This window comes from Onychostoma macrolepis, chromosome 07 (genome assembly GCF_012432095.1).
Source record: "Onychostoma macrolepis isolate SWU-2019 chromosome 07, ASM1243209v1, whole genome shotgun sequence".
Taxonomy (NCBI): Eukaryota; Metazoa; Chordata; class Actinopteri; order Cypriniformes; family Cyprinidae; genus Onychostoma; species Onychostoma macrolepis.
In genome coordinates, this window is record NC_081161.1 from 44,529,455 (window position 1) to 44,673,633 (window position 144,179).

At 40.3% G+C, this 144,179-nt stretch overlaps 4 protein-coding genes, 1 long non-coding RNA gene and 1 pseudogene across 25 annotated transcripts; 2 read left to right on the top strand and 4 right to left on the bottom strand.

Annotated features, from left to right (window-relative positions):
* The first annotated feature begins 26,185 nt into the window (after window positions 1-26,185).
* LOC131543888 (uncharacterized) lies at window positions 26,186-37,157 on the top strand. Its single transcript, XM_058781696.1, has 2 exons — window positions 26,186-26,351; window positions 35,833-37,157. Exons 1-2 carry the CDS (start codon window positions 26,186-26,188, stop codon window positions 37,155-37,157), a joined length of 1,491 nt encoding a protein of 496 aa, XP_058637679.1.
* A 2,271-nt stretch (window positions 37,158-39,428) lies between these two features.
* On the bottom strand, window positions 39,429-40,743 carry LOC131544708 (uncharacterized). The gene is made up of 3 exons (XR_009272204.1): window positions 40,692-40,743; window positions 39,823-39,885; window positions 39,429-39,606 (listed from the first exon to the last, which is right to left on the bottom strand). It is a non-coding gene; the product is annotated as an uncharacterized LOC131544708 (long non-coding RNA).
* A 10,214-nt stretch (window positions 40,744-50,957) lies between these two features.
* LOC131544703 (B-cell receptor CD22-like) lies at window positions 50,958-83,534 on the bottom strand. Its single transcript, XM_058783099.1, has 7 exons — window positions 83,508-83,534; window positions 71,803-71,838; window positions 71,362-71,634; window positions 59,143-59,427; window positions 52,767-53,048; window positions 52,215-52,313; window positions 50,958-51,995 (listed from the first exon to the last, which is right to left on the bottom strand). Exons 2-7 carry the CDS (start codon window positions 71,831-71,833, stop codon window positions 51,937-51,939), a joined length of 1,029 nt encoding a protein of 342 aa, XP_058639082.1. The 5' UTR covers window positions 71,834-71,838; window positions 83,508-83,534; the 3' UTR covers window positions 50,958-51,936.
* A 14,148-nt stretch (window positions 83,535-97,682) lies between these two features.
* On the bottom strand, window positions 97,683-100,630 carry LOC131543889 (uncharacterized; annotated as a pseudogene).
* Window positions 100,631-104,682: 4,052 nt separating this feature from the next.
* LOC131544699 (ubiquitin carboxyl-terminal hydrolase 37-like) lies at window positions 104,683-116,215 on the top strand. Of its 11 annotated transcripts, XR_009272197.1 has the most exons (18): window positions 104,683-104,785; window positions 105,568-105,952; window positions 106,144-106,245; window positions 106,421-106,513; window positions 106,761-106,797; window positions 106,915-107,064; window positions 107,230-107,355; window positions 107,601-107,727; window positions 107,928-108,064; window positions 108,196-108,295; window positions 108,383-108,462; window positions 108,552-108,655; window positions 109,343-109,422; window positions 109,518-109,656; window positions 109,757-109,844; window positions 112,818-112,942; window positions 114,552-114,613; window positions 115,178-116,215. XR_009272197.1 is itself a non-coding variant. In XM_058783081.1 (15 exons), exons 1-15 carry the CDS (start codon window positions 104,750-104,752, stop codon window positions 109,783-109,785), a joined length of 1,725 nt encoding a protein of 574 aa, XP_058639064.1. In that variant the 5' UTR covers window positions 104,684-104,749; the 3' UTR covers window positions 109,786-110,710. The 11 variants fall into 11 exon arrangements, 7 of the variants coding, with proteins under 7 accessions (XP_058639064.1, XP_058639067.1, XP_058639070.1 ...); XR_009272194.1 differs by lacking the exon at window positions 114,552-114,613; XR_009272196.1 differs by lacking the exon at window positions 114,552-114,613 and having other exon boundaries at window positions 115,181-116,215.
* On the bottom strand, window positions 111,235-135,207 carry LOC131544701 (sialoadhesin-like). Of its 11 annotated transcripts, XM_058783094.1 has the most exons (10): window positions 135,114-135,207; window positions 132,925-132,960; window positions 132,493-132,765; window positions 124,019-124,363; window positions 115,153-115,257; window positions 114,926-115,006; window positions 114,528-114,581; window positions 114,377-114,448; window positions 114,183-114,257; window positions 111,235-114,005 (listed from the first exon to the last, which is right to left on the bottom strand). In XM_058783094.1, exons 1-10 carry the CDS (start codon window positions 135,142-135,144, stop codon window positions 113,941-113,943), a joined length of 1,137 nt encoding a protein of 378 aa, XP_058639077.1. In that variant the 5' UTR covers window positions 135,145-135,207; the 3' UTR covers window positions 111,235-113,940. The 11 variants fall into 11 exon arrangements, 7 of the variants coding, with proteins under 7 accessions (XP_058639077.1, XP_058639075.1, XP_058639074.1 ...); XM_058783092.1 differs by having other exon boundaries at window positions 111,235-114,257; window positions 115,153-115,254; XM_058783091.1 differs by having other exon boundaries at window positions 111,235-114,257; window positions 114,528-114,578.
* Window positions 135,208-144,179: the final 8,972 nt, after the last annotated feature.

A 144,179-nucleotide genomic window follows, 5' to 3' on the forward strand; every position in this document is an offset into this window, starting at 1 on the left:
AGGCGTATTCTTAATCTGGAGTCGTTGACAGGCATTCCTTTTCCTTCTCAGCATCCGGTATGACTGGAAGAGCAATAAGCCGAGCAACGGGCCGGGTGTAGACTTTGTCTTTAACTTGTACATCTACAGATCGTACATGCCCATCCACACTGGGATGTACTTTAACCACTCTGCCAACTGGCCAGAGTGCCCGGGGAAATTGGGGGTCCATCAACAAGACTACTGAACCTACTGTCAGATCGGCTGGGGTACCATGCCACTTCTGTCTGCATTGAAGGGTTGGCAGGTAGCACCTGATGAATCTCGCCCAGAAGTGATCTGCTATGACTTGGCAGTGTCGCCATCTTCGCCGGCTCAGTCCCTCACTTTAGGGTACACCACTGGAGGTAGCGCTCCATCCAGCCGCCCCATCAAGAGGACATTTGGAGTCACGGCATCCAAGTCGGCAACACTGGAGGAGGTGTAACCCAGCGGTTTCGAGTTCAGTATAGCCTCGACCTCTAGTAGCACTGTAAGCAATACTTCTTCTGAGACAGGTTGAACTCCGATGACAGTATACAGCGCAGTCTTAACAGACTTGATCTCCCTCTCCCACGTACCCCCGAAGTGGGGAGCTGCAGGTGGATTGAAGCGGAAATCAATCTTCTGCCTGGCTAGGAGTCGTTTGAGGTCAGAGGACATGCTATCAAACCATTCACTGAGCTCTTTCTCATCTCCTTTAAAGTTCGTGCCCTGGTCCGAATAGAGCTCCATTGGACTCCCTCGGCGGGCGATGAACCGCCTAAGGCTCATCAAGAAGGAGTCAGAATCCATAGCGTGCAGGAGGTCCAGGTGCACTGCCCGAGTGGTAAGACATTTATAGATAATGCCCCATCTTTTCTCCGAGCGTTGTCCTAGCTTCACTTGGAAGGGTCCGAAGCAATCGACACCAGTCGAGTAGAACGCCGGCTTGTATAGGCGCAGACGGGCCACAGGTAGGTCAACCATCTTTGGGACCGATGGCTTCGATTTCCATCGCCGGCACTCCTGACATTGGTGTTGCCCCCTCCGTATCGCCTCTCTTCCACGGAGTATCCAAAAGTTCGACGCATCTCAGCGAATACTCGCTCTGGGCCCGGATGACCGAGCCGAACATCATAGTCCTGGATAAGGAGTTTTGTTGCGGGATGGGAGGGGTCCAGGACAATGGGATTTTTAAAGGCAGGGTCTAACCATTCGGCCCGTCGGAGTCTCCCTCCCACGCGTATAATTCCCTCATCAGGGTCCAGCTCTGGTGATAGGGTAAGGAGACGACTACTTCGAAGTACAGCCTTTCCTGCTTTAAGATGACGCAACTCCACTGGAAAGCATTCAGATTGGATTCTCTGGAAGATTGTCATCTCTGCCTGGCGATAGTCCTCTGCGGTCAAGGGCTCGTCTTGGTCCGGCACTCCATGCTTCTCTTGCGCCACCGCCTCGACCATACTCTTCCAGGACAGGTATGGCTGCCCTCCATGAGCCTCCTGCCTGTCAGCTCTTGATATCACTCCACATGAAGCCATCTTCTTATACTCCATGATATCCTGCTCAGGGATCTCTCCAGGTGAGGATGGCCATTCGGCAGGTCCCTTGCTGAGGAAAGATGGCCCTTGGCTCCAGCGATTAGGTACAGCTAATTCTGCCAAGGTCTTCCCACGAGTAACATCATCGGCCGGGTTCTGTGCAGAGTCAACGTAGCGCCAGGTACTTTCTGCCGTAAGCTCCTGGATCTCCGCCACACGAGTGCCCACAAAGACCTTGAAGCAGCATGACTCTGACTGCAACCAGGTTAACACGGTCGTTGAGTCACTCCAAAGAATTGTCTTATCCGTCTTCACCGTCAGCTCTCTCTCGATCGTCTTGGCCAATTGAGCAGCAGTCAGCGCACCGCATAGCTCGAGGCGGGGAATGGAATGTTGCCGCCTGGGTGCTACCCTGGACCTTGCTGCAAGGAATGCTAGATGGACTCGTCCCTGGACATCTTCTGTCCTGAGGTAGGAGACTGAGCCATAAACCCTTTCGGAGGCGTCACTGAACACATGGATCTGCCTGGAAACAACCATCTGTTCAGTAAGGGCTGGAGCATAGGGTCGGGGTACAGAGATGCGTGGCAGTAGGTGTAACTCAGATTCCCATTCCTTCCATGCCTTCTGCAGGTCTTGCGGGATACATGGGTCATCCCAGTCACGAGGCTTGTCCCACATGCTCTGGACGATGAGCTTGGCACGAGTCGTGTAAGGTGCAATAAATCCCAGGGATCATATTGTCGGGCCAGTACCTTGTAGACATTTCGCATCGTCAGTGCTCCATACTCCAGAGGTCGACTCTTCTAGCCTAAGGTGTCTGATCCCCAGTGCCAGTTGAGGCCGAGGGCCGGTTCTAACAGGCCTGGTTCGTCGTGGGAAAGCTATCGCCCATGCTATCGGATCTCGCCTCTGCTGGTAGATGTCTGAGTACATCTGGTATATTGCAAGCCCACTGTCTGAGCTCAAACCCTCCGGAAGCTAGTACCTCCATGAGCCGGTCCACCAGTTCTTTGGCCTCATTCGCGGTGTGCACACTCTGGAGGCAGTTATCCACATAAAAACAGCGCTCCACCGAATGCTGGATTCCTTCTCCTGGCCCGCCATGATCTCTTGCATGCCTCTGCAGGGCAAAGGTGGCACAGCACGGTGAGCACGCAGTACCAAATGGTAGAACCTGCCACTGGAAGACTTCAGGGGGGTTATCACGCTTCATGTCCCTCCATATGAACCTGAGGAGTGGCTGGTCTTCTGGTAAGAGCTGAACCTGGTGGAACATGCCTCTGATATCTCCGCTAACTACCACCGCATGTTCCCTGAAGCGTAATAAAACTCCCAGCAGAGAGGCGCCCAGTGTTGGTCCAGGAAGGAGGGTGTCATTGAGGCTTCGGCCTTGGAATTGAAAAGAGCAGTTGAAGACTAAACGACTCTTCCCGTTATGACTCACCAAGTGGTGCGGTATGTACCACGACTCATTGGTGGCTGAGGCTTCGCTTGAGTCGATCCTCCTGACCGCTCCTGCTTCCACCAACTTCCGAATCGCTGCGCAATACTCTTCAGCTCGTAGAGGGTCCCGTGCCAAGCGTCTCTCTAGACTCCTGAGGCTGGGTAGGACGGCTTCCTTGGGAGCTCTGAGTGGGGGGATGCCTTACTTCCTTAGCAGGGGCGTGGCATATCTAAGGATGCCTGCAACCTGTACTCGCCTGCCTTGGCCTCCAGGAGCTCTAGCGCTTCCTTATCCTGTTTTGACCTCACTGCCAGTTTGCCACTCTGATATGGCAGGATGTCCACCTTCCAGAGCTTCTCCACGTTCTGCATCAGCTCTGTCGTCTGGGATGAGACACTAGTGAGGAGACACTGCTGGATATTCGGGGCCCACTGGGTAAGGTGAGCAGGTCCTTGGAGCGTCCATCCCAGCCTCGTGCGAATGGCCGCCGGACCTCCAGGAGGACCCAGTCTCACCGGCTCGACAGGGGTAAGTAGATGGGGTAGTCTGCACCAATCAGCACGAGTGGCTTGACGCTCAAATTGCTCAAGGGAAGGTCTCCCAGGTGCTTGTATCTCCTCTTCAGGCTGACAATGGGGTATGAGTGGTCTGCTAAACCCAAGCGTTGTGAAGTGAAGGCCTCCACTATCCGAAACGTTCTCTTTGGATTAGTGGGGATGAGATTTTGAATGAGACGGCGCCCTTCAGGGTTTGAACTTCCTGTCGAATTGTGCGGAGAGCGAGATCTTCAGGCTTCTTATGCAGGCCCAGTTTGTCAACTGCCTCAGGAAGGAGCATTGTCCGCTCTGATCCATCGTCCAGAATCGCATAAGTATCTAGTGTCCTGTCTCTGTTGCGTAGAAGAACTCTGACGACTTTCAACAGAACACGAGAATGGGACGATGGTCTGTCTAGGTAAAGAACTTCCGTACTGGTACTTACAAGACAACTTTCAGCTTTCGGTTGCTCAACCTTGGGGCGTGCGTTAGCATCATGCAGTACCCTTAGATGCTTTCCTTGGCACACATCACAGAGCTTTCTGAGGTCACATTGCGCCGCTTGATGTCCTCTCCCGCATCTCCAGCATCTCTTGTTGACTTTAATCCACTCTACGACCTCCTCTCGAGTGAGTTTTTGAATAGCCGGACACCTATTGAGGAAGTGTTCTGTACCCTCGCAATACGGACTGTAGGGTTTCACTTTGCCTTTCCGTCTCAGCGCGGATGAACTCTGGACTTCTGGTCTAGTTGCTTGATTCGACGCATAGCTCTCAGCCCCATGTAGAACCGTAGCTATGGGCTTGCTGCGACGCTTCTCGGCTCGGTAGGCAGACAGCCCTGGGGCACAGATTTCAGAAGGGTTGTCGTATCCTTGGCACCACGATTCATATCGAAGTCATTCTGCCAGGTCAAGCAGCGTAGGAGTGTGTCCAGGACAGTGGAACATCAGACGCCTGAAGTTCGCTCTCATCTCAATTGGAAGCTTGCTAAGGAGACGGGCCACATGTGAGCCGCATTTCAGCTCAACTTCTCCATCTGGGCCTAATGTCTGCAGCATACCTACAAGTGACTGTATGTGCAGAGAGAATCTCTCAAAGGCTGATATATCTCCTCTCTTAATCTCCGGCGACTCCATCACTGCAGCAATCCGCTTCAAGGCTACATGGTGCGGCTGGCCAAACTTCTCCATCAAGGCTGCCATGGTGTCCGTGTATGGCCTAGGTGAGTTGATGAAAGAGTCGGCAATGAGACAGGCCTCTTCAAGCTTCACATGATCCACAAGTATCTGATACTTGAAAAGCTCTGAAGCATCCGCGGGTAACAGGTTTAGCAGAGCTAATTTTAACCGAGAGAACTCCATTGGGTCGTTATGAATAAACAGAGGAATCTTTGGCGCCGCCCCTATACTCTCCTCCTCCTGACTCGCGGATACTGATGATAACTATCTACTCCTGGTGGGGTGTGGTTGGCTCAGATCAGGCCTAGTTGGGTGCTGAGTTGATGATCCCGCCTTGGTGTGATACATACTGGGCTGCGGACGTGAGATGGGCAAGTGGCATCCTGGTCTCAGGGTTGGGGACCAGTCGTCGTACTGTTCCGCGGGTAACAGGTTTAGCAGAGCTAATTTTAACCGAGAGAACTCCATTGGGTCGTTATGAATAAACAGAGGAATCTTTGGCGCCGGCCCCCTATACTCTCCTCCTCCCTGACTCGCGGATACTGATGAGAACTGTCTACTCCTGGTGGGGTGTGGTTGGCTCAGATCAGGCCTAGTTGGGTGCTGAGTTGATGATCCCGCCTTGGTGTGATACATACTGGGCTGCGGACGTGAGATGGGCAAGTGGCATCCTGGTCTCAGGGTTGGGGACCAGTTGTCGTACTGTTCAGGACCTCGTCTAGGCTGAGGCGTTCAGGCTTCGAGGTGTCGAATGTGGATGAGTGTGGGCTGTGATGCTGGGTGTCATACTGTCCCTCATGAGCTGTAACTCACTCATCATTCGGTCTATGACAATGACCACTCGCTGCTCCTCGACAGCTGACGACTCTGGAGGGTAGTCGGAGGGAGGCCATGGCGGAGGGGGCAGCTCCCCGTCACCCTCCTCTTCCTCTGGCACTAACGAGTCCTCTGGGAATGGAAGGGGAGGCATTGGCCAATGCTCGAATGCCTGATCACGCTGCGCTGCTCCTTGCACTCTGGCAGAGGCCGACAGTTCAGGCGATTCCCTTCTAGTGTCATAAGGTGTGGCGGAACCGTACTGCATGGTCTCTCTGTATAGCCAGCTTGGCTCGGCTCCCTCCTCAGTGTAGGGCATAGGGGTATGTCGCCAGCTCAGGCTTGTGTCATCATAGCTCTCCTCAAAACTTGGTAAATAATCGTCATGTGCTTCGGGGGGTCTACTCCACTTCACATGAGGCTGTGAGCCCCGAACCTCCTCTCTAGGCGGTTGTGGTGCCGGGCTGGCACGTGATGAGCCATGGCTCTTCGGTCGCACTGCACTGACCTCATAATCCTTCAGATAGGATGGCTGTCTTAACTGACGTTTGGGCCGAGTGGAGGGGGCACACGATGCTTCATCTCTCCGTTGCATACTCCCAGCACGACTACGATCCGGCTCGAAGGACCACAAATGTAGCGAAGGCTACCTTATACTGTTAGGGCTAGCTCGAATCGCAGTGAACCAGGTGTGTCGGTCAGAACACCACAGAGGGAAGTAGCAGTTTGAACTGGTTTATTTTCACAGATGAGCTATAATCAAATCAGAGAGGGGAGTTAGCCTTTACATGCACATCAGTCAGTTTCTACTAACAGGATGTGGACAGATAGACTTGAAGACTGCAGTGGGTGGTGTATGTGATAGAGACAAGGAGGCCTCCTTGGAAACATCCAGAGGAATGAATACTCTCGTTTCAGTATGGGCTCTGGGACCGCTGCTAATAAGCATACACGGGTCGCTGAGAATGATGGGAGGTGTGAGCCAGTTAGAGGGAGAACTTAAGTACTGTCTTTCACAGATCTTGTCTTCTTGAGAGGGCTGGGTACATATCAGTAGAAGCACGAGATGTATGATTGTGGTGGAAGGTGTGGTTTCTCCTGCCAGAAACAAAGAGCAATATTCTAATAAAACCACCATTACAAGTATTATTATGCATACACAACTATAGGCTGCTCCCCTCTTACAGTAACATAATAATGTATAAACACTTAGTATACCAGTGCTTCCGCTATTATTAACTATCCAAATGACTTATAGCGTTATAAACATTATAACTCCGAACAGTGTAAATCAACAGATGTGTTACAGGAATAGCATGTAGATAATAGAATTATCACACAGCATTGAACTGCTAATAACTGCGTCATCACTAATAAAGCCAAGCATCAATCAGTTAACGTTGCAGGTTTATATGTACTCACTCTTATAGGACGCACACAACACAAAATACATTCAACTGTGGCTGATATTAATGACGCACGTCTCCAACACTAGTTTAGGCAGAAAACCCGATCGCATGCAGTGGTGGAGGCAGTCTGCCAAACTCCAAGTAATGAACAGCGTCTCTTCCGGCTATCCGCGATAAGCGCGTTTCATAATAAAAGTCCCCATGCTGGCTAGCACGACAGCGCTCTGACACTCTCTATCGCCTTTTGCACAGAGAGTGTCTCTGTTTACAGTGTAACGATCAGACGTCTGTAACATTACACTGTCTTTACGCCACTCATATCTCCTGTCATATGTCTGGTAATATGTCCAGTCAAATCTCCTGTCATATGTCAGTCCATTTCTCCGTCTCCAGTCACTGTGAGACTCTATAACACAGGTCAGAGTGACTGTCTCTCCAGTGAATACAGGTCTGTCTGGTGTCACAGTCAGTGTAGATCTGGGTAAATCTGTAAAGAAAGACAAAAACATAAAGTGACTTAAGGTCTGCATGAAATCAAAACTTTATTTACTTTATTAGAATGGCATTTCTTCTCTGATGACGTCAGTTTGATGGCTTGAGCAGAATATCTTTAAACACACCCCTCCGACCGTTTTCTGCTATGAAAAAATAAACCCCTGCCCTCTACTCAATATTCAGTTTCAGCTGGAAATATATCACAACACTGAAATAAAGTTGGCAGCAACTTCAGGTTCATGCGGACTTTAAACAACTCTTTTGTTGAAATTGTGTAAATGTTTCACAGAACTGAACAATTGATCCACACATACATCCAGTGAAACGACAGACTTCTCTTTGGTGACGTATGCTGGATTTCTTCAGTTTATTTCATTTAGTTCACTTTAACCAGGAGCTGCAGCTCTGCAGAGTTTAGCTTCATCCTTAATTAAACACAACTGATTCTGCTAATCGTAACGAATCACTGCTCTAGACCTTGAGTCGAAGATCCAAACACAGATTTATTAAGGGGTAATCCATCGTAATAGACAAAGGGTCAACCACAGGACAAACAATAGAAACAACAGGTAAAACGCAGGCAAACAGAGAAATTCAGGAAACCAGGCAGAAGATTAAAACCATGACATGAAAACCAGAGCGGCGATCAGAAATACAGTGTAAACACAAACAAGACTTCACAATGAGAGTCAGAATCCATCACGGACCGTATTCACAAAACATCTTTAGGCCAAATGTAGTAGGGATGGCTGACTCTAATTTAAATTGACATTTTAGAGCCATTTAACAAATATACATAATCTTTCCATTCAAATGGGTCTCCAAAATGGGAGGAGTTTCTTATAGGGACGGCTGACACGAAGCTGATGTTTCGACATGGTGTCGAGATCCCGAGGCGTGATTCGAAACACCCATGTCACGTGACTAAGGCGATTCGAAGCATCGGGGCGTGGCATACCTGCCGAATCTGCGTTTGATTGACAGGGTCAGGAACAAATCACACAATCGCACATCTGTCTGAACTCCCACAAACTATAAAAGTGGAGATAACACATCTTCACTTCGTGGGTTTTTGTGAGAGGAGAAAGATTTTGAGATATAGTGATATTTATAGTGTAATTTGGTTATATTTAGGCTAGATTAAAAGTTATTAAGATATTGATAGATAGGCTATAGACATTGACAGATAATTCGGATAAATATACTGATACATTCATATAGGCATACATATACATTAATATAAGTTAGATAGTGACAAGCACAGCAAGTTAGAGATATATTGATTCATATTGATGGATTACATAATAATGGAAGCTCCACACAAGAGATGCCGTGCATCTGTGGTGTGGGAGCATTTCCATTTGGAAACACAAAATAAAGTGAGATGTATGTATGTGTGATAGGCAGCTATAGCCTACTGTAGGGCTGCAACTAACGATTATTTTAATAATCGATTAATCTGTCGATTATTTTTCGATTAATCGATGAATCGGATTAAAAAATAAAAAAGAAAAGCATTCATTTCCAACCCTTTATTCAAAAACAGAACTAAAATCTTTAGAAAGTGCACAAACATGTTGCTCCTTGAACATCCCTGAGCTGTTATAATAATAATAAAATAAAATAAAAATGGACTAACACAAAAAACATATATGCTTTACATCTGCCAAATATATAGACTTTTTGGGAGTGCAAAATTAAATAATTTAACAACACTGCGTCGTTAGCGTTGGTATTGTATCAGACACCTGCACTTAACATTATATGAAAATCAAGCTCAAATGGAGTTAATAATGTTTTTGACCAGAGAATGACGGAGATGGAGTGTTTTGTCTGTCATTAGAACGGCTGTAACTGTTATCTGAAGCAGCAAGTGCATTATGCTTTCATCAACTTTTACAGGTTATATAACTTTGATTGTAGCTATAAGGGCGCTTAGTTTTTTCTTGTCGTTTAATACACTTGGCCAAAATCTCAAATTAAGCGCTTATGCACATAATGCACAGGATATTTAAAACGTATATAGACAGCAAATAACTAATTCTTCTCCACTCTTCAAACACACAAAAACATTATCCTTTACTGACATAGTGTTTGAGTAAAGAAAACGCTGTACTATTCAAACACCAATTATTTATTCACCCTTGCATTGCGAAAAAGCAGAGATCTCATCTTCTCCAGGCTGTGCGCGGCGCGTCAATCTGAACGGAGGCGGGGTGAAGTTACGAGGTCTCGCTGAGAGCTCGATGATCCGATGGCGTTACGAAGTTTTACTGACAAGTTATTTTAATGCTTATCATTGGTTTACTATTTTAAAACTCTCTGATTTAAAATAATAAAACGAATTATAAGCGACTCAAGTTTGGATAATTTTTCACAGCACCTGACTGGGCTAGAGTATGGCAACTGCATACTCTGCCATACGCAAACGCCGCCCCTGCTCCCACACCTTGGATGACTTGGGTCGCACGGATTTCTCTGCCTCCGTCATGCATCTTTCCTCTACCTCCGCTCGTTTTTTTTTTTTTTTTTTTTACTTTTTTTTTTATTTATGAGGCGCCAAACTCTGCTACCATCCGTGTGCGAGAGTGTGTTCACTCGCTCCGCGCTCAACTAAAGTTTTTTTTTTAATAATCAAACGTCTCCGCGTCGCGCGACACAACGAATCGATTATGAAATTCGCTGCCAACGCTTTTAGTAATCGATTTTTATCGATTTAATCGATTCGTTGTTGCAGCCCTAGCCTACTGTAATAATACATCATCCATGATGCGCCGTTTGAGGAGCGCTCATCCTGCCCTTTTGGTGCAGAGGATGGTAACATTGTCCCTGTACCTAGGCCTGCTATTGACACTGCTGGGCCGTCTAAGCAAGGCATGCATTGTATGAAATCTAATACAGATCACAAAGTGTTGAGACGCTGTTTAGAAAATCCATATTTTTAAATAAAAATCTTTATATGTTAAAAAAAAAAAAATGAATATTTGAATTAAAAATGTGTCTCCACATACTATTCAATAAAAGTTTAGTGCATTTAATCTTTTAAATAACAGCAGAGTGAGCGAGTTTTTGTATATGGTAAGATTAAACTTATTTTAGTGAACAACGTACCACATTTCAGCTCTCGTTTTGTTAGGAATGGCACACAAAATGTTATTTTATCCTTGCTGAAAAGCTTCTTGTGGCCGTAAACATTTAATTTTAACGTGGCTTTAAGCACTATGCATCATTAAAGTTTCACTTTCACCACGTAAAGCCGGTAAATGTGGTGTTTACATGGATTAATCGTATGAGTTTACCTTTTGGTAAGAACCCAGATTCTCATGATCAGTGAGCGATAAACTCGAGCATCTTCGCTCCGAAGACTTGTGTCGCATACAAAGCAAAAAAAACATTGGTGAACAACAATATAAAATGCGGGAAACTATTCATTGGTTATTCTACAATGAATTGAATTACAAATTATACTACAACTACAAAATACTATAAATTGATAAACTGTTCAGCGTGATGGCGTTGAATGTCTCCGACAGGCCTGTAGTTCTGTTTAGCAGCTTGTTAGCAACCGTCTTTAAGAAACATAACAGTTTTTAAAAAAAATCAGGAGTGGGGTGTAACTGCTGTGTTTTATGTCGTAGAATAAAAGGTGAAAGTATCTTGAGCTTGTGCGTGTGACCATGCTTTCTGTGTTGTGGCTTCAAGGCTTCGGGACTCTTGTCATTGAGAAATATGTGTTTTGTTGAATCTTTTAAAAGACACCTAAAGACATATCTTTGTGGACAAGCCTTTAATTAGCAATATGGTCTGGAAGCAAATTTTTATTATAAGTAAACCTAAGTACTATAAGTAACTTTGCAAGAACATGTCAACTTAATCTAACCCTAACCCTACCAGTCAACTAATACACTACTAACATTCTAATGAGAGTCAGTAGAAATGTAGGTGCAACATTACTTATAGTCAATAGAATGTGTTAAAGGGACCATCAAAATAAAGTGAAACCGATATTTTGTACATTTCCTACTGTAAATATATAAAAACTTCATTTTGATACACATGTATAAATCTCAATTTCAAACATTTACCCTTATGACTGGTTTTGTGGTCCAGGGTCACATATACTTTAACATGTCATCATATTACATTTTAACAATAAAGAATATAATTTGCAGTCGGCGCTGATAGCCTTGTGGACAGTGTGCCAACATACAGCTGTTATTGTGCTAATCTTGATGCGAGGACCTTTCCTGTTCCACCCCACACTTCACTTCCTGTCAATTCTGATCTGTCCTGTCACAATAAAACCAAAACATGCCAGAAAAAGAGAATAGAATCAGCAGTAAGACTAAAGTCACAAACCCTCCTACACACAGCACAACCTGTTGAGATTGATCTTCAACTGAATACAACATATTAGAAACAGAAAACTGTTCCTGGAGGTCTGCAGCTCTGCTGATTTGAGAACTGAGTTTTGCACCCCAGATATAGAATATAATAAAATACTTACGGAGAATGAGAGGCAGTGCACCGGACCCCATACTGACACATTAATAAAAAACCCTGTTGTCTGGTGTCACCTAAAACAGACACTTCCTGATTAAACAGTCATTTCACACTTCAAGAAGAGAAGAGGGAGGAGACAAACTCTTTACAGAAATAAATGAAGAAATAGGAAGAAAAACAGATCCATTCTTAGATATTGAGCTTCTTTTTTTAGTGCATACAAGTTGTTAGAGCTCTGTTTCTCTCCTTGAAGATACGTTCTTTCAGAATTGTTCTGAAACTGTAATTTTGTTCATTCACACTCACAGCCGCACACATTAAGATGAGATGTCACGAGGTAACATCTAATGTAGGCCTTTTCATGTAATTTGAGTTATGCTTTCAGCTGTACTTTGCAGCTGAAGTGTGCTTCATTCTGGAGAGATTGTGAGTAGCTCTGGTCTCAGTTTGTCGGCCAAAAGCCTTGCCTTCAACACAGACGACAGGCAGCTGCAGTCAAGACGAGTGGAAAAGAGCTGCAGAGAACAAAGCAGAAGTAACACCAGCAACTATCAGCTCAACTCCATCCACTCACTTAACACTTTTATTAGGACTCTTAAAGGCCAAACTGAAACCTGAAATTTTACCCAAAATGTATATTTACATTCATGCATTTAGCAGACGCTTTTATCCAAAGCGACTTACAGTGCATTTAGGCTATACATTATTATTATTATTTTATTTTATTTTTTTATCAGTAAATGTCAGGACACCGGGAAAAATGGCACGTATGGTCACCCTAAAGAGGGGCACACGTCGCATCGCAACAGAGTGTGCTGGCCATATCATACATCTAAGCACATGGCACACATTGTTCAGAGGAGAACGCTGGAAAATGACACTCGTCTGTATTTACAGTACACAAGTCAAGTCACCTTTATTTATATAGCGCTTTTAACAATACAGATTGTGTCAAAGCACTTAACAGTATCAAATTGGAAGATAGAGTGCCAGTAATGTATAATGATAAGATTAAACACTCAATTTTCAATTTTCAGTTAAAGGCATTTCATTATTGAATTCAGAGATGTCATTGTCTAGCTCAGTTTAGTTTAAATAGTATCTGTGCAATCAAATCGGCGATAATCGCTAGAAATTAAGTGTCCCCAACTGAGCAAGCCAGAGGCGACAGCGGCAAGGAACCAAAACTCCCTCTGTGACAGAATGGAGAAAAAAACCTCGAGAGAAACCAGGCTCAGTCGGGGGACAGTTCTCCTCTGACCACACAAGCCGCGGTTCAGCTGCACACGACAACGCTGCCAGTATGAAAGCACAAGAAAAAGGTGCCTCAATTAGAAAAAGACCAAAGAAATCGAGTTTGAAAGGTGACGTGGCGACAACCGTAACCTGAAAATGAAATGTGGAGGGAGGAAATAAATGAATAAATAAATAAATAAATGAATGAATGAATAATTGAATGAATAAATGAACAAATAAATACACACTAATACGCTTAATAAAAAAAAAACACATTAATACGCTTCTATTATTCAAATCCGTTAAAGGATTGTTAGGCTGCATTAATTAGATCAACCGGAACCGGGAACACTCCCCATAACACACGATGTACTCGTTACATCGTAAGTTGAATGGCATCTACGCTAATATTTGTCTGTTTCTTTCCTAGTCTGTTTCTCAGTCCGTATCCGATCAGATGGTGATCAGCACCAAGAGATGATGTCTACAGCCCTGATCGTCAGCGGAGACCAAGACCCCCAGATGACCCCCAGAGACATATCCCCAGTGAAGACCTCGACTAAAATACAATAAAATTAAAAATATAACTAAATAACTAAAATATAATAAAATACCTAACTACATAATACTATTATTGTTAGAAAAAAAAAAAATAGAAATATAAACTTTTGAACTGCGGGTTTCGTCTGGTCAGAGGAGAACTGGCCCCCGACTGAGCCTGGTTTCTCTCGAGGTTTTTTTCTCCATTCTGTCTCAGAGGGAGTTTTGGTTCCTTGCCGCTGTCGCCTCTGGCTTGCTCAGCTGGGGACACTTAATTTCTAGCGATTATCGCCGATTTGATTTCACAGATACTATTTAAACTAAGCTGAGCTAAACAATGACATCTCTGAATTCAATAATGAAATGCCTTTAACTGAAAATTGAGTGTTTAATCTTATCATTATACATTACTGACACTCTATCTTACAATTTGATACTGTTAAGTGCTTTGACACAATCTCTATTGTTAAAAGTGCTATATAAATAAAGATGACTTGACTTGACAGATATTAAGGAGCAGCTAGGTGACCATCAGCAGAGGATCGGTGAGCTGGAGGGGAGAGTGAGTGATGTGGAAGATGCGGGGACAGGGCAGCACCGTGTGATACGGTACCTGTTTCAACGTGAAAAACAACTCACAGCTGTTTGTGATGATTTACAAAACAGGCTGAGGAGAAACAACCTCCGAATATTTCAAATATCAGAAGAGAGTGAACATGGAGACGTGGTTGCGTTTGTGAAAGCCCTGCTTCCCAAAGTACAGACGTTACCACCTAATTTGGACATTAAGATTGATCGCTCACTTCAGTCCAAACCGACGGATCCAGCGGCTCCCCCCAGATCAATCATTGTGAGATTCCTTGACGCAGCGGTGAAAGATATTGTTTTGCAGCAAGCATGGAGCCAAGGAAATGTGATGTTTCAAGACAAGAGGATCTTCTTTGATCAAGATTATTCTCCTGAGCTACAAAAGAAGCGAGCTAAGGTTCACGCAGTCATCAAGCAACTAAGGCAGAGGGGCATTCAGGCAAAGTGCCTGTATCCAGCACGACTGAAAATCAAGATGGACTCGGGAGAAAAAACTTTTCCCTCGCTGACAAGCGCCGCGGATACTTTGAGAGAGATGGGTGTAGAGGTGCAGTGTGGAGAGAAAGAGCGCATCGAGGAGAAACTAACTGGAGGATGGAACATCAGCGCGAAGAGGAGGAGAACCAACACGCTGGCGTTAGCTGACTTGAAGGATATGATCCAGGAGGAAGATGAGTAGTCGGAGGTATATAACACTAAAAATGCATGTCAGTTTGATTTTAGACTATGACTGCTAAAGGTACACATCCTGTTGAAATGTATATGAACAATGAATAAACTGAAAGCAATAATAATATAATACAAAAGAAAAAAGAAAAGTTGTCACAAAAAAAAAAAAAAAAAGGTCTGACGGACTCTTGATGTATACATGAGTGGTTCACACTCACTAAGGCCTTTTTTACATGCTAGTGTAATACTGGTCGTTATTGCACATTGGGTGCTTTTCTCCACAGAGGGATTAGACACCACTCTCTGTCCCATTATCACCGGGGGTCAGACAGGGTGATAGTTTACTCTCTATGTCTGACTGGAAATGTGGAAGTTCTGTTCTGTGTTCATAATGTTATTGTTTTGTTTTATCAGAGGCAGGTTGCAAATTTATTTTTGTTTAACTTTGTACATTTGGAGTTAAATTACTTTATCTGTTTTTGTCTAATAGTTGCTTATGAGAGGTTCGGGCTGTGTTACATGAATCAGTATAAATACAATAATGGCATTACTTAATTTAATTACCTATAACATAAAAGGAATAAACAACCCAATTAAAAGAAAAAAGATACTGGGACAGTTGAATAAAATGCAGTGCTCTATAGCCCTACTTCAAGAAACTCACCTCACTGAAACAGAACATCAAAAATTAAAAAGAGAATGGGTGGATCAGGTTTACAGTAGTTCTTATGGGAAACGTAAAAAAAGAGGTGTAGTTATACTATTTAGTAAGTCTGTGTACTTTCATTGTGAAAAAGTTTTCCAGGATACTGAGGGTCGGTTATGGTCATAGGAAGGATTGCTGGTTTTAAATTAACCCTTTTGAATGCCTATGCACCAAATGAAGATTGTCCAAAATTTTTCAAAAAGCTTGCACATTTGGTAGCAGATCATGGGGAAGGCTTTGTTATAATGGGTGGGGACTTAAATTGCATACTGAATAATAGAATAGATAAATTACCATCATCCTCAAAACCTCAAAGCAGAATGTCGAAAAGTCTAATGAATATGATGAAGGAATTAGGGTTAATAGATGCTTGGCGCCACCTTCATCCAAAAGAGAGAGACTTCACCTTTATGTCACAAGTGCATGGAAGCTACTCACGACTGGATCACTTTCTGGTATCCAAAAAGGACACATACCGAGTTAAAAACTGTGTTATTGAGCCAATAACCATTTCAGATCATAGCCCAGTACAAATGACACTTGATATGGGATTGGAGTCGTGTATGAAGTATTGGAGAATTAATGTCTCATTGTTGACTGATGTTAAGATAAGAGAGGAAATAAGGTCAGCAATAATGGAATATTTTGATTTGAATGACAATGGAATGGTCTCACCTACTGTTTTATGGGACGCAGGAAAAGCCACAATAAGGGGGAAAATAATATCTATAGGATCAAAGTTAAAGAAAGACAGACTTAAAAAACAATTAGAAGTAGAAACTGAAATCAAGAGATTAGAAAATGAACACAAACGAAATGGAAAACAAGAAGTATTTAATAAACTTAAAGAGAATAGAGCCAAGTTAGATGAGATACTGACCTATAAGGCAGAGGGTGCCCTTAGGTTTATTGATAGAAAATACTATGAATTGGGAAATAAATCTAGTAGGTTATTATCATTTCAACTACAGAAAGCACAAGCTAGCCGAACAATTCCTAAAATTAAACATCCTCATTCCAATGATGTTGAAACTATTCCAAAAGCAATAGCGAATACCTTTGCCAAATATTATGAACAATTATATAAAGGTCAACATCAAGAATTGAAAGAAGAAAAAATACATGATTTCTTTAAAAATCTTAAATTAGACAAGCTGACGGCGGATGAAGCTTCTGCATTAGTAGAGCCAATTAGTGAAAAGGAGGTGAAAGAAACAATTATTAAATTAAAAAATAACAAAACGCCAGGAATAGACGGGTTTGCAGGGGAATATTATAAAGTGTTTGTTGATGATCTCACTCCGATATTATGCAAGTTATATAATTATGTGTTAAATTCAGGGAATCCTCCAGAGTCATGGTCTGAGGCTATCATCACAGTCCTGCATAAGGAAGGAAAAGATCCATTACAGTGTTCTAGTTATCGTCCTATTAGCCTCTTGTGTGTGGATTATAAAATATTGACATCTATTTTAGCAACTAGAGTACAACAATACATTAGGAAATTAATAAAACCAGATCAGACGGGGTTCATTTCAGGTCGCCAGGGGACTCACAATATAAGGAGAGCATTAAACCTGCAGTCACTTATGGCAAAGGGTACTCAAACGTCAATGCTTCTCAGCTTAGATGCTGAGAAAGCATTTGATCGGGTAGATTGGCAATTTTTAGAACGAACATTAACGGAGATGGGCTTCAGTGAAAAATTTACCTTTTGGTTTCGGCTGTTGTACAAGAACCCCAAATCAAAAATTAGAGTTAATGGACATTGCTCTGACTTTTTCGATATAGAGAGAGGCGTAAGACAGGGTGATTCTCTCTCACCCATTCTCTTTGCTCTCAGTATCGAGCCTCTGGCGGAGGCAATAAGACAGGATATCCAGATTGAGGGGGTGGAGGATGGTGGGGGGAGAGTTCATAAAATTTCTCTCTTCGCTGACGATATCCTGCTTTTTATAAAACATCCCCTTACTTCAATACCTCGATTAATGCAATGCCTAAAAGACTATGGAGATATTTCTGGATATAAAATTAATCAAAATAAATCAGAGGCAATGATGATATCAGGAATATGGCCTAAACAACTAAATGGGATGGTGTCATTTCACTGGGCTAAACAAGGATTTAGGTACTTGGGGATTAGTATCACACCTGAAACTACAAGACTTTTCGAGGCAAACTATAATAAGCTAATTAATCAAAATAAAGAGTGATTTAGTTCGTTGGGAAGTTCTTCCTCTAACACTGTTTGGCAGAGTTGAGACCATAAGGATGAACCTGCTTCCACGTTTCCTATTCTTATTCCAGTCATTGCCCATAAGAGTTCCAATTTCCACTTTTAATATGTTAAACAAACTAATTTCTCAATTTATATGGCAACACAAAAGACCCAGAATTAAACTTAAAACACTTTATCTGGCTAAAAATAAGGGAGGCTTGGCTTTGCCAAATCTAAAATTTTATTATTGGGCAGCTCAACTATCAGCAATTGTGACTTGGATCAGGGGGGATGAGGAAGCAAAGTGGACTCAAATAGAGCAAGGGGAAGTTAAGGGTGCACAACTGTCTGCTCTACCCTTTATGGATCTAAAACAGGTCAATAGAATGAAGATTGAAAACGAATGGATAAAACATACAATAAAGGTATGGGCAGAAGTAAAGAAAATGCTTAAGGATATTGGAACAATTTCTCGAGCTATGCCCATAGTGGGTAATGTAGATTTTCCACCTTCAATGAGTGACTATGGTTTTAGGAGATGGGCAGTCAAAGGCCTCTTTATTTTTAACCAGCTCTTCGAAGAAACACATTTAAAGTCCTTCACACAACTTCAGGAACAATTTGATCTTCCCTCAAGTGATTTTTATAGATATTTGCAAATTAGGCACTATATTACAAACCATAAGGAAAAGGAAAGAATTGGCAAAATCCCAAATGGCATAGAACAATATTTTATCACAATTTCAGAAAAACGCCTCCCTATCGGTAAACATGTTTCTCATCTTTATAAAAGATTGTTAACAGACATGGTTGGAAACACTTATAATATTAAGGAAAAGTGGGAAATAGAAGCTAATACAGTAATAGAGGATGAGTCATGGGATAAACTTTGTTATAGGAGCCATAGGGGAATTAATAGTCAACAATGGAAGGAATTTGACTGGAAAATTAAAATATGTTATTCTCATACTCCTCTGGTTATTTCAAATTTTGTAAAAGACCCTTCTGCAGCTTTATGCTGGAGACAATGTGGTAAAACAGGTGACCATACACATATACTTTGGGACTGTCCAGTAATCCTTGAGTATTGAAAAAATATTAAAGAAGAGATGGAGAAAATTGTAAAAAGAGAAGTTCCCTCAAATGTCCTTTTTTTCTTATTGGGTGTTATACCAGTGGATGTTTTCAAGGCTGACCAAAGATACATTTTACGTTTATTACTACTAGCTGCCAAAAAAAACATTACTGCTAAGTGGAAGTCTGTGAAGTCACCAACTGTAACTGAATGGAAACAGAGACTAAAACAAATTTATATGATGGAAAAAATGACGGCATCATTACAATTGAAATCTGACCGTTTTAATCAGAGATGGCACATGGTTAAAGAATATTTAAATCTATAATTTTTCATTTATTTATTTTTATTTATTTGTATTTATTTATTTTTATTATACAATATATATCTTATTTCATTATATGACTGTATATTATTGTATCATGTTTGTTGAGATGTGAACATTCATATCAGGTGCAACAATATAGATATACAGAATATGTTTATTTATTATTATTTTCTCTTTGTATTATTCTTATTTTATCACTTGTCTCAGATAATGTTCCTTTTGTTTTGTTCTGTGAAAAATATAAATAAAAAGTTCAAAAAAAAAAAAAGAGTTGCGTGTTCAGGAAATAGAGTAAAAAAAAATCAGAAAAACTTCAGATTCTGGAGGCAATGAGAAAAAACAGGGAAAAGATTGAGGAGAGTAGAAACTTCACCATTAAAGTAAAAAGAAAAAACTATCAAAATGAAGGTTCCCATTGAGAGCAAGTCATGGAAGCACGGGAAGGCGACGACCTGCACCGTCTGTGAGGAAAACTGCCATGAGTTTGACTGCTGGTGGAGTTCAAATCCCAGCAAATGTGAAGTCATGAAAGATGGCTACTGTACCGTATGCACAGGGAGGTGTCATCACAGCAAACACATCAAATAAAACGAGAAATACGTCATCCAAAAACTCAAGCATATCAATGGAGTTTGACGATTTAAAAAAAATAAATAAATAAATATGACAAAGCTCAAGAAGAGTACAAGAGGTTTTTGGTTATAATGGATCATCTTGACTTCGACCTGCAGGAGATTGAGGACCAAAAGTCAATTCTTCTGTCCGAAGCTTACCAGACCATCAATAATCTGTCTCAGATCGCATTAAAACCAGACTCTGCCTTCACTCTTCAGCATCTGGACTTCTTCATCCCCAGAGTGAGGGAGGCTGGGAAAGAAAGCTGGGCCCGAGAGCTGGAGGAGAAACGCTGAAACTGAAGAAGCTAACACAGATGCTCTGAGTTATCTTAAAGCTGGTCTGGCAAAAATGTTCCTTAGTAGGAAATGAACAAATGCATACAGGATGAAACAAGGAACGCGTTCTGAAGATTATATGAGTAATCACAATACATTTTCTTCTCTGTTTTTAGTGTTTATTTAAAACAAGGCAAGATTGGTTACATTTTAATCTCCAACCTGTTAATTAATGTATTGTAATATTACATTTGTATCATTACACTTTGAGTACTGAATGATAGATTTACACAACAGAATATTCTGCAGTGTCAAATGGATTTATTCATTATTGTGTTAATTTTGGTTGAACCCTTCTATATTTTATGTCCATGAGTATCCTTCCTGTTATCTACAAATAAAGCAATACTTTTAAACTTTTCTTTCTCTCTTTATTTTTATTTTTTAATTGGTTTTGCATTTCAGCCAAGATCAACAAGCCAGCAGACCTCCTACACTGTAAAAAAAAAAAAAAAGTAAAAGTAAAATTTTAAGGCAACCAGCTTCAGCAACCAGCTTTTGAGTTTGCTCCACTTATTTTTGTGGGAGATTCTCAAAAATCTGCTGAAGCTGGTTGCCTTAAAATTTTAAGTTGGCTCAACTTTTTTTTTTTTTACAGTGTAGGTTTGTGACAAATCATTAATGAAAGCACACAAAAAATTAATTAATTAATTAATTAAAGCACAATCTCTTGCTGTAGAATATTAATATTAATATTTGTTAGTATTTGAGCATTTCAAATTAAACATATGTATAAGTTTTACTTATGACTTACTGAATTTACCTGTTGAAATGATAAGGGGTACTTACAAAAGTGATGTACACCCTTTCCAAAGCTTTTCTGCACTGTTTATGACTGACATCTGCTGGTCAAAGTGTGAAGCACACATGTGTCATGTTTTGACAGCTGGTTTGTTTCTTCAGCAGGCCCAGTGATGGTTTCTGGGAAATATAGATACGATAGTTTGGCACCAATTGAAATAGATTTCCAATAAATGTATTGGATATTTTTCCCTGTAAATGTTAGATATTGCAGATGTCTTAGATGTTTATTTTTTCCAACAAGAAATGATAGCATGTCTTGTTTGTTTACACACTGTAAGAAGTTTGTTAGATCAACAACTTCAATACTTTTGAAAGTTTTTTAGTCACCGGTATCCAGATTATGCTTTTCCAACAGAGGTTTCACCATTACATGTTTACAATAAACTGGATCAAACCCAGAGAGAAGGCTCTTATTTACAATTGCTAGTATCCAGGCCCCAACACTATTAATTTTATATATAACAATACACTTCACTTGAAACTGAGCGGTGAACAGAGCTGGACTGGAACAAAAAATCGGCCCTGGCATTTTTTTGGTTCAAACTACCCGCCGCTACAAACAGAATCGGTATATATATGCCAGATGGCCAGTCTGCCCCTGAGTGTCTTACATAAATTAGATGTTAACTCTACCAATATTGCTGTCATTCCAAACCTGCACTGTAAAAAATAAGTGTAATTTTAACTGTAAAATTTTGTAAAAACGCTACTGAAAAAAACTGTTAATATGTTAACAGTGAGTTCCTGTACTATATGCAGGGAAAACTGTAAAAGATCTAACCAGATATTTCATGTAATTTTACAGTAAAATGCTGTTAATTGTACCGTTTTTAGAAGTAAAAATAACAAATCAATGTATAATGTACAGTCAAAAACTGTAAACTGATATTCCCAGAATTCCCTGCATGACTCCACATTTGAAAGTATTTTGTTTAAATAATCATGTTTTTTAATAGTTTTTGTTATCAGTTATGTACATTTGGGCTTTATGTTACATCTTCTGTTGTTTAATGAGAGTTTATTGCATTATTTAAGTATCATGTGTGTTACCGTGATGGTGTTTTGTGTTTGCATGAATGACTCTGTGCACCTTCTATATATTAGTATATACTTCTGCGTGTGGCGAAGCGACCTGATTCTTCATGTGGCTTTCTCTTTTACCACCTCTTTTTATTATGGTGGTTGTCAGTATGTTAAAGGTACAAAACAGATTTTAATAGCAGTGTGTGTTGTTTAATTTAGTGGTTTAAATTCAAATTTCCCTGTTTGTAAATTACAGTTTTATACTTTTTATATTGTTCTGTAAATGTGTTTACAGTTTTTTCTGTATTTTTTACTAAATTATTCTGGCAACCACAGCTGCCAGAATTATTTTGTAAAGACTACGGAATTTTTTTTACAGTGTGTATGACACTTTCTTTCTGTGTAACATAAAAGATTATTTGAGAAATGTCTGTTATTTTTTTAAATTATTTACTATATTTTGTTTTATTTTATTTTATTTTTTGTTATAATAGAAGTCAGTGGTAACCAAAATGGTTTGGTTACCAATATTCTTCAAAAATTTATTTCACAGAAGAGATCATTTATTAGCAGTACATTTATTTACAGCATCCTAGCTCAAAATCAGTGCTTTACTGTCAAGTGCATTTCTATGTGACAAAAATTCAATATTAAGTCTGTTAACTGTATTTGCAGTACATTCAATAATATCTATCATTATTTGTTTCTGTCTTTTTTTATTTATTTACTTCATTTTAAGGCCAACAATAACATAACCCCTAACCCCAGCAAAAACATTAACTGGTGAACTCATGGGCCTGATGGGCTGGATTTATCCAGGGCCAAATTTTAACCTCAGCCCAGCCCTGGTCATTTGTGAAAATTCTCAAGGGAGTTGCATTATATCTGGATAAGAGGAGGACGTCTATCCTGCTCTGGGATTCCCAGGAAAATTAATTGTCTTTAGTTTGTCATGTGATTGGAAGGAACATGCGCTAGGCAGTTTTATTTGTTTATGTTTTGAAGATTTATTTTTATTTTATTTTTTTACTAATATTTAAGATCATACTCATTTATTTATTTATTTATTTGTGCACTAAATCAACAATTATATATTTTTTTTTCTTCACTCTCTGTAGTCAGCAAAACTTGTGCATGTTGACTTTCTCAGTTTACTTTTTAAAGACACTAGATCCAATCCTAATATTTATCTATAAGATCATTCTTTCAGTTTCAGTAATGTTGGGAACTACCGGAAATATCTATTGGTGTTGGTTTCCTTGTGTATACAGGTTTCTTTGTGTTTCAGGTGTGGTGGCATGTTCCTTCACTGTGGTGTAGAATGTTTGACTGGCATGACTATGCTGGTTCATTGAAAAATGGCAATGAGGTTGTTGCATTTTTAAATATGCATTTCGTATTACCTGCATGATTAATTTATGTTTGTCGTCTAAACATATTTTAATCTTGTACCATGTGTTTACTCTGTAAGGATGTTCAATCATATAGAATTAGAAATGTTGAAGTTAAATAAAGAGGTTCTGTTTTATTCAGAAACCCTGCCTGTTTGTGAAGGAAACCGCAATCGCACCAAATGTCATATTGCCTCTTGCTGTGGATGGGATCTGAACTCTACACTGGGGTAATTTCATTTCAAGTAAAAAACTTGAAATGAAAATTCTGTTTAATATGAAGGTTTTTTTACAACAGCGTTTTAGTGCCACATTAAAAATTAAAAAAGAAATAAAAAAGTTTAAGGTATAGTAATATACAGTATGTAGTACAATAGTAATTGACAGTAGTCTTCAACATCATTTGCAGTAGTTTTTTTTTTTTTCCTCAGTAATGAGGTACTGATCCCTTAAAGGGACATGGTGATGGAGGAAAAATAGGCCTATGAGATGGGTGGGAAAACTATATATCAATGCTTTTGCTCTCTCTTACAAAAAGTTTGCATTGCTCCGAGAAATGGCTTTCACTTTTGAGTTCTTCGCAAGCAAGTTTCTCCGGGGAGCACAAATCTTTTGCAAGAGAAAAACTGATGTAAGGTCAAGAAAAAATATAAAGCTTGAAAGAGCAATCATTGTCATTGCTGAAATAGTATTGTATTATTGAAAAATTGAATTGCAAAAGAAAAAGGATATGGGAGTACACTGTGCCGCTGTGTAAACCAACACAACATAAATGAGAGTATGACAACAAGAGTCTGACTTGTATGCCAACACAAGTGTTTTGAGCAAAGGTTATTCATGTTATAACACAAAAACACTATGAGGTTTTTGTATCATTACAATAAAATCAAATGATGTGAGTCATTTTACTTAAATAAATTGAAGAAACAGCAAAAAAAAAAGAAGAAAAAAAAGTTTTAGGTGTCGAGTGCTGCCAAATTTTTAATAAAAGTGTACATTTTTTGAACAGGATAAAAGGACCCAACATAATGTACAAGGTACAAAATAAGTATTAAATGCCCCTTTAAGCACTGTGCAATAAATATGACTGTAAAGATGTCTCCAATTCCTCTGTAGTTACTGCTTGGTCATTTCACTCAATGGAGAGAAAGAAATGGACAAAATGCGCAAGAAGCACATTTTACAATTAGTTAATTAAAAAGAGTTCAGTAAATCTACTGAGACCAAAACACCATACAAAATACTTGGCATAATGAAAATGAAAGTATACACAATTGACATTTGCCCAACCACAGAAATAAAAGATATCCCTGTTTACATCCTGAACAGAAGATTATCACACATTAAGTGTTTGATTAAACCTTGAGAGGTTCCTTTAGCTCTAACAACAAAGCATGGCATGAGCAATCCCTCTGTTTACAAGGAACAAGGAATGCCTGAACTGACGAAACGTCTAACTTGAATGGACTTTGGATAAAAGCATCCATGAAATGTGTAATATAATACAAAATGTGTAAATGGTGTTAGTGAAGTATTAATTTTTAATGTCTGTTGCCACTGCTTATACATGATTAATTTTGTTACATTTCATGAGTTACAAATATTTCCTTGCATAAATTTTAATCATGAAAAATAAATGTTTATACAGTCAGTGTGTGTGTGACTCAGTATTATGTATTGAAAACAGACTCTCTAAACTTATTACTAAACTGAAGGTTTCAAACAGGTCGCTGTGCAATAGAAGTTATGGTATACACGTGAGGCTTAGATTTTAACTGGGGAAGTTGTAAATTATCAGAGGCACTCAAATGTAAGGCCTCAGATAGCTTCTGAGCATAGGCTTGCTTTTTCCATCTCACTCTTCTGGTAGAAGACACAAATATATTGTTCCCTTTCAGTCGGTCACTCCGAGTCACGTCGGATGACCGACGAATTGGGATCTCGCCAGAGAGACCAATCCACTTCGAGTGTAACTAAACGAGCCAATGGACATTGGCATGCGATCATTGCATTCAGCTGCCGCTGATCACAGCGTGAGTATAAGAGGCAGCGGGTGCACCGCATTAATTCATGCTTTCGCTTCGGAGCCGAGCGGCGGTGAATCACTGCTGCTCTCCTTTCCTGCGAGTGCGAAGAGCGAGCGAGTGCGGGCGTTACAGCGCAGCAGCGGTGGTCGCGGTCTCATGGGAGAAGAGGTCGATTCCCGTGAAGACATTCACACTAGGAGTGTGTGGTGGCCAGCTCCCCTGCGTGCTTCAGCACTTAATAAAGAGCAAATTTCTCTAAAAGAGCAACACGGGTGATCGCGTCTTTTTAAAGATGTCTTATCACCCGTGCGTTTCTGGGTGTGGTCGTTTCCTGGCGCCTCAGGACGGTCACGATCGCTGCCTCACGTGTCTGGGCATTCAGCACACTGAGGAAGTTTTCGTGGATGGTTCATGTTCTTCTTGTGGGGACACGACCATCTCGGAGTCGCATAATAGACTCCGCTATGTCAAACATGGCGGAGTCCCTCTGCCTCTGCCGCGATCCAGAGTTCGTTCCCGGGGCGGCGCTGTATCCGGTGGAGTCAGAGGTGATCTGAGGGTGACAGTGAGGGCTTCCTCAAGAGGAGTTACTCACCCCTCAAGCACTCCGCAGCCGGTGGAGCTGCCGAAGGAGCGTGCTGGGCCCTCGGCTGGACAGAATGCATCACTCGTTTCCTTCGGTGCCCCCTTTGACGACCAGATGTCGATCGCTGCATCGGAGGGCGAGTCCTCTCTCTCTGGGGATGACGACCCGTCTGCGTTGCCCCCTTCGGGTGTGGTAGCGTTGTCCGAGCCAGACCCAGAGATGACGGCTATGCCATTGGTCCCGCTGGCACGGTCTCGCGGAGCCTGGCTAGCGCTCCCCAGTCCGTCTCGGTGGCTCCTGCGGACCATCAGACTCAGCTACGCGATTCAGTTCGCCCGGCGTCCCCCCAGGTTCGGGGGCATCCGGTTCACTTCAGTCAAGGCCGTCGATGCCCCTGTCTTGCGTGCGGAAATTGCAGTCCTGCTGGCGAAGGACGCAATAGAGCCGGTCCCTCCAGCCGATATGAGTTCGGGGTTTTACAGCCCTTACTTCATTGTGCCCAAGAAAAGCGGTGGGTTACGACCGATCTTGGATCTGCGAGTTTTGAACCGTGCACTTCACAAAATGCCGTTCAAAATGTTGACGCAGAAACGCATTTTTGGGTGCGTCCGTCCCCTAGATTGGTTTGCAGCGATCGACCTGAAGGACGCGTACTTTCATGTCTCGATTCTCCCACGACACAGGCCATTCCTGCGATTTGCGTTCGAGGGTCGGGCATATCAGTACAAGGTCCTGCCCTTCGGGCTGTCCCTTTCGCCTCGCGTCTTCACCAAAGTCGGTGAAGTTTTGGAGTCGGTTCGGAGTTGCTCAGGTAGACCTGTTTGCGTCTCCAGAAACCACCCACTGCCAGTGGTTTTATTCCCTGTCCAAGGCAACGCTCGGCACGGATGCTCTGGCACACAGCTGGCCCCTGGGCCTGCGCAAATTTGCGTTCCCCCCAGTGAGCCTGCTAGCACAGACACTGTGCAAGATCAGGGAGGACGAGGAGCAGGTCTTGTTAGTGGCTCCATATTGGCCCAACAGGACCTGGTTCCCGGAACTCATGCTCCTCGCGACAGCCCCTCCCTGGCCGATTCCTCTGAGGAAGGATCTGCTTTCTCAGAGACGGGGCACCCTCTGGCACCCGCGTCCAGACTTGTAGAAACTCCATGTGTGGTCCCTGGCCGGTCGCATCGTCCTGGGCGCTGGCTCGTGGTGCCTCGCTAGCAGTCATCTGTAGGGCTGCAGGTTGGGCGACTCCTAACACGTTCGCTAGGTTTTATAACCTACGCGTCGAACCGGTTTCCTCCTGTGTTCTCACCTCAAACGGGTAGTGGCACTGAGAGGCCCGGCTCAGAGTCGACTTGCGGCGTTCTTTCGCCTAATTATCCAGAGAGTTCCTTAACCAGGCAAACCCTGTCGAGTCCTCCAGCACTCCGGCGTCCGGACGTGGCGGAGCGATTTTTTTCTTGATATCTGATGTGAGGCTAGTGCCCATATGAGAGACCCTGCCGGGATTCCATATGTGTATTCCACGGTATGCTTATTAGAGCCGTGTTTCCCCTGGCAGACCACGTTCTGCCATCTCTAATGATGCAGCCTGTGCCATCTCAGAGACTTCCATGTGCAATAGGGCCCTACGGGGTTACTTCACATGTCTAAATGCCACTTAACCCCCTCTGGGAGGAGGTGACTCCGCAGTGTGCCTCTTCCAAACGGAAGGGCACGCTTCCCAGTGTTATCCAAGTCCTACTGTCTGGGTTGCCCAAGGAACAACAGTAGTTGACCTTCTCTGTGTAGAGCCCGGTCCTATCGTCTGCCTTATAGGAAGGATTAGGAGGCCTACACAGGGCACTGGAAGGGGCAGCTCCTGTGGCGTTTTGGTAGGGATCCCAATTCGTCGGTCATCCGACGTGACTCGGAGTGACCGACTGAAAGGGAACGTCTCGGTTACGTATGTAGAAGAAGGGAACGGAGACGTCACGTCCCATCGCCACAGTCGCTGTACCACCGTTGAGCGGCCGGGTCACCGGCTCGGCTCCTCAGCGAAAGCATGAATTAATGCGGTGCACCCGCTGCCTCTTATACTCACGCTGTGATCAGCGGTAGCTGGATGCAATGATCGCATGCCAATGTCCATTGGCTCGTTTAGTTACTCTCGAAGTGGATTGGTCTCTCTGGCGAGATCCCAATTCGTCGGTCATCCGACGTGACGTCTCCGTTCCCTTCTTCAGGGAACGAGGGTTACATACGTAACCGAGACGTTCTTTTACTTCATTTTCTGTCTCTCTCTCATGTTTCAAGTTTAGTCTGAGGAACAACTTCTGAATAATGCCTTTCTCTAGTCAAGGCCAGTAGGGCTGGGGAAAGTTTAGGGAGTCTAATAAAATGTTTCCAATTAAAAATGATTTGCATACATAAGGTGGGCATATAATGGGATTCTGATGAAGGCCCATGTGGATGAAAATGAACCAGAAATTGTACATATATGATAAAAGTAGAATGCCTTGTGATAAATAGTGTTTATCCAATAAACTTTGAAAGTCTTTGTTCAATGATAAAAGAATATCTATGGTTTTACTGAATAAATGCTCTGTCATACTTAGGGCTGTGTATCGCCAACAAAGTCATAATGCAGTACATATCCCGATGCATAGGCCGTGATATGATAAGCATCATGATACATGACTGCACTAAATTTCACCTCAGCAGAACTGAGTAAAACAGCTATTTATTAAACGCTGCACACTATAGGGCCAATGCTAATAGGCAGTCAGTAGACCTCTGCATTTGGAAGGGCCTCCATAACTGTACCACAATATAATAATATAGGTAATGGTGTAGATTTCATGTTAACACTGGACACATCACGCTGCACGCACACACATTCAGCATTCACAACAGTCTGTGTAGACATTCAGCAACAAAGAATCTTCTCAGTGCTGCCCTGCAATTTTATCAACAAAATAGCTTAACCGCTGAAGAACTACATTATCTTTCTCAGCAAGGAATTGGTTACATCATGGTTTTCGAAGCAATTAAAGCCACAGTATCACTGTTAATAGAGAAATAGCTGCAAAAAAGGAGGTAGTTCATATACACAATCTCGCTTGAGGAATTACACTTTTCGGAGTGTACTTCAAGCTTACCTGTGTTTTCAGAATCCAGCTCCTTTTATCCATATTGGAGAGAGAGAGTGCGTGCACATGGTTGCCAGGTTGACAAAAATTGTTAACACACTTAGCAGATATTTCTGTATTGCACAAGTGTGAAGCTCTGTTTCGGGGATTTCATCTCTTTATATCAGGCAACCCTGGTTGTGTTCCTCTACGGTCAGATTAAACCTTGTTGTAGCCTATATATTATACTTTATTCATTTTTTTTTTTTTAAACATTCTTGCAATCAAATTAAGCATGCTTCACTGCTTGTATCAAGTAGTATGTGACGATATACATGGTCGTATCGAACACAGCCTTACTTAGAGCTTTTTTCTTTTTTTCTTTTTCTTTTTGTAGCTCTCTGAGGTTATGTTTCATTAGTAAAAGAGACTACCATGGGTTGCGATTTCAGTCAAATCTTATTTGTATACAACAGTATACAACAACAGACTAATCCAATGAAACGTTGTATAGAGGAAGCCATTTTTGTACCAGCTTAAAAAAGAAAGTGTGTTTAATATTGATTATTCAAATTTCAAATAAGACATGATTGGTCGAGACTTGGGAGGGACTCAACAATAAATAGAGCATAATTTCTGAGCAGACTGTTATTCATCCAGATGCTCTTCACAAACTGCAGGTGTGTATGAAAATTCATATTAATGTTTAGTATCACATTTGTGTTCTGAAATGTTTTGACAGGGCATAATATTCATCATGTCGTTATAGTGGATAAATAATAAATGTAGCAGTGGTTTATATACAAATATTTAAAACACAATTTATGAATTATTATAAAAGCATGTATTATGTGGTAGTGAATTATTTTGTGTTAATGCAGATAACTGCTGAGTTGTCCAGGTCTTCTGTGAGACTGATATACATTGATGCATTTTAAATCTAATTATGAGCTTTATAAAATCCGTTTATTGATTATAGTTTTGGAATAGATTTGGTCTCAATATCACAAAATGAATACATTTTAATTTATTAATTTTAAAATGATAATTTTCTATACTTTTTGACAAATTTTCAAAGCTCTTAGCACAACTGATTGCACGAGTAAAACACAGCTAGACTTTCTTTAAATAAATAAATAAATAAAATGATAAAACAATTTTATGCAGATAAATGGCAGGCAGTCAAAGCAATAACAGTGAGCTTTCAACTGGCCCTTAAGCCTAAAGTAGCAAGTAAATTTAGAAATTATTAAAATGACTCTTTCTGAACTTTCTCAAATTTCTGACAACAGACAGAGTATATGACAACCCACATATACCTGACATTTTAGCTTTGATGCATCTTTAGGCAGTTCAGTCAAATACATATAAATTAAAAATGGCTGTAATTTTGGTTCATTATAGAAGGACAAAATGGGCATGAAATTCTGAATATATCCTGCTATACAAACATTCATTTCTTTGCTTTTAGTCTGACATAAAGACATCCTTGTATCAGTGAACTAATCATACTAATGGACAAATCAAGTGTAAAGGTCTAAAAATATACTCTACTATACACTCTAAGTATCTTGTTACTACTTGATGTACAGTAATCCAATTATGATAATTTTTTTTTTTTTGTAGAATAACATTGAGCATTTAACACTTTAACATCATGTTACTACAGTAGCTCAGTTCCTCAATACAATGCTAAATGAACGGGGAATGGGAAGGCAATGAGATTTTGGTCATATCACTCGTCACTAAATGACAGTTTAATGAATGTGATTGATAATATAATTAGCCTTGAGGGCAGTTAAAAACTTTAATTTGTTTTGATCCTTGTATGAATACTGCAAACAACAATGTTCTGTCATCTATTTTTTAAATACTTTTCCTGTTTTAGGTTTTTGCCATGGTATTGGTTCAGTGAGGTATTGAGATGCACTAGCTCACACTGAATGAGAAGATCACATGTGATGTAAAGCCAAAGCTCACGATTTATGCACTTACACTATACATGTGAAATACTTGGATTGTGCAGACAATGACACCAAGTATATGGACAATAGCCAGAGATACCTTAAAAAATAAAAAATAAAAAAACCCTCTGTGACTATTAAAACCTTGTTTATACTCTGAAATCTGAACCACAAGCAGGCCCAAATCTTCACTGTCTAGCTCAACCAATGATGTAAGTTTGAGGCGTGGCTACCTGTAATGATGAATGTCTCAATCTTTTACTTGACTCTATGAATCTCATTCAGAGAAATTATAAAATATTTATTAATTTTGTTATTTTCATTTGAACAGCATTTTACAAGTTCACAAGCTAAATTAAATGTGTAACATAGTTAAATTTTACACTTACACTTACTAGTTAGCCTACATGATCTTGCATTCAGATTTACTTAATTACATACTTAAAAAAATAAATAAATAAATAAATTATATATATATGTATGTGTGTGTGTGTGTGTGTATGTGCAAAAACTTGCAAAAGAAAAAAAATATTTTACTTATTTACTTATATACTTTTTTTCAGTGTACCGGTACAATTGAAGGAAAGTCTCTGCAGGTAAAAGCAATGCCACCCTCAGTACATTGACCATTAACATGTATGTTCAAATCTACTTAACTACAGTAAGTTATATAAAATTAGGAAAGGAAATAAGTAAATGTAACGTGGCCATTTAGAGTTTGATGAGTAATTTCTACTTTTTTTTTTTTTTTTTAAGATTACTCTGCAATACTCAAGAACATTTCCCTAAGTTATGGTTTGTAAACTTTAAAGCATGTTGTTCACTTACAAACATGTACTGCAAACAGATAGCTTGTTACCCTTTATGTCTACTCAATATAGTTATTACACAAATGAACACAGAGACCTCAATACTTGCACAATACACAATGATGGAAACGATCAGTTGATAGTGTTTAAGTATTAATGCATCATTTTGAATAGAAAATGAACTCCAGATATCACAAAACAGCAAGTTACTAAAGCTACCGACAAAAGCAACCATAAAACAGTGTGAACAGTGCATACAACTCCACTATTTCTCTGACATAAATATACCTCTGCAAATGAAATGGGCATGACGAGGCTAAAGAAAAAAAGAAAAATAAATAAAAAGGTTTTTCATTTGGTTTTGCTTGAAGATATTTGGATATCAGATTTACTGTGGAATTAAATCTTATACGCTTATGTCCTCCACTTTCAGGCATATTAAATAAAGCTTATAGGAGTCTGGTTTCTGGATGACCACTAATAGGCCTATTGACCTGTGGTGTTCAACTGTCAATCAAAAACAAAACAAAACTCATGACATACTTCATAAAGTGTGCATATAATGTTTCGTAATTCAAACATTTAATGTGCTGCTATATGTCCAGCATTAGGTTATCATTCCTGTTGCTCAAGCAGTAGAGAATCTGCTAGCAATGCCAAGATCATGGGTTTGATTCCCTGAGACCATATAAAACATAAACCTTGAATCCTATGTAAATTGTATAACTCTCATTGTCCTGTAGTGTGATATGCTACATGTGAAAAATCATGCACGCATTGTTAGTACATACTCTACTCTTTGGGAATAACAATTACGGTGTGAAGGTGTAAATAAGATTTCATCATTGTCTTTTTTCCCCCTCACATTTCAGGTATTAACCTTAAGTGGACACAGAAAAAATGGGAGGTAAGAAATCACAGAGTCAAACATTAATATTTGTTAAGTAATTATTAAAAAACATGGAAAAATATAATTTTATATACACAGACCTACAATAGATAAATGCTTTGTGCATGATGGCACATAATTTAATAGGAGAATTTGTATTGCCACATTCATTTTAACTAATTTATCACATAACTTCTTAAGATTATTATTAGCCATCAAAATATTAAAGGGATGGTTCACCAAAAAAAAAAGAAAAAAAGAAAGAAATTCTGTCATCATTAACCCTCGTGTATGTCATTACAAACATGTATGACTTTCTTTCATCTGTGGAACATAAAAAAAATGATGTTTTGAAGAACTTCATAGTGTTATTTGTACATACAAGTCAATGGGGCCCAGTATTGTTTGGACTTCATCATTATTCAAAATATTTAATAAATAATGAGAGTAAATTACAGGTGCATCTCAAAATAAAGTGATTTTTTTTTTTTGTAACTTATTTCAAAAAGTGAAACTTTCATATATTCTATATTCATTACATGTAAAGTAATTGACATTTCAAAAGTTTTTTATTTATTTTGATGATTAATTCAATTTTCAAGGTTTATTTGTATAGCGCTTTTTACGATACAAATCGTTGCAAAGCAGCTTTACAGGAAATTAAGTCTACAATATATTTATATATTGTAGAAACTTAATATATTTAATTTATGGAAAAATTTGGTAATTCTGTATATTGTCTGAGGGTTGGCATCCTCTGAGGTCCTCTGAGGGGTTGGCATCATCTCTTCTCAGGTGTTTGGTCATCTCAGACCATTTAAGGATTGGATCCAGACTGAAGCTTCAGTAATTCCTAATTACCACAGGATGTTAATCCCGTGGCAGAATCAGAGAAACAAATAGAGACATAATGGTGCAGCTGCTGTTCCATCCAAGCAAAAATGATTTGTTCAACCCAAGCTATAGAATAATAATGTGCATTTGAGCAGATATAACTGCAGTACAAGATTATGAGATGCATTATGTGAATGCTTGGCTAAAGAGATGTGTCTTTAATCTAGATTTAAACAGAGAGAATGTGTCTGAACCCCGGACGTTATCAGGAAGGCTATTCCAGAGTTTGGGAGCCAAATGTGAAAAAGCTCTACCTCCTTTAGTGGACTTTGCTATCCTAGGTACTACCAAAAGTCCAGAGTTTTGCGACCTTAGGGAGCGGGTTGGATTGTAGCGTGGTAGAAGACTAGTTAGGTACGCAGGAGCTAAACCATTTAGGGCCTTATAGGCAAGTAATATTATTTTGTAACTGATGAGGAACTTAATAGGTAGCCAGTGCAGAGTCCGTAAAATTGGGGTAATATGATCATATTTTCTTGACCTGGTAAGGACTCTAGCCGCTGCATTTTGGATTATCTGTAGCTTGTTTATTGAAGATGCCGGACAACCAGCTAGCAGTGCATTACAATAGTCCATTCTAGAGGTCATGAATGCATGAATTAGCTTTTAGATTAGAATTAGCTTTTAAATCTTTTTTAGATTAGAGTTTACAGCTCACGAAAGTCAAAAATCCAGTATCTCAAAATATTCTAATATTTCCTGAAATCAATAATAATAAAAAAGGATTTGCAAACAGAAAAGTTCAAGTTCTTTAAAGTATGTTCATTTATGCACTCAATACTTGGTCGGGGCTCCTTTAGCACAAACTCCAGCATCAGTGAGGTGTGGCATGGAAGCGATCAGCCTGTGGCACTGCTGAGGCATATTGAGCCTTCAGCTCGTCTGTATTGTTGGATCAACTGTTTCTCATCTTTCTCTTGAAAATATCCCATAGATTCCACATGGGGTTCAAGTCAGGCATGTTGGCTGGCCAATCAAGCACAGTAATATCATGGTCAGCAAACCACTTGGAAGTGGTTTTGGCACTGTGGGCAGGTAATCAAGGAAAATCAGGAAAAAGGAGAACAGCATCTCCATGAAGTTTGTCAGCAGATGGAAGCATGAAGTGCTCCAAAATCTCCTGGTAGACGGCTGCATTGACTTTGGAATTTATAAAACACAATGGACGGACACCAGCAGACGTCACGCACCCCAAATCATCACTGACTTCAGAAACTTCACACTGGACTTCAAGCAGCTTGGATTCTGTGCCTCTCCACTCTTCCTCCAGACTCCAGACCTGGATTTCCAAATGAAATGCAAAATGTACATTTATCTGAAAAGAGGACTTTTGACCACTGAGCAACAGTCCAGTTCTTTTTCTCCACAGCCCAGGTAAGACGCTTCTGACGTTATTTCTGTTTCAGAAGTGGCTTGAAAGCCCTTTTCCTGAAGATGTCTGAGCGTGGTGTCTCTTGATGCACTCACTCCAGCTTCAGTCCACTCCTTGTGAAGCTCTCCCAGGTGTTTGAATAGGCTTTGCTTAACAGTATTCTGAAGCTTGTGGTCATCTCTGTTGCTTATGCACCTTTTCCTGTCCAATTTCTTCCTTCCAGTCAACTTTGCATTTAATATGCTTTGATACAATACTCTGTAAACAGCCACACCTTTCAGTAATGACCTTCTGTGACTTACCCTCTTTGTGGAGGGTGTCAATGATTGTCTTTTGGTCCATTGCCAAGTTAGCAGTCTTCTTCATTATTGTGGTTTAAAAGTAGAAGTAGCTTTAAAAGATACAGTAGGGATGGTCATTTAACGAAACGCAAATGTAAATATTGTAATATTTTGAGATACTGGATTTTTGACTTTCATGAGCTGTAAGCTCTAATCATCAAAATAAAAATACAATAAAAATACAATAAAAACTTTTGAAATGTTTTACTTTACAAAGTTTCACGTTTTGAAATAAGTTACACAAAAAAAGATTTTTTTTCACGATATAATTTTTTTTTTTAATGCACCTGTATATCTTTTTGTGTGCACTTTCCTTTTAGTAAGATTTCTGAATGCATCTGAAATAACAGAAAATAACATGTTGTTCAATAAGAACTGTGTCTTTTTCAAATAGCCAGTGAGTCCAAGAGAATTCCAGAGAGAATTTTTTTCCTTGTTGGAAAAACAGGAGATGGAAAAAGCAGCACTGGAAATACGATTCTTGGAAAACAAAAATTTACCTGTGCATCTTCACCTAATTCAGAACCAGCAGCTTATTCCTCAGGAGAAAAAATGGTTAATGGAAGAAAGATCAAAGTTATCGACACATATGGAATCTATGACACAAAGGTTGATGAGGACTTTATCAAAGAAAACCTAATTAGATCTCTGGTTGAATGTGCTGCAGGTGTTCCTGTTTTAACCATTGTTCTGAAAATTGGAAGATACACATCACAAGAAGAGAAGATTAAGGAAAAAATATGGGAATATTTCTCAGAATGTAATCTGAAACATTCAGTGATCTTATTCACTCACGGTGAACAGCTAGAAGGTCAAACAATAGAGGAATTTGTGAGGAAGAGTCCAAAACTACAGGAAATCATTGATAAATGTGGAGGTCGCTGTCACGTCATTGACAACAAATACTGGAAAAGGCGTTGGTGGGGATACAGAAGCAACAGGGTCCAGGTAAGAAATCTGATGAGGACCATTGACAAGATGGTGGAAGAGAAAGGCTGCTATACCAATGAGCTGTTTCAGATGGTGGAGGAAGAAATTCAACAGGAGATTGAGAATATAAAGGAGATTGATTTGTCTCCAGAAGAGAAGAGAGAAAAAGCTAAGCATATTGTTTTGAAAAAACTTCTGATTAGGTTTGCAGGAGTGACAGCAGGGGCACTAACAGGTGCTTTTCTGGGCATGGGCGTTCCAGTGGCATCCCTTGTGGCATTGCTGAAAGGAATAAAAAATGAGACAGCAGCTGCTTGTGATGGAAAAGAAGACAAAGCAGCAGTAGCAGCAGCAGGAGGAGGAGCAGCAGCAGTAGGAACAGCAGCAGTATCTGCAGTGGCTGGAGTGGTGGAGGCAGTAATAGCAGCAGAGGCAGGAGCAGCAGTAGCCACAGCAGCAGCTGCAGGAACAGTCACAGCAGTGGAAGCAGGAGTTGCAGCTGGAGCAACAGCAGCAGCAGCAGGAACAGTAGTGGCGGAGGCCGGAGTTGCAGGTGCTGGCATTGGAGCCGCAGCAGGTTCAGGTATTGCTGCAGGGGTGATATTTGGAGCTGCAGCTCTTGCAGGAGCGATCGGAGGAGGAGTCACTGGATACAAAGCAGCATCAGAAGCTGATTCTGTGCTTGATGCCGTTAAGATTGCAGCCAAAGCCAACTATGAGAATGTGAAAGGTGTTGTTGAAAAGGCAGAACAACTCCCTGCTAATGTTCGTAAGAAATGGAAAAAATAATTCCTTTGAATATTATAATTCCTTATAATATATGTGACCCTGCACCACAAAACCAGTCATAAGGTATATTTGTAGCAATAGTCAACAATACATTGTATAGGTCAAAATGATGATTATGCCAATTATATCATTAGGATATTAAGTAAATATCATGTTCAATGAAGATATTTTGTAAATTTCCTACCGTAAATATATCAAAACCTAATTTATGATTAGTAATATGCATTGCTAAGAACTTCGTTTCGACAACTTTAAAGGCGATTTAATCAATATTTAGATTTTTTTGCACCCTCAGATTCCAGATTTTCAAATAGTTGTATCTCAGCCAAATATTGTCCGATCCTAACAAACCGTACATCAATGGAAATATTTATTCAGCTTTCAGATGATATAAATATCAATTAAAAAAAATTGACCTTTATGACTGGTTTTGTGGTCCAGGATCACATGCATTTGATTAGCTGATTTGGGTCAGTTATGCTTATAAGGAAATACATCAACAAAGCAATGGAAACTCCTAGTTAAATGATTTCACAGGACAAGTAATATGCAAAGGCTGACTGGAAGGACTTCACATCGGTCCTTTTATCAGCATGAAAAAAACAAACAAAAAAAACTGTCATTTAAATTTGCTAAATTGTTCAGAGAAAGCAACATGACAATATTAGAACCCTCTGTTATACTCACTAAATCTGTCTCTCACTGTAGTTCAACTGGCTGACTAAATGAATATAATTATTGAAGCTCTGTGTGTCTAGATCTTCTGGATTATAATGGCATTTTATTAGCTTTTTTTTTTTTCCTTTTATTTATTTTTGCAATGATTGCTGACTTCCTGTTTATTTTGTCTATTGCAGACTTGTGACACAACAAGTGTAAACTTAAATTAAATGCAATAATCATTTTTTTATTATTATTATTATTATTGTGCAGCCCCATTAGTATAGTTACATTATACTATCAAATGGATGTTCTACAATAATGAGTAAAAACTAATGAGAGAATTTAAATTTTAACCCAAACACTTAATCTTTAAACTTTAGTAAAGTGACAGAATCCTCTACAATGAGTTGGCACAGTAGTCATTTTGATAACTGCTAGCCATTTTAGTGTATTGCTATTAAACTAATGCAGAGCTCACCTGGGTGATACACTGAGGGATAATTATCTTCATGCTATTGATAAAAGCAAGTAAGATGGATGTATATTTCCTCATTTAATTTAGTTATTTATTTTACGAAAGTTAAGGCAGAAAGTCTGTTAAATTACTTATTACAATAAACCTTCCTCAAGTCACGCACAGCTGTTTTATCTGCAGAATAAGAAGGCAACAGCTTGCCACTCACATATAAAAATGAATCAAGATATTCTCTTTAGTCTGATTAATGGACATGTATACCTCAAAAACATTAACGCCACTTACTGCACAAAGTATATCCTGCACAAATGATTTACAAATTGCCAAAGTGAATTCAAACCAGTCTTAAATTAGCCAACATCTCCTCTTTCTTTATCCACCACTGTTTCAATTCTACAGATAGCATAATGTTACAAAACCAGCACTGTATGCTATTATTGTCTCTTTTGTCTTGCAATTTATCAGGTTTTTAGATTTAAGTGTTTTTATTATTATTGCTATTATTGTTATTGTTATTATTATGGCTTTTTGTTTTATTATTACTTCCTCTTTGGTTAATTGATGACTTGTATTAATAGGCTAACATTTACAACTATTATAACAATAAAGTGTAACAAACAATACATTTTAGAGATTTTTTGTTTGCTTCATTTTGGTATTCTTTTTTATGCTATTTGTTTGATTGTTCACACTAGCTATCATGGTTCCGCATAATTTTAATCATTTCCATGCAAAAGTGGGGAGCGCTTTATTGTAACATGAGAACACAGTCATGTAATCGCAGAAAACTGGATGCGAGCTCTCAAATAAGCCTGACTTATACAAATGAACTGCCTGTCCTCTTAACCCTTTTTGGTTCTAAATAGAACCCTTTTTTAATAAAGTTCCATAAAGAACTGTGCTTTGACAAGTTTATAGGACCTGGTGTTACAATGTACAATTTAAATTATGAATATTTGTATTAGCATTATATTATATATTATTTATTCATATTAATTTTCACCCCTCTATCTATCTGATTTTATAATATCTTGTGGCTTCTATTTAGTTTTTACATAAATAAACAAACAAAAAAACAATCATCATATGTCAATTATGTACATTTATTTTTATTTTTTGGAAAAGTGTAGGAAAAATGACAGTGCTCAAACAATTGTTATTAGCTGAAAACATTAATAAATATCAGTTGACACTGAACATGATATGGAATTAATGAAGACCATGTTCAAGTGAAATATCTTCACAATGTCTTTATGTCCATCTTTATGTTTCTCTTTGCTGAAGATGATGGTAGGTAGGATGTGACAGCTTCTGAAATACACAGCTGAGATTAGAGTTATGTGTCCAGTTATTTATATAAAACAAAAAAAATGGACAGTATGTGAGCCCTTTATAATGTTAAAAGAAAATTTGATATAAGGTCTTGGGATAGCTTAAATGTTATTTATGACTGGGTGTTTATGCATAAAGTAATAAAGAAAAAAAAATGAATTATGGATCATTATTTCAACATTTAGGCTGACTTACATAGTGAAGAGAAAGTATGTATCTTTAACTGAACAGAGCTGGTCACATACATTTTCTGTTACACTAAAAAGAGAAAAAGACATGATTAGCATGAAACTAGTTACAATTTGAAAGGTAAAATATAGAAATTTTAAGAAATTTACCTCTTTCATTAACATTGTTTTAAAGGTATTTAAAGGTTAGTACAGAACATTCTTAAAATAATGTTTATAGGATGTTCTAACAACATTATTATGGTTGATTTACATTCTTGTAACGTCAAGAGAAAACATTTTAACAACATTCTCGGAACGTTATTTTGATGTTATTTGTACACGATCGAGGTTTGTGAAATGGTAAGAGAAAACGTTCTTAGATCAACACTCTCGGAACGTTTCTTTAAATATTATTTGTAAACGATTGAAGTTTTTGTAATGTTAAAAGAAAACGGTCTTATAACATTCTCGGAACGTTATTTTGATGTTATTTGTACACAATTAAGGTTCTCATAATGTTATAACAATGGTAGATTAGAATGTTCCTCAAACATTAAAAAAACTGGACGGTTTGAACGTGTACAAAACATTCCGTAATAACGTTTTCATAACTTAATGGGAATGTTAGCAAAACGTTCAGACAACTCGTTTTTGTTAGCTGGGTTAAAAAGAGCTGTTTCTACCTGTAAAGAACCTTTAAAGAACCATATTTTTAGAGTGTAGCTTTGTAAACACAAGAACATTCCCAAACGTTTTATATAAAAACATTACACCATCTCAGGCCTCAATTACATCCTTATAACGTTCTCCTAATGTGGCTGTGAGAATGTTCTTTCTATGTTATCTTGAAACATTGTACCAGTGTTTTATTGACAACATTGTACAATCTGTTACCTCAAAAACATCCTCAAAATGTTGCAGGTAAAATGTTCCAGCTTTGTTAACATGTCACATTACAAGAAACTTTTATAAAGAACATTTTTTCTTGGGGTGAAATAGTGTGTGATTAGTGATGCTGTGTGATCAGGTGTGCATGTGATTAGAGCAATGAGTGATTGGTGACAGCTGTGTGCGTGTGATTGGTGAGATGGCTGATGGGAAATGCAGTCCATGTGATGTGTGGTGTCCTCTAGTACTAAATGAACGGGAGTGCAGACCAGATTCGTGACAACAACATCCTCAAAATTTTGCAGATAAAATGTTCTGGCTTTGTTAATACGTCACATTATAAAAATGTTTTATAAAAAAAACAATCCATCACCTCCAGCCTCAATGACATCCTCAGAATGCATCCGGAAAGTATTGACAGCGCTTCACTTTTTCCACATTTTGTTATGTCACAGCCTTATTCCAAAATGGATTAAATTCATTATTTTCCTCAAAATTCTACAAACATACCCCATAATGACAATGTGAAAGAAGTTTGTTTGAAATCTTTGCAAATTTATTAAAAAAAATAAAAAATAAATCACATGTACATAAGTATTCACAGCCTTTGCCATGACACTCAAAATTGAGCTCAGGTGCATCCTGTTTCCACTGATCATCCTTGAGATGTATCTACAACTTGATTGGAGTCCACCTGAGGTAAATTCAGTTGATTGGACATGATTTGGAAAGGCACACACCTGTCTATATAAGGTCCCACAGTTAACAGTGCATGTCAAAGCACAAACCAAGCTATGAAGTCCGTGGAATTGTCTGTAGACAGGATTGCTAGAGCGGGCTGCCTGGCCAAACTGGAAGATCAGGGCAGAAGGGCCTTAGTCAGGGAGGTGATCAAGAACCCAGTGGTTACTTTGACAGAACTCCAGCGTTTCTCAGTGGAAAGATGAGAACCTTCCAGAAGAACAACCATCTCTATAGCACTCCATCCATCCATCAGGCCTGTACGGTAGAGTGGCCAGACAGAAGCCACTCCTCAGTGAAAGGCACATGCTGGCCTGCCTGGAGTTTGCCAAAAGGCACCTGAAGGACTCTCAGACTACGAGAAACAAAATTCTCTGGTCTGATGAAACAAATATTGAACTCTTTGGCAAGCGTCATGTCTTTAGCAAGTGTCAACCAGGCACCGCTCATCGCCTGCCCAATACCATCCCTACAGTGAAGCATGGTGGTGGCAGCATCATACTGTGGAGATGTTTTTCAGAGGCAGGACCTGGGAGACTAGTCCGGATCGAGGGAAAGATGAATGCAGCAATGTACAGAGACATCATTGATGAAAACCTGGACCTCAGACTGGGGCGACGGTTCATCTTTCAACAGGACAATGAGCCTAAGCACACAGCCAAGATAACAAAGGAGTGGCTACGGGACAACTCTGTGAATGTCCTTGAGTGGCCCAGCCAGAGCCCAGACTTGAACCCGATTGAACATCTCTAGAGAGATCTGAAAATTGCTGTGCACCAACACTCCACATCCAACCTGATGGAGCTTGAGAGGTCCTGCAAAGAATGGGAGAAACTGCCCAAAAATATGTGTGCCGAGCTTGTAGCATCATGCTCAAAAAGACTTGGCTGTAATTTGTGCTAAAGGTGCTTCAACAAAGTATTGAGCAAAGGCTGTGAATACTTATGTACATGTGATTTATTTTTTTTTTCTTTTAATAAATTTGCAAAGATTTCAAACAAACTTCTTTCACGTTGTCAATATGTGGTATTGTTTGTAGAATTTTGTGGAAAATAATGAATTTAATCCATTTTGGAATAAGGCTGTAACATAACAAAATGTGGAAAAAGTAAAGCGCTGTGAAAACTTTCCGGATACAATGTATAAAGTTCTCCTAATGTGGTTAAGAGAATGTTATTCCTTTGTTCTATTGAAACATTGTGGCAGTGTTTTATTGAAAACATGTAATCTGCTAACTCAACAACATCCTCAAAATGTTGCAGGTCAAATGTTCTAGCTTTATTACATCACATTACAAGAACATTTTTTAAAAACATTATACCATCTCAGGCCTCAGTAATGTTCTTATAAAGTTCTCATTATGTGGCTGAGAGAATGTTCTTTCTTTGTTATCTTGAAACATTGTACCAATGTTTTGAGAACATTGTATAATCTGTTACTTGAAGAACATCCACAAAACATCCTTAAAATGTTGCAGGTAAAATGTTCTAGCTTTGTTTACACTTAAGATTATAGGAACATTATCTGAAATGAGAAAAATTCTTAAAACATTTTTTGAACATTCCATTCAAACGTTTTCTCAAAAACATCAACCAAACCTGTACGGAATGTTAACCGATGTTCTGAGAACGTTCCCTGCTAGCTGGGAACCCTTTAAGAAGCACCCTCCATGATTTGATTCTGGAGCCGGGCCTGCCTTCTAATACAGAACAAACAACAGAAAATGGTTACATACTGTCACAAATTCATGCCATATTTTTCATGAATGACAAGGGAATATGAATATTTTTCATTCACACGTGACAAGAGTGATGCGAGAAAGACTGACACTACGATGGCGCTACTTTTGTTAATATAATTTATATTTCTTCGTTTAATATAAATGAGTGTATTGTTGCTAGGTTTTCATTTAAAAAAAATAACAATGAACCACAAACGTTTTAAATAAGGCAAAAGACCTTATTTGATTAATAAGATAATAAACCACAAACTACGATCGTTTTAAGGTAGCCTAAGGGGAAAACCATATTTAGCCAATTTGTTTTAAACGTGGGTAAAACACAGTTTAATATAGGCTAGGTAAATTTGTCATTGTACTATTTTATTGTATAGCCTATGTTTTTTTTTTGTTTGTTTGTTTGTTTTGTTTGTTTCCCTCCATTAATAATAATGAGCCATAAGCATTCATTTAAATGAAGGGGAAATCTAAAAACCTTTCATGTATAGACTACTTGTGTTACAACGCGGGTACATCAGTCTTCGTTATGTTCATAAAAGTGTTGTGTTTAATATAAGCAACTTTGTCAGTGTAGGATTGCTGATATGTTTTTTTTTTTTTTTTAAGAGTAATACTGAATCAACCGTAAGCATTAATTTTGTTCAATAGGAAAGACAACCGTTAAAGATCAAAATAAGCGCTACAGATGTGAGAATGCGAGATTTGTTGCTGCTGAGGTAAACGCTCTCGTTCACTCTTGCTGTCTCTTTGCTATGTTTGTAGAAATAATCGTTAATTCTTAATTTGGGTACGGCACAGGTAATAATATAGGGCCTAATAAGAAACCATGGCATCAAATTATTTTTTAAGTCAGTTTGATAAGTTTAATAAGTTGAAACAACGTTCACAGTCAATTTGGCTCACAGTCAATTTGAATGAATATATATTTATTTTTTGTTACAAATTGTTCATTCATTTATTTTTAACACCGCACCCCCAGCACCTCCATTTTTTTGTGGGCTACACTCCAGGAGGTGCTGCAGCACCCTCAACACCCCTACTTCCCGCAGTAATGATGCAGCTTGTCCTGAATGAGCAGAGAGAGCAGCAATAATAACCCCCCTAGGGTTAACAGAACAGAACAAAGCAGATATCATTAATGCACTTAATGATATTTAAGTGTAACATTATTCAAGAAAAGAAGTCTGATTCAGCAAGGAATATCAGAAAGCCAAGTCCTGTGCGAAAGGAGGAGTTGGGGATGGAGGAGGGTAATTTGCTCCTGAGCAAGCGGGAAAAGCTGCTGATTAATACTGAATAGAGCTTATATAGGAGTGTTGTGATAGGTGTCGTATTCCTAGGTGGATGTGATCAGCTGAGAATCAGACTGTCTCACACTTCTCACTCTGTCTTCATGAGGACGGCTCCACAGCACCATCAGCATGAAGATAACTTTATTCCCAGAAGATATCAGAATCAGATATCAGTCAGATTCGAGCACATGGCTGTAATGGCATCTGTAAAGTGTATTTGCACAGTGACTCCTGCTCTGTGTCTGTATTTGGTAACTTCGTGCTCTGCTGAGGAAGTGTTTCACAGCACCGTGCCACTCATCAACTCTCCACCACATCACCTCAACAGCTGTAAGTCTTTTTTGTAAATGTTGCATGTTTTTGCCATTTTGATGACATACTATTTTTATTCCACAGCACTGAATGACAAGTCAAAATAAACCAAGAAATAACATGCTTTTCAATTAATTTAATGCCGGTTGCAACAGAAGAGCACTCTATTAATGGCACCTTCACTAAAGATAAGGCTTGAGGTTTCCTGAACCGAACTGTCTTTTCTCACAGATCAAACACTGATGTGACCTAATTGTCCATGATCATTTGCTTCAAACAGTAAAATTATAATACACAATATATTTAATTCTAAAATCACTTTAAGCATGTATTGCATTAAACACATTAAGCTTCATATTTAATAATCATTTAAAATATTCATAAGCATTCCCTATACAGGAATAACTGCTGGATATCTCGAGTCACTCACCTTGGAGAAGAAAAACTAGGAGAACTCCTAAAATGGAGCAGCAGGACTCTTGAAAGACGTTCATGTCCAGAAGAAGTTTAGACGACAGACTGAGGCATCCGTGACAGCAGATACAGAGAAACAGAAGAGAGAGAAACACACTTCCTCACAGCATCTCACGCAAGAGCACAAGCGTTTCATCGACCAATATCTGCAGTTCATGAGAAGTTGAAGTGAAGCATCATGACTAGTCAATGCAGATGAGTATGTATCACTGAACTACAGGAAAATCATGACAATTATCTGATTATTTACATATATTTAGAGGTTTCAGTTCCTCTTGAATAAAGTAAGATGCAGTGGGTAATGTGTGTAAAATGTGTGGTTTATAAAGATCCTCAGAGTGTTTCCTCCGTCCTTTGTGGAGCAATTAATGGAGCCTTTTCACATTTACAGGATTGGAAGTAAGATGAGAGACCACAATTATTATTATTATTTTATTATTTATGTTTGTGTGTGTGTTTGTGTTCCCACAAACTTTTTGGAACATCAATATTTTATTTCAGTGCTAAAAGACTGTAAATGTGTAAATGTAATTAAATCAGACATCTGCCCTCTTATAGCTCTATAGACACTGAGGACAGAGAGACCTGATACTTTGTGCTATACATCTGAATAATGTGTGGATACTCCATTACTGCTTTGTGTTTAGCCAATGAATTATGAATCTAAATTATAAGGTACTTATATTATGAAACGATTTCATAAAAAAAAAAAATCATTGTTTTCATTACTGTAAAAATAAATAAATAAAATAAATGGGGCGATTACCCGTCTAAGGTTTATACAACAAGGGGGAAAAGCATATAATGATCATTTTATAGTAAAAAGCTGAGCAAACATATATAGACATTAAATCCAAGCCAATAAATCCAGATATTGACAGATAAAAAAAATAAAATAAATCAAGCAACAGTGATTATGAAATATGCCGTTTTGTTGATGGATGTCGGATTTTTATTTGAACTTTAGGTGCGTTCACGCCATATAACCGTAATTACGAGATACCAACTTGTAAAAAGCGTTCACGTCCTCGCAGAACTCGTAATTACAACTTGTGAACTGGGAGCTTTCTGAAACTATACGGCTTGTACCACGTGACCGCTACACCTAACGCGGAACCAGAGAAAAATGCTGGCGCTTTCAAAGAAAGCTATATTACTGCTCTAAAAAAGAGGAAAATAGATGCATGTATATAGATACTATAATGTACTATAAAAGAAACATGCCGTGTTCCTACTGTTATTTTGTTGTTGTTCTCAACATTCTTTCGTGGGCTCATTTTGTTGACTGTCGCTATAGCAACAGATAATCCCCAGTCGGGGATTATTTCAGTTGAGTTCACTAAAATAAATTGCTTACATTACTTACATTGCAGTTAAGTAATTAAGTGATTAATTAAGTGCTGATTGAACATTAGCGATGAACACCTGCTGTTAACAAACAGAATCACTGACAGAAAGAGAAACACAAGAACAACAAATAACTTTAGTCACAGCCTTAGATGAAATCACCTGAAATAAAATACATTAAATCTCAAGATCTGATTAAACAACCCCACAAACAGCATCACCAGCTCCACTTATTAATAACCAGACTGACTATATTTCTGTCAGACATCTACAGAAGATCTTATTGAGAATTAACTAAGGTTTAGATGTTGATTTATTGTTTCATTTGAAGTAACCATGTTAGAGATCAGTGTCTGCTGGGCTCTTGACCCTTGATTTCTGGATTAGTTGTTTTTTTCTTTCTTTCCTTGTTTTCTCTGGCTGTCGTAGCCATGTGTTCTTCAAACATATTTGTTACAGCTCAAAGGCCCAGAGAAAATGATCAGTAGCTAGTTATATATTTTTGATAACAACCATCTGTTAGTGAACTGATCTCATTGAGAGTGATTATAGACTCATTGTGTGTCTAGTTTCTGATTAAAAGGATGTTGTATTGATCATAGTAAAAGTGATTTTAAGAGCCAGTGGTTCCGTCAAAGTTAGTTAATATAAGGGACTTTACAGATAGTTTGTCCACAAAAAGTTTCAATCTGTGGCTGTAAGTAGACTCACACAGACATCAAGAATCAATTTATGAACCTCAACAATGGTGACCATTAAAAAAAAAATGGAATAAAACAAAAAACATGCAGCAATGCATGCTGGGAGCCATGGATGAGTTTTGTACTGTGCTAGTACCCAGCATGCATTCCAGCATGAATTTTTTTTTTTATTTTTTTTTTTAATGGTCACCATTGTTGAGGTTCATAAGCTGATTCTTGATGTCTGTACGAGTCCACTTACAGCCATAGATTGAAACTTTTTGTGGACAAACTGTTTGGAAAATCCTTTATATCAACTGACAGTCACAGCACCACTGGCTCTTAAAATCACTTTTACTGTAATCAATACAACATCCATTTAATCAGAGATTAGACACAGGATGAGTCTATACTCACTTTCAATGATATCAGCTCACTAATAGATGATTGTTGTGAAAAGTACATAACAACCAACTACTGATCACTTCCTCTGGGCTTTTGAGCGGTAACAAACATGTTTGAGAAACACACGGTTACAACAGCCAGAGAAAAAGAGAGGAAAAAAAAAAAACAACCAACACAGACCTCAAGGGCCAAGAGCCCAACTAAAGCAGACACTGATCTCTAACATGGTTACTTCAGTTGAAACAATAAATCAACATCTAAAGCTTAGTTAATTCTCAATAAGATCTTCTGTAGATGTCTGACAGAAATAAAGTCAGTCTGGTTATTAATAAGTGGAGCTGGTGATGCTGTTTGTGGGGTTGTTTAATCAGATTTTGAGAGATTTTATGTATTTTATTTCAGTTGATTTCATCTAAGGCTGTGTCTGAAGTCAGTTGTAGTTCTTGTGTTTCTCTTTTCTTCAGTGATTCTGTTTGTTAACAGCAGGTGTTCATCACTAATGCTCAATTAGTACTTAATTAATCAATTAATTACTTCACTGCAAGTTTTAAAACTTAACATGGTTTAAGCCAAGGGGAATTGGTTTACTCAAACGGTTTGAGTTACTCTAACTTGTCGGGTTTTACAGTGTACAAATAAATACAAGTAAACCTGTTTATGCATTTTATGCATATCTGTATACATGCTTTGTATAAATTAGTTTAAATGTGTACCAGGCCAGCTGAGAATAATAGGCTAATTATTCCTAAAGTGGTATAAGAATTTAAAATATTGTCTAACTGAACTTTTTGGCTCAATTTATAGCTGTAATAATTTGTAAGGTTTTATCCTTCATTCAGAAAGTTTAGCTTTAGGGAACCAAATCGTAGAAATTCTTTTTTCTTGAGTACCTTTCAAAGTTGGGGTGTCTGTTTTTATCGGACAGACTTAAGTCCATCCTATTCACTGTCTGACCCAATCACATTGTCTCTGTAGGGCGGAGCCCCGCCCAGCACAACTTCTTTTTCGTGCATACATTATCTGCTCATAAATGTCACCTGAAGTAAATATTCTAGCAGATTTCTATAAAGTGTTATAATCATATCTTATGATGCTAAAAGTCAACATTCATCTTTTTCAATGTATTGGAATCAGCATAACGTGTAATTTAATACCAAACATGAGATAGTTGTCACATCGAATATCTATAATTTGACCTACTAAACGGGTTAAGTCATAGATTAAAAATATACTATGTTCTGGTAACTACAGTAAGATATATGAAACATAAAATACCACATTCATATATATATATTGTCTCGAGTATATTGCTTTAATAGCAGCAGTCTTTTCTGTATTGTCCTTTTGAAGATCCTTTGTCCATAAAAGTTTGGGTGTTCTTTTCCTTTTGGAGAAGAAGAGAAAAAAGGCGCATTCCTTTTTGGAATGCAGGAGACCAAAGCTGAGGTCGTGAGGTCATGAGGAGTATCACGTTGTGTGGCTCTGGTGATCTTCTTTGCTGAGACAAAGTTGTAAGTCAGTCAACTTTTTGTTTATCGGAAGATAGTTTATGGTAAGCGGGGTCGCAGTATTGCGAACGCTCTGGTTCTGAAGCTTCTCCAAAGGAGTAATCATTGGTTGTTAAACTCCAAACAGATGTAGCGCAGACCGTTCATCCTCACCTTATCATGTTTTACGAGTCTCTCGAGGTGGTAAGAAGAGTATGGCCGGACGCTAGTCATAGAACTGAGGCGTGGTGTTTGTCATTTGCTAATTTTACGAGCTGATGCTAGAAGATTAGTTCCAGTGGAATGTTCTTAAGTTACTCATGTGTGTGCGTTCTTTTCGACCAGGTTCTACTTAGCAACATGCCTCAGTCTCCACTTATGAACAGATTACCAAACATAAAGTATTAATTCTGAGTTATGTTTATTCTTCTAGAATTTGGTGCGTGCCGTTCATCAGTCCGATGAAAAACTGGATTAAAATCCCAAAAAGGAGAAGAAGAAGAAGAAGACGGTCAAGTTAGCGCTGTGTTCTTCAGTGGATGAAGTTCGTCCAGTGCAGCTCCTGAAGACCGTGACAAACCACCCTCATCTTCATCTTCTTCCTCATCTTCCTCTTCTTCCTCATCTTCTTCAGGCAAACGCAGATTTAAAGGGCTGCGGCTGTCATTCTGTGGCGTGTCCTCGTCTTCTGAGCAGGATAAGACGTCTTCCATCCAGACTCAGAAGACCAGCGACGACTCGAGTGCAGTCGGCAGATCTTCTGAGGAGCTTCAAGAAGTTGATCTGCTGACTGCCGACCAGAAGAAAGAAGCAGTCGGACGTTACAGACGCTTTCACAGACATTTGTTACATTCTTTTTGAGTTTTTCTGCCTCAAACATCAGGTTTTCTTAGCTCTGTGTTTCTGATCGTTCAGGATCTACTTCCTAAAGCTTGCCTAGTTTCTATACCTTTATGTCCTCAATAAAAAAGTTTGTATCATTAACATTGACAAAAACATGTCTTCACAGCAGTAGTTCCTCCTGGTTCCTCCTCATCTGCAGACGTCAGATCCTCAGAACAAACACCGTCTGAGCTGCAGACTGAGATTCAGGAGACTGAACCCGTCACAGGTAACATATGAAGCAGTTCTCCAGCTTTTCTACTGTACTTTTGCTTCATCTGAGCTGTTAAAGCTCTAAAATTCAGATTTTCTCCTTTACTGTGAACATTTAAAGAAACAGGCAAATGGTTTGAACAACAGATCATTCCTTGTATTATTTGTAATATTGTAATATTTCTTCTCAGCAGTAGTTGAAGGGACTAAACCTCCTTCTCTCAGTGTTGATGGTCCTTCATCTGCAGACAGAGATGAAGAGTTTTGGGAGACAAAACCCTTTACAGGTGAGAATTAATTATACATCCAGAGGTTTTAGTAGTAATAAATGCAGATATGTCTTTTTAACTGTGTATTGAAATGTTTTGAGACCAGATTATATTTCTGAAAGCATTAAAAAATCCAGACTGAAGTTCTAGTGTAGACAAACAGTCCTGATATTGAAGTGAATATTGCCTGTTTTAGAAAGTCTTTGCTGATGTCTGTAGTATGATACGATGTTTCACGAGGGGCCACTGGTGAGCTTCCTTAATGTGGATTAACACCTGCTGCCACCACCTTTAATTTTAACCCGGTCTGGTCCGGGAGGAGCACTCAAAACACACTCAAGAACAAGAATTACAAAGGAATACACTTTTTATTAGCAACAATAGCAGCCGTATGGCATTGTCTCACTTAAATATCCTGATTACATACACTGGTCATATTACTTCATTAAACCGTGAACACACATTTAAAAGAGAACCCAAGTACTCATTCCAAATTCACAGCAAACTATAAATAGTGGGATATCTCATACAAAGCACACTTAATTAGAAACTCCAAGCATAAATCACATGCCCTATATATAATAACCAGCGCAGGCAATCAACATACAATTCGGGAGGACAGTATCACCGATAGCTGAGCACAACAACAACACACAAAAATCTTATGGAATAATAAAAATAATTTCAGAATTCCCTGTCCATTTCCTATGACACCCTGCCATCACTGTGAGGACTCAACCTTCCCTTCCGCGGCAATGATAGGAAGGTCTCTTTCAAACAGCCTGCCAGGTCCACCTACTCTCTCTTCCCTATCTACCTAAATCCCCCCCACTATCTACCTCCAGGTCAATAAGTGGGACCCCGGTTCTCTTCACGCCGGTGGTGCTCGCCAACCATGAACGCCACGGATCCCCTTTGTGAACCCAGTGTGGCGTTGGGGGCGTGGTTTAGTGGGATCTGCAGCGGGAGAGAGACTCGGGAGACGAGCGGTAAGTAAGTGGGTCAAGCGCAAAGTGATAACACCTGTGTCTGATTGCAGTGATGAGCGGGGAGAGACTGGTTAAAAGAGAGCGTCTGGGGAGTGTGAGAGTGAGAGAGACGGGACGGAGAGCTCGTGGAGGACGGAGGCTGAAAGGCCAGAGAAGGACTGAGTACCGGAACGAAAGAAAGAAAGCTTCGCCAGCGCAGAGAGCGCGATGTGCTGTTATATGATTCATTTTTGTTTTATGTTGAATAAATCCACGAGCCTCCTTGAAACTGACCCCGCCCTCTTCCTTCCATTCCACGAACCTTACCACACCCAGCCTGCATAGAAAACATAGCTTATCAGTCTCGCTCACAATTCATTATCAAACAACAATCAGACTCCAGCATCCTGTGACTCTACGAGCGGTTTGAAGAATGGATGAAATCAGGATGAAGTTTGTTCCTCTGTTACGGCAAACTGGCTGTGGTCTTCAGTAGATGTAACTGTGAGACACACACGCACATAACATTTACTTTCACAATTCAATTTGACATTTTCTGTTTTGCTTCCACTGCAGTTGCTGCTTATGACTGACCTCCATCTGTTGTAAATATTGATTTATTACATATAAAAAGACAGAGAGTAAAGGTCTGTCTGTCAGTGAATGTGAATGGTTTGAGAAAAGACACTCAGAGGAGAGACGGATCAGACAGAAGTTGTACCTCTCGCTCTGCAGCATTTGAACAGCAGCACGACTGTCGACAGCAGATACGGACAAGCTGCCAGAAGAAAACTGAGGATGCTGAAGACAGAAATCTGACCTGAACGTGACAGAAAAACAGAGCAACAAGCACTTATTCATAGCTTTCAGTCACATGACCGGCTCGAAGACTTGGAGGGCAAAACATCCAGAACTGCAGCACAAGCCTGTCAATTTTCCATCTGTCTCCCAGCCGCAAATATTTAATCACCTCTCAAAAGAATAAAACAAAGGTATGTGAACAAAATGCAAGTTTTTAATATCTGCATTTTACTACATTACTACTTAATGCAATCTGCTTAAAAATAACTGTCGGTCAGTGGAGCAAAGCTTCGTTTTGCCTCCAGGTGGGCGTTCCTATCAGGGTGTGACGTCACGTGAAAACTATCAACTGAGCAGCGTTGCAGATCTCCTGAAGGCTTTCAAAAAGTTTCTCAGGGAACCCCAAGTCTTATGAGTATATTGTCTGGTTATTTTAAACAACAGGCAAGTATTTATCACAGTATTTACTCACCATTAACAGACAGATTAATTCGGTTACTGTCCTGTGATGATTGTGGTCTTTCATCTCTCTGTCCTCTACACCAGTACTGACCCTGATCAGACTCAGTAGCTCCTCTGATAGTGAGAGTGTCTCTATTTACAGTGTAACGATCAGACGTCTGTAACATTACACTGTCTTTATACCACTCATATCTCCAGTCACTGTGAGACTCTAAAACACAGGTCAGATTGACTGTCTCTCCAGTGAATACAGGACTGTCTGGTGTCACAGTCAGTGTAGATGTGGGTGAATCTGTAAATAAAAACAGATAAATACCAGATATGAAATATGACTACAATGAAGTGTTATTTTAATCTTGAATGAATGAATGATGCATTTATTTAGTGCTTTATTGTGTATTGCTGTACACCCAAAGCGCTTTACAATCATGTGGGGGGGTCTCTCCTCAACCACCACCAGTGTGCAGCATCTACTTGGATGATGCGACGGCAGCCACAGGACAACGGCGCCAGTGCGCTCACCACACACCAGCTACAGGTGGAGAGGAGAGAGAGTTGTAGAGCCAATCAAGTGGATGGGGATTATTAGGAGGCCATGATGGACAGGGGCCAGTGGAGGGAATCTGGCCAGGACACCGGGGTTACACCCCTAGTCTTTACGAGAAGTGCCATGGGATTTTTAATTACCACAGAGAGTCAGGACCTCGGTTTGACGTCTCATCTGAAAGATGGTGCTTTTTGCCAGTATAGTGTCCCCGTCACTATACTGGGGCGTTAGGACCCACACATACCACAGGGTGAGCACCCCCTGCTGGCCTCACTAACACCTCTTCCAACAGCAACCTAGTTTTCCCAGGAGGTCTCCCATTCAGGTACTGACCAGGCTCAACCCTGCTTAGCTTCAGTGGGCAACCAGTCTTGGGCTGCAGGGTGATATGGCTGTGTGACATCTTTACATTCTGTAGGCGCTTGCAGATTCAGTGTTAACTGAATACAGTAACTGTTATGTTTTCTCAGAAAAAAAAATCATATTTTCATGCTGCTATATGAAGAAATAAATGTGTTCAACGAATACTTTTGGTCTAACAGCCATATCAATAATTTACCGGTGATTTTTGTAATTTTTAAGAGCCACTGGTCCTCATTCACTGTCATTATATTGAAAAGAGCAGCCAGGACATGTTTGTTTGTTTTATATAGCACATTTAAACACAACTTGAAGATTACCAAAGTGCTTTACATAGCAGTAAACAAAACAGCAGATAGGTTGGTGCAAGATTATGAAGTGCTTTAAAAACCAATGTTAAAATATTGTATTCCACTCTAAGTTTAGCAGGTAGCCACTGTAATGTGGTCAGAATGGGATTCAGTCAATAGCCTGGCCGCTGCATTTTGAACCAATTGCAGTCGCTCCATAGAGGACCGATTTATCCCATAACACAGCGAACTGCAAAAGTCTAATCTAGATGTAACAAAGGCATGAATTACTTTTTCAAAAGTCTGTATTGAAAGGAGAGTTTTAACTTTAGCCAAACATCGAAGATGAAAACAGCATGACCTAACCACACTGTTTATCTGTTTATCAAACTTTAGACAGGAATCAAATAAAACACCCAGGTTCCTTACACAAGATTATAAGAATTAAAAGACAGAGCAACACTAGGTCCAAACAAAATCACCTCAGTTTTACCTTCATTAAGTGTCAAGAAATTACTCATAAGCCATAATGGATGATCCCAAGATGGCGGCGCGAGTACATCGCGAGGCTCTGGGTCTCTCCAGATTTTGCAATTTTGCGGTATTTTTCTTACTCATCTCGGGCCTGTTCGTGCAGAACAGTTGTGCCTTTACATCGTACACCCGTTGTGAGCTTTTGGATATCGGTTTGCGAATTTCCAACACTTTTATGGACAATCTTCGACTCCTTCCTGAGATCGCTAGGACACCCGAGGCTATGCACCCTACCCGGCCGGGCGGAAGTGCTCGCAGGCGGCGTCGAGATCGTAAACAAAGGCGGGGGAAGCGCGGAGGACTAAGAGCTAAGCTAAGGCTAACACCACACCGGCTCTCTTTACCCAGCATTTTCCTTGCCAATGTACGGTCGCTAGTGAACAAAATGGAGGAGATTCGACTCAGCATCACACACAGCAAGAAACTTTTGAACTGTAACGCCCTAATCTTCACGGAAACCTGGTTAAACAGCGGAATACCGGACACCGCTATTGAGCTAGCGGACGCCACACACTCCGGGCGGATAGAACATTAGATGGCTCCGGTAAGACCAGAGGTGGTGGATTGTGCATTTACATTAACAAAGCTTGGTGCACAAACTCTGCTATTGTTGGGAGTCATTGTTCAGCTAACCTTGAGTTTCTCATAGTTAAATGTAGACCGTTTTATCTACCGCGGGAGTTCACTTCCACCATTATAACTGCAGCCTATATTCCCCGGATGCTGATGCCAAGCTTGCTATGAAAGAACTTCACGCAGCCATCAGTAAACAACAGACTGATCACCCGAAGCGGCTTTTATTGTTGCAGGTGACTTTAATCACTCAAACTTAAAGTCAGTGCTACCCAAGTTTCACCAGCATGTTTCCTGTCACACCAGAGGAAACAAAACCTTAGACCATGTTTACACAAACATGGCTGGAGCTACGTTGCGACACCCCTCCCCACCTGGGACAGTCAGATCACCTTTCTTTGTTCCTCACCCCAAATATGCACCCTCATCAACCGTGTGAAGCCATCAGTGAAGACCATCAAGGTGTGGCCTGCGGGGCAGATTCCACACTCCAGGAAAGGTTTCTACACACAGACTGGAGTATGTTTGCTTCTCAAGCCACCAGTGGCGCTCACACAGACATTGACTCTTACACCTCCTCTGTATTGGATCATATCAATATCACCATTGACAGTGTTACAACCCAGAAACAGATCACCACATATCCAAATCAGAAGCCTTGGATGAACAAGGAAGTGCGACTCCTGTTGAAGTCACGCAACACTGCCTTCAGATCAGGAGATGCACAAGCCTACAGCACATCCAGAGCAAACCTGAAGAGGGGCATTAAAAAGGCCAAGCACTGCTACAAGCTAAAGATAGAGGGACACTTTTCCAACTCTGACCCTCGACGCATGTGGCAGGGCATTCAGGCCATCAGTGACTACAAACCCACCCACTCCAACCCCGCAGCCACTGATGTCAACTTCCTGAACGAGCTAAATTACTTTTATGCTCGCTTTGAAAGAGACAACAGAGAAACTGCCACCAAGCTCAATCCCTCAGCTGACCACCCACCAATCATACTCTCCTCCACAGATGTCTGCAAGGCACTGAGCCGGATCAGCGCGCACAAGGCTGCTGGACCAGACAACATCCCTGGTCGTGTTCTCAGGGCATGTGCGGAGCAGCTCGCTGGGGTTTTTACAGACATTTTCAACCTGTCTCTTGCCCAAGCAGCCGTACCAACATGCTTTAAATGCACTTCCATTGTGCCAGTGCCAAAACACTCTAGTCCGAGGTGCCCTAATGACTACCGCCCTGTAGCACTCACACCCATCGTCATGAAGTGCTTTGAGCGGCTGGTCCTGGAACACCTAAAAGACTCTCTACCATCCACATTGGACTCACACCAGTTTGCCTACCGTAGCAATAGGAGCACAGAGGACGCAGTTTCCATGGCACTGCACTCTGTGCTCACTCACCTGGACAATAAGAACACTTATGCACGTATGCTGTTTGTTGACTTCAGCTCAGCATTCAACACTGTCATCCCAACCAAGTTAATAGCCAAACTTGGAGACCTGGGCATCAATACCTCAATGTGTAACTGGATTTTGGACTTCCTGACCAACAGACCCCAGAATGTTCGATCAGGATTCACCTGCTCCACATCCATCACACTTAACACTGGTGTACCACAGGGCTGTGTGCTAAGCCCGTTTCTCTACTCCCTCTTCACCTCCGACTGCAAGCCTGTGTATGGATCTAATTCCATCGCCAAGTTTGCAGACGACACCACGGTGATTGGCCTCATCAGTAACAACGATGAGACTGCCTATAGGAGGAGATCCAGCACCTGGCCACATGGTGCACTGAAAATAACCTGCTCCTCAACACCACCAAAACAAAGGAGCTCATCGTGGACTTCAGGAAGGAGTCAAGAGGCACACGACACCATCCACATCAATGGAATGGCTGTTGAGCGTGTCTCCAGTTTCAAGTTCCTGGGGATCCACATCTCGGCGGACATGTCGTGGAAAACCAACACCTCCAGCCTGGTCAAGAAGGCTCACCAGAGCCTCTTCTTTCTGAGGACACTGAGGAAGAATCAGCTCTCCTCTGCTATACTGGTGAACTTCTATCGCTGCGCAATAGAAAGCATCCTGACCAACTGTGTCACAGTATGGTATGGGAGCTGCTCTGTTGCGGAGCACAAGGCACTGCAGCGGGTGGTGAAAACTGCCCAGCGCATCACAGGGACTCCACTACCTGCCATCGAACACATCCAGAGGAAACGCTGTCTGCATCGAGCTCGCAGCATCCTTAAGGACTCCTCTCACCCAGCCCACAGACTGTTTTCTCCTGCCCTCCGGCAGGCGTTTCAGGTGCCTCCGGACCAGGACCAGCAGACTAAAGAACAGTTTCTTCCCCAGAGCTGTCTCTTTACTGAACTCTAACCCCGTTGATCCACTTCCTCATATATTATTAACTCTTCTCTCCTACCTCACATCTGCCTTATTTGCACTACTGAATGTAAATTTTATTACAGTAACAACTGTTTACTTTTGTATCTTGCACTACCATACCTAAATTGGATTATGCTCATTTGCACTGCCGACTGTTGTTACATTATCAATGCTTACATTAACATTTTGCACCGTATGTCTAATTGTAATACGCAATCACTTCCACTGCACTTTTACACCTTGTTTATAGTAATAGTCATCTGTATATATATTATATTGATAGTACATATCACCTGTAAATTCTGCTTATAGTAATAGCCATCTGTATATTTATTCACTATACATATTCACCTGTAAATTCTGTATATTTATTCACTATACATATTCACCTGTAAATTTCTGTATATTTATTCACTATACATATTCACCTGTAAATTCTGTTTATATTAATAACCATCTTTCTTTCTATATATATTTATACATATATTCAGTACATATCCTTGTCCTGAACTTATTCAACCATTGTATATACTGCACTTGCTGCTATTGCACTTCTGGTTAGACCTAAACTGCATTTCGTTGCCCTGTACCTGTACTTGTGTAATGACAATAAAGTTGAATCTAATCTAATCTAATCTAATGTAAGTTCCTGAATACATGCACACAACTTTGCTAATGCATTTTTATCACCAGGTTTAAAAGAAAGATACAACTGTGTATCATCGGCATATAAGTGAAAAGAAATACCATATTTCTTGAAAATATGCAGTTATAAATAATGCCATTTAGGTTCCAGGGAATAAAGTCATGCAGGTCCGTAAAAATGTAAGTTTGAGTATATGATGATGTCCACCTTGTGGAAATTGCAATAATTCGCAAGTGACAACTTCTCACTTTGAGCACACGAATGCGTGTCATTTATTTAGCAGGTAAACACAGGAAGACCAATGGCGCTGAACCGCGTCCCACGTCATCACGCAATTTAAAGGGACCGCGATCCCTGTAGTCATGAATAAACACACTAAGAACAAAGTGCTGCGTTTATACTCAACAGTGTGTAGAACTACGCTTAACAACAAAGGTGAATTATGTATGTCACATTCACTACAACCTTAACCTTATGAAGTTACTGTTTTCAGGCACAGATAGGACAAAAAGTGCCATCATCAGAGTGACATTCACTGTTGAGATGAAGCTTTTAAACAGTGTACACTGCCGTCACTATACTGTGCTTCTATCAATCTAATTCAGTGCTGAACGCTGTTTTACACACGAAGTTTGGTTATTTACAAAACTGATGACTGCATTCTGAACTGAATTTAGCCACAGTTTGTACTTGGTCTTTGTGTTTATCATCTGAGATTGAGGGGTTTGGTTCATCTGCAGCACACAACTGTACCACCTTCACTGTGTCTGCAGTTTATAGAATGAAACTCTGCACAGAATCTCATCCTACGACATCTGAAGAGAACTGTGAACAGAATACAGATTCTCCATAGACTGACTACATTTGCTAAAATGTGCAATGTATAATTATCAACCACAACCACAGAGACCTTTCTTCAAAGTTTACCCAGACTTCCAGTTTGAATGAAGTCAACAAAATAACCATTTTTTGTTGTTGAGCTGAAATCTGGATGCAGTGTGTGTTCATGTAGTAGAGTGAGTTTATGAGGACAATGATATTCAACTCACCTTTCACAGAGAGAGAAACAGCAGAGCTTGATCGTGATGATTTTGGTCTTTCATCTCTGTGTCCTCTACACCAGTACTGACCCTGATCAGACTCAGTAGCTCCTCTGATAGTGAGAGTGTCTCTGTTTACAGTGTAACGATCAGACGTCTGTAACATTACACTGTCTTTATACCACTCATATCTCCAGTCACTGTGATCAGACTCTATAACACACTTCAGATTGACTGTCTCTCCAGTGAATACAGGTCTGTCTGGTGTCACAGTCAGTGTAGATCTGGGTAAATCTGTGAAGAAAGACAAAAACATAGTGAGTCAAACATCTCTTTCCTTTAAATTTTGTAAATATTTCACAGAACTGAACAATTGATCCACACATACATCCAGTGAAACGACAGACTTCTCTTTGGTGGCGTATGCTGGATTTCTTCAGTTTATTTCATTTAGTTCACTTTAACCAGGAGCTGCAGCTCTGCAGAGTTTAGCTTCATCCTTAATTAAACACAACTGATTCTGCTAATCGTAACGAATCACTGCTCTAGACCTTGAGTCGGAGATCAAACACAGCTTTATTAAGGGGTAATCCACAATTGTAATAGATAAAGGGTCAACCACAAGACAAACAATAGAAACAACAGGTAAAACGCAGGCAAACAGAGAAATCCAGGAAACCAGGCAGAAGATTAATACCATGACATGAAACCCAGAGCGAGCGATCAGATCAGATGTAATTACGCTCAGAGAGTGAGTTTAACATCATCCATAGCAATAAGGTTAACCCCACTCTTTCTCTTAGATTAAGATTTCTCCCAGTTCCTTCGTAAAAATGGGGCTCAGCAACTTTGTGAATATGTTTTAATAAAGACTCTAATTAACCCTTGTGCACTGTTTGGGGTCTTTTTTGATCCCAAATGACGTTTGCTGGATTAAAAACAAAAATAAATGTTCCTTTTATCTAAATGACTTGAGACTTTATACTTTTGCCAACACTTGGTAGCTCTACAAATAAATTTTAAAAACTGGATTGATATCTGGTTGTATATTAGTATGAAAAAGAAAAAAAAAAAAGTCACTTGTGATGTTTGGGGTCTCTGGAGAAATGAATGGGGAAATGATCAAATCTATACCTTTACTTTTTCATTTGTCAAATAAAATCAATAAATCCACCACAATGCAGACCACAAAATACATGAAAATGAAACAGCAACCCTTCCACACGTTCACAATGCAGAACGATTACGCTCGCACACACACACACACACACACACACATTATTACAATAATGATTTTGTAGTCTCTTAACATTAATCTAAATCTGAAAAAAAATAAAACAAACTTGTGAGATCTATACCTCTGTGGAAATGGCAAAATGAGCTCTAGAGCCATCTGGTGACTGTTGTTAAAATTTGTTTTTTTAATTTTTAATTTTTATTTTAAGTGTTTGTTTTCAAATAGATGGAAACAATTTGGCATTAAACTATGGCACGTTGGCCGTGTTATCTTCATGAATTAAAATGAGGAATGTGGGTCTTTCATAAAGTGAATTTTACATTTAAAAAAATATATATAGCAATTTAAAAAATATATTATAAATCCTCCAAAAACTCCACAAATGTGGAATAAAAACATTAATAAACTGACTAATAATACATTTGAAAAAAAAATAAAAAAAAATATATAATTATTCTGTTGCAAAAAAGACCCCAAACAGTATGAGTGTAATTCCCAAACGAACAGTGCACAGGGGTGCACTACTTAGGAAAACTGCTACTCAGGCTACTTAGGAAAACTGATGAAAAAATGTTTTGTGAATACGGCCCGGGGTTATGCAGAGTGAGTTCACAAGATAATGAGCAACAGGCGATCAGGCCAGATTCTGGGTAATGAGTAATACAGTCCATGATAAGAAAACAAAGACAGAAGGAGAGCCCTCTTGTGGCTATCATACACACTCCGGCTGGCAGGAGTGACACTAATCAAGTCCTTCAGGCTTATTTGAGAACTACAGTAACAGAGTTTTGCACCCCTGGCTTTAACTGCCTCTTTCTTCCAATCGACTGCAAGCTCACATTCATATCTGCGTCTGTTGTTGAGTGCAGTGATCACATCTCAGGATCCACTCAACAAACACTGACACGTGATGGACAGAAACAAGCCCTGCCTTCATTTTTCTTTTTTGATAATCATTAAGAATACAGAAGATATGATCTGTTGCTACTTCTGTTTCCTTCTGACTTTAAAATGTGGATGAGAGTTCTGAGAGTTTTAAGAGACTTTAGTTAAAAAATGCAATTTTCATTCTCATTAACAACTGAACTCTATGTAAGAGTTACTAGATTCCTAAAACAGTGTCAAGATAAGGATTTACATCCTTTAAACATCTTATGCATTTGAACAGAACAGTGACTAGAACATGTGATAACAGCATTAATAACAGCAATCATAAACTGCAATGCTTCAATAGATGGACAACTCTAGAATATCATAATCAAGGCGAGACACTGCCGCTTAATAGGGTAAAAAAAAATAATAGTTAACGCCTTACTTACCCAGCTGATTGATTACAATGATAATTGCAAACATTTTTTGTATTACGTTTTCTAAAATGTTAGGTTTAAATATACAAATGAGTCATTATTTAATTAATTATATGCTAATTTGCTTAAATTTCTAGTAATCTAAACAATGGATGATGTCAGATTCAAAATTCTTATTTATTTTTACAGTCAAATCTCTTTACAGAATCTCATTTTGTAGAGATCACTCCATAATTCAGAAAATACTTAGAACAGACAGAAAACACTATATTTTCACAATTTTGGTGTTACGTGAAGTAGACCAGGCCCAGAGGATGATGGATAATACTGAGGAGTTTATTGAGATCAGCAGATGGGTAAGTATGGCAGGATGAGTGAGAGGGTAACTGTGGTATTGATAGACGATAAAGGATATCTCGATGTTGGTTGCGTTGCCAGGAACTCGTGGAGGATTGGGTGAGCACACACCTCGGGCTGACTCTGAATGCAAGACGGGGCGACGGATGAAGACAGACAGGCGTAGGAGATACGGAGGACCACCGATGACCTGGGATAGAAGGTAAGTACTCGAGAGGTAAGTATCTGAGCATAGAAGGTGAGAGTCCACTTCGTGTGATCGAGATCGGACAATGACGGATGTGAGGTGTGTGCTTAGGTAGTGCTGGTCTAATGACCATTCGGCTTCCGGCTTCGCTACTGTTTGGACGCTCCTGCTTATTGCTCTGCGCTTCGCTCCATATTTATGCACTTTTCTCAGATTTCTCTAAGATTTTAACTTCAGCATATCAGCACAGTGCTCAAACAACTCAGTTTTTAGAAAAGGAAGACTCTTTGCCTCCCACTGCCAGCAGTTTACATTCCGGAGACGGGAAAACACAGCTGCCTACATTCAAACAGACGGGAAAGAAAATGCCCCTTGTGGAATCTACTTGCTGCATGAACTGCCACAGACTTCTACAAAGGATTGCGGTTCTTGAAACAAAGTTACTTGCTGGACCTCCAAAACAGGTGGAACACACAGCAGATCGTCATCACGGACCCCCGCGGCATACAGCCGGTGAGTCCTATGAATCTAGTGAATCTCAACAGTTTATACAAAGTGTAGAAGAACAAGCTGATCGACAGACTAATCGATGGCACAAACAGGGAGCGAGACCCAAAGGCACTCGAGACATCAGATTGTCACGAGTATCTCGTATTGCGGTGGTAGCATCCTCTACCCCAGATACAGCTATGACAAGACTTGTAAACACTGGCATCTTACAACCCCTATACATCTTGAGAACCGATTCGAAGCATTAATGAATGTGGGTGAGGAATCCCCAAATGTGACAAAACATGGATCGTATCAGCCAGCAGCTAACATCGCTACTAACAGGCGCTCAAGGTCGAGCAGACAGCGGCACTCAGCTCAGAGCGCAGTCGAGCCCAGGACTCTGATAGTGGGCGACTCTATTATCAGAAACATCAGTAGCAGGACTACAACTACATGCTGCTTTCCTCAAGCAACCGTCTCTGATGTGAACAAGGAACATTCTGATGAAGCACAAGACTGCAAATCGAATCATCATCCATGTGGGGAAGAACGATATTCGGAAAGAGCAGTCAGAACTGCTTAAGAAGGATTTCAGTGAACTCTTTGAAACACTTCAAAGACTTGAAGTTCAGTCGTTCATCAGTGGACCACTCCCAGCAAGGGGAACTAACATGTTTTCACGGCTGCTTGGGCTGAATACATGGCTACAAAGAACCTGCAGTACAAAAGGAGTCAACTTCATCGACAACTTCAATATTTTCTGGGGCCATAGACAACGGTTTAAACCGGACGGCTTCCACCCAAACAAACTTGGTGCGAGAGTGCTAAAGGACAATATCTATTTCTCCCTCCGTCATCCTTCAGTGGTGTGTGCCAATCCACTCGGCCTCAATGGCACACACACACCTGGACAGAATATGAGTGACCACAGGACTTCATGTCAGACTCAGTGTCATCTTATGGTTGACACATCCCACAAGGACACTGATAACACCACGCAGCCAAAACAAACTTTCCTCACAGAGACTATCCCGGCTGAGCCCTGCCCACACAGCTCATCACAAACAGACTGTGACGTACTACATCAGCTCCAAGACTCAGCACCCAAGGACAACTATCTGGAAAACAGCCAGGGAAGCCAGGACAACATATCACAGCCACCGGAAACACCAGAGCCAGAGCCCCGCTCGCCAGACACACTATCCCTCTCTCCAGAATCTCCACTTCTAAGCTTCTCACAGAAAATGGAGGAACTGGTGTATGCTGGGACCAAACTCTCCCACTCGTTCGCTGCAAGCCCCCGGATATCAACTAAAAAACGGCGGGCCCCGCAACCACCAAAGACTTCAGGCCCAGCTCTCCCTCCTCCTCCTGTGAGAGCTCTCCGTCCGCTGCCACAACGCCAGGGCCCAAACCCTCCTCCATCGGCTGTAGGTGAACCAAAAACAACTGATAACAGCTCTCAGTGATATGTGTCGGGTCCCCGCTATATTAGCAGCAACACTCACAAATGTTCACAGAACAAGCGGGAACCCAGTGTGCCTTTAGCTTTTTATATTTCTGTTTTATCACGTGATAGAAAATCTAAGGCCTTCTCAAGCCGTATGGCTGACCCATCTAATCTGCGGCCTATAATGCGTCAATCTAAGATTGCTGTAGAGACCAAATGTAATTCCATCAAGTTAGCATTTTTAAACATTCGCTCACTAAAAAATAAATCATTTCTGATCAATGATTTTATAACCACAAACAACCTGGATTTTATGTTTCTAAATGAAACATGGCTTGAAGACAGCTGCAGTGCAACAGTCCTCAATGAAACAGCCCCTCCTAACTTTAACTTTACAAGTGTCTGCAGGACTGTTAGGAGAGGTGGAGGTGTAGCTGCTCTATTTAAAGATGTTTATCAATGCAAGCAAGGGTCATTTGGTCAGTATTTGTCCTTTGAATATCTAGGGTATTGTGCTGAAAGGTGCTCCACGCATTCTGTTTATCATTATTTACAGGCCTCCAAAATACTCTCCAGCCTTTGTTGAAGAGTTCACAGAACTGTTATCAATGATTTCCTCAGAGTTTGACTGTTTTACCATTTCAGGGGATTTTAATATTCACATAGATAATGCAGAAATCAAAACTGCAAAAGAAAGTATTACTGTTTTAAACACTTTTGATCTGATCCAGCATGTGCATGAACCCACACACAATCGTGGACACACTCTAGATTTACTCATCAGTAAAGGTCTAAACATTTCATCCATTGTTGTTAAGGATGTAGCACTATCTGATCACTTCTGTATTTTCTTTGATATATTGATCTCTGTTACCACTGAATCTAGATCCGTCTCTGTCAGAAAGAGATGCATTGATGAGAAAACTAGTGCGCTATTTATGAAGGCTATATCTTTAACACCAAGCATTTCTGCAGACTCTGTTGATCTTCTCCTGGATTCTTTTAACTCAAAAGTTAAGAATGTTATTGATGATATTGCTCCGACAAGGGTCTGCAAGAAGAATGGCAGACAAAAATCACCATGGAGAAAATCAACAGCAGTTCAGAGTATGAAAAGACAATGCAGAAAAGCTGAGCGGATGTGGCGGAAGACAAAACTTGAAATTCACTATAGCATCTATAAAGACAGCCTTCATGCTTTCAATGTGGAACTAGCCACAGCTAGACAGACCTTCTTCTCAAACCTTATAAACAGTAACTTAAACAACTCTCGCACTCTTTTTGCTACTGTGGAGAGACTGACGAACCCCCCAAGTCAGATTCCCAGTGAAATGCTCTCCGACAGTAAATGCAATGAGTTTGCTTCCTTCTTTTCTGAGAAGATCAATAATATCAGAAAGGAGATTGGCATGTCTACTTTTGCAGAGGTCACACAGATTCGACCGCAATTTCAAAAAGAAGTGACTATGTCTGTTTTTGAAGCAACTGATTGCAAAATATTGAAAGAAATAGTACAGCACCTTAAATCATCAACCTGCTATCTTGACACACTTCCCACATCTTTTTTCAAAAGTGTGCTTAACTGTTTAGAAGCAAATCTCTTAGAAGTGGTGAACGCTTCACTTCTTTCTGGGACTTTTCCAAACTCCCTGAAAACTGCAGTTGTTAAGCCCCTTCTGAAAAAGCGCAATCTTGATAACACAATGTTGAACAACTATAGACCAATATCAAATCTTCCGTTCATAGGTAAGATTGAAAAGGTAGTTTTTAATCAGCTGAACAACCACTTAAACGGATACCTGGACATTTTTCAATCTGGTTTCCGAGTACATCATAGCACAGAGACAGCACTCATTAAGATAATAAATGATATTCGCTTCAATTCTGATTCAGGCAAAATATCAGTGCTGGTACTACTAGATCTTAGTGCTGCGTTTGACACTGTTGATCATAACATACTTCTAGAGAGACTGGAAAACTGGATCGGGCTTTCTGGGATGGTACTCAAATGGTTCAGGTCATACTTAGAAGGGAGAGGTTATTATGTGAGTATAGGAGAGCATAAGTCTAAGTGGACGTCCATGACATGCGGAGTCCCACAAGGCTCAATTCTTGCACCGCTCTTGTTTAGCCTGTATATGCTCCCACTAAGTCAAATAATGAGAAAGAACCAAATTGCCTATCACAGCTATGCTGATGATACGCAGATTTACCTAGCCTTATCTCCAAATGACTACAGCCCCATCGACTCCCTCTGCCAATGCATTGATGAAATAAACTGTTGGATGTCCCAGAACTTTCTTCAGTTAAATAAGGAGAAAACTGAAGTCATTGCATTTGGAAGCAAAGATGAAGTTATCAAGGTGAATGCATACCTTGACTCTAGGGGTCAATCAACTAAAAACCAAGTCAAACATCTTGGGGTGTTTCTGGAGACAGACCTTAGTTTTAGTAGTCATGTCAAAGCAGTAACTAAATCAGCCTACTATCATCTCAAAATCATTGCAAGAATTAGATGTTTTGTTTCCAGTCAAGACTTGGAGAAACTGGTTCATGCCTTTATCACCAGCAGGGTGGATTATTGTAATGGTCTCCTCACCGGCCTTCCAAAGAAGACCATTAGACAGCTGCAGCTCATCCAGAACGCTGCTGCCAGGATTCTGACTAGAACCAGAAAATTTGAGCATATTACACCAGTCCTCAGGTCCTTACACTGGCTTCCAGTTACATTTAGGATTGATTTTAAAGTACTTTTACTCGTTTATAAATCTCTAAATGGCCTAGGACCTAAATACATTGGAGATATGCTCACTGAATATAAACCTAACAGACCACTCAGATCATTAGGATCAAGTCAGTTAGAAATACCAAGGGTTCACACAAAACAAGGGGAGTCTGCTTTTAGCTATTATGCCGCCCGCAGTTGGAACCAGCTTCCAGAAGAGATCAGATGTGCTAAAACATTAGCCACTTTTCCAGACTCAAAACTCATCTGTTTAGCTGTGCATTTGTTGAATGAGCACTGTGCTACGTCCGAACTGATTGCACTATGTATAATCACTTTCTATTCTTAAATGTTTTAAATTATTTTAAAATCAATTTTTAAATCACTTTGTTTTTATTGTTGTGATTTTTATTATTTTTAATCTCTTATTATTTTTAATGACTATTTCACTTCCTTTTATGTAAAGCACTTTGAATTACCATTGTGTATGAAATGCGCTATATAAATAAACTTGCCTTGCCTTGCCTAATGAGTGTTGATGAGGTGCAGGTGGCTTGGGTTAAAACTCAGGTGACTGTGATCGCTGCGTGAAATTGGTGGTGGAGCCTGGTTGATCCGTGACATTACCCCCCTCTCCACGGCCCGCTCCTGAGGGCCGAGGGAACCGATGCCGTGGTGGTCTACCTCTGGTTCTGGGCGCTGGGCGATTGGGGAAGTTTGAGTGAAATTCCTCCATCAGAGCTGGATCCAGGATGTCGTCTCTGGGAATCCATGACATCTCCTCCAGTCCATACCCCTCCCAATCTATGAGGTATTCCAGCCTACCACCATGGCGTCGGGAATCCAGGATGGTTCTGACCTCGTAGACTGCTCCGTCTTCCAGAATCAGTGGGAGAGGGGGTTCCGTAGTCCGGCCAGGCTCTGTGGATGAAGAGACAGGAGAGTGGTAAGGTTTGAGGAGTGAGATGTGGAAGGTGGGGTGAATTTTGTATTGAGGGGGTAGTTTGAGTTGAAACGTGACCGGGTTTATCTGCTTCTGGATGACGAAGGGGCCAACGTATCTGGGAGCGAGCTTCTTACAGGGCAGGCGCAATCTGATGTCTCGTGTAGACAGCCAGACCTTCTGACCAGGCTGGTAAGGAGGTGAGTCGGAGCGTCGAAGGTCTGCTGTCAATTTGCGCCTGCTCATAGCTCATCGAAGATGGTGGTGTGCTTCGTCCCAGATCCTCTCGCTCTCTCGGAACCAGTAATCCACTGCAGGTACATCTGATGGTTCCCCGTTCCAGGGGAACACAGGTGGCTGGAAACAGAGCACGCACTGGAAGGGAGTGAGTCCAGTGGCTTGTTGACAAAGAGTTCTGGGCGTACTCGGCCCAGCCAATAAACTGGTTCCAAGAGTGCTGGTGGCTGTGGCAGAAGGTTCGTAGGAAACGTCCGATTTCCTGGATTTTTCTCTCCCCATTGGTCTGCGGGTGGTATCCAGATGAGAGACTGACGGTCACACCTAGGAGCTTGAGGAAATTCTTCCATACTCTGGAGATGAACTGGGGTCCACGGTCGGATACGATATCTTCGGGAATGCCAAAATACCTGAACACATGGTTAAACAGTCGTTCCTCCGTTTCCATGGCCGTGGATAGGTTCTTGAGGGGGATCAACCGACAAGACTTGGAGAATCTGTCCACAATGACCAGGATGCATGTGTTACCCTCAGATACTGGTAAGTCAGTGACAAAGTCAACTCCTAGGTGTGACCATGGCCGATTGGGTATGGGCAGCGGGAGAAGTTTACCTGCAGGAAGGTGGCGAGGACTCTTGGAAATGGTGCACTCTTCACAACCTTGGACGAACCTTCTCACATCCCTAAACATGTTCGGCCACCAGTAACGGTATTCAGTAGCGAGAGGGTCACGTTGGTCCCAGGGTGGCCAGTGCCCAATGAGGAGTGCGCTGAATGGATGAGTTGAGTGTGTTGAAGCCGGGGAATATATTGTGCTTCAGGATGTCTCCTGTATGCCAGGCCAGTTGGGGTTCATGGACCGCGAACAACCAAGAATGATGTCAATGTTTGTTTCCTCCAGAACCAGAAGTTGTATGGTCTCCTCGTGTAAATGGCCCACGCAGAGAGTTATGGGGCCAGCAAATTATCTGACATGATGACGACTGAGAGACTTTCCAGTTATGGATTGGATTTGGTAGGTCTTGGGATTGATCGCTGTAGGGATCTTGAGCTGGCGGCAGAGGCTCCTAGATATGAAGTTCCCAGCTGATCCCGAGTCGAGGAGGGCTGGAAGACTGGAAGAGAGATACGTGGAGTAATCAGCATTACAATAATAGTGAGTGGAGACATGTTTTGGGGGACAGGTTGGATGGAACTCACCAATAGTCGAGGTGGACGAGTACGGTATGAAGAAATCACATGCCCTCCGCCGCCACAGTAGAGGCACAGTCCCTTGGATAACCGCCTCTGTCGCTCAGCAGGTGTCAACCGCATAGTTTCCGTCTGCATGAGTTCTGTTTCTGGTTCTGGAGGAAAAGAGGTCTCTGGGTGATGGTACGAGGAAGTGCAATGGTTCCAGTAGTTCTGTTCATCGAAGCAAGCTTGCATGCGACAGGAACAACGAATGGAGTGTTGGATCATATTTTCCAAACCAAAGCTGTCATCATAACTCGCCATCTGTAAGCGAAGTCTGGGCTCTAATCCTTGGCGGTAAGTTGTGATCAATGAGCGTTCATTCCAGCCGCTGGCCACAGCGAGTGTTCGGAACCTCAGAGCATACTCTGTGATTGGCTGAGACCCCTGGCGGAGGTGATAGAGCTGGCCACTAGCGGTGGGATCCCCGTGTGGCCGCCCAAAGACTTCTCTGAAATGAGAAACAAAATTATCGAATGATTGGGTAATATTACCGGCCTGAGCCCAGATCATCTCTGCCCACTGCAATGCTTTGCCTGAGAGGAGTGAAATGAGGAAGGAGATTTTGGATCTTTCCGTGGTGTAGAGGTGAGGTTGATTCTCAATGTAGAGTGAGCATTGTAGGATAAAACCGTTGCACTCCTCCGCCACGCCAGAGAACGGCACTGGTTTGGCCATGGGACTGGCGGTTAACGGCGAAGAAGAAGTGGTTATGGTGGATACGGAGGTGATGGCCGGTGCTGGTGGGGGTGTAACGTTGAAGACACGGCGTAGATTGTCAACGAGCTCCAGGGTCCGTCCGACTCATCCTGAATCATTCTGTATTGGTCCGATCTTCTGTTACATGAAGTAGACCAGGCACAGAGGATGATGGATAATACTGAGGAGTTTATTGAGATCAGCAGATGGGTAAGTATGGCAGGATGAGTGAGAGGGTAACTGTGGTATTGATAGGCGATAAAGGATATCTCGATGTTGGTTGAGTTGCCAGGAACTCGTGGAGGATTGGGTGAGCACACACCTCGGGCTGACTCCGAATGCAAGACGGGGCGACGGATGAAGACAGACAGGCGTAGGAGATACGGAGGACCACCGATGACCTGGGATAGAAGGTAAGTACTCGAGAGGTAAGTATCTGAGCATAGAAGGTGAGAGTCCACTTCGTGTGATCGAGATCGGACAATGACGGATGTGAGGTGTGTGCTTAATTAGTGCTCGTCTAATGAGTGTTGATGAGGTGCAGGTGGCTTGGGTTAAAACTCAGGTGACTGTGATCGCTGTGTGAAATTGGTGGTGGAGCCTGGTTGATCCGTGACATTTGGGGGGAATAAAATGTTTTAATGTATATAATCAAGCAAATTATAGATGAACAAATCCCTCTGTAAAAGCCTTCAGGATATCGACAGGAATAAAAATGTGAATTTTGGTGTAAGTGCTGCTGAAGTGGAGATTTATGGTTCAGTGAAGGAGAAAAAACTAATTTTGAGAAAACGGGCTTTAAAAATATGAATTGTATTTGAAATCTGTTGAAACAAATACATAAAGTGCTACAAAAGAAACACTTAACAGTGTCCTTACGATGTTTTCTTTCCACTAGTCTGAAAAAAAAAACACTTTATGAAAAACCAAAAACCCCAAAATCTCAAACTTGACAGGTGCATGAAAAAAACAATTTTTGCCAGCAGTGTCTCCCCTTAAAACAACTAAACTAAATGAAAGAAAGAAAGAAAGAGAAAGTAAGAAAGAAAGAAAGTAAGAAAAATGTCCGGTTTATTATTTTTCTCAGATGAATGTTTTCAATGGTGATTGAAATTTCATTGCACTATTCATAATATATTTATTTATACTGGACAATTTATAACATATACATGATGATTATATTTCTCTGAAAGAAAATGTGGACAGTTCTAATAAAAAATACAACTTTCACATGTATCTGACTGACAGATAAACTGTATGCTGTTATTTCAGTGTTGCTGTTAATGTAATTATTAGCAAATTAAATTAAATCAGTCAGAGCTTTAAATGAGTATTAAACAGATGTGAATATGAACACTCACCTGATACAGTCAGTGTAACAGCAGCACTGATGTCTGATCTCTGTGAGTCTGATCTCTCTCCTCTACAGCTGTATTCACCGCTATTAGACACATAAGCTGTGAAACTGAACTCTGCTGTTGTTGTTGGATATGGATAGAAAGTGTTTCCATGTTTAAACCAGCTGTATCTCCACCGAATGTCTCCTGCTCGCTGTATGTCACATGTGAGAGTGACTGTCTCTCCTCTGAACACACGCTGATCTGGAGTCACCTTCAACACAGGTTTTGGTCTCTCTGTATTAATACACATATGAGTAAATATTGATCGTCTACAGTATCATTGTATCAATCACTGTTATGAACTCAAAACCTGTTATGAGAAAAACACTGCATTGTGGGCAAATAAACAATGAAAAAAACAATTCACATTTGTTTAATAAATCAAATGTACTGCAGCACTACCTTGAGTGAGTCCAGCGTGGATGAAGGACATCAGCACTAAAAGCAGATGAAACACAGATATGATGCATTGTCATTCATTCAGCACAATGCAGATCACTGAAACATGTCTATTTTAGTTTATTTGACATGAACTGAAAGTGTCTTTCTATGTTATCATCATCACACAGAATGAAGTCACAAGACTCATGAACTGTCCGGAATGCTGGATCCCTGTCAATCTTCAAGCAACAACTGAAAACTCATCTCTTTCGACAGCACTTGACTTCATCCTAAACTTAAAAAAAAAAAAAAAATAAAATAAAATTATCTTTACTTATTCCTTCCTTTGGTAGTTTGTATTTATTTGAACAATGTCTGAGACTTGGTGTTGCAAGCACTTCGTATGTCTGATTGCCTCTTCAAGATTAATCGCTCGATGTATTCCCCAATTGTAAGTCGCTTTGGATAAAAGCGTCTGCTAAATGACTAAATGTAAATGTAAATGTAACTGATACGAGAGTCGATTCTCTGATGGATTCACTGCTGCTCAGAGAAGATTCACAACAAACAACACATGACCATATTCTCATCAACCAATGTGACGCCAGTTTCTGTAGTGCTGTCTGTTTAGCTTTTCATTGCTAATTTTGTTCTTATATTTGTTTTGCTGTCTTTTTATTTTTGCTTTTCTGTTTGTATAACTATACATGTCCCAAATTAATGGCTTGCTTCACCTGTTTATTTGCTCATTTTTCGTACAACATGAAAGATGCTATTGAAATATATTAAATGTAGAATCTTGCATTTTTCATGCCAGTAACTATAGCCTGATTCAGACGGTAATTGTTTCTCATGTGGACGCCTGTAAAAATAAATTTACACAACACCTTAGTGATAAAACCCATGGATTCAGAAGGTGATTTATTCACAGTTGAGAAGCGAGTTCTGTGATCCTACAAACCCAGGAACAGGCTGCTCACGTGGCTAGTCACATGATTGTCTGCTGTAAATAAAATGTAATTCTTTTTTTCTTATTATTGTGTAAAATGTATTAAAGATGACATTATTATGTTAAATGTACTCGTATTATTAAGCATATTTTAGAATATATATAATCCTATTTATTATTTGATTATTTAAATCTGGGTAACACTTTATAATAACGTTCAGTTGTAAGTCATTTATAAGTAATTAGTTAATGATAAACTAATTATTTACAAAACATGAGTATACGTTCATAAATGATTAATAAGTGATAGGCTATGTTAATATTTTTATCTGTTTTGTAGATTTAGTTATAAATAATTTACAAGTGATTAGATGATGATGAACTAACGATTTACAAAACATGGCAATACGTTCACAAATGATTATTAAGTAATATGCTAACGATTTACAAATCTGTTGTGAGTTATCTTAAAAAAAATTGCATATCATGAAATAATCAAACAGATCCTTAGTAAATGGTTAATAGTTACTAGTTAATATATTATTAATCACTTATAAATCATTGAAATGTCAACGTTGTACTGTTATCTCAATAAACAGTTGTTAATCATGAACAAATGATGATTAAACCATTAGTAAATGATCAGTATATGATTTGTGTATGTTTTGTTACAGTTGTAAAGTTGTCTGTTAAAAAGCACAAAAATACAATTATGCTAAAACATTTTTTTTTTCATGAATAAACATGTAAATGACTTACAGTGGGTTGTGTTAAACCCTTTCTCTCATCAGCACAGACTTGTGTTCAGTGTGGAGTGGATTCAGATGACAATTAAATTACAACACGACTCTGGTGTTTGTCAGAAAACAATAAGTAATTCAGCCGGGGATTTTTACACGGGTGGTGAGAGAAAAATCATGACATTCTGGATCCGGATGTTAATAAAATCACTGACTACCCCTTGTAAATGGTGAAAATAACTTATGTCCCCATGAGAAACTATTACCGTCCGAATAGGGTTTATGACATAATTATATCATAGTACACAATAATTCACGGTAACACTTTATTTTGATGCTCCCTTTTCAACATTCTGTTGACAATAAATAACTTTGCACTTACGTGTCAACAGACTCTCAGTAGAGTATTAGTAGGTTGTCTGATTAATATCTGCTTCCTCTTTATAGTGATAGTCTCCCAACAGAATGTGTTAAAGGTACCATCAAAATAAAGTGAAACCAAATTCACTTTTATATTCAGACACTTGCAAACATGTTACATGCAGTAATGTGGTTAACGCTTCTCACCACTGGAACAAAACAAGCTACAAAACTCCTAAACAAACGACGCACTCAGCCTCACTTCCTGTTTGACGTTGGTACCATCAACTTAATTGTGACTTTACAGTGGCCCCAAAAATAATTTAGACACTTAGGGTGTTTTCACATGAAGTATATTTTAAATGAAGCAAACTCAGTTCAGTTAAAGTGAACCAGAAAAGAAAACTGCTGTAAGTGACCTCAGGGCTTCTAGTGTTCACAACGTAAACAGGCTGATACAACATATACATTTCCCCTTCAGGAAATCGAGCTGCGTCCGAAAATGCTATGGGAACGCCTTCAGCGTGACCACGCTCTGAATCACATGTGTAATCAGTCGAAAGGATGGGTGAGACGTCACGGGCGGAGTGACGTAATGACCAGCTGGTATAAAAGCACGTGCGGTGGAACCGGCGTCAGCTTTCTGTCATTCAGCAAGCGCTCTATGTGTCTGTCAGTTTGATCGTGTTGTCAGTCTTATTAGATTAGATTTAGATTAGATTCAACTTTATTGTCATTACACAAGTACAGGTACAGGGCAACGAAATGCAGTTTAGGTCTAACCAGAAGTGCAATAGCAGCAAGTGCAGTATATACAATGGTTGAATAAGTGCAGGACAAGGATATGTACTGAATATATGTATAAATATATATAGAAAGATGGTTATTAATATAAACAGACTTTACAGGTGAATATGTATAGTGAATAAATATACAGATGGCTATTACTATAAACAGAATTTACAGGTGATATGTACTATCAATATAATATATATACAGATGACTATTACTATAAACAAGGTGTAAAAGTGCAGTGGAAGTGATTGCATATTACAATTAGACATACGGTGCAAAATGTTAATGTAAACATTGATAATGTAAACAACAGTCGGCAGTGCAAATGAGCATAGTCCAATTTAGGTATGGTAGTGCAAGATACAAAAGTAAACAGTTGTTACTGTAATAAACATTTACATTCTGGGTGAGAGGAGTCCTTAAGGATGCTGCGAGCTCGATGCAGACAGCGTTTCCTCTGGATGTGTTCGATGGCAGGTAGTGGAGTCCCTGTGATGCGCAGGGCAGTTTTCACCACCCGCTGCAGTGCCTTGCGCTCCGCAACAGAGCAGCTCCCATACCATACTGTGACACAGTTGGTCAGGATGCTTTCTATTGCGCAGCGATAGAAGTTCACCAGGATAGCAGAGGAGAGCTGATTCTTCCTCAGTGTCCTCAGAAAGAAGAGGCGCTGGTGAGCCTTCTTGACCAGGCTGGAGGTGTTGGTTTTCCACAACATGTCCGCCGAGATGTGGATCCCCAGGAACTTGAAACTGGAGACACGCTCAACAGCCATTCCATTGATGTGGATGGTGTCGTGTGTGCCTCTTGACTCCTTCCTGAAGTCCACGATGAGCTCCTTCGTTTTGGTGGTGTTGAGGAGCAGGTTATTTTCAGTGCACCATGTGGCCAGGTGCTGGATCTCCTCCCTATAGGCAGTCTCATCGTTGTTACTGATGAGGTCAATCACCGTGGTGTCGTCTGCAAACTTGACGATGGAATTAGATCCATACACAGGCTTGCAGTCGGAGGTGAAGAGGGAGTAGAGAAACGGGCTTAGCACACAGCCCTGTGGTACACCAGTGTTAAGTGTGATGGATGTGGAGCAGGTGAATCCTGATCGAACATTCTGGGGTCTGTTGGTCAGGAAGTCCAAAATCCAGTTACACATTGAGGTATTGATGCCCAGGTCTCCAAGTTTGGCTATTAACTTGGTTGGGATGACAGTGTTGAATGCTGAGCTGAAGTCAACAAACAGCATACGTGCATAAGTGTTCTTATTGTCCAGGTGAGTGAGCACAGAGTGCAGTGCCATGGAAACTGCGTCCTCTGTGCTCCTATTGCTACGGTAGGCAAACTGGTGTGAGTCCAATGTGGATGGTAGAGAGTCTTTTAGGTGTTCCAGGACCAGCCGCTCAAAGCACTTCATGACGATGGGTGTGAGTGCTACAGGCGGTAGTCATTAGGGCACCTCGGACTAGAGTGTTTTGGCACTGGCACAATGGAAGTGCATTTAAAGCATGTTGGTACGGCTGCTTGGGCAAGAGACAGGTTGAAAATGTCTGTAAAACCCCAGCGAGCTGCTCCGCACATGCCCTGAGAACACGACCAGGGATGTTGTCTGGTCCAGCAGCCTTGTGCGCTGATCTGGCTCAGTGCCTTGCAGACATCTGTGGAGGAGAGTATGATTGGTGGGTGGTCAGCTGAGGGATTGAGCTTGGTGGCAGTTTCTCTGTTGTCTCTTTCAAAGCGAGCATAAAAGTAATTTAGCTCGTTCAGGAAGTTGACATCAGTGGCTGCGGGGGTGGAGTGGGTGGGTTTGTAGTCACTGATGGCCTGAATGCCCTGCCACATGCGTCGACGGTCAGAGTTGGAAAAGTGTCCCTCTATCTTTAGCTTGTAGCAGTGCTTGGCCTTTTTGATGCCCCTCTTCAGGTTTGCTCTGGATGTGCTGTAGGCTTGTGCATCTCCTGATCTGAAGGCAGTGTTGCGTGACTTCAACATGAGTCGTACTTCCTTGTTCATCCAAGGCTTCTGATTTGGATATGTGGTGATCTGTTTCTGGGTTGTAACACTGTCAATGGTGATATTGATATGATCCAATACAGAGGAGGTGTAAGAGTCAATGTCTGTGTGAGCGCCACTGGTGGCTTGAGAAGCAAACATACTCCAGTCTGTGTGTAGAAACCTTTCCTGGAGTGTGGAATCTGCCCCCGCAGGCCACACCTTGATGGTCTTCACTGATGGCTTCACACGGTTGATGAGGGGTGCATATTTGGGGTGAGGAACAAAGAAAGGTGATCTGACTGTCCCAGGTGGGGAGGGGTGTCGCAACGTAGCTCCAGCCATGTTTGTGTAAACATGGTCTAAGGTTTTGTTTCCTCTGGTGTGACAGGAAACATGCTGGTGAAACTTGGGTAGCACTGACTTTAAGTTTGAGTGATTAAAGTCACCTGCAACAATAAAAGCCGCTTCGGGTGATCAGTCTGTTGTTTACTGATGGCTGCGTGAAGTTCTTTCATAGCAAGCTTGGCATCAGCATCCGGGGAATATAGGCTGCAGTTATAATGGTGGAAGTGAACTCCCGCGGTAGATAAACGGTCTACATTTAACCATGAGAAACTCAAGGTTAGCTGAACAATGACTCCCAACAATAGCAGAGTTTGTGCACCAAGCTTTGTTAATGTAAATGCACAATCCACCACCTCTGGTCTTACCGGAGCCATCTAATGTTCTATCCGCCCGAGTGTGTGGCGTCCCGCTAGCTCAATAGCGGTGTCCGGTATTCCGCTGTTTAACCAGGTTTCCGTGAAGATTAGGACGTTACAGTTCAAAAGTTTCTTGCTGTGTGTGATGCTGAGTCGAATCTCCTCCATTTTGTTCACTAGCGACCGTACATTGGCAAGGAAAATGCTGGGTAAAGAGAGCCGGTGTGGTGTTAGCCTTAGCTTAGCTCTTAGTCCTCCGCGCTTCCCCCGCCTTTGTTTACGATCTCGACGCCGTCTGCGAGCACTTCCGCCCGGCCGGGTAGGGTGCATAGCCTCGGGTGTCCTAGCGATCTCAGGAAGGAGTCGAAGATTGTCCATAAAAGTGTCGGAAATTCGCAAACCGATATCCAAAAGCTCACAACGGGTGTACGATGTAAAGGCACAACTGTTCTGCACGAACAGGCCCGAGATGAGTAAGAAAAATACTGCAAAATTGCAAAATCTGGAGAGACGCAGAGCCTCGCGATGTACTCGCGCCGCCATCTTGGGAGTTCACGTTTATTTGGTGTTGTTTGTCTCACAAGCACATAAGAAGGAGTTATGTCTAAAGCACTTAATAAGACAAAACATAAGGGCGATAGCAGATCACGTTTCAGACTGTGTGTTCCTCCCTGCCCTCGCTACATCACGAATGGGGATACACACAGTTTGTGCGTGGTCTGCTTGGGAGCGAAGCATGAGGAGTCGGCTCTCGAGGGAGCCTGGGATCGGAAGCCCGCTCCGCGGTTTCTTCTCCCCAGGATGAGGGCTCGACGCTTCGCCTCTCTTCCTCTGAGGAGGTTGATGTGGTGAGCGTCGACGAGGATTCGCCCCCCTCAATCGCCCCAATATGAAGAGCTTTTGGAGGTGGTTACTCGCGCGGGCGCCAAGTTAAACATCGACTGGCCCGCCGAGAAACAGACCGAGCCATAGAAAAGTAAGTTGGATGAATGCTTTCTGCGAGCAAGGCCACCACCTCTGCGCCGGAGCCTCCCGTTTTTTCCCGATCTCCACACTGAGGTGTCGAGGTCGTGGACTAAACCATTCTCGGCCCGCCTCTTCGTCCCCGCGTCTGATTACTACAGTAATGTGGCGGGACTGAATGAGCGCGGCTACAGAACGATGCCTCGGGTCGAACAGACACTCGCGAGCTGTCTGTCCCCCGGAGTAGCATCATCTCTGAAGGCTCCGGCACATTGTCCACCAAACCGCTGCGTACTACATCTGCATTGGTGGGCAAAGGCTATGCGGCAGCAGGTCAGGCTGGGGCGTGTCTGCACACAATGGCTGTGTTACAAGCGTACCAAGCCAACCTGCTGAAAGAGTTGGATGAGGGCGAGGAGATAAAGTCAGATGATATCTCTGAGCTTCAGCGGACCGCTGATTTGTCTCTCCGCGCCACTAAGGAGACCGCCCGTGTCATCAGGCGCTCCATGGCAGCTATGGTGGCAGCGGAGAGGCATTTATGGCTGACCCTCTCTGACATGAGAGATAAAGATCGGGTCTGCCTCATGGACGCCCCTTTGTGCCTTCTGGCCTGTTCGGCGACGCCGTCAATGCAGTCGTCGACAGGTACCAGGAGGCCCGTAAACAAGCGGCGGCATTCCAGCGGTTCCTCCCTCGCCGCTCCCAAACTCTGGAGGCTGCTGGGCGGGAGCAGCCTCCTCCGCATGCCAGATCCTCATATAGAGGCACTCAAAAACAGAGAGGCAGAGATCGGCGGCGCTCGGCGCCGGGGACCGCAAAGCCTAAGGCGGACCTGCGGGCCGTCATTCAGGCTAGAAAGTCCTCGGCGAAGAAGTCCTAGGGGCGGCCCCTACTGGGGTGGAGTGGTGCACACTGCAATATACGGTGCCCGTCTCGCCTCAGTGCCCTCAGGGGATTGGTCTGCTAACCCTGCCACAGTTCCAGGGAGCAGCCATCCCCAGCGAGCATCATTCTCAGTTCTTTCTGCCCGAAAACATAGCGGAGCTGGGAAGCTCGCCACCTCTTCGGAGGTCTCTCGAGCAGTTAGGTCGGTTGTCCCCTGCCGGTGCGCCGCTTCAGGGCACCGATCTAGCTGCTCCAATTACACCAGAGATCAGTCTTGAGAGACTGATTCCCTTAGTAGACTATTTAGCAGCGTGGAAACTACTGCCAAATGTGTCTCGTTGGGCCCTGCGGTAGAAAAAGGCTATCGTATTCAATTCAGCGGGGTCATTCCTACTCTGGTGGGCCCCGAGCAAGCTCTAGTAATGGAACAAGAAGTGAATACTCTGTTGAGGAAGGAGGCCATTGAGGTGGTCGCTCCTCACGAGAGAGAGTCCGGGTTCTACAGCCGGTACTTCATAGTTCCAAAGAAGGATGGGGGACTGCGTCCTATTTTGGATCTGCGTCAGTTGAACCGCTCAGTCATGCGACTGAAGTTTAAGATGCTAACTCTCAGACAGGTCGTGTCTCAGATCAGGTCCGAGGACTGGCTTGTCACGATAGATCTAAAAGACGCATACTTCCATGTCTCCATCCTTCCCACTCACAGAAAGTTCCTGAGATTTGCTTTCGGGGGCGAAGTATATCAATATTGGGTTCTTCCCTTCGGTCTAGCACTCTCACCCCGCACTTTCAGGAAGTGTGTGGATGCTGCGCTGGGCCTGCTGAGGCTTCAGGGCATCCGCATATTGAATTATATCGACGATTGGTTGATTCTAGCTCGTTCAGAGCAGACGGCAGCTCGACATCGAGATGTCGTTCTCGGCCACATGAAAGATTTGGGGTTAAGACTAAACGCCAAGAAAAGTGTGCTTTCTCCATTACAGAGAACCACTTATCTGGGTGTGGTGTGGGATTCGACCGCGATGCAGGGACGCCTGTCTCCTGCTCGTATCAAGTCGATCCTCACAGCAGTCAAGAGAGTGAGAGAAGGCCAGTCACTCACTGTCAAGCAGTTTCAAAGACTGCTGGGGCTGATGGCAGCTGCGTCCAACGTGATACCTTTTGGCCTGCTGTACATAAGACCCCTACAGTGGTGGCTCAAGACCAAGGGGTTCTCCCCGAGGGGAAACCCACTCCGCACTTTCAAGGTCACAAGGCGTTGCATACGTGCCTTAGACATGTGGAGGAAACCTTGGTTCTTGTCTCAGGGCCCGGTGCTGGGAGCTCTTTGTCGCCGTGTAACACTAGCGACAGGCGCATCCCTCACCGGTTGGGGAGCGGTCATGGATGGCCACCCTGCCCGTGGTCTGTGGAGCGGCCGCCATCGCACGTGGCACATCAATTGGCTGGAGATGCTGGCCGTGTTTCGGGCACTGAAACACTTTCTCCCAGACCTAAGAGATCACCATGTGTTGGTGCGCACCGACAGCACATCAGTGGTCTCTAACATCAACCACCAGGGAGGTCTGCATTCACACCCCTTGTACAAGCTGGCGCACCAGACCCTTGTGTGGTCCCAGGACAAGCTCCTCTCGCTGAGAGCAGTTCATATTCCTGGCCATCTAAATGTGGGAGCAGACGTTCTGTCGAGACAAGGGCCGAGGCCCGGGGAATGGATGCTTCACCCACAGGTGGTGAAGCAGATATGGAGAGTTTTTGGCCAGGCACAGGTGGACCTCTTTGAGACTCAGGAGACATCGCAATGTCCCCTCTGGTTCTCTCTGACTCATCCAGCTCCACTGGGGCTGGATGCCATGGTACAGACATGGCCGAGGCTTCGTCTGTACGCTTTTCCCCCTATCGCTCTGCTCCCGGGAGTTCTGGCAAGAGTGCGCCAGGACGAGGTAAGTCTACTTCTGATAGCACCGTTCTGGCCGGGCCGAGTATGGTTCTCGGACCTGATTTCTCTCCTTGACGGATCTCCATGGGAGATTCCCGTCAGGAGGGATCTCCTCTTACAGGCGGGAGGCACTATCGTCCACCCTCGCCCAGAGCTGTGAAAGTTGTGGGTGTGGCCCCTGAGGGGGCACATCTCATAGCTTCTGGTCCATCCTCCAATCCAGAGCTCCCTCTACGAGGAAACTGTACGCCCTGAAGTGGAGACTCTTCACTTCATGGTGCGGAGACCGCCAGCTTGACCCAGTCAACTGCCCAATTGGTACAGTTCTGGAGTTCCTGCAGGCCCGTCTCGCCGCAGGGTTGACCCACTCCACCATTAAAGTTTACGTGGTGGCCATTGTGGCCTTCATCAAATTAACTTTGCGCCCAGCATGGCCAAAGAATTTCTCTACCCTCGAGCAGGGTATGTGCCAAAAGTTCCCTCTGTTACACCACAGCCCATCGTACTGCAGGCCCTCTGTCCTCCTCCCTTTAGGGAGCCAGACCAGCTGAAGCTTAATTGTATGTGCGAGCGCTGGGCACGTACGTCCACAGAGCTGCCCTGTGGAGAAAGGCGGACCAGCTGCTTGTGTGCTATGGTCCTCCTAAGAGGGGTCTTCCTGCTACGAAGCAAACCCTCAGTAAGTGGATTGTGGATGCAATCAATACTGCCTATGAGTCCTCTCAGCTCCCCTCGCCGATGGGAGTCAGAGCTCACTCAGCCCGGAGTGTGGCAGCCTCCAAGGCCTTCCTGGCCGGTGTGTCTATGCAGGACATCTGCAACGCTGCAGGATGGTCCACGCCCCTAACGTTCGTGAGGCGTTCCCATAGCGTTTTCGGATGCAGCGTCTCGTTCCCTTCGGGGAATCATGGTTACATACGTAACCTGAGACGATTTGCAATATATCAAAACAAGTGGCCTTATTTTAATGAAATATAGCACAATCACAATTTTCAATAAAAAACATTTCACAAAATAAAACATGATAATAAATATTACGTATAATAATTTTCAAACTGCAGTCCAGAGTCTTTCTGATAGTCAAGCATTAGTGGAACATGTTTATGTTAATTTGATGAACTACAGATCTGGTCTATAAACCTGAGCAGAACTGACTTCAAACATCCACTAAAAATTATGTTGAAACAACCTAGTTAAAAATTTGTAAAAAAGTGTCTCAGAAAACATAAGTTCGTTCTAAAAAGGCTCGAGCATCATTTGTTGGCACTTGGTTTGACATGTTGTGTCTAATGCAATGGAATTCATACATTTTTAAAGCGATAGTTCCCTAGAGCTAATAGGTAAATGATCAACAGCTGGAGGAAATGACACAATCAGTGCAAGGGGTGATGGGAACTGAAGTCCAGAACAAAACAAACAATAATGCAGAAGCGTGAAGGTGGCTGTCAAGGGCACAGCAGACACTGGCTATGACACTTCTGTCTCAGTCTTTAATGCTTATTCAGGAGAGTGTATGCGTGTGATGCTGCTGACGCAGGAGCCGGCGTTCTGATAAAGAACGTCCATCTCTCTTAGTTTATCGTCTGTTTAATCTGGTTCAAATCAGTAAGGCTGGGCAAAACGTTGCAAGTCATCCTCTCTGTCGAAATATTCAGACATGTTTATGAATACTGTTTTATGCAGCTACAGTGTGCATCTTCTTCTGCTTGTAAAGGAGCACTGTGGTACTCTCCTGAATGTGCATTAAACACTGGCCTTTCCTTGCTGTCTATTGAGGCTCAGAAAGCTCTCAGATTTAATCAAAAATATCTTAATTTGTTTTCTGAAGATGAACAAAGGACTTACGGCTTTGGCAGAATGATAGAATTTTCATTTCTGGGTGAACTAACCCTTTAAGTGTGACTTAGCGGTCTAAATACTTTAACATATACTTTAAGATGTCATCACATTGAATTTGAACAATAAAGAACACAATCTGCAGTCGGTGTTGATAGCCTTGCAGTGTGCCAACATACAGCACTGTTATTGTGCTAATCCTGACACGAGGACCTTTCCTGATCCACCCCACACTTCACTTCCTGTCAATTCTGATCTGTCCTGTCACAATGAAACCAAAACATGTCAGAAAAAGAGAATAGAATTAGTAGTAAGACTAAAGTTACAAACCCTCCTACACACAGCACAACCTGCTGAAATTGATCCTCAACTGAATACAACATATTAGAAACAGAAAACAGAAGAAAGTGTAGAAGTGGGCAGCCAAACTCAGTTCCTGAAGGTCTGCAGACCTGCAAATTTGAGCTGATTTGAGAACTACAGATAACAAGGCTGGAAACACTGCTGGACTGTGGCCATTCAGGAACTGAGTTTTGCACCCCAGATATAGAATATAATAAAATACTTACGGAGAATAAGAGGCAGTGCACCGGACCCCATACTGACACATTAATAAAAAAAAACTGCTGTCCGGTGTCACCTAAAACAGTTACTTCCTGTTTAAACAGTCATTTCACACTTCAAGAAGAGACGAGGGAGGAGACAAAACTCTTTACAGAAATAAATGGAGAAATAGGAAGAAAAAGAGATCCATTCTAAGAGTGCATGCAAGTTGTTAGAGCTCTGTTTCTCTACTTGAGGATACGTTCTTTCAGAATTGTTCTGAAACTGTTATTTTGTTCATTCACACTCACAGCCGCACACATTAAGATTAGATGTCACGAGGTAACATCTAATGTAGGCCTTTTAATATAATTTGAGTTTTGCTTTTTGTGCTTTGCAGCTGAAGTGTGCTTCATTCTGGAGAGATTTTGAGTAGCTCTGGTCTCAGTTTGTCGGCCAAAAGCCTTGCCTTCAACACAGACGACAGGCAGCTGCAGTCAAGACGAGTGGAAAAGAGCTGCAGAGAACAAAGCAGAAGTAACACCAGCAACTATCAGCTCAACTCCATCCACTCACTGAACACTTTTATTAGGCCTCTTAAAGGCTAATCTGAAACCCTCACTCTCATATCATTCTAAACCCATAAGACATTCGTCCATCTTCTGAACACAAATTAAGATATTTTTGATGAAATCCGAGAGCTCTCTGACCCTCCAAAGACAGCAAGGACAGGCCCGTAGCCAGCTATGAGGTCACTGAGGTCCGAACCTCGGTATATTTTTCATGTTCAAAAATAAAATTTGTTCTCTGAATGACTGATTTGCTGTTATACTCCTCATATGAATGTCTGCATGACATATATAATTCAGTTTAGACAGTTTGCAAGAATGTTTAGCGTGCGTGGTATGAACATGATCGCTGCGAGACGCTGGCGGAGTGAACGAGGCTTGAGGGAGTTGTGAAATCAGCCTTAAATCAGCCTCGAGTGTGAGCGCTGATGCAGCCTCTGTGTTGCCAGATCCATCCCAGATAGCAAAATGACTCCGGATCGGATCCGTCCCAGAGGTACCACAAGCAAAACGGGTCTGTATCAGGGTCCACTTGCACAGCGCAACGGATCCGGAACAGATAAGGATTACAGATCCAGACCGGATCCAGTCCAGACCCTGTATCCACTAATAAAGCGGTTCATCCGATCCGGACCCGTTCATTAAGTGAGCCTATACCTTATTTAAAATGGGTAATATGGCCAAAACTAGTTATGGAAATACCAGAAAAATACTAGAGCTAAATACTATACCAGAAATACTAGAGATGACAAACATTATATAGACTAGATTGCTCTATTAAAGCTTAAATATTCCATATGTATCCCTTTATTAATATTAATAAAGCATAAAATCATTCATCATCTTTACGAATGAATTAGTTCAATTCAGCTATAAGGAATTTTATAGCACACAACAGTTTCAATATTCACTTTGTGTCAGCTTGATGTTAATTTAATAATTGTGCAATAGTGTCAGGACAGTCAAATCAATATTATTCCTGAATATTTAGTGTTTTTTAAACCTCAGCTAAGCAATCCAGAGGTGACAGTGGAACCCAAACTCCAGCAGGTGACTGAAACGAAGAAAAAACACCTGGAGCAGTCAGCTCAGCTCTCCTCTGGTTAAATGAACAAAGATGGTGTGATTATGATTTCAGACTGCATCACTAGTGAGATTGTGGACTGATGTCATTCACGATATTTCATCCAGCTCCTACTGCTGAAGATCAGGATCCGTCACGCTGTCATTCGGTCGGAGGAGAAGCTGTAGTCTGTCCAGCAGGGCTGCTGTTTATCCAGTAGTGGACGGCTGGTTTAACAGTGACTGTAAGCATGATAAAACTGCATCGTGGTCCTAGCAGCTCCTGGCCGGACACGTTCACTGCTGGCCGTAGGGGTCTGTGCAGAGGACTTGTCTGTTTCTAGTGGTCTTCTGAGGATCTGTGATCTGATGTTTGTCCAGTCGTGATGTTCACTTGTTGTGGTCTTCGCTGACATTCAGGGCTGCGTTGTGGTCGTCTCCGGGTGCAGGTCCATCACCTGGTCTGGATACGGACCGCATCCGGCTGACTACGATAACCTTAGGACAAGAGTGACACAAAAACACTGAAATAAGCGACAAGTATCAGTGTTGACTTTTTCTCACAGCACCTGTAATCACACAAACACATTTTCATACAAATTTCATGACATCTCATAGCAAAGATTACTGTTATATGTAGGATGTTTGTAAACACCTAACCCTACCCCTTACAGGAAACTTTGTGTTATTTCAGATTTTCAATACACTCCATTCTGTGTGATTTATAAGCGTTTTGAAAAGTGGGGACATTGGGTGATGTCCTGAAAAGTCACCTTCTCCTTGTAATACCTGTCATACCCATGTCATTATACAAATTTATGTCCTCATTTGTCACAAAAACGCGCGCGCGCACACACACACACACACACACACACAGAGACACACACGTCTGGTTTGCTATCCTTGTGGGGACTCTCCATAGGCGTAATGCTTTTTCTAGACCATATATTATATTACCCTACACCTAGACCTACCCCTTACAGGAAACTTTCTGCATATTTAGATTTTCAAAAAACTTTATTCTGTGTGATTTATTAGCTTGTTTACCTCAATTTAGGTCCCCACCGTGACACGAGTCCCCATGAGTCTATTTGTATTCAGGTTTAAGTCCCCACCTCAGTAGAAAAACAGGTACACACGCACGCACACACACATGTTGGTTTTCCATGTTTTATGGGGACATAATGGTTTTTAAATTGTACAAACCGTATATTCTATCGCCCTACACCTAAACCTATCCTTTCTGCTTTTTACTTCATTCTGGGCTACGTTTCTCGATAACGATTGATCTTTGCGCTTAAGAGCGTTTTCTACGAGTCATTTTACAAACGTTCGTTATTGTTTCACGTGCGTTTCCCAAAAATGCACTAAACACAATCGCACGTAGCCGTGCTTTAAGTGCTACTTAGGAGTCGCTATCCATTGGTCAAGTGCTGAAATGTCAATTTATAGAATGGCTTGTATTTGTAGTACACGCTCGTTTATTGAAATGTTAACCTAATGCTGCGTTCCAGACAGCTCAGATAATATAATATAATATAATATAATATAATATAATATAATATAATATAATATAATATAATTAATATAATATAATATAATATAATATAATATAATATAATATAATATAATATAATATACATTTAGTCATTTAGCAGGCGCTTTTATCCAAAACGACTTACAAATGTGTTACAAATCAAAACCAACAAAAGAGCAACAACATGCAAGTGATATGACAAGTCTCGGTTAGCCTAACACAGTACACATAGCAAGGTTTTATTTTATTTATTTTTTAAAGAAAACGAGTAGATAGAATATAGAAAAAAGTAGCCTAGTGTTTTTTTTTTTGTTTGTTTGTTTGTTTGTTTTTTATTGTTTTTTTATTTATTTATAAGAAACAAGTGGATAGAATAGAAAAAGAAAAGAAAGCTAGTGTTAGTTTTTCAAGAAAAGCAAGCAGAATAAATATGCAATTGATAGAGGGTCAAGTGTCTGTGTGTATGTGTTGTTGTTTTTTTTTGTGTGTGTTTTGTTTTGGTTTTTTTTATAAAAAGAAGACAGATAGATAAAATAGAATTAGAATAGTACTGAGATTGCCAGAGTATATAATATAATATAATACAATATAATATAAGTAAATATAATAAGTATATAAGTGATAAGTATAATATTAATCTACTATATATAATAATATTATATAATATGTTATATATTATATACATATAGTACATTAATATTATATTTGTAGATTAATATTATTCTATATAGTATATAATATCTGTAGAGACATTATTTGGTTTTCGTGCATGTCATCAAGCCATTGACAGATTTTTATGAGTTTATCCCTATTTTTCGCAGTCTCTGAAGCATTTCATACATTACTACTTTTATTCTTTCTTTTTTTTGTTGTTGTTGTTCAGTCATTTAATTTAGATGCGTTGTTTTTTTTTTGTTTAGCTTTTTTGGTTGCCTGACCTTTTTAATTATTTAGCCTAATTTCATTATATATATATATATATACAGTATATTAAATAAAATAAAAACATAAAGTGTGCAATAAAGTACAATCAAAAGCTTTAATTATAATCACATTTGCACTTGAATAAAGTTCCAGGTGTAATCTGCCGAATGTCCTGCAGGTGACCTCATAATTCTGTCTTCTTATGATGCACGTAGGGCTTTACGATTACTCCAGAGTACTCGTAGATCTACGATGATTTTCAAGTGCTACTTAAGTTACGATGCTTTTGGGAAACGCAGCCGTGTTTGATTTATAGGCTTGTCTCCTCATAAGGACCAAAATTGTCCACAAAAAGCTGAAAAACATTAAAACAAAATGCAGCCGTTTATTTTAAAATCAGCTGCCGAAAAGCAGAAATCAAGGTATCACTATATATGTCACGTGTCGTCGGGAGCCAGGTAAACGCGGAGACGAGGAACAAAAGACTTTATTAACAACTACTGACATTACAGAAAGACACTTCAAAGACAATTCTGACAATCTAAGACCGAACGGAAGGGCAAGGAAACACAGGGCTTAAGAACACTGGGGAGACTAGATAATTAATAACACAGGGCTGGGGACTAATTAACTAATGAACACTAAACTAGGACAGTAACTCCAAATAAGGACACGAGAGGAGGGGAAACACAGGACGCTGAGACAAAGTCTGACAATATAGATGTAATGTCTAATGTTAAGGTTTGTTTTTAAGTTTGACATGAGACCGCTCCACACTACGCTCGCTGGAAGTAGGATGCTGCCATCTTGGAAACCACATCAAATAACTCGTGTCACTGAGGTCAGGGTTGATCGATCTGCACCAAGTTCACAGGTCGGATATCCAACATCAAGTGGTGATCCAGACGTTATTTCCAAGTAGGAAATGGGAAAAATCCAAATGTTAAGTTGTCTTAAACACAGCATAACGCCACACTTTACACATTAGGCATGTAATTCTGGGTTAACAGCGTAAACGAGGTAAATCCCAGGTAAAAGGTAATTCTGTGCAACGTTCCTTTACCAGGGGATAAAAGTGAGTTTTAGAAAAATATAAGACAACTTGGGGCTAAGTGCAGTGTTAAAAGCCCTTTTAAGGGGAAATCTAGGCCATACTGGTAGTCTACTTTTAGTATTAAAAAACTGCACCTGATGTGGCTGCGAACATCTTGTGGTTAAAATGTAGTTTGTGATTTGATTCACTGAGTGTTTTAGATTCACTGAGCAGTATGTGACACATGCAAGTTGAAGGTGTTTGCAAGTTCATCTCATCAAAAATAAACAAGTAAATAAAATAAATAAAAACACTGTATCAACTGGTGGCTTGAACAGATTTTACTGCTGTAATTGTGCCCAAGTTGTTAATATGGAAAGGCAAGTTTATTTATGTAGCACATTTCATACACAATGGTAATTCAAAGTGCTTTACATAAAAGGAATCACAACAATAAAACAGGGAACTTTTAAAATGATTTAGAAATTGATTTAAAATGAATTTAAAACAGTTTAAAAATAGAAAATGATTATACATAAAATACAGTGCAGTCAGTTCGGACGTAGCACAGTGTTCATCAGTAAATGCACAGCTGAACAGATGAGTTTTGAGTCTGGATTTAAATGTGGCTAATGTTTTAACAGATCTGATCTCTTCTGGAAGAAGCTTCCAGCTGCGGGCCGCATAATAGCTAAAAGCAGACTCTCCTGGTTTTGTGTGAACCCTTGGTATTTCTAACTGACTCCAAAATGGCGCTACGGTGAGACGGAGAGGAGACGAATTGTTGAAAAAAAAGTTATTTTTATTTTCTTTGCATACAAAATGTATTCTCGTCGCATCATAAAATTCAGATTGAACCACTGATGGCAGATGGACAATTCTGACAATACTTTTCATGCTTTTCTGTGCCTTGACAGTGGTAATTACTTGGCAGTCAATGGAACAGTCACAAGAGATCGAACAAATCGACGATCGAAGCTTTTACGGGTTTGGAACGACATGGGGGTAAGTGATTAATGACAAAATTTTCATTTTGGGGTGGAGTAACCCTTTAAGAAGCAACCTCCGTGATTTGATTCTGGAGCCAGGCCTGCCTTACAATACAGAACAAACAAAAAATGGTTACATACTGTCACAAATTCATGCCATATTTTTCACATTTAGATGTCTATTAACATACTTCTGTCAGGACGTATGCATAAAGTTTGGTTTGGCGGTATGGTTCTGTTCTGTGAAAAACTCCCTGCCATCCGTGCAGCCTGTCCTGAATGAGCAGAGAGCAGCAATAATAACCCCCCTAGAGTTAACAGAACAGAACAAAGCAGATATCATTCATGCACTTAATATTTAAGTGTAACATTATTCGAGAAAAGAAGTCTGATTATTAGAAGAAGCAAGGAATGTTAGAAAGCCAAGTCCTGACTGTGTGAAAGGAGGAGTTGGGGATGGAGAAGGGTAATTTGCTCCTGAGCAAGCGGGAAAAGCTGCTGATTAATTCTGAATAGAGCTTATATAGGAATGTCGTGATAGGTGTCGTATTCCTAGGTAGATGTGATCAGCTGAGAATCAGCCGATGCAAGCTTGACTCACGTGACCTGCCAGAACTAACGCTAACGCTTAATTTAACAATAAATACCAGTTTGACAACAATAACAAAACCAATGAGAAGAAAAGGAAAAGAAAGTTGACAAATAATGAATAAGCCATCAAAAGAAGCACACAGAGTCTGAGTTTATGCTATCAGCACAGACCGTCTCACACTTCTCACTCTGTCTTCATGAGGAAGGCTCCACAGCACCATCAGCATGAAGATAACTTTATTCCCAGAAGATATCAGAATCAGATATCAGTCAGATTCAAGCACATCCCTGTAATGGCATCTGTAAAGTGTATTTGCACAGTGACTCCTGCTCTGTGTCTGTATTTGGTAACTTCGTGCTCTGCTGAGGAAGTGTTTCACAGCACCGTGCCACTCATCGACTCTCCACCACATCACCTCAACAGCTGTATGTCTTTTTGTAAATGTTGCAAGTTTTTGCCATTTTGATGACATAATATTTTTATTCGACAGCACTGAATGACAAGTCAAAATAAACCAGGAAATAACATGCTTTTCAATTAATTTAATGTCTGTTGCAACAGAAAAGCACTCTATTAATGGCCACCTTCGCTAAAGATAAGGCTTGAGGTTTCCTGAACCGAACTGTCTTTTCTCACAGATGAAACACTGATGTGACCTAACTGTCCATGATCATTTGCTTCAAACAGTAAAATTATAATACACAATATATTTAATTCTAAAATCACTTTAAGCATGCATTGCATTAAACACATTTAGCTTCATATTTAATAATCATTTAAAACATTCATAAGCATTCCCTATACAGGAATAACTGCTGGATATATCGAGTCGCTCACCTTGGAGAAGAAAAACCAGGAGAACTCCTAAAATGGAGCAGCAGGACTCTTGAAAGACGTTCATGTCCAGAAGTTTAGACGACAGACTGAGGCATCCGTGACAGCAGATACAGAGAAACAGAAGAGAGAGAAACACACTTCCTCACAGCATCTCACGCAAGAGCACAAGCATTTCATCAGTGCTGGACGAAGTACACAAATCAAGTACTTGAGTAAAAGTACAGATACATATTATAAAATATTACTCCAGTAAAAGTACTGCTTTTTCAATTTTACTCGAGTGAAAGTACAAAAGTACTCGATTTTTTTATTTACTTAAGTAAAAAAGTACTGATAGATAGATTTATTTTGCAATTTTATATAGACTACTTAATTAAATTTTATATTAGCGCACATTTTATAATCCTACTGCTCAAAATACCTGGGATTAGGAAAATATAATCACATTTTCATAATGATTTTTTTTCTTCACAAACCTTGTCTGTGGTGTTAAAACACCCCTGGCCATATGCCCCCAGAGGGCATCACTTCCCACTTTTATCCAGTGGTGGTCAGTAACGAAGTACAAGATTGTACTTTTTACTTCACTACATTTCATAAAACATATCGTTACTCCTTATAATACATCACGTTAGTGATGGGCAAATGAAGCCTCATGAAGCTTTCAGCTTTTCAGCCAAGTGGTTTACAAAAGGGTTGATTTCTGGAGGCTTCATTTGCTCACAATACCACATGGTGGCCAAAGAGCGTAAAACAAGCAGATATATTACAGACAGAGGTGTAAAGTCCAGGGGTCAGAAAGTAAAAGTCCTGCCATGTGTTTATTCCACCCATGAACTCAGCAGCTGATTTCACCAGAGGAGGAACCAAGTCATTCCTTTCAAGTCACAAACTAGTCTCGAGTTTAGAGAATGGGGGTGCATCCTTATTAGAGCCCTGCAAGCCCGTCGGGACCCGACGGGGCTCGACACGCTGAGTCCATTCGGGCCGGGATCGGGCCATTTTTTTTTTTTACAGATCGGGCTCAGGTCGGACTCGGGCTCATTTAGCTTCTCTCCTTTTATTGTGCCCAAATACGCGCATACCACGTACTGTATGAAATACTGTTATAATAATTATATTATAAATATTAAACATCGCCTATGCAATTATGCAAGTACGCAACGCATATACGCATGCATTAGCATACAGGTGACAGCTGACCATGCAGATCATCAGGGAGAAGTTGGAGCGTGGGGAGTTACTAAAAGTTCCCAATGCTTCGGGAAAAGCTGCATTTTGGAAGAGTTTTGATTTGATTACCACAACAAACAATGAGCCAATTGGTCATGTGCAGTGCAGAATCTGCAAACATATCCTTGCACATGACAGCAAAAAAACAGGAACATCTCATCTACAACGGCATGTCGAGCGCGGCTGCGCTACAGCTAACTCTCCTGGCACAAGCAAACAGTTATCAATGTCTGAGTTCTTGTCGAAGCCAGTGCCACCTAATGCCAGATCCCAAGTCATCGAAAAGTGCGTGGGATGTGGGAAATGTTGGGATGACCACAGACATGTGGACTGATGACTACCGCAAGGTCAGTTACATGGCGATCACATGTCACTTCATAACGGCAGATTTCAAGTTGAAAAGTAATGTACTCACCACTCCCATGTTCCCTCACGATGAGGCCAAAACAGCTGATAATATTCGCAAGGAATTGCAGAAGCAGCTTGTGTCAGTTCTCAAGTTTGATCCTTCTGTAATGAGTAAGGTGGTCTGGGTAACAGACCAAGGTTCAAATATTGTTGCTGCATTACGACCTTACCGGCGCTTGGACTGTCAGGACCACATCTACAACACGGTTCTTCGACATGCCTTGGACATCACCGAGCTGTCAGTAACAGTCCCTGAGGTTGGTGGAACGTTGCTGGCTGTCAAGAAAGTAGTCCGGTTCGTGAAACAAAGCGGTCTGGCAAGCCAGTTATCCAAGACCGTTCTGCAGATGGGAGAAACACGTTACAGTACTGTATATCTCACGCTCAAGTCTATCAAGGACGTGTATGCTGAACTACGTGAAAAGCTGGAGAGTCGTGGAGAGGCCCAAAGAATGGCTGATGTGTCCCCAGATGTTCTGGATTTTTTGGTTGGTTTTCTCCACCCCTTCTACGAAGCCCAGCGGGAGTTGGAAGGTGATCAGTATCCAATCTTGAACCTTGTTGTGTTGTGGCACGAGAGGCTGAAGCGTCATTGCCAGTCAGTAAGCACTGACATGCCTTACCAAGCCACCATCCGCCAGCGCCACTTGGAATGGATTGGTAAAAAGGTCCAGATTCAGCCACTCCATAAACTGGCAATATTCCTGTGGCCAAAATTCAACCAGCTGCGGATGTTCTGTGAAACTGAGAGAGAGACGCCATCCTGCAAGATGCAAAGAGTTGGATCGCAACGTATCGAGCAACAGGTGGAAATGTGACTGAGGAGCCAGCTGGAGAGGTGACGTCAGATACTCCGCCACCGGCAGCAAAAAAGAGAACCTTGTCAGACTTTGAATTGGAGTGGGAGAATGTCGCCCAGGGTGATGATGACACAGCTGTGGATGAGGTCCAAATATACCTCAACCTTACCCCCAGCAAGGAATATGACGATCGAGATTTGCTGGGTTGGTGGAGTCAACATGAGAAGACCATTCCTTTGTTGTCAAGACTTGCCCGTCATGTGTTGAGCATACCTGCAAGCAGCAGTAGCAGCGAACGCGTTTTCAGCACAGCAGGGAGGACGCTGGAGGAGAGGAGGACATCTTTGTAGCCTTCAACAGTGGATGCTATTATTTTTCTTCACAACGCGCGTGAATAAACAGTGAATGATGACCACCGTACACATACATGCCTACAGTTCAATGGATTTTTTTTTTTTATTATTATTTAATGTTAGTCATTTGGTGAAAAGTTCTTTGAAACATTGTTCTTCAGTTACTTAACATCAAAGAAAGGTATATAGGCCATAGATCTTTATTTACCTATTTGCTGCTGGATCAGGTAGCTTGGCTATATTCCCTACTGCATGGTTATGCTTCTCAATGGACAGTCTGTTTTGATATTTGTGGGCATGATTGTCGGTGGTGGTAGTTATGTTTGAGGCCTATAATAAAAGTTTACTTCTTAGTGGTGTGTGTGTGTGTGTGTGTTTGTGTATAGCAGAGACAGCGCGCATCAGAGAGCGCACGTCAGAGAGCTTAAAGTGATATTGATGTTGGTCTTGGGTCGGCATGAATGTTTTCGGGGGAAATAATAAGGAGATATTTGCATTATTTATTAATAAACTAGTGTTTTCTAAGTCGGTGTCGCAAGGATGAAGTTGCAGATCCCAACTTGCCATCTCCTCATTAGACGCGCCTTTAAGAAATGCATTTGTACGGATTATGATTATAATGAAAGAATTCTTGTTTTCTATATGTTTTATTTCGTTAAGTACTAATTTAAAGCTTTCTATAGATATATTTATCATGTCTAAATTGATCAAACAGGCTATGATCAGCTCACGGTGTTACTTTAAAAAAACAAAAGCTTACATTTAAGGAATAAAAAAAATGCTCCAAATGTTTTTCTAAATTAAATTAAATCACTTTGCCTTTTCATACAAAACTGAAGTATTTTAATAGCTGAAACAGTAGTATAAGCTATTTTGGGAGAAGGGGAAGAAAAAAAAGACAGGCTCGGGTCGGACTCGGGCTGGTAATTCTGATGAGCTGTCGGACACGGGCCGGGCTAGGGCCTGAGTGTCTCGGGCCAGGGCTGGGCTAGGGCCTATATTTTAGGCCCGTGCAGGGCTCTAATCCTTATGGGTGATAACACCATCAGGTACCATCTGATACGACAGGATACTGCCAGCTTGTACCTTACCAAAGACGGAGTCCACGAGTGGCTTGTCAGGTGAGAGATTAATTTTGCAGATAAGGGGAAGAGAGTCTGGTTTGAAGTCAGCATAGGCAGCTTTAGGGTCGAGGGTTGATGGGACTGGCAGCTCAAGACTGTAGGCCTTGTATAGTGCAGATCTGGAATAATATTGTCAAGCAATCAATAGTCATTTCTGCTACACAGTATAGTATAGCAAACCTGTTTACACTGACTCTGCATACCTGATTCCACTTGCTGAAGTAGCACCTGGTTTTGGCTTCATGACCACCATGGCATCCACTGGTCCCGGCTTCACTCCCTATTCATTAGATGACATTAAAGGATTAGTTCACTCAAAAATGAATATTCTGTCATTAATTACTCACCCTCATGTTTCAAACCCGTAAGACCTTTGTTCATCTTCAAAACACAAATATGAACACATTGGTTTGTAGTGCAAACAGTTTTATCATTTACTGAACTTTGTTTTTCTTCTTGTTATTTCCCTACAGCAGCTAAAGAACTGTAAGTCTCACTCATTCACAGAAAACTGGTTACGTCCAAATTGAAAAATAAAGAGAATAGAAAAAAATATATCCAAACAAACATTGTGCCAGATATTTAATTGATCCAAACCATTGTTCGTGGTTTTTGCCACTTCTGTTCCGTTTGGGTACATGAAAGGACAGGAGGGACAACAGACATCCACATTCAGAGTAATGGGCTGTCTGGTAAAGCAAGGCAAACAAATGGTTGCACATCCCACTCCCAGCCACACAAGAGCAGGAGCTGCTAACCAGCACAAATGGCTCTGAATCACGTAAGGTCATCTGAAATACACAAACAAAAAAGTATTAATGGGTTTTTAAAAAGCAGAGTCATCAAGTACATCAGCAACAAAGTTGGAACCATATGTGTCTATGCTTGCACTGTTAGACATTTCAAAGGGTTTTTACAGTAACTTACTGGCAACACTGTTGCCAGTAAATTACTGTAATTAAGATTTACAGTAGAAAACTGTATTTGATTTATCAGTATACTACTGTAATTCATTCATTTTAATTTAGATTTCATTAGATTTTATAATTGTTATATAGAATTCATTTTATTTTTACTCTACATAGGTACTACTGGCATTCAATTAAAACAGACACAATAACTACAAAATATCAAATTATTTATTTAAAACATTGCATGTGTAACACTTAAAAATACAGACTTCCAATGCTGGAACAGTGCATCTTCACCATTTCTCCTGTCTTAGGACGTTTTGCAGTGCATTATGTTGTGTCCTCTGGATTCATCCTCACAAAGAATCTTTAGGCAACAGAAACATAATGGGGGGAAAAGACAAGCAGCCAAAGAATACATAGCTATCTGCAAAACCCAGGTGCTGCTCCAAAACGTGGCCACCATCTTTGCTCACCATCCACTTTGACAGAAATGTCTTCTCTGAAAAACAAGTAGAAGAAATAACACACTTTTAAAAGGCAAACCTCATATAGAACACAAAAATCTCTCAAAAACATAGTTGTTGTCTTACCATGAATTATCAGTCTCAGGGTGGCTGGCCTGCTCATGTCTTTCTTGATGCTTCATTGCAGTTGCCTTTAAAACACAAATACAAAAAAATGCAGTAAATCTTAAATTCCAATAAAAACTATAACAAACTAATTCTTAAACTAGAAAGGCAGCTAGCCATAAAACTTGTTTAACCTAGCTAACATACAATTTTATTTTATCAGGCTACTGGCCAACATTAACTACTAACACCTGAACCAAATTTCACATTAGTTAACCTAATGTTAATATAAGATAAGCGTTGCTTGTTAAAATCAATTTTAATTTGGTAACTTAATTCAATAAGATGACAAAAGTCGTTTGAAACGACAGCGCAGTTTACCATGGTAAAGTTCTGTAACCGCCATGTTGACGAGTAAATGTTACTATGGGTTAAACTGGTGTGCAAAAATCTGACACAAACACACAGACAAACGTACATATATTTTTACCTTGCTTGCTGGTCTTATTCTCTCGTAAGGTACATCGACACACAGCGCAGATGTTCTCCGGAGCTCTTCCACTCTTGCGGGTTCATCCCCGGGAAAAACAATAGGTTACTGTTCGTAACCCCGGTTCTCTGAAACATCGAGTGGAGAGATCCACCTATGGGAAGGGCATCCGCCCCTGACCTCTGAAAAAGCATCCAATTGCACCAAGTCTGGCTTGACAGACAGGAGCGCATGCCCAATAACAAGTAAGGACCCACCCCCTTACCTAACGCATAAAGGGACCGGCACGCGCTACCCCTCCTCAGTGAGCATATTCGCTTCTTGTGCAGCAAGCGGGGCAAACTTGGTGGATCTCTCCACTCGATGTTTCAGAGAACCGGGGTTACGAACAGTAACCTATTGTTCTCTTTCATCATCTCGTGTTCGAGATCCACCTATGGGAGATATGGACAGCTCCCCGGTTGCCCAATACACTCACAGTGAGGCCCTGCCAACCAGAGGACGGTCACCTGGAAAGGTGGTGCACGACACGTCACAAAGCAGCAACCCCGCATGAAATGCATAAGCCACACCGACCATAAAGGAATGCCATGTGGTAACATGTATACCTAAAGTCTGACAATGCACATCATGAAGGAATATGAATTGTATATACATATTCCCTTATTATATATATTATTGGGGGTATAGATGGCATGCTTAAGGACATAAATAACCCAGGCTGGAAAACCCAGGCCAAAAGGTGTGACGGGTGTAACCGCACAAGGCTACGAAGAACCCACACCTAAGACAGAATGAGCTACCGGGGTCTGGGTAACATCAAGCCGGTAGTATCTGACAAACGTATGTGGAGAGGCCCAGCGGCACAAATGTCCTGCAAGGAAACCTCTTTAAACAGGGCCCAAGAGGCAGCCATGCCTCTCGTGGAATGAGCTCTGAGACCCCCTGGAGGCCGCACTCCCCTAGACTCGTACGCCAACGAGATAGCTCCTACGAGCCAGTGAGAGAGGCGCTGCTTATAAATGGAATTCCCCGTGTTCGGGGGGCCCAAGAAATAAAGAGCTGGTCGCTTTTTCTGAAAGGCTAGTCCTATCGATGTAAACCCCAAGGGCACGAACAGGACACAAATCATTCAGCCTCCGATCCTCTTCAGAAGAGAAAGGGGGAGGATGAAAGGCAGACAGCTCAATCACCTCACAGGTGAATGCTGGAAAGCATTTAGGCATAAAGGCCGGGTTGGGCCTTAGGAAAACCCTGCCTCCACTGAGAGAGAATTTAGTGCACGAGGGATGAACGGAAAGTGCATGCAATTCACTGACACGTTTGGCGGAAGCCAGGGCCAGAAGCAGAGCTGTCTTGAAAGACAAAACTTAAGGGAGATATCCGCCAGGGGCTCAAAAGGTTTTTGAGACAATGCCTCCAGTACCATGGAGAGGTCCCATTCCGGGACTGCTCTTCTAGTGATCGGAAGGGAATGGTGGGCACCCTTCATAAACCTATGAATAAGGGGGTGTTGCCCCACCGTAGTGCCATCAAATCCGATGTGACATGCAGCGATAGCCGCTACATAGACCTTAACAGTGGAAAAAGACTTCCCACCATCAATGAGGTCTTGCAAAAACCCCAAAATATCAGAGACTGAGCACTGATATGAAATCAGCTGGCGCTCTTCACACCATTCCTCGAACACACTCCACTTGCGATCATAAAGGGATCGTGTAGAAGAAGCTCTAGCATTCTGAATAGTGGCAATGACACGAGGGGGAGGACCCAATGTGTTTAAGTTTGTCCTTTCACAGGCCAAGCCCAAAGAGCCACCCTGTCTGGATGAGGGTGGAGAATTTCCCCGTTCGCCTGGGACAGGAGGTCCGTACGCGATGGGAGGTGCCATGGCTGAGCGTACAGAAGATAAATTATCTCTGCCAGCCAAGGAGCCTTGGGCCATCTGGGTGCGATTAAAATCAGAGTTAATCTCTTTTCTCTCACCCTGACCAGTGTTGGCATTATCAGACAAAGAGGAGGAAATGCATACAGCAGGGCGTCGGGCCATGGGTGGGCCAGTGCGTCCACGCCGAGAGGGGCATTCTCGTCCCGTAGCGAGAAGAACATAGGACAATGGGTGTTTTCGCGCGAGGCGAAGAGATCGATGGCTGCCTGACCGAATCTCTTCCACAGCAGACTCACTATCTGATGGTGGAGGCACCAGTCTCCGTAAAGTGGGTTCCCCCTAGACAGCAGATCTGCGCCCCTGTTCAGGACGCCCGGGACATGGGTCGCCCGTAACGACAGAAAGTGCCACCTGCTCCACACTAACAGCCTGTGAGCTAGAGCATGAAGCTTGGAGGAGCGCATCCCTCCCTGGAGGTTGATATGTGCTACGGCTGTGGTGTTGTCACAACGCACTAGCACATGATGTCCGCACAAACGGGGCAGCAAATGATTCAGAGCCTTCCAAACAGTAAGGAGCTCCAAATAATTTATATGAGCTAAGTGGAGTGTGCTTGGCCACACACCGTTCACTGTTCTGCCCTCCTGGGTAGCTCCCCATCCTGTCAAGGATGCGTCTGTCCACTTTCCGCAACATAATGGCCCCCAGGGGGGCCCCATGCACGCAAAACTCTGCCTTCCTCCAGTGGCGCAGCGCTGCTGTGCAGGAGCGCCTCACTGTGACTGAGCGGCAAAGATCACATAATGGGCTGAGATGAAGAGATAAAACGCACTTCATGAACGCCCTCATTGTCAGAAGGCCCAGAGGCAGGACATGGATAGCCGCAGCCATGAGACCCTGTAATCTGAGACACGTGCGATACTGTACTCTCGCACCTTCCCTGAACTGCGAGAGGCAGTTCACGAAGGAGAGAATGTGCTCTTGCGATAGGCGTGCGCGCATTGTGATGGAATTCAGCTCCAGACCTAGAAAAATCACATTCTGAGCAGGAGTGAAATTGCTTTTCCTCACATTCACCCTGAAGCCGAGCGTTGTGATGTGAGCGAGCACACGGGTAGTGTTTTGCATCACTTTCTCTCTTGAATCGGCTATAATCAGCCAATCGTCTATGTAAGTCAGGATCTTGAGCCCCGCTGTTCTTAGCGGGTTCAAACCCGCCTCCATGCACAGACAGAAAGTCCTTGGACTGAGGGAGAGCCCAAATGGAAGGACTGTGAACTCGTAACACACGCCTTGGTAGGCGAAACGAAGGAATTTTCTGTGCGGAGGATAAATGCTTATGTGGAAGAAAGCATCTTTCAGATCGACCGATGTAAACCAGTCGTTCTTTTTTATAGAATGTAGAAGAGAGCCGTGTGTTAACATTCTGAAATTGTATTTCGTCAAATGTTTGTTCAACACTCTTAGATCCAAGATAGGATGGAGAGCACCATCCTTCTTGGGGACCAGAAAATACCGGGAGTAAAACCCCTGTCTGCTCAAATGTTGGGGCACCACGCAGACCGCCCCCTTCTCGAGAAGAGAGGAGATTTCGTCCTTCAGAATGTGAGCGGATTTCTCTTCCGCGTGAGAAGAGATAACCCCATTGAAACGTGGGGGTTTCCTGGCAAACTGGAGCCTGTACCCCGTCATTATTGTGCGAATCACCCATTCGGGGGCCGACACAGACTGCCATGCAGTTACATGACTCGCAAGAGTCCCCACACAAACCGGAGGATTGCTTTGGGCTGCTAACACTGCCGGGTCAATGTGGTACAATGGCGCCATCTAGTGGACAACTTAGGGGCGACAAGTTGGCTTCCTGAGAAGCAACTGTGTTTTGAGGAGCGGTCGCTCTCATTATTGGATTTATTTTTTGTTTGATTTTGGGAACACACAAAGGGGACAAAGCCTTTATTGAGTGTGTGAGAGGTGTTTTGTGCAAACTGTGAGGTGACAGTGGATGAGCACTTTTTATCAGTGAATTTCCCGCCAGCCCTGAAACTGGAAACTGAGGGGGGAAATTTTCTGTGGGCCGCATCTGAACCTGTGGCATGTTCACAGTGAACTGAGGGTGGGCACCCGAACGAGGGAAAGGGGGCCCTCGGGATGAGAACTTCCTCTTCTTGGGTGGAGGGGGAAAAAAACTCAAACTTGGGTCCAATGGGCTGGTAGCCTGAGAACCTAGACCGAGAGACCCCTGAGAATGAACCTCAGGTAGGCTTCTTCCTCTTCCCATCCGAAGGGGTAGAGTTGGGGTTTTTTTTAGCTGCGGCCGCAGCAAAAGACATCCTACCCCAAGGTTTAGACGGCTGGTTGGGCTGCTGGCTAGGCTGCTGGCTAGGTGGCCTGTTGCGAGCCTTGGGCCTGGCCGCGTTCTGATACGGTCGTCCCGCAGGGGTCTGAGGGGGCCGTGAGGGGGGCTAATGTGGAGTGGCCTTCCTAGGCAGGCAGAGTTTAAAAGCCTCATCCTCTTTCTTCTTATCATCACATCGCTGTTGCATGAGGGCAACAGCGGGACCGAAGAGAGCCTGGCCTGGTTCCACCGGTGCTCCTGCTATAGGCCGTTTCTCACTGTCGGGCAGACCAGAGAGATTCAGCCACAGAGCACGTTCTCCCACAACAGAGAGGGCCATAGAACGTCCGCCGGCTTGGACGGCCTGACGGGCGTTGTGAAGGACCAAGTCATTAACCGTCACAATCTCCTTCCAAAGCGTAGGCGATGGGGAGCCCTTCTCTAGATGTTTACTCATATCCTCCAGCAGCGCAGCTTGGTAGGCTGAGAGGAGGGAGGAAACATTAAGAGCTCGAACTGACAAGGCGGCAGCCCTGTAAGAAGCCTGGAAGACGGAGGCTGAGAAGTGGTCCATTTTATTTGGGAGGACTGGCTTGGGGGCAGTAGGCCTCCCTGAGAAGGATTAAGGTGTCTGGCAATCGAGGGTTCGATGGTGGGGGGGTCACCCAGACCACATGATGCCATGTCTTTAACCTCTAGACCCGTTAAACCATGTTTAAGATCAAGCGGGTCCTTCCAGTAGTGGCGCATATGTTTCGCGCAGGCGGGAAGTACAGGCAAAAGCTGTTTCCTAGGGCCGGGTGGGGGGCCTAGGAGCTTACCGTCATATACATCCCTCTCTTGGTCGGCTGCGTTCTGGAGAGCCGGCCATTCGACATTGAGACGAGCAGCCGCTCGCTCACACACTTCGAGAAGGATGGCATGCGGTAACGCAGCAGAGCCGCTAACCGGGGGAGCTTGGGCAGATGGAATGGTATCCTCATCGTCCGAGCCCTCGAGTAAAGCAGCATCCTCATCCTCGCCTGAGCCGGGTGGCTCATATTCCAGTGAGGAAATACCGGGCAGGATTTCCTCGAGTAAACCCTCGTCAGACTGGTCAGCCCAACTGAGAGCAGGCATGCCCTGGGAGGCCCCCAGGATGCAATGCTTTCACCCGCTCCGACATCCGAGTCATATTGATCGTCAGTGCTTTGGGTAGAAGCAACCTTAAGCCGGCGACGCAGAAGCTTCTTCGGAAGAGTGAAGCAATGGCTGCAGTTTTCCGGGAGCGAAAGAGCTTCTTCCGCGTGCTTAAATCCGAGAAGTGAATGTCAACTGAGGAGGGGTAGTGCGTGCAGGTCCCTTTATGCGTTAGGTAAGGGGGTGGGTCCTTACTCGGTATTGGGCACGCGCTCCTGTCTGTCAAGCCAGACTTGGTGCAATTGGATGCTTCTGCAGAGGTCAGGGGCGGATGCCCTTCCCATAGGTGGATCTCGAACACGAGATGATGAAAGAGAACCGCTGGATCCGTGTCTTCCTCGGACGCGAGTGGCGCAGCGCGACTCGATAAAAAACAATATAGAACCCATTATATATATTATCTACAGTGGATGCAGACAGTAATGTGATGCCCCGGTATATTTCTGATGTACAGATGTACTCCAAGCGCTCGCGCTGTTTCTGACACGAAGTACAAACGGATTTTCCAATCATTAGAAGCGATGTAACACGTCCAGTGTAGTCGGTCCCAAGCTGTTGCGGCGTTGTAGACACGGTGTTGGGCAAATTGTGTCAAACGAGCTCAGTATAATGGCGCCAAAGAGACTGTTACAGTAGTATACAGCAATTTTTAAAAATACAGTAAGTCTCTGTATGTGGGGTCTGACGTCACAGAAAATTCCCATGATGCAAAGGGTATTACAGTTATTTACTGTAAAGGGAATTTGCAGTATTATACTGGGTGATATACAGTAAATAACTGTGGAAATTACAGAAATGTCTAACAGTGTGGAACAGGTAAAAACAACTGTTTGAGGTAGAACATGAGCAGTTTGAAGGGCAGCCAAGTAAGTGAAATGTTTTCTGCATCCATTGCATCAGGTAAAACTACATTTTATATAATTATTCTGATGATTTTAAAACTAACTCACATTTGTTTACAGTGTTACAGACTAAATAGAAAGCATGCCAACTTCTACACTCTACACCTGTATCTGCATTGCCACTGTTTCAGCTAGAATCTGCAGTGAGGAGGGGCCGGGTGAAAAAAACCATCTCCAATATTTTGAATTTGGACTGCAATACCTGGTTCAACCTCTCAATCCAACATACACCTTTAAGTACAGTAACGAAGTTCGTTACTGACCACCACTGCATTTCATCAACCAATAGCTGCAGTTCATGAGAAGTTGAAGTGAAGCATTATTTTGTGTCGATGCAGATGAGTATGTGTCACTGAACTACAGGAAAATCATGACAATTCTGTGATTATTTACTTATATTTAGAGGTTTCAGTTCCTCTTGAAGCTCACAGACTGACGCAACGTTCAGGCCATTTCATGATAGTCAGTGTTTCACGATAGTCAGTGTCAGCTTTAGAGGAAAAGGCAGATGGATCTGTTGGTGGATTTTGGCTGAGTATAATTAACAAACAATTACAAATTTACAACACTATTATAAAGACTTTCGAGAAGCTGAGAATAACATTCAGTGCTCCAGACTGTCATCAGATTTCACTCATGAACACAGTTGTTGAAGTTTGGTTGAATAAGAAATTTGTAATAAAATTTAATAAAGTGAGATGCAGTGTTGATGTATGTAAAATGTGTGGTTTATAAAGATCCTCAGGTGTTTCCTCCGTCCTTTGTGGAGCAATTAATGGAGCCTTTTCACATTTACAGGATTGGAAGTAAACTATAACAGAATAAACTTGTACATGAGAGACCACAATTATTATTATTATTTATTTATTTTGTGTGTGTTTGTGTTCCCACAAACTTTTTGGAACATCAATATTTTATTTCAGTGCTAAAAGACTGTAATTGTGTAAATGTAATTAAATCAGACATCTGCCCTCTTATAGCCCTATAGACACTGAGGACAGAGAGACCTGATACTTTGTGCTATACATCTGAATAATGTGTAGATACTCAATTGCTGCTTTGTGTTTAGCCAATGAATTATGAATCTAAATTATAAGGTACTTATATTATGAAGCGATTTCGTAAAAAAAAAAAAAAAAAATCATTGTTTTCATCACTGTAAAAAAAAGAAAAGGAATGGGGCTATACCCGTCTAAGGTTTATACAACAAAGGGGAAAAGCATATAACGATCATTTTATAGTAAAAAGCTGAGCAAACATATATAGACATTAATCCAATCCAATCCAATAAATCCAGATATTGACAGATATGTAAAAAAAAAAAAAAAAAAAATCAAGCAACAGTGTTTAATAAATTGGAATGATGTCCGATGGTAAATGGCTTTAACTGTTTGTTTTCCAATAAATAGCAGTGGTCTTCCACTACACAATGGCACATTTTTCTTTTTATCACATGAATGAAATTGAGAAATGTAAATCTTTACAATTAATTTAATTTGCATAATATGAAATAAGCCGTTTTGTTGATGGATGTTGGACTTTTATTTGAACTTTTTACCTACAAAAGTATGTAACTTCATCTTCAACTTCATATTATATTAAAAGGCTGAGCAGACATTTACAGACATCAATATTAAACATCAATTAATTTAACTAGACAACTAACTTCACTTTAAAAGAGTATTTTCAAAAAAAAAAAAAAAGAAAAAAAAAAAAGCGCGCGAGCATAGAACGTTGGTGATGGAGGCTGTGTGACGTCACAGTAACACTCCGTGTAGCGCTCGCGCTCAGATCAGATCAGATCACCTGCAGCTTCATCAGTCATTATTACATTATTCACCTTCATCAAAATGGTTTGGTTGGTGAAGGTAGGTCTGACGCCGAACGGGGTTTTTAAGGAGGCCGAGGCGGTTTGCTCCAGTCTGAATCCACAAATCTGAACAAAAAATACTTACTGAACTTTTCCATCATTATTCCACCATTATAATCTACTGCTGTTTATTTGCACTGATTTGACTTGCTTGACGAGAAATACCATCAAAAATGTTCAACCTATGTGTATTTAAAATGTCGCTCCTAACAGTTTGATGTGACTGGATTACATACAAATAAATACAAGTAAACCTGTTTATGTGTTTTATGCATATCTGTATGCATGCTTTGTATAAATGTGTTTAAATGTGAACCAGCTGAGAATAATAGGCTAATTATTCCTAAAGCGGTATAAGAATTTAAAATATTGTCTAACTGAACTTTTTGGCTAAATTTATAGCAACTTGCCTCAGTCTCCACTTATGAACAGATTACCAAACATAAAGTATAATTCTGCGTTATGTTTATTCTTCTAGAATTTGGTGCGTGCCGTTCATCAGTCCGATGAAAAAATGGATAAAAATCCCAAAAAGGAGAAGAAGAAGAGGGTCAAGTTAGCGCTGTGTTCTTCAGTGGATGTGATGGACTCGTCCAGTGCAGCTCCTGAAGACCGTGACAAACCACCCTCATCTTCCTCATCTTCCTCTTCTTCTTCAGGCAAACGCAGATTTAAAGGTCTGCGGCGCTTCTTCTGCAGAATGCTGTCATTCTGTGGCGTGTCTTCGTCTTCTGAGCAGGATAAGACGTCTTCCATCCAGACTCAGAAGACCAGCGACGACTCGAGTGCAGTCGGCAGATCTTCTGAGGAGCTTCAAGAAGTTGATCTGCTGACTGCCGACCAGAAGAAAGAAGCAGTCGGAGGTTACAGACGCTTTCACAGACATTTCTTACATTCTTTTTGAGTTTTTCTGCCTCAATCATCAGGTTTTCTTAGCTCTATGTGTTTCTGATTGTTCAGGATCTACTTCCTAAAGCTTGCCTAGTTTCTATACCTTTATGTCCTCAATAAAAATGTTTGTATCATTAACATTGACAAAAGCATGTCTTCACAGCAGTAGTTCCTCCTGATTCCTCCTCATCTGCAGACGTCAGATCCTCAGAACAAACAGCGTCTGAGCTGCAGACTGAGATTCAGGAGACTGAACCCGTCACAGGTAACATATGATTCAGTTCTGCAGCTTTTCTACTCTACTTTTGCTTCATCTGAGCTGTTAAAGCTGTAAAATTCAGATTTTCTCCTTTACTGTGAACATTTAAAAAAACAGGCAAATGGTTTGAACAACAGATCATTCCTTGTATTATTTGTAATATTGTAATATTTCTTCTCAGCAGTAGTTGAAGGGACTAAACCTCCTTCTCTCAGTGTTGATGGTCCTTCATCTGCAGACAGAGTCTCTGCTCAAGAGACAAAACCCTTCACAGGTGAGAATTAATTATACATCCAGAGGTTTTAGTAGCAATAAATGCAAATATGTTTTTTTAACTGTGTATTGAAATGTTTTGATACCAGATTTTATTTCTGAAAGCGTTAAAAAATCCAGACTGAAGTTCTAGTGTAGACAAACAGTCCTGATACTGAAGTGAATATTGTCTGTTTTAGAAAGTCTTTGCTGATGTCTGTAGTATGATACGATGTTTGACTAAAACTGCATAATTGATCTCTTTACAGACGCAGCTCTGAGCTTCGAGAGCATTGATGTTGAGCGGTGAGTATCTGTGTGTAGCAGCAGGTTACTGTAATTTGGCCTTTTTTTTGTCTCATATGCCCAACCTCCCATGGACGAGCACAATATTAGGAAACATATGTGTGATGTTTTCTTCAGTCTTGTAGAATTGCTGGCCAGTTTCGGAGTCCAGTGGCATGATCTGAGCAAGGATTCACTGAAGGAGCTGCTCAAGTCTTTGGAGGAACAGGAGGAAGCGTCTGAAGAGAAATCAGCTGAGGAGGATGATGCTGATCAAGCTGCGCTGGGGTAAAGATGCTTTTGAATGTCTGGACGCTCGTGCTTTATTATGAATTTCTCTGCAAAACTAGTCTCATATATTTAAGCAGAAACCTTTAGATGAAAAAAGCACAAATACAGTCAGCTGTAGTTTGTCTAATATGTCTGTCCACTAACAACGCTATCTGGTTACAGTCTTCCTAATTTAGGAAACACGTGCTATATGAACTCCGTCATTCAGTGCCTCCTCAGCGTTTCTCCCTTTCGGGAAGATTTGCTCTCGCAGCAGGAGAATCACACAGACAGCGCCACGCTGCTCAGGTACCAGCAACAATTCAACTAATACATCTAACATCTTCATATTTACAGTTTTTTCAACTGCTTACATTTTCAAAACTTTACACACAAATCCAAGAATTACACACAAAATGCAAAATGCCTCACATCTCGTGCAAAATGAAGCACTGCATTCAAAACATCACAAACACATCTCAAAAACAAGAGGAGAATAACCTTTAATTGTGGCACTAAAACAGTTCTAGTAATATTAATGTGTTTGTTTCCAGAGCGTTAACTGACCTGCACATGAGCCGGATGGACAGCAGTGACTCTGATCTGAAGGAAACACACTTGGCTAAAGTTAAAAGCTACATAGAAAGTCACTTTCCAGTTTTCAAGGGACGCTGTCAGCAGGTGAGGACGCCTTAAACCAGGCTTCTTAACTAGATTAATTAGCAAAACTTCCTTGATTATGCTGTTTCACACAAACCAGCCGTGACAATTCATCCTGATCTTATCAGCGCTGAACAATATAAATGTGGACTGTTCTGCAGTCTTGGTGACTGTAAGCTGTTTGTTTATGAGCTGGATTTACCTTCTCTATCTCCTCTCAGGATGCACACGAGTTCTTCATGGCTTGTCTGTCCCGTCTAAAAGAGGAAAGCATGAGCTTGAGATCGTCTCATCCCTCATACACTTGCCCCGTGTCCAGTATGGAGTTCAAGCTCAGAAGCGAGCGCACCTGCAACAGGTAATGCCAAGCATCATCTGACATTTAATGTCACCAAAAGTTTGGCCTAAAGATGAATGCATTTGTATGAATTCATGCTCATTCAAAAGAAGCCCAACATTGAAACGTTTATGTTCACTCTGTTATTTTAGCTGCGGCCTCATGAAGAGTTTCACAGAGGAATCAAACTGCCTCTCGCTGGTCATCGGCCCTCATGCGAGTCTCACAGACAGTCTGCAGCAGTACATGAACGTGAGTATCAGCGCTGAAGTCATTATATTACATGCACAGGAGGCTCTCGTGTCTCTAATCAGCTGATGTCTGTGTTTGTTGTCTCAGGCGTCGTTCATTGATTGCGTGTGCAGTCTGTGTGGAGGACCACAGGCCTCTGAGACCCTGAAGTTTCTCTCTCTTCCTCGGTACGACACGCTGCTGATCAGTTACTGATCTGGAGAACAGCCAATCATGAGCTGCTCTGTAACGTCTGCTCACTCGCATGTCTCTGCAGGGTCCTGGTCCTTCTGGTGCAGCGCTTTGACTTCACGTCCTCCATGATCAAGCTGAAGAATCGACTGGAGATTCCTGAGGAGCTGACGCTGTCCTGCGTTAAAGGTACAGTTACAGAACAGCCGTCCTGTTCATCATATAACTGTGAGTGATTACAGTGTTATTCCTGGATGCACACCATTATATCTGATTGCATTTGAACAGGCTTCTGTGCATCTGATTGTGTCTCTCTTTCACTGATTTGCATATTATAATTGATCTATTTTTAATAGTGTTTTGTTGCATGTCAGTGTGCATTAGGTTTAGATTTGTGCAAAGTGTGGGAAATGTTTTGCTGATTATTTACAAATGTAACTTCTGGAATTTGGAAGTTATTTTGAAGAAGAGAGACAGATCTTTTATCAACTACTAAGTAATATTTCAGTGTTTGGGGGTTGTAGCCTTCGAAGATTGTAATTAGCAATGCTGCAGTGACTGTTAATTACTCTTTAAGACAGCTTCAGGAAGAAATTAGCCATTCTTTTATTTTTAGTTTTTCATGAAGTGTTTTTATTTTTTGGTCTGTGATCTTCAACAGAGAGAACAAAGCAGCCAGAGACAGATGAAAACAGCAGAGCAGGCAGCCGATCATTTCTCCAGAAAATATTCAGGAAAAAGAACAGAGTTGCTCCACAGACACCACAGGAAAGAGATAGATAGATAGATAGATAGATAGATAGATAGATAGATAGATGATAGATGATAGATAGTCAGACAGACAGCATTATCTTATAATCTCCGTGTGTTAAACAGGAAGAAGCTCCAGTCGTCATCAGCTCACAGTACAGACTCTCTGCTGTTGTGTCTCATGCGGGAAGCCATTTGTTTTTTTGGTAAGAATTTTCATTCGTCTCATTCGTTCGTTTGCTGGTCATGTGATCAGCTCCAGTCCGTGGTGAATGGACGCTGAAGTTTCTGGGTCTCACAGGACACTACATCAGTCAGATCCGTGAGCGCAGGGAGGACGGATGGCTGCGGTGCAGCGACGCGTCTGTCAGAAGAAGCAGCTGGAGCGAGGTGTCCGAGGACGCCGGGGACAACGGATACTTGCTGTTTTATGTCAAGAGGTGTTTCATCCCATAATATTCAGTGTTCAGTCCTCACTTGTGTTTGGTCAGCTGCTGTGGGATAAAAACTCTGAACTCCTCCTCACTCTTGTTTCTGCAGCTGAGCAGCGTTTGGTGAGGAACAGATGAGGAAGACCCCGTGAGGAAGATCCCGTCGAGAGGGGGTCTTGAGAAACCCTCATGCTCGGGTTTGTCAGTCGGATGTTTTTGGGGTCAAACTTGCATCTGTTGGTTTGACGTGAGCGGCACAGATTCGCGTCTCATGGCAGCTTTGGGTTTGGGATGGGATTTGTTTTTGGACAGTTGGTGGCGTTTCGCCTCTCTTGTCCTTTTGGGGGTTGTTCCAGGGCCATAATCACTGAAGACATTGAGGGGGACAATAATCCCCCCCCCAGTAGTTAGAAGTGGCTAAATTGTTCCCCCAGTATTGTAAGTTGTTGCAGTGCTCTGCTGAACTCGATTACACAGCGCTCTGTTGCTGTCAGAATGACAAAAAGGTTTAAAAGTGACGTTTTTAGGCTGGTCTGCCCTCGCAGTCTAACAGCACTCGTCACTGTCAAAACCACTGAGACGGCCAATCAAATCAAAGCAGGCGGCGTTTACTGTTCACTGAAGCAGAGCGAGAATTCCAAGCAAAAGTGTCAGATTTAACACATGTACAATAGAACGAACAAAACATTTGATATTTAACAACTGTTTTACGATAGAAACAATACTTTTACGATACTTGACTAATATGGCTGTTTTGAATTGAAAATATGGTATAATATATATGATTCTTGTAATTAGGAATTCAAATTAGGAATACAAATAAGAGTGAACGTATGCAGATTTAAAAATATTATTTGCAAATAGTTCAAAATGATTATTTCCATGCTAAATTTGGACCTAGCATATTCTTCACTGTTCTATTCCTTTATGCTTTATTAAAAAAATTATAATAGTGAATAACAAATTTTAAATAAAATGTAAATAATAAATAAAAATAACATAAAAATAATAAATATAAGTAATAAATGAAAAACATAAGTATTACATTTAAAAATAATACAAATATAGTAAAAATTAAAGTAATAAAATGGAATAAATGAAGTAATTAATAAAAACAAAAATAAGTAATAAATGAAAAACAAGTATTAAATTAAAAATTATTACATAAAAAATAAGATATAAATAAAGTAGTGAAAATAAAAATAAATGAAGTAATAAAAATAAGTAATGCATACAAAATTTAATTAACTAATAAACAATAATAAATAAAAAAACTAAAATTAATAAATGAAAAACCGATGTATTAAATAAAGTATTTCATTCAAAAATAATAATAGAAATAAGGTATTAATAAAACAGTGATAAATAAAAGTAATAAAGTAATACAAATAATTAGTACATGATGTAATAAAGTAATAAATAAACAATAATAAGTAAAAATAAAAAATAAGTAATAAATGATAAACAGAAATATTAAAGTAATACATAAAAAGTAAATAAACAATAATAAAGTAATACAAATAAAAATAAAATAAAGTAATAAAAAACAAGTAATAAAGTAATAAATAACCATACATTCATTTCTTTTAATAAATTATATTTACATTTTAATACTACTTTTATTTATTAATAAAACACATTAATACTTTTACCACAATCTAACCAGGAAAACATGCACACAAAAAAATAATTTTAATTTAACTTAACATTTTAAATTTTTTTAATGTAACCTTCTAAAGTGACTGACACTGCATTTAAGGAACACTTTTATAAATAAAGCATTATAATAAACCATTATTTGCGTCTGTGGCTCCATGATGAACCTTTAACCTCCACTGAACCGTTCCTTTGCACAAAAGGTTCTTTAGGTTATTAAATGTTCTTCAGGCTTGAAAAGCCAGTTCTTTTAGGAGCTGTTCATTGAAAGCTGCTTTGAGGAACCAAGAATGGTTCTTCTGTGGCATCGCTAGGAATTCTGGGCCCTGTGTAAAACAGACCTCTGGGCCCTGTGCGCTCTGTCACTGTTTCCCCTCACTTCTGCTGCTGCTGTGAGTGCATGCGCTTCACTGGTTCATGTATTCCCTGGAAACTGAACTCAGGAGCTTGTCATCTCTAGTGCCATGCTGTACTGTTTGAGCTGCAGGAACACTTCAGATATTACAAAACACTAGATAGGATTCAACAATTAACTGAACACTACACATATGACACTACACAAATGTTTAGATCAGCGATTCTGAACCAGGGGCCACTAGGGGCCTCAGCAAACATGAACGAGGGCCTCAAGATGACGTAAAATCTTCATATATATTTGACTTAAAATGTTCAACAATGACCAAAACTATCTATATATTTGAAATATTTGGATATTTAGCCTAATTCAGTGCTTGTTCTGTCTTAAATCTTTTTATTAGTTTCTCAGAAACCAAGAGCTCCATGCTGTTCTACATACTGAGAAAACATGAACTCACACTCAAACTTCATTCAATTTAAAATCAACAAAAAATTAGAAAATGGACTCAGAAGATGAATTTTATTGTGCTTCCACACACTCTACAGGGGGTCAAACTCATTTTCACTGAGGGCCACTTCAACATTACGGCTGCCATCAAATGTGCCGGTTGTAACTGAAGATTGTACAAATGTTACTCAACATATTGTTAAATAACTGTGTTGCCAACACTGACTGTTTACATTAGCCACGGAACTTGCTAAGTAGCACATTATTAGGAAAGATTCATAAAATAACCTCATACTCACTTCTTCTGGAGGTGAAGCTTGATCACGAATGATTCTCGTGAACATAAACACATTTATGTAGATCGGAGGATGCACTCCCTTCAAAAACAAACAATCCAGGAATCGTCTCTTTTCTCTTCTGTCCATTCATTTAAAAATACTTGTTTTCAATTCTATTTCTATTTTTTTTTTCTTGTTCAAGTTTGAACTCTGAACTTTTACATGCTTTTATATACTTTAATAATATAATTAATTTCTGTAGCTTGTGTAATTGTCCTGCGGTGAATGAGTGTATCATCACTTTACAACACATCAGAGCTGATGATATTCTTCTGCTATGCTTTGGTTTGTTTATCATGCATCTTAATTTAAGAATTTGAATTTCTGTTTAAAGTCTGAAAGTCTGCTTGAAATAATTCTATTGCTTCTAGTTGTTTTTTGTAGAAAGACGATGCTGATCATCTCTACTTGTCATGAAGATATAAGTCAGGTGCGCTTCAGGAATCAACTGCAGGATTCTCATCATAATGTGCTGGACTCTGACTGACTCCACGAGGTGATCTCATAGAAGTGTTCATTCATGTTTCCTCATCAGTGTCTGATGTTCATGACTCATATCTGGTAAAAGATGCTGAAGACACAAACATGTCCTCCAGCTCAGGAAACAGACATTACTCTAATGGTCAACTGTCCAACATATGGTGCTTTATTTTGTTCATAACAATAACTGCATAATCAATCCACGTCCTCAAAAAAAAAAAATAATAATAATTAAAATTGTTCTACAGTCAAAGCAAAAGGCTGACTTGTTTCTAATCTGGAATTACTTTAACCTATTTTTAAAATGGCAGTAGATTAACAATTGTGAAAAACTCATGCAAAGAAAACATTTACATTTACATTTAGTCATTTAGCAGACGATTTTATCCAAAGTGACTTACAGATGAAGACAATAGAAGCAATCAAAACCAGCAAAAGAGCAATGATACGCAAGTGCTTTAACACGTCTCAGTTAGTTTAACACAGTACATATAGCAAGGTTTTTGTTTAGTTTTTTTTTTCATATAATAAATAAAATGAAAACAGATAGAATAGAAAAAGAATAGAGCAAGCTAGTGTTAAGAGGCCTTTTTTGCTTTTGTTAATTGTATAATAAATAAATAAGAAAACAAACAGAATACAAAAAGATTAGAAAAGCTATAAAACATACTGATGTTTGGTTTTGATTTTGTTCGTATTTTTATCTATTAAATATACAACTCACACTTCATTAACTGCAAAAAAAGAATGAAAAATATATGAATGTAAAAAGCAGTATGTGGATATGTAAAAAAACTAAAGAAAAGAAAAGACTAATGACTTGGCAAAAACACAAGCATTATTTTGTAAAACAAAACAACAAAAACAGATTTAACTATCAACCTAAGGCCAATTACACTTTAATATTTTATACTATTTATTCTATATTTTATATTGACAACAAGTGTAAAATGTGAGCTTGCTGTCAGTTATTATAAAATTATTGTACAATTATAACAGAATTATTGTTTTATTTTATTTTTGGTTACCCTTCTTCCTAATAAGAGCATAAGTTGCATCACCAACTCCAGCATCAGCATCTGAAGAACACAAATCATCAATAATAAAATAATGATAAAATGTAAGATTTATATATTTCCTCAATGAGACACACAGCTTTAGAAGTCATTCTGATCTGTAGCAGAAACGGTGCATGATGTTTAATACTAAAAGAAATAGTTCACCCCCAAAATTAAAATGTTCATAATTTTGCACACCTTTGCTTTTGCATTTCTTTACTTTTGTTCTGACTTCTGAGTATGTCACTTCATTTGACTCTGCCACAGGATCATCTGCAAAAACAAAACAAAACATTTTTTTATTTTATGCACCATACTTTGAAACACTATTAAAGTTACTGGTTAATGACTGATGACATATCGTCCAATTATAGTGAAGAGGGGTTTTTAACCTTTATCCACAGATATCTCTTTCTGAACAGTGACCTCTGAATATATGACCTCCAAATATAACTCTGGATCATCTAAAACAAACACTTCAACATTAATGAATGATATTTGCTGATTTTGAATGGTATGTGTTAAGATGGTTTTAAACTCAACCTTTGTGTCTCTTCTTCACTTCAGTCACGTCATCATAAATGTGATCAGGATCTGCTGGACAGAAAACAAACATTTGAGGAGAAAATGTGAACAGCAAAGCAGTCTTGAAGAAAAAAAAAATATTTATGAAGCTTAAAGGGATGGTTCAAAAATATATTTTGAAGAATGCTGGGGTCCAAAATGAACCCAACTGATTTTTGTTTAATTATTTGTACATATTATATTAATAATTATAATAATATATTAATATCTATTTTTTTCAAAATATATATTTTTTGTTCCACAGATGTCAAAGTCATACAAATTTGAAATGACATGCTTAATTCTGTGTGTGTGTGTGTGTGTGTGTGTGTGTGTGTGTGAACTATCCCTTTAATTGATCAGTTATTGAGGCTGACCAGACTGTAGAGGAGAGTTTTCTGGTTGAGATTCTCCAGATTGATTTGGGACTGATGTCTGGTTAATGTTACGCTGCTGATCTATAATAGAAACAAAGAGCATTATGGTCACTTAAGAGTATCTGCAGTGATTACAGTGAGATCTTCTCATGAGCCTTTATTCAGAAACTGTATCTTTCCTTTGTTGCTGTTCAGTTGTATTAATCATGTTATGAACTGCTCCACACCTTTGTTCTTCTTGTATCTCCACAGCAGCAGCAGCAGTGAGATGAAGATCAACAAGCACAACAATCCCACAACCACTCCAGCGACCAGAAGAAGAGATGAAGCTGCTGAGACCGGAGAACATAAACATGCAGATCTGATCTTAAGTCACATGATAATATTTCATAAAACCTAATATTCCAAGGCTTCTGACTTCAACCCCTGTGCTCCTGATGGGTATAACATTAATTTAAATAAAGATAACATCGATAAACATTCAATGATAATAATAAGGTTGATAATAAACCTTATTTGCCTCAAAAGGAGGCATCTTTAAGCCACACAAAACTGATAATTAATTTTTAGTTCATCAGTGCGTATATTAATGCTCAACAGCAGGCAAGTGTTTATCACAGTATTTACTCACCATTAACAGACAGGTTATAGTAATAATCACTTACACAGCTTACCCTGCTCAACAAGTCATTTACATTATGTTTTCATTGTGTTAGTTATGATGATTTGTGAGATTGTGTTTATTGCATCATGTTTCAGACACGAGTGTTCGGCTACAATGCTCACTGCTGCAACCTTTGATAGATCGAAATATAATGCTATAATCAACACTTTTCACCATTAGTTCATCTTGGTGGATATGTTTCTTATAAAATCGCATGGATTCGCTACAGGAGGCTTTTATTCATGCCCTGGAGCCGTGTGAGGCACGTTTTATTACAGATAATTGACGTGTTTTGGACTGTTGAACAGAAACACCCGCTGACTGCAACGATAACGCTTAGAAGAGCAGGACAATTTTTAATATAACTCTGATTGGATTCGTCTGAAAGAAGGAAGTCATATACACCTAGGATGCCTCGAGGGTGAGTAAAGAACAACAATGTGAAGAAGATCTACGGCAAAACTGAAACCAAGCCGTTCACACGGAGCACATATTTATCACATTTTCTGTAGAGACATCTATCACCGTTGCACACAAGTCACATGTTTAGAAAGCCATGTAAAATTAATGCAAGTTCAACTTTGAAAAAAAAAAACATGTCTCGAGAATTTATGGCGTCCCCTCCCCCCATCCCACTTCATCTCATGTTTTTAAATGAATATATATATATATATATATATATAAATACTCTTCAGGGCTCGACAATAGGGACTGCCCGATGGCCCGGGGCCTGCGTGAAGGACGCTCGGCAGAGGTGGGTAGAGTACCCAAAAACTACTCAAGTAAAAGTACTTGAAGAAATATTTACTCAAGTAAAAGTAAAAGTAATAGTCTGAATAGTTACTTGAGTAAGAGTAAAAAAGTATCGGATAAAAAAAAATACTCAATAATAATAATAAGTAGTTAGTTACTAGTTACTTTGGATCATATACTAGACCAGCACATGACCAGCATAAACCAGCATCCCAGCTTCAAAACATACCTAACCAGCATATGCTGTTTTTTGTTGTTGTTGTTGTTGTTTTTTCAACAACACTGGTAATAAATCAATATATTTGAATGATTTCTGAAGATCATAACTGGAGTAACAGCTGATACAAATTCTGATTTGCATCACTGAGTTAAATTAAATTATATTTTAAAGTTTAATTATGTATTATAAATGTATATAACCTCAATAATGTAAACAAATGTAGCCTTTATTTCTGCAAGCGTAAATATTGTGAAAATATCAATATTAATTGTGTCTAGGCAAGGCATTCCTCCTGGAAATAACGCGGGTTTGGCGGGTGTTTATTTCATACTCTGTGACAGCTTATTTAATGAATAAATTATACAATGTATTTAATGTGTAAGGTACATGTACAACAAACTGTAATGTCATAGTGGCAGGGGTGGCGTTTGTGTATGGCAGTTGCCATACCCTAGCCCAGTCAGGTGCTGTGAAAAATTATCCAAACTTGAGTCGATTATAATTCGTTTTTATTATTTTAAATCAGAGAGTTTTAAAAATAGTAAACCAATGATAAGCACTAAAATAACTTGTCAGTAAAACTTCGTAACGCCATCGGATCATCAAGCTCCTCTCATATGGCCACAGCCATATCACCCTGCAGCCCAAGACCGGTTGCCCATGGAAGCTAAGCAGGGCTGAGCCTGGTCAGTACCTGGATGGGAGACCTCCTGGGAAAACTAGGTTGCTGTTGGAAGAGGTGTTAGTGAGGCCAGCAGGGGGTGCTCACCCTGCAGTCTGTGTGGGTCCTAACGCCCCAGTATAGTAACGGGGACACTATACTGTAAAAAAGCACCGTCTTTCGGATGAGACGTTAAACCGAGGTCCTGACTCTCTGTGGTCATTAAAAATCCCATGACACTCATCGTAAAGAGTAGGGGTGTAACCCCGGTGTCCTGGCCAAATTCCCTCCACTGGCCCTTGTCAATCATGGCTTCCCAATAATCCCCATCCACTTGATTGGCTCTACGACACTCTCTCCTCTCCACCTGTAGCTGGTGTGTGGTGAGTGCACTGGCGCCGTTGTCCTGTGGCTGCCGTCGCATCATCCAAGTGGATGCTGCACACTGGTGGTGGTTGAGGAGAGACCCCCCACATGATTGTAAAGTGCTTTGGGTGTATTGCAATACACATGAAATCGCTATATAAATGCCTCATTCATTCATTCATTCAGTGAGACCTCATAACTTCACCCAGGCCCGGCTCCACGGGGGGTGGGCCTGGCCCACCCTGGCCCCACACATAACAGCCAATCACAAAATTGTTGTGATATTCAATTGAGGTTCATATATTTTTTCTTTTTCGTTTTCTTACCGCCCACACCCACATACGTGCTAATACTGTATTTTCGCGCATCAGGGAGCCGCTATCAACATGCGTGAAATTGAAATGCTTTTGAATGAGCGCTCGCGCCTTTCACTTTCGATTTGGCGATCACGCGTACCCCACTGAGCAAAGACACGTCCAAACAACGTCTTTTGTACTTCATTTTTGAACGTCCAATTTTGGTCCCCTGAAGGTGCAGACTGTGACGCCAGATGACGTCTTTTTTCCAACGTCTAATGAACGTCCAGTATTGACGTCCACAGGACCTCTGTATAAGGGCTAATTGTAGGCCAAATGTGGTCTTTGTGGACGTCTTTTCTACATCAAACTTAAACTCATTTTAGACATCATGTACTCAATAAATAAATATTTAAATAACAAATAATGTTTCATCACAGGTAACCTATATTGATATTCATTAACCATGCTGATAAGAACAATGTTGATATTTGTCTTAAATAAAATAAATATTACATTCATTAATAATGTAAATTTTCTGCACATGTCTTCGACATCCAAAAAAAGTTACCCTTTAAATATGATTGATGATTGCGCCCGCGCCTGCTTTGTCCCCAGACAAGATGACAAAATAATAATTAATTATTGATTTCTAATTTGAATCAGTACATTATAATATGAAAAGAAAAATCAAAAGGACCAGGTTTTTGCGATCAGATATTTTTTAAACCGGTAAACTCCTGTAAACTTTTCAGTCCAAGGATCCAGTAAACGAACGCGTTCAAACAGCAAGTTTAAAACAGCTCTAATACAGAGAAAACCCGAGATCAGAGATTGCGGAGAGTCGTTTCAGCTTGTATTTGGCTTAAAAGCACGAGTGTTTTATAATGGATTTTTTTCACTATATATAAAAATTGTAAATGGTATGGGGAGGGGAGGAGGGATTACATTTGCCCGTCACTGCCATGGGAGAAACAGTCAGTCAAACATAGGAATATGTACAATTGTGGAAAAATGTATCTCTTTTGTTTTTTTTTTTCATATTCTCCTATGATTCTCAGTAGACAACTAAACAAATAGCTTGTAATTTACTAGAGGTTCTGACAAAATGTTAATTGCTGCGGTCTATTTAATTTTTAAAATTTTAATTATGTATTGTAAAATTTGCACCTCTGTTGTGGCTAATATTAATTTCATAATTATCCTTACTCCATGAAGTAGCAGAACTTACGTGAAAATGTGCAAATGGCCCATTTTGGGGTGAATTAAATGCAAGTCTTAAATGTCACTGTTTATAAGGCATTCATCCTTTCACTTTAAAAAAAAATGGGGGCATAAAAATAGTAGCCTATATCCCCCCCCCCCAAAAAAAATCATAACCCCTGCCCACCTGGAATATCACTTGGCCCACCCTTCAACTCGTACCTGGAGCCGGGCCTGACTTCACCCCGCCTCCGTTCAGATTGACGCGCCGCGCACAGCCTGGAGGAGACAGATCTCCGCGTTTTCGTAATGCAAGGGTAAATAAATAATTGATGTTTGAATAGTACAGCGTTTTCTTTACTCAAACACTATGTCTGTAAAGGATAATGTTTTTGTGTGTTTGAAGAGTGGAGAAGAATTAGTTATTTGCCGTCTATATACTTGTGTAGCTACGTTTTAAATATCCTGTGCATAAGCGCTTAATTTGAGATTTTGGCCAAGTGTATTAAACAACAAGAAAAAACTAAGCGCCCATATAGCTACAATCAAAGTTATATAACCTGTAAAAGTTGATGAAAGCATATAATGCAATGCACTTGCTGCTTCAGATAACAGTTACAGCCGTTCTAATGACAGACAAAACACTCCATCTCCGTCATTCTCTGGTCAAAAACATTATTAACTCCATTTGAGCTTGATTTTCATATAATGTTATGTGCAAGTGTCTGATACAATACCAACGCTAACGACGCAGTGTTGTTTAATTATTGAATTTTTTATACCACTCATATCTCCAGTCACTGTGAGACTCTATAACACAGGTCAGATTGACTGTCTCTCCAGTGAATACAGGACTGTCTGGTGTCACAGTCAGTGTAGATCTGGGTGAATCTGTGAAGAAAGAAGACGGAAGTCTTTCAGTGAATTAGTCAGAAACATGATCTGATCTGAGCTCCTGTATTTTCATAACACTGATATGGAGATGAGAGTGATGGTCTCTTTTTTTTTTGCTCCTGTCAACTAAATGGTTTCATGCCAATTCCTCAGAAAACTTTAGGTATAGTAAAGTTAATTTGTTAACCTGTTTCTCAGCTTTTTTTTTTTGTTGTTGTTGTTGATTATGTGATTTTTTAAAATAATATTTGTTTAGGAAATGAAATAATAAATAAATCAAAACTTTCAGTGTAACTGCAATAATGATAAATGCACATTGAGAAACATCGCACTTTCTTCCAGCTGTATTTTTCTCTGTATTACTCAGTATAAATGTGACCTGTGCTGGAAAAATGAGTTCAAACGTGCCCGGACTAATTATGAGCTGCAGGCAAAACAAGTGAAACGTCAGTTTTGGTTGAATTTGAGGTTTTCACAAAAATGAGTTCATTAAGCTGATCCCAGCGCTCCACATATAGCCTATGTCTTCTGTACAAAAAACAATTGAATATACAAACAAGAAATGATGGTGGAAATTATACTTTTCAACGAAATTGAACGCCAGTAGGTGCCAGTAGTGAGCGTTTAATGAGTGAGTCAAGGAGTCGTTCATTCAAACGATTCGTTCAAACAGCAGATTCATCAGGGCCCGTATTCTTAAAGATCCTAAGAATCCTCTCAGAGAGCTCCTAATTTAGCTTAAAAGTTTCTAACTAGGAGTCTTAGCTTAAAAGTGATTCAGGACCAATCTGAGAGCAACTCTGAGCGAGGAAAACGTAAAAACTTTCATCTTAGTGAGGAGGCGGGGCTGACCCCGTTGCTAGCGATGACACAGTCTTTTGAAGACTGTGATTGGTTAGTTGTCCAAGAAGGAAATAAAAGCGCTTTTAAGAGTAGGGTTTATTATAAGCCTTCACTTTGAAATTACATGCGTAATTTTTCCTGTTTTACCGTACACTCTCTCTCTCTCTCTCTCTCTTTCACACACACACACACATTATATATGTATATATATTATTTATTTACCATGCTGTCATACTTAACGTATTTTATAGGAAATGAACAGCGACACAATAAGGTTCTGAAAGTGCTGTCAGGTACAGACCCAAATCATCGCTGCTGCAGAGTTGCATTTTTCCAGTTGCCAAATATGTTAATGTAGTGATTACGTCCATTTCTGTGGACTGAAATGCGCTATGGCATTTCTGCGCGGTGTCGCAGATGTTAGCGTGTCTCTAATAAGATCGGTCACAAACATGATCCCTGCACGATCTAATGTGTAGCATCTTATTAACTCAGTCATGCATTCTGTGTAACACATTTCTTCTCCCTCTTCATGTTTCATCCATTTTCTCCTCTGCTAAAGAAACTCTTAAGCCTCTTAAAAGTCCTCGTCCGTACTCCTAACAATTTTGGACCTTAAGACCTCTTTTAAGGGTAAAGATGCTTTCTGAATTACTTTTTTCTTTACTAGGATCTTTTCCTTAATTTTAAGGGGAAACACCCACATTTCTAAGAATTTTCTTAGAATTTTGTTACTTGGAGCAACTCTTAGCGCTAAGATTTTTCATGAATACGGGCCCTGATGTTTATGCATGACCTAATGAAACTTTGACTCAACCGATTCCTTCAAAACACTGAATCATTCAGCAATGAATCGGATGGTTGCTTTGAGATGCGCTGTGGTTCCGCCAAAAATGAAAGTGACCTAATATTATTGTATTTGCTCATTGAACTGTTTATAGAACTATTAAACAGTCGTAATGGCGAAAATGTGTGATGTTGCCTAACTAACTGTTAAATAAATTGATTTTTTACCTCAGTATACTGAGTTTCTGTCACGGATCAACCAGGCTCCTCCACCAATCACACACAGCAATCACAGTCACCCGAGTTTTAATCCAAACCACCTGCACCTCATCAACACTCATCAAGATCAACACTACTTAAGCACACACCTCACACCAGTCACTGTCCGATCTCGACTTCACGAAGTGGACTCTCACCCTCCATGCTCGGATACTTACCACTCGAATTCTTACCTCCTCTCCCGGATCATCGGTATTTCCCTGTGTCTCCTACGCCTGCCGGTCTTCATCTGTCGTCCCAGCCCACAGATATCCTTTATCAGTCCTCAATACCACTAATATCATCTCTATCATCCTGCAATATTTACCTGTCTGCTCATCTTAATAAACTCCTGTGTATATTCCATCATCCTCTGTGTCAGGTCTGCTTCACGTAACAGAAGATCGGACCATTACAGAGCGAATCAAGATGAGTCGGACGGACCCCTTCCAGGAGCTCGTGGACAACCTACGCCGCGTCCTCACTGTTGCTCCTCCACCAGCACCGACCATCACCTCCGTATCCACCATCACCACTTCATCTCCGCCGTTAACCGCCAGTCCCATGGCCACACCAGCGCTGTTGTGCAATGGTTTTCTTCTACAATGCTCACTCTACATCGAAAATCAACCTCACCTATACCCCACAGAAATCTCCAAAATCTCCTTCCTCATTTCACTCCTCCAAGGCAAAGCCCTGCAATGGGCAGAGACAATCTGGGCACAAGCCGGTAATGTCACACAATCCTTCAGTAACTTTGTTTCATGGAAACGGCGGAACTAATATTTAACCATGTGTAGAGATTTTGGCATTCCGGAGGATATCGTATCCGACCGTGGACCCCAATTCATCTCCAGAGTCTGGAAGAACTTCCTCAAACTCCTAGGTGTGACCGTCAGTCTCTCGTCTGGATACCACCCGCAGACCAATGGGCAGACGGAGAGAACGATCCAAGAAATCGGAAGTTTCCTACGAACCTTCTGCCACGGCCACCAGCACTCTTGGAACCAGTTTATTGGCTGGGCCGAGTACGCCCAGAACTCCCTTCGTCAACGAAGCACTGGACTCACTCCCTTCCAGTGCGTACTCGGTTTCCAGCCACCTTTATTCCCCTGGAACGGGGAACCTTCGGATGTACCTGCGGTGAACCACTGGTTCCGAGAGAGCGAGAGGGTCTGGGACAAAGCACACCACCACCTTCGGCGAGCTTTGAGCAGGCGCAAATTGACAGCAGACCTTCGACGCTCCGACTCACCCCCTTACCAGCCTGGTCAAAAGGTCTGGCTGTCCACACGAGACATCAGACTGCGCCTGCCTTGTAAGAAGCTCACTCCCAGATACGTTGGCCTCTTCGTCATCCAGAAGCGGATAAACCCGGTCACATTTCAACTCAAACTACCCCCTCAATATAAGACCCAGCCCACGGTCAGTCATAGTTCGAGGTGTGTGCACATCCCATCCTCCACGAGTTCCTGGCAATACAACCACCAACAAGATATCTTTTATCAGTCCTCAATACCACTAATATCATCCTGCAATATTTACCCGTCTGCTCATCTTAATAAACTCCTGTGTAAATTCCATCATCCTCTGTGTCGGGTCTGCTTCACGTAACAGTTTCTTAGTGTTGCGTGTTTTGATTTCTCCTCGAGAGGCTGCGTGAACCTCGCCTCAGCAGCGCAACATTATACTGTCAATAGATGCATTATATACAGTAGCTATATCCACTATTCGCCACTTACTCTAAATATAATAAAATCAGAATAATACTTGTGTTTTGGTGTTTACATAGTTATTTTTGGTTACTGATGTTTTAATCATGTTACTTGTCTGGCATTAATGAAGCATTAATGTTGAGCCCTGGAGTCTATGTGCCGGGGCTTAGCCCCGGACAGCACCTGCCCAGTTTAAACCCTGCCTGTAAGCACACACAGGGTTTAATTGTTTAATTCTCCTTTAACTTGTTAAGGAGCTATTCACAGAGGACCTGTTCTTGTGTTCACAACAGATGCAACGACGAAACCCTCAAATTAAGTGTAGATTATGATATTTATGAGTAGAGTGAATGTAACATTTGAGAAGGAGAACGTGTTTTGATTGGATGTGTGATCATACATGTAGTGCAGAAGGACACTGATATTCAACTCACCTTTCACAGAGAGAGAAACGGAGCTTAAATGTGAGGATGATGGCCTTTTATCTCTCTGTCCTCCACACCAGTACTGACCCTGATCAGACTCAGTAGCTCCTCTGATAGTGAGAGTGTCTCTGTTTATAGTGTAACGATCAGACGTCTGTAACATTACACTGTCTTTATACCACACATATCTCCAGTCATCTGTCCAGCCATCTCTCCTGTCAAATCTCCTGTCATTTGTCAGTCCATTTCTCTGTCTCCAGTCACTGTGAGACTCTATAACACAGGTCAGATTGACTGTCTCTCCAGTGAATACAGGACTGTCTGGTGTCACAGTCAGTGTAGATGTGGGTAAATCTGTGAAGAAAGACAAAAACATAAAGTGACTTAAGGTCTGCATGAAATCAAAATTGACTTTATTTATTTATTAGACTTTATTAGAATGGCATTTCTTCTCTGATGACGTCAGTTTGATGGCTTTGGCAGAATATCTTTAAACACACCCCTCCGACCGTTTTCTGCTATGAGTGAGAGACAGAGAGGAGGAGCGCAAAAATAAACCCCTGCCCTCTACTCAATATTCAGTTTCAGCTGGAAATATATCACAACACTGAAATAAAGTTGGCAGCAACTTCCGGTTCATGCGGACTTTAAACAACTCTTTTGTTTTAATTTTGTAAATGTTTCACAGAACTGAACAATTGATCCACACATACATCCAGTGAAACGACAGACTTCTCTTTGGTGACGTATGCTGGATTTCTTCAGTTTATTTCATTTAGTTCACTTTAACCAGGAGCTGCAGCTCTGCAGAGTTTAGCTTCATCCTTAATTAAACACAACTGATTCTGCTAATCGTAACGAATCACTGTTCTAGACCTTGAGTCGAAGATCCAAACACAGCTTTATTAAGGGGTAATCCATCGTAATAGACAAAGGGTCAACCACAGGACAAACAATAGAAACAACAGGTAAAACGCAGACAAACAGAGAAATTCAGGAAACCAGGCAGAAGATTAAAACCATGACATGAAAACCAGAGCGAGCGTGCAGAAATGCAGCGTAAAATACAAACAAGACTTCAAAATTAGAGTCAGAATCCATCACGGACCGTATTCACAAAACATCTTAAGGCCAAATGTAGTAGGGATGGCTGACACAAATTTAAATTTTCATTTTAGAGTCATTTAACAAATATACATAATCTTTCCATTCAAATGGGAGGAGTTTCTTATAGGGACGGCTGACACGAAGCTGATGTTTCGACATGGTGTCGAGATCCCGAGGCGTGATTCGAAACACCCATGTGACGTGACTAAGGCGATTAGAAGCATCGGGGCGTGGCATACCTGCCGAATCTGCGTTTGATTGACAGGGTCAGGAACAAATCACACAATCGCACATCTGTCTCAACCTAACTCCCACAAACTATAAAAGTGGAGTTAATGCATCTTCACTTCGTGGGTTTTTGTGAGAGGAGAAAGATTTTGAGATATAGTGATATTTATAGTGTAATTTGGTTATATTTAGGCTAGATTAAAAGTTATTATTAAGATATTGATAGATAGGCTATAGACATTGACAGATAATTCGGATAAATATACTGATACATTCATATAGGCATACATTCATATAAGTTAGATAATGACAAGCACAGCAAGTTGATACATAGATTATTTCATATTGATAGATTACATAATAATGGAAGCTCCACGCAAGAGATGCCGTCCATCTGTGATGTGGGAGCATTTCCATTTGGAAACACAAAATAAAGTGAGATGTATGTGTGATAGGCAGCTATAGCCTACTGTAATAATACATCATCCATGATGCGCTGTTTGAGGAGCACTCATCCTGGCTTTTTGGGGGGTGCAGAGGATGGTAACATTGTCCCTGTACCTAGGCCTGCTATTGACACTGCTGGGCCGTCTAAGCAAGGTATGCATTGTATGAAATCTAATACAGATCACAAAGTGTTGAGACACTGTTTAGAAAATCCATATTTTAAATAAAAATCTTTATATGTAAAATAAATAAAAAAAGTCAGACATTGTGGCCCCAAACTCACAGATTTACAGGAGAAACTCTTAAAAATAATGGGCATGTCAGTCCTAATATTAAGACTCCTTAATTTGAGCTTTTAGAGTATTTCACAAAGTGTTTTAAAACTAAAATCAGGTTCTAAATCTGTGAAAAGTTAAGGGTAGTCAAGACCAAATCACAAACCATCATAAAATCACTGATGCCAGCAATTCACCTCGCAACATAAACATTTGATAAACATTTCACAATAATTTCCCTTTAATTGAATTATGTCCTTTAAAATAGTTAAGATGTAAACCATAATGGGCCTTTATAGCCTATTCCACACTCAAACACACATATGCTTGCCGCAAAGCACTGGCAAAAGTAATGAATGAATGTGACAGTAAAACAAAACAAGGAGTTATTTTAATTACTTATTAATAAACTAATATTTTCTGAATCATTGTCTGCTGCAAAGATGAAGTTAACAGTACTGACTCACCATCTTCATAGTAGTGACCAGCCTTTAGAGAGAAATGCGCCTCTCATACGATTACAGAACCAGAGAGTATGCTTTCAATTTGAATTGGTTCTTTTAGACATTTCTAGCTCTCTATAGATATATTTCTCATGTCTATGAGGCAAGTTTTTGCTGAGTTTTGGTTCTTTTTTGTGATGCGCTCCAGTTCAGTGATGGAGACGGCAGAAAGCACATCATGTTTGTTTTCTTTATTTTATAAAACCAGAATATTGTGATTGTACACAAATAAATGTAGAATGATGTATTACTCTTCTTATCTTTATGAGCAAAAATGACAGTAGATTTTATGTTTCCACAATTATTAGGAAAAAATGCCAGTGATCGCAGATGCCTTTTGTGTGCTAATAGCTTCCACACAAACACTCAACAGCGCACATTCCTGTAGGATAACACTAGAGCGTGCAGACATGTAAAGTTGCTATGTTTTATTTTCAAATGTTAATTTGATGAGGTAAATATTTAAGTCGTGACATATTGTCAAGTATGGTGACCCATACTCGAAATTGTGCTCTGCATTTAACCCATCCAAGTGCACACACACAGCAGTGAGTAGTGAACAAATGCACACACACAGTGAACACACACCCGGAGCAGTGGGCAGCATTGCTCCAGCGCCCGGGGAGCAATTAGGGGTTCGGTGCCTTGCTCAAGGGCACCTTAGTCATGGTATCGAAGGTGGAGAGAGTGCTGTTCATTCACAATCCCCACCTTCAATTCAGGTTATAAGCCCAACTCCCTAACCATTAGGCCACGACTACCCCTAATTTTTTATTTAATTATTTACCTCATTTTACAATATTTCCCAGATCAAATTACCCACAGAGACCAATCTCCTCTCAACCAAGTGAGCTTAATTACATCATCAATAGCAATAAGGTTAACCTCGCTCTTTCTCTTAGATTAGATTTCTCCCAGTTCCTTAGTAAAAATGGGTCTCAGCAGCTTTGTGAATATGTTTTAAGAAAGACTCTAATTAAAGAACTTTTACAGCTACTAAGGAAAACTGATGAAAAATGTTTTGTGAATACGGCCCGGGGTTACGCAGAGTGAGTTCACAAGATAATGAGCGACAGGCGATCAGGCGAGATGAGTCCAGGCAGTGGGTAATACAGTCCATGGCTGCATCCGAAAAAACTGAAAAATGCTGCCTTCGGAGGACACATCCCAAGGTAGGAAGGCATCAAGGCACGTCCGAATAGAGCGGGGAACTATGACGTCACTCTGCAGGCGGATCGGCGGTTAGCATGAAACCGGTTCCTCCACAAAAAGCTAATAGCATTGTTCCACAGGCTTTTGGATTATCGCAAAAAATAAGCTCTGTGTTCAATCATAGTTCATGAAACTTACACGTTTTGTCCATCAAGATAATCTTCACAAAATAATATAACTTTTATGAATTTTGAAGGCTATAAACGAACTACAGCACCGCGGTCGCTCGTCTTCAGCATCACCTCCAGCGCGCTCCCGACAACTGTTTCAAACTTATTTTAACATGTTCAGTGAAGGATTTACTCTGTATATGAATGTTAATCCACACTACATGAACCATTTCATATAAACTGGAATAAATACAAAACTAGAGCCAATCTAAAACTGAAATGAGACATTATAGTGAATAAATGAACTAAAGGACATTTGAAAGCAGGTATTTCTGTACATTTCGAAATTAGGTGCATTAAAAGTCAATAAATCCTTGATTAATATGAATATTTGAATTAAAAATGTGTCTCCACATACCATTCAATAAAATTCTAGTGCATTTAGTCTATTAAATAACAGCAGAGTGAGCGAGTTTTTGTATATGGTAAGATTAAACTTATTTTAGTGAACAAAGTACCACATTTCAGCTCTCGTTTTGTTAGGGTGGGTACACAAAATGTTATTTTATCCTTGCTGAAAAGCTTCTTGTGGCCGTAAACATTTAATTTTAACGTGGCTTTAAGCACTATGCATCATTAAAGTTTCACTTTCACCACGTAAAGCCGGTAAATGTGGTGTTTACATGGATTAATCGTATGAGTTTACCTTATAGTAAGAACCCAGAGTTTCATGATCAGTGAGTGATAAACTCGAGCATCTTCCCTCCGAAGACTTGTGTCGCATGCAAAGCAAAAAAACATTGTTGAACAACAATATAAAATGCAGGAAACTATTTGGTTATTCTACAATTAATTGAATTACAAATTGTACTACAACTGGAAAATACTAAATTGATCAACTATTCGGCGTGATGACGTTTAATGTCTCCGACAGCGCCTGTAGTCCCGTTTAGCAACTTGTTAGCAACCGTCTTTTTTAAGAAACTAACAGTTAAAAAAAAATCACGAGAGGGGTGTAACTGGTGTAACTGGTGTGTTTTATGTCGTAGAAAAAAACGTGAAAGTATCTTGAGCTTGTGTGAACCACGGACCTTATTTCAGGGATTTAACCAAAATCCCATTCAAAAAACCCATTGACTCTGGGACGATGAACCGGAAGTGATAAAATGCTCTCGCTTCCAGGTTTTCGCCTACAAAGTGACATCATAGTTCCACCACTCAAGATCCATAGATGTATCCTTCGCTGCCTTTGGTATCCCACAATCCTGTGCGTTCCATTCCGTGACGGTTGAGCTAAAAAATAAAGATGGCGTCTGAAAGTTGCGTTTGGTTGTTAGTTTGTGTGTAAAAGTATATTTCTGATTAACTTTTTGCACTTTTGATGTTATTTCTAGCGAGAAATTAGTATTATAGTAATTAAATAATACTAATAATAGTAATTAATATTTGTTTAGTTATCACCAAAACTCAATCTATTTTGTTGTAGATCATTAAACCGTTACGCTGCCTCAGAAGCCTGTCCGAAATCAGTTTAGTGAGTGCCTTCACTAAACGCTGCCTGCAAAGTCATTGCCTCATAAGGCAGCGAGGCAGCAAGTCAGCTGCCTAAGTTTCGGGATGCAGCCATGAAAAGAAAACAAAGACAGAAGGAGAGCCCTCTTGTGGCTATCATACACTTTTACATTTTGACATTTCAATCATACAGTCATGTGTTTGTCTACTCTTTTCTTGACTTTATCAGCATTTTAATCCATCTTGTAGATGACCCATCTTGTAGGTTCACTTAAAGTGGGAACTAAACGTCTTTTCCAACTTGAAATATACAGTCACAAAGAATTGTTTATTACACAGAATCTGTACCAATATCATGGACCATAAGAACTCTTAAGTAATTGCAATTTAATAAATTTAAGTTGGTCCAACTTAAAATAAGAAGTTAACAACACATTTTCAAACTGTTATTTGTCAGTGTAACTCAAAATTGTCAAGTTCACTTAATGTACTTCTTTAATTATGCATTAAGTTGGCGCTTTAGGAGCAAATATAGCGGCTTCTCCGAGATAGGTATAAACGGAGGTTGGAGCCAGCTCCAAATGGGCGGGACTTGTTAATATTCCCTACACCAAACTCATATTTATTCAATGACATCATTGCCTTTTGAAGTTTAATCCAGCTGTATTGAGGTTCTTGTCTTTCCATCCCCAACTGTAAGACCTCTTGAAATTATAATTAAGACTTTTCTTATACCATTTAACATGTATAAAATTTATGGCCATAAAAAGTTTTAAATAAGTAAATTGAGAGGTTTTTAAGGACCCACAGTATTTAAGTTAGCCCGCTGGGCAGGGCAGTGATACATTTTGGAAGCCCAACTGGAAAACGCAATAGCCCCGTGATTTTGCGAGCCCTGGGTTTCCTCAATTTTTTAAAGAAAAGTCAACTGATCGCTTTTTACAGTGTTAGTTTGGGCTCCTCCTCAATGCATCCTATAGAAATGTTGTAAAATCTCTCACACATCCAGTCGGTTTTTTCATTTTTTATCATGTAGACAATGTTTTTTACTTAAATTATTTTTCTAGCTGACTGATGAGCTTATGGATGGCCAGTGGTTAGGTATTGTTACGTGGCATTGTTTACAAGCTTTACAAGATTTCCAGTTTGACACAGAATGAGCGATTACATGAGACATTTCAATAAGTGTAGGCTCTCTTATAAAATAGCCTACCTTTTGATATTAATTCACATTCATTTCATACTATAATAGAGAAAGATATAATGGGTTCACTTGCCGCTTGAACTGAGGCGCTAAAGCGATTACACCTGCCGCAATAAAGAGCGCCAAAATCGTATTTATTTTATGAATTTTGTTATGAATTTGGCAGAATGTTAAAGCTGATACTTTGTTTATTAAAAAGTAACAAAGCACAAAGCTTATTGTGATTACTGGACGGCAAGTGCGCTGCAAACAGGCTAATATGAAGTTCACGCATTTACAGAACTCAGCATATAGACTAAAGATCTTGATAACAAGAAGCCATATTAGTAATGATTATAATCAGGGGTGCACATGAGTTTTTCAGCCTGGCTCTCATATGAGAACCTGGAGATTTGGTTTGGTCCTCACACGGGCTGTGACATGTAGTGTGACCCATAAAATATAACTCTAAAATTTTTTATTAATAATAGTGATAATATTATTGCACTTTATTTATTTATTTTATTTTATTATTATTTTTTTTTAATAAAATAACTAACTAAAAATAATGAACTAAATAATCAAGTGTGATAATACCATTTTATTTTAAAATAAAAAGGGAGTATTACATACAAATGCAATTATTTTATAGTAAACAAAAATAAAATGCTAACATTTATTATTATTATTATTATTATTATCATTATTTTAATTTTAATTTTCATCATTTTCAAACGTAAAATCAGCGAGCTTTTATTTTGGCGGGTTGCCGGCAAGTAAGTATTATGCGCTTCCGGGTTTAGCGCTGCTGATGGAAGAGCGTCAGTGAATGAAATGTCACAGTTTTGCTTTGAAAACGGCAGCGGTAGCCTAGATTGTGCTTTCAGTTTGGATAGAAATCTTATACAGTACAGTTTGTCGATCTAAAATGGTAATTGTGCATTAACAGCTGTCAACCATGTCGATACGTAAATGCGCTGTCAGAACTTATTTACGCAGCGCATTTTAAATTTTGGTGAGTGAAGTGATCACATCTCAGGATCCACTCAACAAACACTGACAAGAGATGGACAGAAACAAGTCCCGCCTTCATTTATTTTTTTAATTTTTTTTGGATAATCATTAAGATGACAGAAGATATGATCTGTTGCTACTGTTTCCTTGTGACTTTAAAATGTGGATGTGAGTCCTGAGAGTTTTAAGAGACTTTAGTTTAAAAAATGCAGTTTTCATTCTCATAAATAACTGAACTCTATGTAAGTGTAACTAGATTCCTAAAACAGTATCAAAATCACTGATCCTTTAAACGTCTTATGCATTTGAACAGAACAGTGACTAGAACATGTGATAACAGCATTAATAACAGCAATCATAGGCTACAGGGCTTCAATATATACCCTCCTGGTTAAATAAAGGTATAATAAAAAATATATATATGAGCGACTCTAGAATATCACACACTTGAACAACTAACTCAACTAAATGAAAAAGAAAGAGTCAAACAAAAAAATGCCAGATTTGTTCTTTTTCTTAGATGCATGTTTTCAGTGATTGATATTTTCATTGCACTATTCATAATATATTTATTTATACTGGACAATTTATAACATATAACTGCATAATGATTGGGGTTTTAACGTATTATTTTAAATTAAATTATTCTATTTTTCCAAAAGAAAATGCACAGGGTTATAGTAAAAAATACAACTCTCACATGTATCTGTCTGACAGATAAACTGTATGCTGTTATTTCAGCATGGCTGTTAATTTAATTATTTTAGCAAATAATGTTCTACATATATTGTTCTATTAAATCAGTCAGAGCTACAATGCTAAACTTATGCACCCTGGAGCAACAAATAATGATTTAAATGAGCATTGAACAGATGTGAATATGAACACTCACCTGATACAGTCAGTGTAACAGCAGCACTGATGTCTGATCTCTGTGAGTCTGATCTCTCTCCTCTACAGCTGTATTCACCGCTATCAGACACAGAAGCTGTGAAACTGAACTCTGCTGTTGTTGTTGTGTATGGACTGCGAGTGTTTCCATCTTTAAACCAGCTGTATCTCCACTGAATGTCTCCTGCTGGCTGTATGTCACATGTGAGAGTGACTGTCTCTCCTCTGAACACACGCTGATCTGGAGTCACCTTCAATACAGGTTTTGGTCTCTCTGTATTAATACACATATGAGTAAATATTGATCGTCTACAGTATCATTGTATCAATCACTGTTATGAACTCAAAACCTCCTCGTGAGAAAAACACTGCATTCTGGGCAAATAAACATCAAAGAACTACAAAACACTTCTCATTTGTTAATTCACAGTACCTTGAGTGAGTCCAGCGCGGATGAAGGACATCAGCACTAAAAGAAGAAGAAACATGAATATGATGCAGTTTCATTCATTCAACTTTTAAAATGTATCTTAACTTACTTACATTATTATTAATTTAGTCATTTTTCACTAAGTCATGTATCACTGCAATCTCTAGAATAAGCTATAACAATTTCAACTCGAATTAATGTTTCATCTTCTTTCATTTATTTGACAAATAATTTTGTATTGTAGTGTCAGGGGCATCATGCACTCATTATTTTTGAGGGGGCACGAGTGAAGGGGGGTCAGCAGCAATGATACCACTGTATAACTGATATATGTTCATGTTTTATTTATTTTTTATTTGTATTCTAAATATTCCCAAACTATATAATGAAATATCTCGCTTCTCAAATATGTGTAAGTAAATGCATTTTGCACCTTTATAGATTGTTAGTTGATCTACTGGTGATGGACAAAGTAGCCTAATACTGTAATCTATTAACTTTGCATAAAAACCTGTCTTTTTACTTAAGAACCAGATATGTCATGCCATAACATATTTTAATATGACTGACTTTGTATTTAATGTGAATTTAATACAAATATTGTAAGTCACTAATTTGCCTATAACACTTTCATTATACAGAAAGAAAGCAAAGAACATTTATCAAAGAACATTTTCACTTCAGTCCAGTGAGTTCAAGCACTCTCAAAACTCCCATAATAATATCTCAAGCTGTTCACACTGTGAATGAATCTCTTACATTCATCTTCATTCTGCTGTTTTTGATGTAAGAATTCATTCAGCGCGCGCGGTGACAGCGTGTTTTAGCGATGACTCATTTGAATACCTCTGAATCTCTGATTGGTCCTTGCATTCATAAATTCAACAGAATCGTGTGTGATTGGTTATAATGTGCAGCCAGCGAACTCAGATTTGAATTTAGCAGCATGGTGATGTTTTCCTTTTTTATGGTTTACAGCACAAATCGCGCATTGCACCCAGAATCGTTTGGTGTGATATGATACCAAATTTAGGGGGCCAAGCTTGTTGACACGGGGGCACTGCCCCCTTAGAACCGTCCCTGGAAATACAGTGAGTGAGTCTGATAAATTGTGAATTAGCTGTCATCATCAAAGCTTGTGCAGCCAGCCGCTCTGTCGAAATCTTCAGACATGTTTATGAATACTGTTTTATGTAGCTACAGTGTGCATCTTCTTCTGCTTGTAAAGAAGGTGCAGCGCATGCAGGTTCTACGACTCCTGCTTTAGCAGCATCACACACATGCGCTGTGGTGCTCTCCTGAATGTTCATTAAAGACTGACACAGAAGAGAAATAATGCTTAAATAAAGTTGATATTTTTGTTTTCTTTGCACAAAAAAAAGTATCCTCATAGCTTCATAGCTTCCTTACTATGTTTCTGTTTTTTGTGTGATTCAACGGTCTAAATACTTTATCATATGTGACTCTGGACCACAAGACCAGTCTTAAGTCGCTGGGGTATGTTTGTAGCAGTAGCCAAAAATATTTGTAAAATTATTGATTTTTCTTTTATGCCAAAAATCATTAGGATATTAAGTAAAGATCATGTTCCATGAAGATATTTTGTACATTTCCTACTGTAAATATATCAAAACTTCATTTTGATATATTTACATGTATAAATCTCAATTTCCAAAAATGTACCCTTATGATTGGTTTTGTGGTCCAGGGTCACATATATTTTAACATGTCATCACATTAAATTTGAACAATAAAGAATACAATTTGCAGTCGGTGCTGATAGCCTTGCAGTGTGCCAACATACAGCTGTTATTGTGCTAATCCTGACACGAGGACCTTTCCTGATCCACCCCACACTTCACTTCCTGTCAATTCTGATCTGTACTGTCTCAATAAAACCAAAACATGCCAGAAAAAGAGAATAGAATCAGCAGTAAGACTAAAGTCACAAACCCTCCTACACACAGCACAACCTGTTGAGATTGATCTTCAACTGAATACAACATATTAGAAACAGAAAACAGAAGAAAGTGTAGAAGAGGGCAGCCAAACTCAGTTCCTGGACGTCTGAAGCTCTGCTGATTTGAGCTGATTTGAGAACTACAGATAACAAGGCTGGAAACACTGCTGGACTGTGGCCCTTCAGGAACTGAGTTTTGCACCCCAGATATAGAATATAATAAAATACTTACGGAGAATGAGAGGCAGTGCACCGGACCCCATACTGACACATTAATAAAAAAACTGCTATTCGGTGTAATCTAAAACAGACACTTCCTGTTTAAACCGTCATTTCACACTTCAAGAAGAGACGAGGGAGGAGACGGAACTCTTTACAGAAATAAATGAAGAAATAGGAAGAAAAACAGATCCATTCTAAGATATTGAGCTTCTTTTTTTAGTGCATGCAAGTTGTTAGAGCTCTGTTTCTCTACTTGAAGATACGTTCTTTCAGAATTGTTCTGAAACTGTTATTTTGTTCATTCACACTCACAGCCGCACACATTAAGATTAGATGTCACGAGGTAACATCTAATGTAGGCCTTTTCATGTAATTTGAGTTTTGCTTTTTGTGCTTTGCAGCTGAAGTGTGCTTCATTCTGGAGAGATTGTGAGTAGCTCTGGTCTCAGTTTGTCGGACAAAAGCCTTGCCTTCAACACAGACGACAGGCAGCTGCAGTCAAGACGAGTGGAAAAGAGCTGCAGAGAACAAAGCAGAAGTAACACCAGCAACTATCAGCTCAACTCCATCCACTCACTGAACACTTTTATTAGGACTTTTACGCCAAACTGAAACCCTCACTCTCATATCATTCTAAACCCATAAGACCTTCGCTCATCTTCAGAACACAAATTAAGATATTTTTATTCTTAAAGGCTAATCTGAAACTTCACCCAAATTTTACATTTACACATTTAGCAGATGCTTTTATCCAAAGCGACTTGCAGTGCATTTAGGCTATACATTATATATATTTTTTTATTAGTATGTGTCAAAATTGACAATTCTGTCTCACTCTCATATCATTCTAAGCCCACATGAAGATCATTCATCTTCATAACACAAATTAAGATATTTTTGATGAAATCCGAGAGCTCTCTGACCCTCCAAAGACAGCAAGGACAGGTCCGACCCTCATATTTTTCATGTTCAAAAATTAAACTTGTTCTCTGAATGACTAATTTGCTGTTATACTCATATGAATGTCTGCATGACATGTATAATTCAGTTTAGACAGTTTGCAAGAATGTTTAGCATCCGAGATCGGAGCCGTCCCAGAGGTACCACAAGCAAAACTGTCACACATTGGAGGGAGAGGCACACAAGGGTAAGTCAGGTAAGAGCTTCTTTATTAACCAAACTGAAGGCAACATCTAAAGGCAAGTGCAATAACTCAGAGTTCAATGAAGCTCAATAAACTGAGGAATTAAGCGTCCTTATCTTTCCTTCTTAGTGGAATCAACTGGAGAAAGACAGCCATGGAGCCACAGCGATCCAGCATGTACATGACAAGACAGATGAAGAGCTTGTAACCTCAAGACCAGACAATGAGGGTATGGATTGAGTGAAGTCTTATAGGGAGCTTGATTAGTGGCAACAGGTGAGGAGGATTCCCTGATGACGGTCAGGTGTGAGTGATTACTGATGGAGTGCAGGTGAGTGGCAGGAGGGATGCTGGGAAATGCAGTGCATTTCAACTGGTGACTGTGACAAAAACGGGTCCGTATCGGGTTCCACTTGCCCTGCACAATGGATCTGGAACAGACCCTGTATCCGGACCCGTTCATTAAGTGGATATATACCTTATTTAATATGGCCAAAACTAGTTAAGGAAATACCTAAAGTAGAGCTGACAAACATTACATAGACTAGATTGCTCTATAAAAGCTTGAATATTCAATATGTCTCCCTTTATTAATATTAATAAAGCATAAAATCATTCAAAACTTGAAAAAATCTAAACTTTCCTTAATAAAAATAATAATAAATAATTTAATCAAATGCAACCACAAATTGTACAAAAACATTGTTTTATTTAATGAAAACTTACATCTAAAAAGAAAATTCAGTTCAGTAATTTTGTAAAGTTAATCTTTACGAATGAATTAGTTCAATTCAGCTATAAGGAATTTTATAGCACACAAAAATGTCATTATTCATTTTGAGTCAGCTTGATGTTGATTTTATAAAATTCAATATCAGTGAAAATGTTATTGTCAGTCAAATCAATATTATTCCTGAATATTTAGTGTTTTTTAAACCTCAGCTAAGCAATCCAGAGGTGACAGTGGAACCCAAACTCCAGCAGGTGACTGAAACCAAGAAAAAACACCTGGAGCAGTCAGCTCAGCTCTCCTCTGGTTAAATGAACAAAGATGGTGTGATTATGATTTCAGACTGCATCACTAGTGAGATTGTGGACTGATGTCATTCACGATATTTCATCCAGCTCCTACTGCTGAAGATCAGGATCCGTCACGCTGTGATTCGGTCGGAGGAGAAGTTGTAGTCTGTCCAGCAGGGCTGCTGTTTATCCAGTAGTGGACGGCTGGTTTAACAGTGACTGTAAGCATGATAAAACTGCATCGTGGTCCTAGCAGCTCCTGGCCGGACACGTTCACTGCTGGCCGTAGGGGTCTGTGCAGAGGACTGTGTCTCGTGGTCTTCGCTGAGGATCTGTGATCTGATGTCTGTCCAGTCGTGATGTTCACTTGTTGTGGTCTTCACTGATGTTGTGGTCGTCTCCGGGTGCAGGTCCATCATCTGGTCTGGATACGGACCGCATCCGGCTGACTACGATAACCTTAGGACAAGAGTGACACAAAAACACTGAAATAAGCAACAAGTATCAGTGTTGACTTTTTCTCACAGCACCTGTAATCACACAAACACATTTTCATACAAATTTCATGACATCTCATAGCAAAGATTACTGTTATATGTAGGATGTAAAAGTAGGTTTGTAAACATTTAACCTTAAATATTGATATGAATCTTTTGACATTGCACATTTATTACATGTTAAAACTAGTTGGCTAAATCAAGTTTAAAACTCTATTTAATCTTACTTTTAAAGATGAAGTAGAATATTGAATATTGAAGGATGAAGTAGAATCAAAAACCAGGCTGGAGCACTTGAATGATCTGTAAAGCTGAAACAGAACACACACACACACACACACACACACACACATGCAGGGGACTCTCCATAATCGTAATGATTTTTATACTGTACAAACTGTATGTGCTATTGTCCTACACCAACCCTACACCTAAACCTACCCCTTACAGGACACTTTCTGCATATTTAGATTTTCAAAACACTTCATTCTGTGCGATTTATTAGCTTGTTTACCCCAATTTAGTCCCCATGAGTCTGTGTGTATTCAGGTTTAAGTCCCCACCTGAATAGAAAAACAGCTACACACACATTGGTTTTTCATGTTTTATGGGGACATAATGGTTTTTATACTGTACAGACCGTATATTCTATCGCTCTACACCTAAACCTACCCTTTCTGCTTTTTTAGATTTTCAAAAAACTTTCATTCTGTTTGATTTATAGGCTTGTCTCCTCATGGAGACCAAAAATGTCCCCAAAAAGCAGAAAAAAAAAAAAAAATGCTGTCGTTTATTTTAAAATCAGCTGCCGAAAAGCAGAAATCAAGGTATCACTATATAGATGTAATGTCTAATGTTAAGGTTTGTTTTTAAGTTTGACATGAGACCGCTCCACACTACGCTCGCTGGAAGTAGGATGCTGCCATCTTGGAAACCACATCAAATAACTCGTGTCACTGAGGTCAGGGTTGATCGATCTGCACCAAGTTCACAGGTGGGATATCCAACATCAAGTGGTGATCCAGACGTTATTTCCAAGTAGGAAATGAGAAAAATCCAAATGTTAAGTTTCTGAAACACAACATAACGCCACACTTTACACATTAGGCACAGAATTCTGGGTTAACAGCGTAAACGAGGTAAATCCCAGGTAAAAGACAATTCTGTGCAACGTTCCTTTACCAGGGGATAAAAGTGAGTTTTAGAAAAATAAAAGACAACTTGGGGCTAAGTGCAGTGTTAAAAGCCCTTTTAAGGGGAAATCTAGGCCATACTGGTAGCCTACTTTTAGTATTAAAAAACTGCACCTGATGTGGCTGCGAACATCTTGTGGTTAAAATGTAGTTTGTGATTTGATTCACTGAGTGTTTTAGATTCACTGAGCAGTATGTGACACATGCAAGTTGAAGATGTTTGCAAGTTCATCTCATCAAAAATAAACAAGTAAATAAAATAAATAAAAACACTGTATCAACTGGTGGCTTGAACAGATTTTACTGCTGTAATTGTGCCCACGTTGTTGTTAATATGGAAAGGCAAGTTTATTTATGTAGCACATTTCATACACAATGTTTAATTCAAAGTGCTTTACATAAAAGGAATCACAACAATAAAACAGGGAACTTTTAAAATGATTTAGAAATTGATTTAAAATGAATTTAAAACAGTTAAGAAAATGATTATAAATAGAATACAGTGCAGTCAGTTCGGACGTAGCACAGTGTTCATCAGTAAATGCACAGCTGAACAGATGAGTTTTGAGTCTGGATTTAAATGTGGCTAATGTTTTAACAGATCTGATCTCTTCTGGAAGCTGCTTCCAGCTGCGGGCCGCATAATAGCTAAAAGCAGACTCTCCTGGTTTTGTGTGAACCCTTGGTATTTCTAACTGCCTCCAAAATGGCGCTACGGTGAGACGGAGAGGAGACGAATTGTTTTTTTTTTTATTTTAAAATTTTTCTTTGCATACAAAAAGTATTCTAGTCGCATCATAAAATTCATATTGAACCACTGATGGCAGATGGACAATCCTGACGATACTTTTCATGGAGTAACCCTTTAAGAAGCAACCTCCGTGATTTGATTCTGGAGCCGGGCCTGTCTTACAATACAGAACAAACAACAAAAAATGGTTACATACTGCCACAAATTCATGCCATATTTTTAGATGTCTATTAACATACTTCTGTCAGGACGTATGCATAAAGTTTGGTTTGGCGGTATGGTGCTGTTCTGTGAAAAAACTCCCTGCCATCCGTGCAGCCTGTCCTGACTCTCCACCACATCACCTCAACAGCTGTATTTCTTTTTTGTAAATGTTGCATGTTTTTGCCATTTTGATGACATACTATTTTTATTCCACAGCACTGAATTACAAGTAAAAATAAACCCAGGAATAACATGCTTCTCAATTAATTTAATGCCGATTGCAACAGAAAAGCAGTCTATTAATGGCACCTTCACTAAAGATAAGGCTTGAGGTTTCCTGAACCGAACTGTCTTTTCTCACAGATGAAACACTGATGTGACCTAACTGTCCATGATCATTTGCTTCAAACAGTAGAATTATAATACACAATATATTTTATTCTAAAATCACTTTAAGCATGCATTGCATTAAACACATTTAGCTTCATATTTAATAATCATTTGAAATATTAATATTCATTCCCTATACAGGAATAACTGCTGGATTTCTCGAGTCACTCACCTTGGAGAAGAAAAACCAGGAGAACTCCTAAAATGGAGCAGCAGGACTCTTGAAAGACGTTCATGTCCAGAAGTTTAGACGACAGACTGAGGCATCCGTGACAGTTTGTTACTGACCACCACTGCATTTCATCAACCAATATCTGCAGTTCATGAGAAGTTGAAGTGAAGCATTATTTTGTGTCGATGCAGATGAGTATCACTGAACTACAGGAAAATCATAACAATTCTGTGATTATTTACTTATATTTAGAGGTTTCAGTTCCTCTTGAAGCTCACAGACTGATACAATGTTCAGGTCATTTCATGATAGTCAATGTCAGCTTCAGAGGAAAAGGCAGATGGATCTGTTGGTGGATTTTGGCTGAGTATAATTAACAAACAATTAGAAATTTACAACACTATTATAAAGACTTTCAAGAAGCTGAGAATAACATTCAGTGCTCCAGACTGTCATCAGATTTCACTCATGAACACTGTTGTTGAAGTTTGGTTATAATAATAAAATATAATAAGAAATTTGTAATAAAATTTAATAAAGTGAGATGCAGTGTTGATGTGTGTAAAATGTGTGGTTTATAAATATCTTCAGGGTGTTTCCTCCGTCCTTTGTGGAACAATTAATGGAGCCTTTTCACATTTAAAGGATTGGAAGTAAACTATAACATTATAAACTTGTACATGAGAGACCACAATTATTATTATTATTATTTATTTTGTATGTGTTTGTGTTCCCACAAACTTTTTGGATCAATATTTTATTTCAGTGCTAAAAGACTGTAATTTAAATGTAATTAAATCAGAGATCTGCCCTCTTATAGCCCTATAGACACTGAGGACAGAGAGACCTGATACTTTGTGCTATACATCTGAATAATGTAGATACTCCATTACTGCTTTGTGTTTAGCCAATTAATTATGAATCTAAATTATAAGGTACTTCTATTATGAAACGATTTCAAAAAAAAAAAAATCATTGTTTTCATCACTGTAAAAAAGAAAAATGGGGCTATTACCCGTCTAAGGTTTATACAACAAAATCACCTTTTGGATAATCAGCAGTTAATTCTAGTGAGTCTCCAACAGCTTTGTGCACAACCTCTGCATCTGAATCAACACACGACCCTACGATACAGAACAAACAACAAACAATGCTTACATACTGACACAGATTCATGCCATATTTTTCACATTTAGATGTCTATTAACATACTTAATAAATACCAGTTTGACAACAATAACAAAACCAATGAGAAAAAAGGAACAGAAAGTTGACAAATAATGAAAAAGCCATGAAAAGAAGCTCACAGAGTCTGAGTTTATGCTATCAGCACAGACCGTCTCACACTTCTCACTCTGTCTTTATTCATTTATATTGCTCAAAGATCCTCAGAGTGTTTCCTCCGTCCTTCATGGAGCAAGTAATGGAGCCTTTTCACATTTACAGGATTGGAAGTAAACTATAACAGAATAAACTTGTACATGAGAGACCACAATTATTATTATTGTGTTTTATTATGTTTTATTTATTTTGTGTGTGTTTATGTTCCCACAAACTTTTTGGAACATCAATATTTTATTTCAGTGCTTAAAGACTGTAATTAAATCAGACATCTGCCCTCTTATAGCCCTATAGACACTGAGGACAGAGACTTATGCTGGAAAACTAACCTGGTCCAGGCCTGCAAACTATCAGACTAAGCTGAGCTCCTCTAACACTGACCAATATGAATGCAATGATATTACTATGACTCTCTCATACACTCTTATAGCCATACGTTCTGTTACATGCTAGCCCTCTTTTTGTCTAGAGGTAATGGGCATAGCAGTAACAATCTTTGGAGAGAGAAAGAACAGGGACCTCTTGTCTCCAGCCCCAATAACACACCTCCAAACAAAAGAACTTGTTTTTTATTTAGTCATAAGAAAAAGAAAAGGAAAAACATTTCAGGAGGGGGCAAAGGCCAACATAACAAACAAAATATTTCTAACTCAATTTTAAACATAACTTACCTATACATAAACCAAAAACAAATGAATAACAAATTGAACTTCTTAACTCCTTGACTACCCAGATAACCAGGAGAAAAGCAATTAAAGAAAAAAAGGCACCCACCTCCCTACAAGTTTCCTTAAAAAACTCTTAAGTCCTAAACAAATGTACAAATCTACAACTAAATTCACAGTAGCACCAATGGTTAGCGCTCAACAGCAACAAAACAAAGTTATCTGGAGCCAGCAAAAAGAAGTCCATGTGACCAGTTACAAACTGCATCCGTCTCCCTTTGCTCTGAGACCGTGCTGGCTTTATGCTGCTTCCTCCTGAGTGCAGCCAATCAGTGGAGCCGAGTTGAATGAGTAACAAATCAGCAACAGGTGTATCCAATCACCTCCACGACAGTGACAGCACATGAAAAAAGAAAAGAAAAACAACAAAAGAAAGCATACCACAAAACACAGAACAATCAAATACAATGCGTGTCAGGACGTAACATCTGGTTTTATGACAGCTGTCTCTTTTAAAGTTAGAAAAGATAGCATTAGAACATTACAATCTAACATCGCTCTTTAAAGCATTAAAGTCACTAAACTAAAAGTTAAAATCACTAAATTAAAACTACATTTTAACTGCTAAGAAACACACATTAACTAATCTGAGTTTAGAAATTAGGACAGCATCAGTTTATTTTATTTACTACCGCTATGCTATCATAAAAATATACCTATATGTAGGTTTAAAATTCTATAAATGGGACATTTAATGTCCAATGGCGAATATTTTAGCAAAATGCATATTTGACAGAATGATTGTGCTCTGTCTGTGTAGTGCGCATGCGCGCAGCAGCTCTCACTGGCGTAAAGCCTCACCCGCTCCTGACAGCAAATGGATATATTTACATGACTTTCTAACATTTACAGATGCAAAATATTGTCGTGACATGTCCGTTATGCACTGGGGAAAACACAACGTCTCAAATACATTAAACAGCACAAATACATTCGCTGTTTGCAGTGATGAATCGATTAGATCCATGATCGACATTAAGGGCTGATTAAGAATAACGTGCACAAATTAGTGAGAGTGTGAACTAATGTGATTATGGTGATTAAGTTCCCAAAGTTAATATAAAACTGGTTAATGTTATTTTTCTAATATTGTAAAATAGTATTTAATTTGTTATTTGTGTTTATGAGAAGGAAAGAGTTTCCTAATCGGAAATTGGACGTGAACGGCCTCTCAAATAGTATTTACTACTGGGAAATTCGGAAATAATTTTGATACCCGAGTTTCCGAGTTGGGCGGGTCATAAACTTTAAACATGGTGGAGGGAACAACCATTGCTGCTGTCAATGCTGTTCTCACAACAACTAGGCTACATCCCTTTGTCTTGTCGTTAAAGTATTGTATTAATAGGCTAGATATGAACGATCATGCGAAGCATATTGTATGTTTTATAAGCAGTGAAATAAGCATATATTTTGACCGAAATTCCAGAATTGTCAGCCAACTGCATGTATACCCAGTCAACAATTTGATCTCACAATGATGTCACTATGAACTCACAATATTCTCATGGTGTGGTCACATTGTGTGTGTCACAGTGAGCTAAAAGTGTAACCACACAGCGCTCTCACTGTGCGCTCATACTGTGCTCAATGTGAGGTCACTGCGCACTCACTGTGCTCAATGTGAGGTCACTGCGCA

Excerpts from the sequence above, each read along its gene's own strand:
- LOC131544703 (XM_058783099.1), bottom strand. The coding sequence starts at position 71,833 with ATGTCCTTCATCCACGCTGGACTCACTCAAG. Across the intron at positions 53,049-59,142 it reads TGTTTCTCTCTCTGTGAAAG|ATTCACCCACATCTACACTG; the intron begins GTGAGTTGAATA and ends TTTTATTTACAG. Across the intron at positions 51,996-52,214 it reads CAAATGCTGCAGAGCGAGAG|TTACATCTACTGAAGACCAC; the intron begins GTACAACTTCTG and ends TGTGTCTCACAG.
- LOC131544701 (XM_058783090.1), bottom strand. The coding sequence starts at position 135,144 with ATGGGGTCCGGTGCACTGCCTCTCATTCTCC. Across the intron at positions 132,961-135,113 it reads TGCACTGCCTCTCATTCTCC|TGCTGATGTCCTTCATCCGC; the intron begins GTAAGTATTTTA and ends TTCTTCTTTTAG. Across the intron at positions 114,582-114,925 it reads AAACTCTCCTCTACAGTCTG|CAGATCCTGATCACATTTAT; the intron begins GTCAGCCTCAAT and ends TTTTCTGTCCAG.
- LOC131544699 (XM_058783081.1), top strand. The coding sequence starts at position 104,750 with ATGTTGGACTTTTATTTGAACTTTTTACCTACAAAA. Across the intron at positions 107,728-107,927 it reads TCAAGGGACGCTGTCAGCAG|GATGCACACGAGTTCTTCAT; the intron begins GTGAGGACGCCT and ends ATCTCCTCTCAG. Across the intron at positions 109,423-109,517 it reads GGAAGCCATTTGTTTTTTTG|GACACTACATCAGTCAGATC; the intron begins GTAAGAATTTTC and ends TGGGTCTCACAG.
- LOC131543888 (XM_058781696.1), top strand. The coding sequence starts at position 26,186 with ATGTCGATCGCTGCATCGGAGGGCGAGTCCTCTCTCTCTGGGGATGAC. Across the intron at positions 26,352-35,832 it reads AGCCTGGCTAGCGCTCCCCA|CCAGTGAGTCCAAGAGAATT; the intron begins GTCCGTCTCGGT and ends TTTTTCAAATAG.